Source organism: Somniosus microcephalus, chromosome 6 (genome assembly GCF_052327205.1).
Source record: "Somniosus microcephalus isolate GS21.2 chromosome 6, FLI_Smic_1.0, whole genome shotgun sequence".
Lineage (NCBI taxonomy): Eukaryota > Metazoa > Chordata > Chondrichthyes > Squaliformes > Somniosidae > Somniosus > Somniosus microcephalus.
Genome location: NC_140992.1, coordinates 204,076,439 through 204,220,617, shown reverse-complemented (window position 1 = coordinate 204,220,617; position 144,179 = coordinate 204,076,439). Strand labels below are relative to the sequence as shown.

The 144,179-nt window shown below is 45.6% G+C and overlaps 2 protein-coding genes, 2 non-coding genes and 1 pseudogene across 7 annotated transcripts; 2 read left to right on the top strand and 3 right to left on the bottom strand.

Moving 5' to 3' along the window:
• Nucleotides 1-26,419: 26,419 nt before the first annotated feature.
• Nucleotides 26,420-61,850, bottom strand: LOC147116390 (protein-glutamine gamma-glutamyltransferase 2-like). Of its 2 annotated transcripts, none has more exons than XM_085991265.1 (13): nt 58,537-61,850; nt 58,113-58,292; nt 57,372-57,614; nt 52,618-52,736; nt 52,380-52,508; nt 50,926-51,103; nt 49,685-49,826; nt 48,207-48,310; nt 37,456-37,698; nt 35,577-35,843; nt 33,928-34,088; nt 30,403-30,539; nt 26,420-28,064 (listed from the first exon to the last, which is right to left on the bottom strand). In XM_085991265.1, exons 1-13 carry the CDS (start codon nt 58,547-58,549, stop codon nt 27,914-27,916), a joined length of 2,067 nt encoding a protein of 688 aa, XP_085847391.1. In that variant the 5' UTR covers nt 58,550-61,850; the 3' UTR covers nt 26,420-27,913. The 2 variants fall into 2 exon arrangements, with proteins under 2 accessions (XP_085847391.1, XP_085847392.1); XM_085991266.1 differs by having other exon boundaries at nt 37,510-37,698.
• Nucleotides 61,851-62,144: 294 nt separating this feature from the next.
• tmppe (transmembrane protein with metallophosphoesterase domain) lies at nt 62,145-102,319 on the bottom strand. 2 transcript variants are annotated; one of them, XR_015078800.1, is made up of 6 exons: nt 101,087-102,319; nt 100,099-100,209; nt 83,226-83,391; nt 73,361-73,500; nt 66,954-67,068; nt 62,819-62,907 (listed from the first exon to the last, which is right to left on the bottom strand). XR_015078800.1 is itself a non-coding variant. In XM_085991264.1 (5 exons), the coding sequence occupies exons 1-5, from the start codon at nt 101,799-101,801 to the stop codon at nt 62,717-62,719; spliced, it is 1,323 nt and encodes a 440-aa protein (XP_085847390.1). In that variant the 5' UTR covers nt 101,802-102,316; the 3' UTR covers nt 62,145-62,716. The 2 variants fall into 2 exon arrangements, 1 of the variants encoding a protein (XP_085847390.1); XM_085991264.1 differs by lacking the exon at nt 66,954-67,068 and having other exon boundaries at nt 62,145-62,907; nt 101,087-102,316.
• A 230-nt stretch (nt 102,320-102,549) lies between these two features.
• Nucleotides 102,550-102,632, top strand: trnal-cag (transfer RNA leucine (anticodon CAG)). The gene has a single exon. It is a non-coding gene; the product is annotated as a tRNA-Leu (tRNA).
• Nucleotides 102,633-124,514: 21,882 nt separating this feature from the next.
• trnal-cag (transfer RNA leucine (anticodon CAG)) lies at nt 124,515-124,597 on the bottom strand. The gene has a single exon. It is a non-coding gene; the product is annotated as a tRNA-Leu (tRNA).
• Nucleotides 124,541-143,195, top strand: LOC147116386 (bifunctional arginine demethylase and lysyl-hydroxylase JMJD6-like; annotated as a pseudogene). Its single transcript, XR_015078799.1, has 4 exons — nt 124,541-125,501; nt 130,764-130,898; nt 136,593-136,722; nt 143,000-143,195. The product of XR_015078799.1 is annotated as a bifunctional arginine demethylase and lysyl-hydroxylase JMJD6-like (transcript).
• Nucleotides 143,196-144,179: the final 984 nt, after the last annotated feature.

Sequence of the window (144,179 nt, the reverse complement as noted above, 5' to 3'; positions counted from 1 at the left end):
AAAAAGTTAGTATGCAGGTGCAGCAAGTGATCAAAAAAGCCAATGGAATGTTGGCTTTTATTGCTAGGGGGATAGAATATAAAAACAGGGAGGTATTGCTGCAGTTATACAAGGTATTGGTGAGACCGCACCTGGAATACTGCATACAGTTTTGGTGTCCATACTTAAGAAAAGACATACTTGCTCTCGAGTCAGTACAAAGAAGGTTCACTCGGTTAATCCCAGGAATGAGGGGGTGGTCATATGAGGAGAGGTTGAGTAGATTGGGACTCTACTCATTGGAGTTCAGAAGAATGAGAGGCGATCTTACTGAAACATATAAGATTGTGAAGGGGCTTGATCGGGTGGATGCGGTGAGGATGTTCCCAATGATGGGTGAAACTAGAACTAGGGGGCATAATCTTAAAATAAGGGGCTGCTCTTTCAAAACTGAGATGAGGAGAAACTTCTTCACTCAGAGGGTGGTAGGTTTGTGGAATTTGCTGCCCCAGAAAGCTGTGGAAGCTACATCATTAAATAAATTTAAAACAGAAACAGATAGTTTCCTAGAAGTAAAGGGAATTAAGGGTTACGGGGAGCGGGCAGGAAATTGGACATGAGTCTAGGTTTGGAATGGTCATGGCCCTGTGGGTAGTGGAGCGGGCCCAGGGGCTGTGTAGCCTGGTTCTGTTCCTACTTCTTGTGTTCTAATTCTGTGTTAGATTTCAGGAGATGGTTTTATTCCTGTTCCTGGCTAGGGTGGAGATCGCCTTTACAGAAGGTAAGTACTGTAGAAAATATAGGGACAGAGTGATCTCCTGGAAGAGTTTCAATTGCCTAGATGGGTCGGAGAGGAATTTCCCAGATTTTTTCTCCCAAATTGGCCATTGGGTTTTTTATCTGGTTTTTCGCCTCTCCCGGGAGATCACATGGGTTCGGGTGGGATGGAGAGTGATAGAAGATTTGAGGTTAGGATCAGATCAGCCATGATCTTATTGAATGGTGGAGCAGGCTCGAGGGGCCGATTGGCCTACTCCTGCTCCTATTTCTTATGTTCTTATGTTCTTATTTGTTGTATGTGAAGCACTCAGAGGTTTCTGAGACATGATAAGGAGTTATAGAAATTCAACTTTTTTCAGTCAACTATTATTTTATGTTAATGTAATATTTTTATTAATTGCTTTTAAAAATCATAGAGACTATTACAAGACTGCCGTTTGTGCTTTGGATATTTATTATGTCAGATATCCTGTCTCTTACCTCTCTCCAGAAATGACTGGTCATCATCTTGATAAGTCAATTATATGAAAATAAATTTAAGTCAAGCACAATGCCCCCCCCCCCCATGAATATCTAATGCTGATTACTGGTATTTATCAGTGCATTAAGTGAAATTTGTGTAAAAAGACAGTTAACCATGATGGATTTGGACTTTGGAGCCTTACTGGCAAAATGTCCCATTCCTGTTCATGACACGCATGGCAGCCTTGGTTGTCCTGCTGAATATAAGTCATTACTGGGAAGGTCTCATATTTACAAGCATGCAAGGACATTCATCATAGAAGCTCACTCACCCTAATGTCCTTTTAAGAAGGGCACCGCCCACTCCTAACCAGTCTGATCTATATGTGACTCTAGTCCACACCATGCTGTAAAAACAATGATTATGTAGGAAGACCCACCACCACCTTCTCAAGGCAGTGAGTGATGGCTAATAAATGAAGCTATGCTAGTGTCGCCCGCATCCGGAGAACTTTTTTTTAATGCCATTGGTTAGTCACCTCCCTCAGAAAATTGTTATAAGCTGGGAGAGTTCAGGGCTTCTCCCTCTTCATCCTTTGTTCCTTAACACTTAGTGAGTTTATCCAGTGAGTTAGAGACCAGGAAGGTCCCAATTACGATCCCTGGTCAGTGCTGACCGCAGCCTCAGCACCACTGGGTAGGGTGGGACAAATTGCCTGGAATTTCATGCAGGTGCAGCAGGCGGTTAAGAAGGCAAATGGTATGTTGGCCTTCGTAGCGAGAGGGTTTGAGTACAGGAACAAGGATGTCTTGCTGCAGTTGTACAGGGCCTTGGTGAGACCACATCTTGAGTATTGTGTGCAGTTTTGGTCGCCTTATCTGAGGAAGGATGTTCTTGCCATGGAAGGAGTTCAGCAAAGATTCACCAGGCTGATACCTGGGATGGCAGGAATGACCTATGAGGAGAGATTGGGTCGATTGGGCTTATACTCGCTGGAGTTTAGAAGAATGAGAGGGGATCTCATTGAAACTTATAAAATTCTGACAGGACTGGACAGACTAGATGCAGGAAGGATGTTCCCGATGGTCGGGGAGTCCAGAACCAGGGGTCACAGTCTAAGGATAAGGGGTAAGCCATTTAGGACAGAAATTAGGAGGAATTTCTTCACCCAGAGAGTGGTGAACCTGTGGAATTCTCTACCACAGAAGGCAGTAGAGGCCAATTCATTAAATATATTCAAGAAGGAGTTGGATATATTTCTTAAGGCTAAAGGGATCAAGGGGTATAGGGAGAAAGCAGGGACCGGGTACTGAATTTGGATGATCAGCCATGATCGCATTGAATGGCGGAGCAGGCTCGAGGGGCCGAATGGCCTACTCCTGCTCCTATCTTCTATGTTTCTATATTTCTGCAGTATCTAGTGACCCCTGCTGGGAAGGTGTTTGTGTGGACATCAGGCAAGGAAAGGATTACACTTGGCTGTAAATGTCCCTTCTGCTCAAATAGCCTGCCGAAACTCACTATAAAAGAGAACATCTGAATAATAGACACTTATATAAGATACCAGAAGATGACTGGCACACAAGCAGCTGTAAATAACGAAATTGCATTTATATAGCACCTTTCATGACCTCAGGACATCCTAAAGCACAGCCAAATGAAGTACTTTTTGAAATAACAACAGAAAACGCTGGAAAAACTCAGCAGGCCAGGGCAGCATCTGTGGAGAGAGAAACAGAGTTAACGTTTCAGGTCGATGACCTTTCATCAGAACTGGAAAAAAAGCAGGAAATGGAAAGCAGGTTTAAGGGCTGGGAAAAGGGGTAGGGGATGAAAGAACAAAAGGGAAGGTCAGTGATAGTCCAGAGGGCTGTAGAGTGCCTAATCGAAAGATGAGGTGCTGTTCCTCGAGCTTACGCTGAGCTGCCGTGGAACAGTGCAAGAGGCCGAGGACAATGAGGTCTGAGTGGGAATGGAGCGGAGAATTAAAGTGACAGGCCACCGGCTCAGCATAAACTCGAGGAACAGCACCTCACCTTTCGATTAGGCACTCTACAGCCCTCTGGACTCAACATAGAGTTCATCAATTTCAGATCATAACCTCGGCCCCTATCACATATATATATTTTCTTCTTTTTTTTATCCACAATTTTTGTTTGGCCCCCTTTTTTTTCTCTTCTTCCCTCCCACATGGCAGCTGTCCTTCATTCTGTCAGTGCAATTCACACCCCATCTAGAGCCATCCTTTGTTCCTTAACCTGTCCTATTACCACCTCCTCTCGCCTTGAATATCTCTTAATGTCTCTCAATCTCTCCTGCTTTCTATCCTATCACTGACCTTCCCTTTTGTTCTTTCATCCCCTCCTCCTTTTCCCAGTCCCTAAACCTGCTTTCCATTTCCTGCTTTTTTCCAGTTCTGATGAAAGGTCATCGACCTGAAACGTTAACTCTGTTTCTCTCTCCACGGATGCTGCCCTGGCCTGCTGAGTTTTTCCAGGGTTTTCTGTTGTTATTTCGGATTTCCAGCATCCGCAGTATTTTGCTATCGAAGTACTTTTTGAAGTGTAGTCAGTTATAATGTGGGGAAACACAGCAGTCAATTTGCACACACATCCCACAAACAGCAACAAAATGATTAAGCAGATAAGCTGTTTTAGTGGTGTTGGTTGAGGTGAGGACAGTGGAAGTCCCCTGCTCAAATTCAAAGAGCGCTGTGCAATCTTTTGCATCCACCTGAGAGGACAGATGTACTACACTGCAGTGTCAGCCTAGATTTTGTGCTCAAATGTCTGGAGTGCAGCTTGAACCCACAACCTTCTGACTTTGTGGCAAGACTCTTCTCACTGAGCCAAGGTTGCTAACTATCATCTGGGCCCCATTTTGTGAGCATTGGATTAGTGACTTTACCCTCATTTTTCATATTTCCTTCCTGACTGTACCCTTGCATGGAGTCCGAACCTTTAGGAGAGGAGGAAGGGAAGGGAGGAAAATGACAAAAAAAAGTAAAGCGAGTTTTCAACAGTTGGAGCTCCCTTGATGACTAAGTGGGTAAATGCACTGCTCGGTATGATTTTGAGCCACACATACAAGAAGGTTTCAGGCTCAATCCATGGTGTGTGCTGATCACAGAGAGGGCAGCTGTAGAGGCACCACAGTTAGTTTCAGTGACCCTAGGCTGTGTCAGCTGTGGCTCAGTGATAGTACTCTCACCTCTGAGTCAGACGGTTGTGGGTTCAAGATCCACTCCACAGACTTGAGCAGATAATCTAGGCTGATACTTCAGTGTAGTACTGAGGGCGTGCAGCACTGTCAGAGGTGCTGTATTTTGGAAATAGATGTTAAACCGTGGCCCCGGCTGCCTTCTCAGGTGGCCATAAAAGATCCAATGGCACTATTCGAAGAAGAGCAGGGGTGTTCTCCCCAGTGTCCTGGCCAAGATTTATCACACAACCAACATCACTAAAACAGATTATCTGGTTATCACATTGCTGTTTGTGGGAACTTGCTGTGCACAAATTGGCACGTTTCCTACATTACAACAGTGACTAGACTTCTAAAGTACTTCATTGCCTGTAAAGCACTTTGAGAAGTCCTGAGGTTGTGAAAGGTGCTATATAAATGCAAGTCTTTTGTTTTCTTTCTTTAGGCTAGGCCAGGGAAAAGTCAGCCAGGGTTTCTGCTCCCGAGTGTATCCAGTGATGCCTCCTGGTAAGTGCGTATGTGTGACATCAGGTGAGAATGGTATCTGACTCGGCTGTAATGCTCTGTACATTTGATTAGACGGCCAACGCTAACTGTTTAGGTTCACACAGGATGCCCACTTGGACGAGGTATTAGTAGATTTCCAGCACACTGCAGTATGAGTCAGCGCCGACAGGAAAAGGGAGAAAAATAACAAAAAATGTAATTTAAAAAAAATCAGACAGGAAATATTTTTAAAAGTAGGGCAAAGTCACTGATCCTATTCTCACAACAGGGAGATCAGTGAATTGACACACTGCTCTACAAGCTGCACTCGAAAGGAGCATGGCCATTGAATTGATACTAGTGTGGTAGTTCTATCTTCACCTCTATACTTCCTTCAAGCACCAGCCCCTGCTGGGACTATGGGATTCATGGTATTGCAAAGTATGCTATTAATTCACTCAGTTCATAGAATCATAAAATGGTTACAGTACAGAAGGAGGCCATTCGGCCCATCAAGCCCATGCCGACTCTCTGCAAGAACACTTCAGCTAGTCCCACTCCCCCGCCCTTTCCCCGTAGTCCTGCAGGTTTTTTTTCCTTCAGGTACTTATCCAATTCCCTTTTGAAAGCCACAATTGAGTCTTCCTCCACCACCCTTTCAGGTAGTGCATTCCAGATCCAAACCACTCACTGTGTAAAAAAGTTTTTCCTCATGTTCTTTTGTCAAACATCTTAAATCTGTGTCCTCTGGTTCTCAACCCTTCCGCCAATGGGAACGGTTTGGGCTAAAAATTGAGTGGGGCGCTAACATCGCCAGGGCACTATTGGAAGTGCCCTGCATCCCTCTTGGAGCGCTGCGAGTCAATATTGCGGCGCTATGTGCCGCGGTATTGCAGGCCTTCCTGCCCTTCTTAAAGGGGAGGGGCCTTGCGCAGCGCTAACGGGAGGCGCAAAGCAACCCAATTTTTCCCCCACTCTGTCTAGACCCCTCATGATTTTGAACACCTCTATCAAATCTCCTCTCAACCTTCTCTGCTCTAAGGAGAACAACCCCACCTTTTCTAGTCTATCCACGTAACTGAAGTCCCTTATCCCTGGAATCATTCTTGTAAATCTTTTCCGATTCAGATTCAGATTCAGATTAGATTTATTTGCCATATGTAACAAGTACAATTAAATGCTTGTTCCCCGTAGGGACGCGTCAGCTATACATACAGCGTCGCGTTCAGAGTCAATACAATGGCTTCCCGTGGCAGTGGGAGCATGATGTTCCTCAGCCGCTCCGTCCTCCTCTTCACCGCGGCCTCCTCCTCACTGTTGCCGGCTCCATGTGTGGTGGCCTGCTTCTCCCGCTCTGGCCACCATGCCCGGCTCCCCTCCTCCCATCCGGACTGTGAGTTACCCGAAATGGAGCTGCCGGCCGACGTGCTGCAGCGTGTCGTGAGTCTGCTGCTGCTGCTTGTTGCGCTGCGCTCCTCTGCCCGACTCGCCGAACACATCGTCGGGATGTAATGCTCCAATGCGGCCTCCTCTTCACCTTCGCCGGCTCCACGCTCCACGGCCCGGGGCCTACTTCTCTCTCTTCACGGGTCGGCCTCTGGCTGCCATGCTTGGCTCCCCTCCTCCCAGTCGGAATTCCTTCCCGCCGAGGAGCTGCCGGCCGATGTGCTCCAGCGGGTCGGCTTGGCTGCTGCTGCTGCTCACCGCGCTGTGCTGCCTCTGCCCGACTCGCCGAGCACCTCGCTCCGGTTGCGGGAGCGAGCGGCGAGAGCTGGCCGCCCGAAACAGGGAGAGCGATCTCAGCACTGGACCGTCACGGCCGCCATCTTGACTGATTGTTTGTTACTGACTGGGTAAGGCAGAGTGGGAACAGCGACACACAGCCTGGGGTCAGGGTCCCTCTCCCTCTCCCCGGGTGGGGAAAGAGCCTCAGTGAGTTTGTTACTGACTGGGTGAGGCAGAGTGGGAGCAGCGACACACAGCCCGGGGTCAGGGTCCCTCTCCCTCTCTAAGGGCTTCACATCCTTCCTGCCCAGAATTGGACACAATACTCCAGTTGAGGCCGAATCAGTGTTTTATAAAGGTTCGCCATAACTTCCTTGCTTTTGTACTCTATGCCTCTATTTATGAAGCCCAGTGTCCCGCATGCTTTTTTAACCACTTTCTCAACCTGCCCTGCCACCTTCAACGATTTGTGCACATATAGTCCCCAGGTCTCTCAGTTCATGCACCCCCTTTAGGATTGTACCCTTTAGTTTACAATGTCTCTCCTCGTTCTTCCTACCAAAATGTATCACTTCGCGCTTTTCTGTGTTAAATTTCATCTGCCATGTGTCCGCCCATTTCACCAGCCGACGTCTTGAAGTCTATCACTATCCTCCTCACTGTTCACTATACTTCCAAGTTTTGTGTCATCTGCAGATTTTGAAATTGTGCCCAGTACATCCACATCCAAGTGATTAATATATATCAAGAAAAGCAGTGATCCGAGAACCAACCCCTGGGGAACACCACTGTATACCTTCCTCCAGTCCGAAAAACAACCGTTCACCACTACTCTCTGTTTCCTGTCACTTAGCCAATTTCGTATCCATGCTGTGGCTGTCCCTTTTATTCCATGGGCTTCAACTTTGCTGGTTCCACGCAATTCTATGATTATCGAGTTAATCTCAAGTGTACAGTTACCGGGAGGGGTTGGAGTGTGCAGTTACTGGGTTGATGAGAGTGTGTGCAGTTACTGAGAAGGTTGGGATGTGTACAGTTACTGGGAGGGGTTGGAGACACCGAGCACCACTAATACAAAGAAAGGTTAAATATCACTTGTTTTGTGACCCTTGGAGACTGGGGTAAAAAGAGATTTGATTTTTTTTTTTTTTAAAGAGTGGGCTTGAGACAATCACGTACTTCCTGATGCTGAATCAGCAGCAATTCTTCAAAATTTGGCCCCCATTTCTTCCCAACTGCCAGAGATTGGTTGGTTGGCACATCAGCACCAGCCCCCACTCTGGTTGCACGGCACACACCTGGATCATGCTCCACCCCACCCAATCAGCATAACAATCCTGGTGGCACAGCCAAAACCCACCAACCATTGCCACGATGGGCACGTGCAGTGGTCCACCCTAGATCCAGTCCCACCACCTGGAATCGGTCCCCAGGGTTATCCACAGCCCCAGCCACTCAACAACATTCTCTGTACCATGTATACTGAGGTTACATATGCAAGTTATGCCAACTTGTTGTCACCAAAGAACAATTACAATAAGATTTAAAAAGAGCTGATCATTGCAAAAAATATACCATTTAATAAAATGATATATGGACGTAAACTGTCTCCTGCCCCATCTGAACATTATGCCTGGTTACAGCAAAGACATTCACTATCTCATAAAAGAGCAATGGAAATAGGTCTGTGGTTTAAAATGTTGCTCTCTAACCCTCAATGTCAATTTCAGGATCCTGTTATTGTTCTTTATCCTGGGAAATCCCTTTGGATTAGCAGCAGTATGGGACCAGTGTCTGGAATGTGTCCAACTCCACTTCAGAGTTACTCTGAAAGTTTTCTTTTTAAATCTGTTGCCTCCCCTCCTCCCCTCAAGACCTGTACTCATATTGGAGCAGAGTTCAATAGGTGCTGGCTGACCTTTGATATCTTCCTGGGCAGTAAGTGTTGACAGGCTATTTGACCATGGGGTACATCAGCACTGAGCCTGCTAAGGCTGATATTTACACGTGTGCACTTTCCAGAAAGAGATCAGAATGGAGAAATCTGATTTTTATTTTTGCTCTCCTCCCAAGCTCAGGGCCACCGAGCCCCCTGTGATACCCCCACCGAGCCCCCCGTGATGCCCCCCGTGATACCCCCACCGAGACCCCCGTGATACCCCCGCCGAGCCCCCCGTGATACCCCCACCGAGCCCCCCGTGATGACCCCACCGAGCTCCCCGTGATGCCCCCACCGAGCTCCCCGTGATGCCCCCACCGAGCTCCCCGTGATGCCCCCACCGAGCTCCCCGTGATGCCCCCACCGAGCCCCCCCGTGATGCCCCCCCCGTGATCCCCCCACCGAGCCCCCCCCGTGATACCCCCACCGAGCCCCCCGTGATACCCCCACCGAGCCCCCGTGATACCCCCACCGAGCCCCCGTGATACCCCCACCGAGCCCCCGTGATAGCCCCACCGAGTCCCCTGTGATACCCCCACCGAGTCCCCTGTGATACCCCCACCGAGTCCCCTGTGATACCCCACCGAGTCCCCTGTGATACCCCCACCGAGCCCCGTGATACCCCCACCGAACCCCGTTATAACCCCGTCGAACCCGTGATACCCCCGCTAACCCCCCCGTGATACCCACACCAAGCCCCCCCGTGATACCCCCACCGAGCCCCCGTGATACCCCACGTGATACCCCCACCGAGCCCCCGTGATACCCCCACCGAGTCCCCTGTGATACCCCACCGAGTCCCGTGATACCCCCACCGAGCCCCGTGATACCCCCACCGAACCCCGTTATAACCCCGTCGAACCCGTGATACCCCCGCTAACCCCCCGTGATACCCCCACCGAGCCCCCTGTAATACCCCCACCGAGCCCCGTGATACCTCCACCGAGCCCCCCGTGATACCCCCACCGAGCCCCGTGATACCCCCACCGAACCCCGTGATAACCCCGTCGAACCCGTGATACCCCCACCGAACCCCATGATAACCCCGTCGAACCAGTGATACCCCCGCTAACCCCCCGTGATACCCCCACCGAGCCCCCCCGTGATACCCCCACCGAGCCCCCTGTAATACCCCCACCGAACCTCGTGATACCCCCACGAGCCCCCCGTGATACCCCCACTGAGCCCCGTGATACCCCCACCGAGCCCCGTAATACCCCCACGAACCCTGTGATAACCCCGTCGAACCCGTGATACCCCCACCGAGCTCCCCCGTGATACCCCCACCGAGCCCCCTGTAATACCCCCACCGAACCCCGTGATACCCCCACCGAGCCCCCCGTGATACCCCCACGAGCCCCGTGATACCCCCACCGAGCCCCGTGATAACCCCACCGAGCCCCGTGATAACCCCACGAGCCCCCGTGATACCCCCACGAGCCCCCGTGATACCCCCACCGAGCCCCGTGATACCCCCACCGAACCCCGTGATAACCCCGTCGAACCCATGATAACCCCACCGAGCCCCCCGTGATAACCCCACCGAGCCCCCTGTGAAACCCCCACCGAGCTCCGTGATACCCCCACTGAACTCCATGATACCTCCACTGAACCCCGTGATACCCCCACCGAGCCCCGTGATACCCCCACTGAACCCGCGATACCTCCACGAGCCCCGTGATAGCCCCATGAGCCCCCTGTGATACCCCCACTGAGCCTCCCGTGATACCCCCACTGAACCCCATGATACCCCCAGTGAACCACCCGTGATACCCCCACCGCGACCCCCGTGATACCTCCACCGAGCCCCCCCGTGATACCACCACCGAGACCCCCGTGATACCCCCACCGAGCCCCCGTGATACCTCCACCGAACCCCCCCCGTGATTCCTCCACCGAGCCCCCCGTGATACCTCCACCGAGCCCCCCGTGATACCCCCACCGAGCCCCCCGTGATACCCCCACCGAGCCCCTCGTGATACCCCCACCGAGCCCCCCGTGATACCCCCACCGAGCCCCCAGTGATACCCCCACCGAGCCCCCCGTGATACCCCCACCGAGCCCCCCGTGATACCCCCACCGAGCCCCCCCGTGATACCCCCACCGAGCCCCCTGTAATACCCCCACCGAACCTCATGATACCCCCACAAGCCCCCCGTGATACCCCCACTGAGCCCCGTGATACCCCCACGAACCCCGTGATAACCCCGTCGAACCCGTGATACCCCCACCGAACCCCGTGATAACCCCGTCGAACCCGTGATACCCCCGCTAACCCCCCGTGATACCCCCACCGAGCCCCCCCGTGATGCCCCCCCGTGATACCCCCACCGAACCCCGTGATACCCCCACCGAGCCCCCCGTGATACCCCCACCGAGCCCCGTGATACCCACACCGAGCCCCGTGATACCCCCACCGAGCCCCGTGATACCCACACCGAGCCCCGTGATAACCCCACCGAGCCCCGTGACAACCCCACCGAGCCCCGTGATAACCCCGTCGAACCCGTGATACCCCCACCGAACCCCGTGAAAACCCCGTCGAACCCGTGATACCCCCGCTAACCCCCCATGATACCCCCACCGAGCCCCCCCGTGATACCCCCACCGAGTCCCCTGTAATACCCCCACCGAACCCCGTGATACCCCCACCGAGCACCGTGATACCCCCACCGAACCCCGTGATAACCCCGTCGAACCCGTGATACCCCCGCCGAACCCCCCGTGATACCCCCACTGAGCCCCCCATTGTTAAGTCTGTGTGTTCTAGTTGTAATTACTAACACAGACTACAAGATTAAAGTTCAACAGGTCTTTACTGGTTGGAGGTCAGGACTAAAACTAAATACAATATTACTACACAGTGCTTATATACCGGTGGTCACCACCGGTATTACGTATACAGCAGCCAGAGAAAGTAGTACATCTCTTAAGGTGGAACAGGCTTAAGTTCTCTTAAGGTGGAGCAGGTTACATACACCACAATCCTCCCTTTTTAGCTTAACAGTCATATCCCCATTTAACACAACATAATAACATATATAACTTCAGGTATAAACAGTTCAAAGGTTCAGTCTCTCAGGAGGCCTTCTGATTCGGTTTGGATAACGCCTTTCAGTGGTCTCTGATTCCTGTTGCTGAGGTGACTCCTCTAGTTGGTCTCCCATGCATTGGGTGTTATCATCATCAGGTACATTCCCTGCCGAGGTAGATGCTTCAGGTTCATTAACGTCTTCCAAAGTTGTCTCTGTTGCAACCATGGGTTCGACCCTTGCTCTCGATTCTACCAGTTGATCCGCATGACGCCTTATCACATTGTTACCAATATCTACTGTGTACATCAGAGGCCCTTGTCTGGCCCGAATTGTTCCAGACTGCCATTTTTCGTTTCCATAGCCCTTTGCCAACACTGGTTGTCCTACGTTGAAACTTCGAGTGGTCTTGTTATTAATATGCCGGAACTGTTTGTTTTCCATTTCCCTCCGCACATTTGGTTTTAACAAGTCCAAAACATCATGGCAGGACTTTGGTTAGTCACTGCATGAGCGACGTTTCGATATGCCATTAGGAAATTGTCCACCTTGTGCTGTAGCGGAATCTGATCATCGTTCATGGCCTTTATTGCCTTTTTGAATGTTTGGACAAATCTCTCAGCCAACCCGTTTGTCGCCGGATGATATGGGGCAGAGGTATAATGTTTCACCCCATTCTTGTTTAAGAATTTTTGGAATTCTTCCGACACGAACTGTGGTCCGTTGTCCGAACAGATCTGTTCTGGCAATCCGTTCCTTGCGAATATTGTTCTTAACACCGCAATTGTCTTTTCTGAAGTAGTGGTATTCATCTTGATCACTTCTGGCCATTTGGAATGTGCGTCCACCGCAATTAGGAACATGGAGTCCATGAATGGACCAGCAAAGTCAATATGTACGCGTTGCCATGGGGCTGAAGGCCATTCCCATGGGTGTAGTGGTGCGATCGGAGGTGCATTTTGCACTCTTTGGCACCCAGCGCAGTTTTTCGTCAACTCCTCTATCGTCAACTCGTCAATACCCGGCCACCATACATAAGCCCTAGCAAGACTTTTCATCTTAACTCCCCCCAGATGACCTTCATGCAGTTCTTTTAGAACTCTTTCCCTTAACTTGGGAGGAATAATCACTCTTGTCCCGTACATCAAAGTACCATGGCAGACGGACAGCTGGTCTCGCCTTGCCGAGAATGCCGGTAACAGAGGATCACCACGTGTTGGCCATCCTTTCACTGTCACCTCGTAGACTCTGGACAGTGTCGGGTCATTCCTGGTTTCTCTTTCAATACTTGCATTGGTGACTGGTAAACACTCGATGATGGTCGAATGAAATAACTCAACAGGGTCAACTTTCGTCGTTTCTTCTTCTTCAGGTAGTGGCAGGCGCGACAGCCCATCAGCATTGCCATGCTGCTTCGTACCTTTGAATTCTATTTGATATTGATGTGCCCCTAGGAAAAGGGACCATCTCTGGAGACGCTGTGCTGTCATCACTGAAACACCCTTCTTAGGGTTAAAAATGGATACCAACGGCTGATGGTCTGTCAGAAGTGTGAATTTTTGGCCCTGCAGGTAATGATTAAACTTCTTCACTCCCCATACAAGGCTGAGAGCCTCCCTATCGATCTGCGCATAGTTGCGCTCAGCGGAGGTCAATGATCTGGATGCAAACGCGACTGGCCTTTCCGTGCCATTTGGCAACTTGTGTGAGAGTACTGCCCCAATACCATATGGAGAAGCATCACAAGCCAACCGAATAGGCAGTGTCAGGTTGAAGTGAGCCAACACTTCCTCTGAGGTGATCAATTCTTTGCTTTTGCGAAATGCCTTCTTACAGTTTTCGCTCCATTCCCATGGTACCCCCTTCTGTAAAAGAGCGTTTAGCGGGTGCAGTACCGTGGATAGATTTGGTAGAAATTTATGGTCATAGTTAATCAATCCTAGAAACGACCTCAACTGAGAGACATTATCCGGAGCGGGAGCCTTTACAACTGCCTCTATCTTGTCAGGAGACTTATGAAGCCCCTCCCGGTCAATGACATGACCACAGTACGAGATCCGCTTCTGGAAGAACTCACATTTCTGCCAATTAACTCTAAGTCCATACTCTTTCAGTCTGTTGAGCACCAGTTCCAAGTTTGCGAGGTGTTCTTCATCACCATCACCTGTAATCAGAATATCGTCCAGGTAACATTGTGTGCCTGGAATTCCCTGTAATACCTGCTCCATGGCCCTCTGCCAAATTGCTGGAGCCGATGCCACTCCAAAAACCAGCCTATTGTACCGGTACAAACTTCGATGCGTGTTGATCGTGAGGTATTGGCGTGACTCTTCTTCAACCTCCATCTGCAAGTACGCCTGCGCCAGGTCTATCTTGGTGAAGTGTTTCCCGCCGGACAACGAAGCAAAAATATCCTCAATCCGCGGAAGCGGATACTGCACCGTGTGAAGCACCGGATTAACGGTGATTTTGAAATCTCCACAGATGCGAACCTTCCCTGGTTCTCCTGGCTTGTTGCTCGAAGGACGTTTCATAACGGGAACAATGGGCGTAGCCCACTCACTCCAATCTACCTTAGACAGTACACCTGAACGTTCTAGCGCTTCCAGTTCCGCTTCTACAGTAGGTCGTATTGCATAGGGTACCGGTCTGGCTTAAAAAAATTTTGGGTGTGCATGTTCATCAATCTTGATGTTTGCCGTAATTCCTCTCAGTGTTCCCAGTCCCTGCTGGAACACCTCTTTAGCATCATCCAATATTTTGGACAATCGTTTAGGTTTGACATCTGTTTCCCCGGAATCTACCGTTAGTGCCTTCAAGGAGTGCCAGTCCATATTCATTTTCCTAATCCACTCCCGTCCCAGTAGTGGTGGACCTCCTTCAGGTAGCACATATAAGTCCATTACTTGGCTTTCTTCGCCCTTGTGGACCACTTTTACCTCTATCTTTCCGATGGGGTACACTCTTTGCCCCGTGTATGTTTTCAATATAATCTCCGTATCCCGTAGGGGAATATGTTGGAATAACCTTTTGTAATCTTTCTTATTCATGACCGTCAATGCCGATCCAGTGTCCAATTCCATCTTTACTTGGACTCCTGCTATCTGAAGGGTGACCCAAATTGTCTGGAGATCTGCATCCTTACCAACGTTGTGTACTCTTAAGCTACCCAGTTCATTACTGCTAGCGTCTGAATCTGACTTCTGTTCGGTCGAACTGTTCTTTGTCACCTTGTGTACCTTTATATATTTTCCTTGCGGTGACTTTTTGTTGCTGGTCTTCTTTCCTGACCGGCATACTTTAGCTATGTGGCCAAGCCTGCCACACGTTCTGCATTCTTGGTTTTTAAACCAACACTGGTTCTGATCGTGCGTTGTCTTTCCACAACGATAACATTTTACAGTACTCAAACCCAATTTATTTGTACTGAGTTCCGGTGACCGTAGCTGCATTACTGCCGTGCCTCTCGCTGCGGCTTCGTGTGCTGCTGCCATAGTGACCGCTTTCTCAAGCGTCAGCTCATTCTCCTCGAGCAGTCGCTTTTGTGTATCTTCTTTTAATAAACCACACACAAATTTATCTCGTAGCGCCTCTGTCAGTCTCGTTCCAAACTGACAGTACTTTGCTAGCTTACGCAATTCCATTAAATATTCAGCATTGCTTTCATCCTTCAGCTGCCTTCTGCTGTAAAATTTAAATCGTTCCGCTAGCATCAGCGGCGTGGGGTTTAGATGATTTTTCAGGACAGTAACAATCTCCTCGAACGTCTTATCCGCCGGTTCATCTGGTGATAAAAGGTGTTTCAATTGCCCGTATGTCTTCGCACCCATTAAATTTAATAATGTTAGTGCTTTCTCTTCATCTGGGATTTTATTTGCTTTACAATAATTTTGTATGCGTTCTACATACATGGCCCAATCTTCGATGTCGCTATCAAAGGTATTAATGTTCCCATGTTTAGGCATCGTTGCAATTTAATTTATTTTTATTTTTATCCAAGATGGCGGCTTCCCGCTCTTGTCTTCGTCCTCCGCCTACAAAATGGCGGTTTTCCCGCGCTTGGCGGTCTTCACTCGTCCCCCGACGCTGTCTCCGCTTCACCGCGGCTCTCGCGCCTTCAGTTGCCCCAGACGCTGCCCCTTTTTAGCCCGAATGCGGCCCGGCCCTTATCACCAGCCGCGATCGATGTCCCCGCACTGCGCCTTTCGGCCCGAATGCGGCCCGGCCCTTATCTCCGGTCGCGATCGAACTCACCGCCCTTATTCCTCCGTCTTCCCTCCCCGTCTGTACAGCCAACGCGGCCGACTTTCTGGTCGCGTCGCTGCCCGGCTTACCCACCACCGAGGTAGAAAGAAGATAGCTGACAGCCGCTGATGGAGGCTTCGAGTTCAGGATGTCTTCTGCACTCTGGTTTCTCGATGTCTGCCGCGCGACGTGTCTTCCAGCAGGGTGATGAGGGTGGAAGCCTCTCTTCGACGTCCGTTCTGTGGACAAACCCGCCGTGGATATAAACTGCCGCAGGGTAAGAATCGGACTCGTCGCCACTGTTAAGTCTGTGTGTTCTAGTTGTAATTACTAACACAGACTACAAGATTAAAGTTCAACAGGTCTTTACTGGTTGGAGGTCAGGACTATACTAAATACAATATTACTACACAGTGCTTATATACCGGTGGTCACCACCGGTATTACGTATACAGCAGCCAGAGAAAGTAGTACATCTCTTAAGGTGGAACAGGCTTAAGTTCTCTTAAGGTGGAACAGGTTACATACACCACACCCGTGATACCTCCACCGAGCCCCCCGTGATAACCCCGAGACCCCCGTGATACCCCCACCGAGCCCCCCGTGATACCCCCACCGAGCCCCCCGTGATACCCCCACCGAGCCCCCCGTGAAACCCCCACCGAGCTCCCTGTGATACCCCCACTGAACCCCGTGATACCCCCACCGAGCCCCGTGATACCCCCACTGAACCCGTGATACCTCCACGAGCCCCGTGATAGCCCCATGAGCCCCCTGTGATACCCCCACTGAGCCTCATGTGATACCCCCACTGAACCCCATGATACCCCCAGTGAACCACCCGTAATACACCCACCGCGACCCCTGTGATACCTCCACCGAGCCCCCCCCGTGATACCCCCACCGAGACCCCCGTGATACCCCCACCGAGCCCCCCGTGATACCTCCACCGAGCCCCCCCCGTGATACCCCCACCGAGACCCCCGTGATACCCCCACCGAGCCCCCCGTAACACCCCCACCGAGCCCCGTGATACCCCCACTGAACCCGTGATACCTCCACGAGCCCCGATAGCCCCATTAGCCCCCTGTGATACCCCCACTGAGCCTCCCGTGATACCCCCACTGAACCCCATGATACCCCCAGTGAACCACCCGTGATACCCCCACCGCGACCCCCGTGATACCTCCACCGAGCCCCCCCGTGATACCCCCACCGAGACCCCCGTGATACCCCCACCGAGACCCCCATGATACCCCCACTGAGCCCCCGTGATACCTCCACCGAGCCCCCCGTGATACCCCCACTGAGCCCCCCGTGATACCCCCACCGAGCCCCGTGATAACCCCACCGAGCCCCCCGTGATAACCCCACCGAGCCCCCCGTGATACCCCCACCGAACCCCGTGAAACCCCCACCGAGCTCCCTGTGATACCCCCACTGAACTCCGTGATACCTCCACTGAACCCCGTGATACCCCCACCGAGCCCCGTGATACCCCCACTGAACCCGTGATACCTCCACGAGCCCCGTGATAGCCCCATGAGCCCCCTGTGATACCCCCACTGAGCCTCCCGTGATACCCCCACTGAACCCCATGATACCCCCAGTGAACCACCCGTGATACCCCCACCGCGACCCCCGTGATACCTCCACCGAGCCCCCCCGTGATACCCCCGAGACCCCCGTGATACCCCCACCGAGCCCCCGTGATACCTCCACCGAGTCCCCCCCGTGATTCCTCCACCGAGTCCCTCCCGTGATTCCTCCACCGAGCCCGCCGTGATACCTCCATCGAGCCCCCCGTGATACCTCCACCGAGCCCCCAGTGATACCCCCACCGAGCCCCCAGTGATGCCCCCCCGTGATACCCCCACCGAGCCCCCCCGTGATGCCCCCCCGTGATACCCCCACCGAGCCCCCTGTAATACCCCCACCGAACCTCATGATACCCCCACGAGCCCCCCGTGATACCCCCACCGAGCCCCGTGATACCCCCACCGAGCCCCGTGATACCCCCACTGAGCCCCCGTGATACCCCCACCGAGCCCCCGTGATACCCCCACCGAGCCCCCCCGTGATACCCCCGAGCCCCCTGTAATGCCCCCACCGAACCCCGTGATACCCCCACCGAGCCCCCCGTGATACCCCCACCGAGCCCCATGATACCCCCACCGAGCCCCGTGATAACCCCACCGAGCCCCGTGATACCCCCACGAACCCCGTGATAACCCCGTCGAACCCGTGATACCCCCACTGAACCCCGTGATGAACCCGTGATACCCCCGCTAACCCCCCGTGATACCCCCATCGAGCCCCCCCGTGATACCCCCACCGAGTCCCCTGTAATACCCCCACCGAACCCCGTGATACCCCCACGAGCCCCCCGTGATACCCCCACCAAGCCCCGTGATACCCCCACCGAACCCTGTGATAACCCCGTCGAACCCCGTGATAACCCCGCCGAACCCCCGTGATACCCCCACTGAGCCCCCCGATACCCCCACCGAGCCCCGTGATACCCCCACTGAGCCCCCCGTGATACCCCCACCGAGCCCCCCGTGATAACCCCGAGACCCCTGTGATACCCCCACCGAGCCCCCCATGATACCCCCACCGAGCCCCCCGTGAAACCCCCACCGAGCTCCCTGTGATACCCCCACTGAACTCCGTGATACCTCCACTGAACCCCGTGATACCCCCACCGAGCCCCGTGATACCCCCACTGAACCCGTGATACCTCCACGAGCCCCGTGATAGCCCCATGAGCCCCCTGTGATACCCCCACTGAGCCTCCCATGATACCCCCACTGAACCCCATGATACCCCCAGTGAACCACCCGTGATACCCCCACCGCGACCCCCGTGATACCTCCACCGAGCCCCCCCGTGATACCCCACCGAGACCCCCGTGATACCCCCACCGAGCCCCCGTGATACCTCCACCGAGCCCCCCCCGTGATACCCCCACCGAGCCCCCCCCGTGATACCTCCACCGAGCCCCCCGTGATACCTCCATCGAGCCCCCCGTGATACCTCCACCGAGCCCCCCGTGATACCCCCACCGAGCCCCCCGTGATACCTTCACCGAGCCCCCCGTGATACCCCCACCGAGCCCCCAGTGATACCCCCACCGCGACCCGTGATACCCCCACCGAACCCCGTGATAACCCCACCGAACCCCGTGATACCCCCACCGAACCCCGTGATACCCCCACCGAACCCCGTGATACCCCCACCGAACCCCGTGATAACCCCACCGACCCCCGTGATAACCCCACTGAAGCCTGTGATACCCCCACCGAGACCCCTGTGATACCCCCACCGAACCCCCTGTGATAACCCCACCGAACCCCGTGATACCCCCACTGAACCCCATGATACCCCCACCGAGACCCCTGTGATACCTCCACTACAGACTAGGAATCAAGCCTGTGGCCTTCCTGATCAGAACAGATCAATTCCACACTGTGTTTACTCATTCACAAACTGCGCTCAGTGGAAACACCCTCGTGATATTTGATGTTATGTAAAGACTTTAAAGAATGCAGACCGACGCATACAGGTATTGCCATCTCAGAGGAAGACAGCATCATGCTGGTTGTGACATTTAACTTGCCATCTAATTTTGGGAGGAATTGGCCAGTCACCAACCAGTGGGTTTGAACATACCGTTTCTTAAAAGAGGTTTGCTAAGTATAATAGGCCAGACGCCCCATCCTAGTCAATAAAAAAAACAGCTCAACTAAGAATGCATTCAGAATCGCGGTGCCTTTCACATCCTCAGGATAACCCAAAGTCTCTCACAGCCAGTTAATCACTTTTGAAGTGTAGTCACTTCTGTTATGCAGACAAAACAGACCACCAACTCTTAGAAACAGCAATGAGATGAATGACTGGTTGATCTGTTTTGCTGGTGATGGTTGAGGGATGACTGTTGACCAGGACACTGACAGAACGCCTCTGTTCTTCTTAAAAATAATGCCATGGGATTGTTTATAACTACCTGAACAAGGTAGATGGGGCTTCAGTTTAACATCCAAACGACAGCACCTCTGACAATGCAGCACTCCCAGCCTAGGTTATAGGCTTAAGTCCTGTAGTGGGGCTTGAACCCATGCCTTGGAGGCGAGAATGTTGTCACTGAGCCAACATGCAACAGTTGTTATCTAAAAGCAATTAGAATTGCTCACAATGTCACCAGAATTGAGAGGATGCAACTATCAGGAAAGATTGAGCAGGCTGGGTCTCTTTTTCCTGGAAAAGAGAAGACTATGAGGAGACCTAATAGAGGTCTTTAAAATTATACAGGGGATCGATAGGTTGAATGTGGAGAAACTGTTTTCACTTGTGGATGAGACCAGGACAAGTGGCCATAAATATAAGATAGCCACAAACAGATCAAATAAAGAATATAGGAGGAATTTCTTTACACAGAGAATGGTGCGAATGTGGAACCCGCTGTCACAAGGAGTGGTTGAAGTCGATTGCATTGATTCATTTAAGAGGAGGCTTGATGCATACACGAAGGAGAAGGGAATAGAGGGATATTGGGGGTGGGGGGGCGGCGGTAGGGTTGGAAGAGGTAATCAGATTAGGAAGAGGTTCGTGTGGAGTATAAACGCCGGCATATAGACCGGTTGGGTTGAAAGGCCTGTTTCTGTGCTTGAGGAAAATCATTCAGCCTATCTGAATTCACCCATCCAGAACAACCCTACACTCCCCATTGCTGCATCTAATTGTTTCTTACATGATTCCAGGGCTTTGATCTCCGCCACTCTGCCCTGTCGTGCAGGTGTTACCATAATCAGTGTCATTAAAATAGAATTTCCTTTTTTCTTTTCACCCAGAAATAGTTCCAAAACAGATTATCCCACTCCCTCAAACAGGCTGCAGTAGTTCATTTGCAGGGGGGGGGGGGGGGTGGAGGTGGAAAGAGGTTGTTGCTCCAGATAGTGTTCCTATTGACCCCGATAGGTATACATAGTGGCTAATACACGCGTGTGGATGTCAGGTGAGGTTAGGATTTGAATTGCTTGCCGACAATCACAGGGGCAGTTTATACACTGGGCACTGAGGGAAAGTATCAGATAGAGTCCATGGATTTGTTCTTCGAAATAGGAATCTTTTCGTCCACCTGAGAGGGCAGACGGGGCCTCAGATTAATGTCTCATCTGAAAGTTGGCATCTCCAACAGTGCAGCTCTCTCTCAGTACTGCACTGAAGTGTCAGCCTGGATTATATGCTCAAGTCCCTGGGATAGGACTTGAACCCAGGACCTTCTGGCTGAGAGGCAAGACTGTTACAACCGAGCCAAAGCTAGCAGCTAATAATAGTGTTATTATTGTGTGGCTGATTACTCTGAAATGGGAATATCAGGAAACTCACTGTCGAATGAGCATTTATTTCAAATATGAGATGCAACAATGTAAATCACTGAAAAGGAATCAATATAATAAATTGTAGTGAATCTTTATTCAATAAGGTATTATTTAAGGATTGTGTACTGTTGTATTTCATGAATCCATACAATTCACAGCAGAGATTTGCTGCCACCTGTTGAATGAAAAGTGCAAAGCACTAGAGAAGAGCACAGAAGCGGATCAGGTTAGTGTGCAGAGACTCGGCACCACAGTGTGGCAAGATGTGAGATCTAAGCATGTGATTTCTTGAACTCGGTCGGGGTCATCTGGGGAGCTGCCAAGTGAAGGTACAGCACTTCCCCTGAGAAGCAGGACATACAGAATAAGTCAGCCCACATCACCATTTCAAAGCTGCTAGCAACAAAATCAATCACAGCAGAGTCGTGTTACATGATGTCCCTCACCCACCTGTCTCCTGGTGCAGAGTAGTACATCTGCCAGTGTGCTTTCTGCCCCACTTAGTGCATAAACAAACCTCAGATTAAATTGGCCAACAAAATCCGTGATAGTTTGTATAACCGTTGCACTGAGGCGAGGCATAGTTTCTGGTTAGTCACTGAATAGGAAAAGAGAACAGTTACTTGATCACTCTTGTTCACCAATAGCCAGTTCATACACTGGTGCAGTGATTTACCTCAACTGCTACATGGGGCCAGCTGAAGACATTCTGTGTTATTTTTAAATAACTGCTCAAACACTTTGGCTCACAGGGTAGTAAGGAGGTTTTAGTTCTTTGGGGTCTGGCAACAGTAAGTCTGTAAAGTCATGCTTCTTCAGAGGTTGTTGATACGAGCTGCTTGTGACTTTGTCTTGGTTGGCCTTTTCTGAGTTGTTGTTGAATGCTTCATGATAAAACAAAACCACAATGGCTCAAGAGACATGATTAATGTGTCGCTCATTTCCTGACTGTTAGAATCGTGGTCCCCATCTCTCCCACCCAACACAAACCAATGACTAATTTACATTGTTGCTTCAACACTGACATTGGAGGCAAGGTAGGCAAGACAGCATTAGTGCTGCTAGAAGCAGCGCATTACCAAAAGAGGCAGAGCTAGCTTACACTTCTGACAACAATGGCATCGTCAATAGCAACGTAAATGATTGCCGCTGTATGCAGCCATGTTTTCTGCTGCAACAACTGGTGATCGGGGCACTGAATCCTGGGCCATACTGGCCAGTGAAGTGATTTAATTCTTGCTGCCCAGGGGAAACCCTGTTACATAAATGCCCCAGCACCAAAGGCATTGAAACTCTCCCCTTAACGGGGGTCTTGCAGGCTGTCTCCAATGGAACTGTTTATTAAAATGATTGTAAACTTGATTCATTTGAAAGTAACAAATTCTCATAGTAACCCTGAATGTTTGATTGAACTGGGGAAAGGTGGCATCCCAAGTAAACTGCAGTAAACTCAACAACATGTTGCACTTGGACTTCCAAAAGACATCTGATAAAGTTCCACATGAAAGGCTATTAGTTAAGTTTGAAGTATGTGGGGAATCAGGGTAAATCTTGGAAATGGTTAAGAAATTGGTTGAAGGGTAGACAACAACTAGCACTTATTCAGGTTGGAGGGAGACGCTAAACAGCATACTCCAGGGATCAGTGCCAGGACCCCTACTATTTCCAATTTACATCAATGACTTGGATTCAATGGAGATTGATTAAATTTGAGGATGATATCAAATTAGGAAGAATAGCATCAAAGGAGGCAGCTCAGAAATTACAAAGGTTGACAAAATATATAAGTGGGCAGAACAATTGCAGATGACATTTAATGCAGACAGTGCAAAGCATTACACACAGAAAGGAAACATGGATGACACACACTCCAAGAATGGTGCTCAAATAGCTAGGGATTAAGTTGAAAAAGACCTAGAAGTCTTAATGGACTCAACAGGTCCAGCCAATGCAGAGCAGCAATCAACATAGCCACATCAATATAATACAAGTCAGGGAAAGTCATGATCAAACTGTATAGTGCTCTGTTCAGACCACACCTTGAGTTCTGTGTCCAGCTCTGAGCATCAAAACACAAGGGAGATGTTGAAGGATTGGAAGCAGTGTGGTGAAGAAGCATGAGACTGTTCCCTAGTGTCATAAGTCTGAGTTATGAAGAAAGATTGGAGAAACCTAGGCTTTTCAGCCTGCAGCACATCCCAGAGGTGATCGTATAGAAGCATACAAGATAGTTCACAGTATGGAAAAAGTTAATGCAGAAAATTACTTTGAAGTGAATTGCAGGAGTAGGGCAAGGGGACACAGGTTCAAATTCGTAAAAGACAAATTGAGGAAAATTATGAGGAAGTTCTTGTTCACACAGAGTGATCTACATATGGACATATGGAATGCATTCCCGATAGTCATAGTTACCAACCATCCGCTTTTTGCGTAGACATCAGCATTTCTAGCCCCCATCTGTTTGGAGTCTGAAAACCACCCGATTCTGAATCAGCTTAAGTTGCCTCGTAATGCAACATGGGCCACCTCTTCTGCACATATGCAATCTTTCAGAGGATGAGCAGAAAAGGTGATCCATGATCCATTATGGGGCAACTTAAGCCATCCTAAAATCAGCTGTTTTCTTGGTAAAGTGACCAGCTTTTTTTGTGGAAAGCCAAATGAGTCAGAGTACATTTGGTTTGCACACAAGAATCTCAGCACTGCTTCTGTGTGTATATCGAATTGTTCATGTTTTGAAATGCTGAGAGTTGTCAAGTCTATTACTCATCTACAAAATGATTCATGCTATGAATAATTGTGAGGCAATTTTATAGGTGAAAGGAATGAGAAGGTTCATTTTCAGTGTAGCTTTGACCTCTAAGTTGCATAACATTGTAAATGATAAAAGCACAGAAGACATCAGTACTTTATCACATTTTAATTTGTGAAAATGATTGTATTTAGGGCAGCTCAAAAGCTGTTTGTTTTGTGTTTGCGAGATATTGAATCCATTTGGGGTGGTATCAATATCTCCAAGAGAGTAATCATCCTAGAGTAATCTGGAGAAGAGCTTTTAGAATTTAATAGAAATGCTACTATAATTAATGAGGCATTTATCAAGAGTGGCAGTAATTCATTAAATGTTGATTTTTTGGCAAAAGGAATTATTAACCTGTCATTCTAAATGGATTTAAATTGTTATAGGACATAGTTTTGGAAGCAGACTATTAAACTTTTTAATTAGTTGCCAAAAAGTTGTACCTCGTATGAAGGGAAAGGGTAAATTGAATTTTTAATGTTGCATTTGTATTAGAATGGAGTTACTTTCCCTCAAATGGTAGCTGCAGCAGCATTTGCTGAAGCTTTTTCAGAAGCATCATAATGAATTGAATTACCATTCTAGCTCTGAAAAGGAAAATACTGGATATCCAGAAAGGTTCCCCTCAGATTAAATTAAAAACTGGAATATTTAGAATTTACATTGAGTTCTTTGATTCATTTATTTTTATTATTATTTATTCTTGGGATATGGGCGTTGCTGGCACAGCCGTCATTTATTGCCCATATCTAGTTGCCCTGGGTTTGATACAACTGAGTGGCTTGCCAGGTCACTTCAGAAGGCAGTTAAGAGCCAACTACATTGGTGTGGGACTGGAGTCACATATAGGCCAGACCAGGTAATGTCCCTAAAGAACATTAGTGAACCAGTTGGGATTTTACGACAATCCAACAGCTTCATGATCACCTTTTACTGATACCAGCTGTTTATTTCCAAATGTTTTTTAAGCTGATTTCAAAATCTCAAACAGCCATTGTGGGATTTTTTACCTCATGTTCTCTAGATTATTAGTCCAGTAACATAACCACTATGCTACCATACCTGGTGCTGGATGGTTTCTCAGCTTTCTTTTGTGCATTCAAAAACCTTACAATGTATAAATGTGGCCATTATGAAGTAGCAATCGATCAAAATCTTTTTTATTTAAATTTAAGTGCTGTGATTCTAGAGACTGAACATGTTTAAGACTATTGGTGTTTTAGGGTAGACCCATTGGCAACAAGAGGTGCAGCAGGTGTTCATAGAATTGAACAATGTTGGAGCACAGCATTGCTCAAACACAAGAAGCATGGAATAAATGCAGGTCAGTTTCTTGTGCTTATCGTTCAGAGTGACCCAGGAGGAATCAGCTATTTTGTGCACGAGAATGTAAGAAAGTGGATTCAGTGGAATAGCAGGTTCATTGGATTCAGTTCAAAACTAGCAAATGAGCATTGTGTTCTTAAGACTATTTGATCATTTGCCTCTATCTCAGACTCATTTACAGCTGTACATTTCACCTATTTTTCTGATATTAGTTCCTTGATTAGATAATAATTGTCTGGAATTTGTAGATTGAGATTCATTAAATCACAGTTCAGTTTCTCTCTCTTCCCTGTAATGCACCCTAGATCTCCTATCTCTATTGCACGTAATGACCTATTTTAGATACATATATCCAATCATAGCTAGAGCATCTCTATCAATGGCTTCTCTTTCCACCTCCACACTGCCACCTCTGGAGTCCCCCAAAGATCCATCCTTGGCACGCCCCCTTCTTCATCTACATGCTGTCCCTTAGCAACATTATCCACAAACATGGAACACAAACACATACATCATCCCCCCACCCTGATCCCACTTCCTGTCTGTTTTGGTACTGGTGAAAGGTAATAATGCTACTGACTGGTAGGACGTGAGTGTGCAACTAAAATCCCCACTATGTTGAATTTCCCATTCAGCTGTGCTGTGGAGATGATAGAGCCCAGTGTCTCCCACAGCGATGGGCTGATTCTGGCAGGGCTACTCTGCTTTATCCTTTGTGTGTAGGAATTCAAATGCAGAGTCCATCACGTGCTGGAGCAAGGTTGTTGAGCATTTCCCTATGGGGGAGGCACTGGCTAGCCCACTGGCACCCCAACACAAACTCTCCAGACCTTTTTGTCCTCTCAGTAACTAGCTGGGCCAAATGTCATAAGAATTTACAATTACTTCTTGCTATACCCTATTGTGCCACCTTATATACAAATACATATTAAATTCTTTAAAAATGTTTCCCCCCTGCCCCGAGATGCTACCTGTTAAATAGAAGCATTAACCCACACAAACATCGCATTACTTACAGCACTGCTGCATGACAAACAATCTATTTAATAAGTACATTAATGATAAGCCTTTAGTATTTAATTTCAAATGTACACATTCTATTACTACAGATGGTGCTTAGATTGGTCACATTTATTAAATTAGCCAGTTTAATATCAAAGCATTACAAGAATATTTGATTCAGGCTTGAATAATTAAAGCTGCCCATTCTATTGAGAAACAATACTAATAACATATAGAATATTATATTCAAACACCTTTTAATACGGGAGTGAGCCTTGGCTCGGGGGTGGCATTCCCGCCTCTGAGTCGGAAGGCCATGAGTCCGAGCCCCACTCCAGACAGCATGCAGAGACATGAGTTCAGGTCCCGGAATACTGGGTTGGCATCCATCGGGGTACTTGCCTCTTATGGAGGTGGGTGGCATCACATCTAGATGGTTATCCTGCTAGGGAGTTGTGAGTCAGGCTAATGGCCTGTCCACTTAAAATGGGTCTTTGTTATGGCAACAACCCAGATGTAAAAGCAGTGGAAGAAATGGGTTGCTGCTCACCACGGAAGAGAAAGAAGAATAAGACCTTTTAATATAAAGGTATTTTGATTGTTTTAGGTTAAAAGATACAAAAGTGTCAGAACTGTTCAACTCCACACGCCACAAGGTTTCTTGCAACAGCCCAGTCCCCAGCAGCCATTGTAAACCAACAGCTTATCTCTCTTCCCCCAACCCCCAATTGGGGATTTGCCAATTCTGCTCTAGGTTGTTGGATGGATTGTGAGGTGGGGAAGACCTGTCAGCAGCAGCAGACCTCCCATCATCTAATCACTGCAGGAGGAACTTAGAGCCTCTTCTCTCCTGGGTTAAGGAGGAAGCAAGAAAAAAGTATAACAAAAAAGGAAAACATTCATATTGGAGTAAAGCGTGGTCACAGAATGGCGTCATATATACACCTTTATCTACCTCCCCATCAATATACACAAACAAGTTTCTTTATAAAGAAGTACCTGATTATTTTTAACTTTTAGCTTCTTCATTCATGAGCCATTCATGTGCCTGCATATCTTTGCCAAGCTTCACATGGGAAGGAAAATCCAAAACAGTCACAGATGAACTTGATGCTCATGCGAACACCCATCAAGCTTGGTTGCTCTGCGAGGGCATTCCTGGTTGCAGCCCATCCTTGGCCTTGACGGTGTGAAGTGCCTTTCCACTCTCTACCTGTCAGTAAGTGTGTCACTTTCTGCATCATCAGACTCAAAAATGTCAGAAGGAAGTTTATTATCTGGTTTTCCTACTCTTTATATTAATAGTTCTTTGGTAGTTTTAAGCAAATAAAGTAAAATGCTTGTAGCGTGGTAACTGTTTTCTGCCTTAATACAATAAACCCAGCACACTGATTGGTAGCATAAGTACTAGTGACTACATTAAACATTATTTCAGTACAAAATATGCTTTCAATTAGCATATGAATCTAGCAACCAAATGTTCTATTGGAATCAGGATTCCTAGCTGATTCCTCCATGGATTAAAATACTTAATAAAATACCAGTGACCATTTGCTAAGCCCGTCTGACAATAATGTTGGCGGAACCTTTAACATCGCGGAGTCTGTTGCTGTCGAAATCCACCATCAGTTTCCGTAAGCCAGTCTTGCTTGGCGTGAAGAATACATTCACCACAACATCTTGTCCAGGATGGATTGCTGCAGCACTATATTTATTTAGAAAAAGAAGAAATAAACAGAAATGAGAGAAATGTAATAGGGGTTTCTTTTAATAGGTTCCTACCTGGTTCTATTAGAATTAAAAGCATGTAGAATGACCAAATGGCCCACATTTGAGCTGCAGAGATTTATGTGTGTGAGTGCAGGTACCCATGTGACTCTGTGCAGGACTGCCTGCAATTATCTGATTATCATTATACTGGAAACATGCAGTTTTCATCCAAAATATATAGTGGGAAATAGTGAGAAGAAAGATCCAGAGAGAATGTAAATATTAAAAGGATGAGCCCAATGAAAAGCCTCTCTCTGGGCTCCTTTGAAAGCCTATTAGTGTGGCATTCCTGGAGGAAGCTGGGAATAAACAACCTAGAGTGAAAATCTTCCAGTATCAGATGCTTACTGATTTAAATTGACTTTTCACATTAGCATTAAATGTCTCATTTTTAGCACCTAAAATCATGTGTTATTTTAATTCTATCATGACCCAATTGAGAAGTATCGAAGTTATCAGTACAGCAGTGAAGGCTGGCTTTTGTTTGGTAGTCTTCATAAACAGGATGGGGAGTGGAAACTGGATCGAAGGAGGCACAACAGTTCAACTAGAAATAAAGATGAATAAATAAATAGTATCCAAGGATATTTTGGTCTTCTCTCTCATTTTTGGTGCAGCTACTGTTGCTGGGAGACTGCGGGTGGTAGTCTGCTGAGTCTGGCCCGAGAGTAGAAGTTGGGCAGCTTTGTTTGCACGCTCATTATAACAGAGTAACGAGATATGACAAAGTTACTCAAACTGTTCTGGTTTCCTGCTGTGCCTGGCCCTTAGATTTCAAATGTAATTTTGCTGCTGCTGTTCTTCCCTCACAGCTTGTACAACATTCTTTGTGACAACAAGAAAATGTGAAAAGACAAGATGGTGGAAATCTTTGATTGTGAAAACAGTTCCAAATAAATCACTGGATAAATATGAACCTTTGTCAGTGTGTCACCAGCATACAATGCAATGTGTGTGGCAGGCTGGCATAGGGTCTCAGTGCCCTGTTCCAATGTGTGTGGCAGAATGCAGGTGGCACAGAGTCTCAATGATCCACTACAATGTGTGTGGCAAAGTGCCATGAGCCCAGGGTCTCGATGCATCATTGCAATGTGTGTGTCAGGATGAAGGTGGCTCTGGGCCTCAGTGCTCTGGTGACGAGCAATATGACTGGTATTGTGTCCATGATTCACCACATGGTGAATTCTCAATCTCAACTGCACTATCACAGCAACAAGTGGTCAGCACTTCCCTACAGCATTGATCCATGATAACACTGTATGAATGTGCAGTGTGATGTAACTGAAGAACAATTAAAGATAACACTCAAAATATCTGGAGAGTGAGTCACTCCAGGACACCGACACACAGCTTCTAGAGGTCAATCACAAAGCATCATTGACAGATACCAGGGGATAATTAATCCGCTTAAGAAAGATAATTTTAAAGATACTGTACATAGGACCGGGACCGGAACAGCAGGAGGATAAAGGTAACTTCCATCACACCTGTCTCACCTGGATTTGAGCCTGGGTTCCAGAGGTGAAAGGGCAGTGTCTAACCCACTGCACCAATTAGTCATTTTTAAAATATAAACTTTTAATGAATATCTTATAAGCTCATATACGGCTGGTGATGCAGTGACATAACATCACCATTTACGTTGCTGTGTATCTATTGTTTCCAATCCTACTGAAATAAACTGCTAATCATTTACCAGTACACACATTTCCCTTTAACTTGGTATTGCCAAAGCCATCTCCATAATGTCACTATATCACTTTCAGCAGGAAATTTCCTCTAACGCTTGAACACAAGTGCAAATTAAATTTGCGTTGATTATGATACGTATACTCTTTTTGGCAATCAAATCTCACTGAACCTTCAGTTACTGAGGTAATAGCCTACAGATGGCGCTGTTAACTTGCACTATACCTGAAACATACAAGAACTCGTGACCACAACAGCTCAGACACAGGAATCTCTTAACCTGCAACATCTCAGACACAGGAATCTCTTAACCTGCAACATCTCAGACACAGGAATCTCTTAGCCTGCAACATCCCAGAGACACACAGAGAACTGTAACCTGCAACATTCCAGAGATTAAGATGCTTTGTATTATTTGACTGTGATATGAAGAAGGATAGCCTTAAAAGTATTATATCAATAAATATTAGTAACATTGGTAACAAACTCTGAGTATCTGACCATGAATGGTTATTGCACGATATCCAACATTCATGTTCTGTATCATCTCTTTCATTTACTGAAATGTTACATATGTTACTCACGGAGATTTAATTTCCTGTAGATCCGTGAGTCCAGTGCCTTCCACACTGAAGATGCCTCCAGTTAAGGTGATGGGAAGAGGATTTGCAAACTTTATTTGGACAGTTAACTCTCTATACAGGATTGGTTCACCAACCACCTAGAATGAGGAAAGACTGTAACTTGTATCATATATTTTAATATACATGTAGTGCATTCAGATATATTAATCCATTTCACTTGAACATTACATTTTTAAATCCATGTCTGATTTTTAACATATAATTAGGAACTTTTAAAACCAGCTTTAACCAATTAATAAATTCCTGGATTTTTTTGTGTGCGATGGATAGGTAAAAACGGATTTCTTCCCAAATTTGCAGAAAAAAACCCCTGAAGTTTCATATTGTTTTTCTGATCAGAAATCAGGTTCCCATATGTGCATGCATCACATCCGTAATGTCAGGATGTACATTAAAGAGCTTTGATAGTGACTATAGCTATGTTATTACTAAAATAGATACACTGTGTATAATACTCCATCAGAGCAGATACTGAAAAATTAAATTTTAGCATCAACTATTTCATATTTCCATCAGATTTTAAAGATATTTATGCTCGCCAATACTATAGTGATGTGCTACTGTAAACATTCATTTTAGCAGTCAACATTTAGCAACACAGTCCATTCACAAATACTATAAGTGTATTTTACTGCTAAAATAGCTTGTCAGTATTTTATGATCATGTAACTGCCCTGGAGGTCCATACATTTGGTGCTTATGAGTTGTGCAAATAATTGTGGGCTGTAATTTATTTTACCTGTGCCTTGCTTGTTTTCTTGAGGTTTAGTTAAGTTCTAAATTATACTGATGATTTTTTCTGAATTTACTGAGGTGTTTTGGGGGTTATATTTTCCCCAAGTTTTTAATGCTAAAAATAAAAACTGGAAAGCACCTGAACAGTGTCAGCTGTGGCTCAGTTGGTAGCACTCTCGCCTCTGAGTCAGAAGGTTGTGGGTCTCAAGTCCCACTCCAAAGATTTGAACACAAAAATCTAGGCTGGCACTCCAGTGCAGTGCTGAGGGAGTACTGCACTGTCGGAGGAGCCGTCTTTCGGATGAGACGTTAAACCGAGGCCCCGTCTGCCCTCTCAGGTGAGTGTAAAAGATCCCATGGCACTATTTTGAAGAAGAGCAGGGGAGTTATCCCTGGTGTCCTGGCCAATATTTATCCCTCAATCAACATCACTAAAACAGATTGGGCCAGTAATTCCGGTCCCAACGTGTGAGTACGGACGGTGTACTCACGCGTGGGCCCGATGGAAGTGCCGGTTTTCAGGATGCACAGCGCATGCGCTGAAAACCGGCATTTCCTGTCCTCTGAACCAAGGGGTTAAGAGGCGGAACGCGTACGACGTATCAGGCAGCGCGTGTATGCTGAATTTCCTTTTTTTGTAAAGAGTTGCCCGTGCGTAAAGGCCTCTGTTTTTACGCTTGAAAATACCAGACGTAAGTACTTAGTTTTACAGGTAAGTGGTCTATTAATACAATTTAGACATTTTTTCCCCACAGGTTTATTATTTTTAAAGAATTTACAGTAAGGTAAGTGTATTTTTAGACACTATTTGTTAAAATTTTTTTTTTTTTTTTAAATTTGATTAATTGTTTAAAATAGTTTTTTTACAGTTATTCATAGTTCACTTATTTAGTGGGATGTTTTTTTAACTTTTATTTGTAGTTTAAGTGCTGTTTTGGGCGCCCTGAGTTTTCATGAGTTTGACAGTTCTTACTATCAAACTCATGAATGAACTTTTGCAACCTCCCATTGGTTGCCCAGTGCCCACGTGATCCCAGCCGGCTCATCAAAATAACTACGCTTTAATTCTGTTTAAAACTACTTTACATTCTTCAAAATAATTTAAAAGTATTTAAAACTTTATAAAAGTTACCTAAAGATTAATAAAAATACAAAAAATGTCTTTAAAATGCTGCTCTGCATGTAGAATTGCTTTGCAGCTTGTGTTAAAAATTGGGGGCGTGGCCTATGTTAAGGAGACCTCAAGGGGCGTGTCTAACTTAGACTCCGCGCGCGAGGCTTCACGCTGGCTGCACTCCTGGGCGGCGTGACGTCAGACGCTGCCCGGGAGTAATCAACTGAAAACAGGAATTGCAAGCGTCCCGGGAGCTGAACGGCAGGCGCGCCGGGTAAGTGCTCATTGGGGGCTTGCATGCGCAGCAAGCCACCGAACCTAATTTCTGGGCCAAGATCTGGTCATTATCACATTGCTATTTGTGGGAGCTTGCTGTGCGCAAACTGGCGCCGCGTTTCCTACATTATAACAGTGACTACACTTCAAAAGTACTTCATTGGCTGTAAAGCGCTTTGGGACGTTTGGTGGTCATGAAAGGCGCTATAGAAATACAAGTCTTTCCTTCAAACCCATGTTTTTAAAATCAGCAACAACAACTGACTTCAAAAGACCCTTCCATATAATTGGCCTGGCTTTATTATTACAGTATATAAAAAAGGATCAAATGTCCTTTATCATCAAAATTAATATACTCCTAACAAAATTGCAGGAACAAACTTTTTTCAAAACCTGCAATTCCCAAGAACACTATTTCATCATCGTCAGAAAAAAATAACGCTTATAATGGGATAAATTATCTTTTTACCACTTCTCAAGCAGTTAATAACTGGTATAAATAAATCTCCCAGAATTAATTAGTTCTGCTATGTATTGGACAATGTTTGTGATAAACAGTTTAATGAAAATTCAGATGATCCCGATTTAGCCAGTAGACCCCATGTGTGCTTTCTGACATTGATTTTAAAAGCGGGGCCTTGATTTTAGGCTTTCTAGAAACAAAGCATAATACAATCCTCTACGGGCATCATTAGTGCCTCATTTCTCCTTTGTAATACTCCTGATAGTTAATCTGCTATTATTAGGACCGAGCAACACATAACCATTGCTGGAGGTCTTCTATGACTTGTTTTTTACTAACTTAAGCACATGGGGGAAATGGATGCTGATGCTTCTTCATATTAAATGGATCAATCTCTTGTGTGTTTTTCTTTAGCTTTGGACTCTAGATCAGTTGAAAGTCCTGTTTAAAAGCAACTTAAATTTGCAATAGTTTAATGTTTTCAGGTGTGCCTGAAGATAGAGCCATTTTGTTACTGTTCTTATTTTCCGTCTGGACTGTTGTATTTGTGAGAGGGGAAAAAATAAATGAAAAGGTGGTGCAGTGGAGCAGGACACTGGAAGCACCAACACCGCTCTGATCTGATCTGATCTGGGTGCCCCTTCTGCAAAGCCAGTAACCCAGGTAGGAGGAGAGGATGCCACTAATCAGTACAAAGCCTCGATCTGTGAGCAAGCACTGGTGCAAACAGGATGCTGTCAATGAGTTAAGGGGGAAAATGTGTCCACTGCTCGGCTTAAACACCGATCACATTTCAAACCCAAAGTTCACTTTTCATTTCCTTTAAAGACAAAATAAAGCTGTTATTCTTACAACTCTGAGGGGGTCTTGCATTTACCTTCACAGCGAGCTGAGGCAGGTTCAGAGCAACGTCACACTCCATAAGACTCACTTCAGATGTGCCTTTCGACATGAGCATGGCCGTCAGTCGAATTAAATTATGCTCAGAGAGATGTTCACCATAGTGTTTGTATTTCAGTCTCAGAATTTCTCTATGCACTAATTAAAGCAAAAACAAATGAACACAGTTTGTTACACAGAATCACTCCAGCTTTCTTTTGAAGCCACTGAATGTAATGAAAATGGGTTACAAATAAACCTGCGCAAAATATAAAAGTAAAATTTTGCTGGTCTTCCCATGCTATCTCTCAGGGCTGAAAGGAAGTGGGTGGCTGTGGGTGACCTGTTTTGCAACGAGGAAATAGGAGGTGCACCTAAGCAGCACAGAGCGACACTGCCACCGCCCCTCCCCCACTGTGGAGAACTGTTTGGCCTCATCTCAGTAGCACCCATGGCACCACAGCCGGGCAGTAGAATAAGGGTCTGAACCTGCATCCTACCACTCTGTGGCACAATTCACTGTGCCACTCGCACGGCTAGACTTTCTTCCATCTGGAGCTTTTTCATAAGTGAGTTGTAATGCTTACTGATCACATCTGACAGTTTACTGAACAATTTATGCAGATTGGATCACAGAAAGAAAGCAGTCCATTCAAGCCCTTACTTGGCAAATGGTAATAGAGGGCTTTAATATTGTCATAGTGAGTTATCATAGCTCAGAGGAAGAAGTATGCTTTTACTATAAGAGAGTATAAATTTTCACATTTAAAAAAAAGAGCTCAGTAGGATTGTAATGATCAAAAAGCAGTCACCGGTAGCTTCCTCAGTATACTCTAATTATAGAGGCTTGTTTTAACCGAATAGGAAATAGTAAATCAGATTTGTTTAAATCAATGGTTGTGTGATGTGGTACTGAGCTATATATATCAGGAAGATTTCAGGTTCAATACCGAGCCCAGGCGTGTTACAATTGGGCTTAGCATCTCTAGGCTAGGGCAGGTTAAAAAAAGTTCTCAATCTTGTTGCAAGAAGACCTGAAAAGGATCAAGCAAGATAATGCAAAACTTTATTTTTCCTTAAACTCCTTCTCCAATTTCTCCCCGTTAGCCAGCCCTTCCTGAAGGAAGTCACTCATGCTGGGCCTGGGGTTCTGGCAACCCAAGATGCATTCTTCACGTGTGAGATTGGACAGTGATTGTCAGTAGTTTATTCAACCATGCACCATTTTTCAGTTGTCAAATGTGATAAGTAAGCATCATCACAGACGAATGAAAAGTATTCTACTCATGCAGTTGGCACAGAGGCACAGTCATTATGCCATGGAGTGGTAGGGTTCAGCTTCAGACTAGAAATGACACTCAGTACCTTCTTCCAGGCCAGCACTAACTTCAGAACCGCCCTCTACAAGAGAACAGCTATTGTGCCTTGTCCATTCAAGTTTTCCCTTTCTCCCTGTGGGGATGCATTGGCCACCGCTCATTACCTCCCTGACAGAACAAAAATTAGAAACTCACCAAACCTATGTCCTTCCAACCTTACAGGACCTCAGGTTGGTGCTCTGACCCATGGCACCACAAAAGTGATGCAGCCGTTTTAGTATAGTGAACCAACATAACCAATTAACATTTTACAGAAAACTGCAATTACCTGTGGCAGCTTTTGACATAAATGTAGTTGACCTCTTGCTGAATTCCTTTAAAATTACCCCATTGTATGTTATAGTGGTTGCAGATAGGGTCAAATGGACATCTTTGTCCATAAAACCATGGTTAACAACACTGAAGTAGACATCAAAATCACTTCCAAGGATTGGTTGAGCGTGTTTAATACTGATCTTTAAATCTTTCGGCTGTGTGTTGGCAGATCTGATTTTCATTCCTGCTTTGCTGTAGACTTCCCGTTCCTTTGTAGAACCTGTGGAAAGGAGGGCATTATTCACACTGTTGGGTAGTGGAAGGTAGGGGGGCTAAAATAAAGAGCTTTTGTGATGGAAACAGTCCCTGCAAAACTTAGATCAGGTGTGTTCTCAACTTTGATTGGGTAACAGTGATACTAAGGCCCTGTAATCCCAAAACTGTGCACTTGTTTGTAATTTTGAAGTGTACTAAGAAACAATACTGTGCGTAATTACAACTAGTTTGCAATAAGTTTAATGTGCATCTGCAGTTGTTTCTTCAACGTGTTGAGCCTAGTCTTCAAATCACCTTGGCCCAATTGACGTACAACTTCAAGTGATCAGATGCACAATGACTTCCATATTATTCTGCTTCGGCCATTTTGTGTTTCACTACCTTTTAGCTTTGTACAAGACCACCAGTGATTCAGTGATTACAAACCCAAGACTAATACCAGTCACTAAACCTGGGATTAAAACAAAACATTTATAAAAATTAAAAGAGGTAATATTCAATCAGCGTCAGCAGAACTTTGTGAATAGAGCCCACTCTCCCCCAGTTTCCATCAAATTGAAGATACCGCACACTGATACTGTTATTATAATACATGAATAAAGAATTATGACAATGGCATCCATTAAAATGGTCATCAGATTTGCACAATGACAATTATCTTCCTATAGTACAGTACTGACCACTCAAACTGGAGAGCTCATGATCTGATCAGAGGTGAAAGTCTCCAGCCAGTCTGAAAACACGATAAAGCTTCTCTATGCTGATTTTTAAATTTATCGCACTGCTATTTATATTTACTTTTCTACTTGGTGGCTGATAGAATTGCAGATACTGGATTACCAATATCAAGAGAGATTCATAAAATTAAATTCATCCAATCTGGCAGCCGAGTGGATTGATCCACGATTTGGTGAGCAACCGGCCCACAAAGACCAGGGATGTCCTAGATTTGATTTCTGGTCTGGGCTGATTTAGTCTCAATCTCAGCTAGGGTGGCAGGACTGTAGGGAATGCAACATTGGTCTGAGTCTTGGAAGGGTTAAAACCATAAGCCAGCTTTGCTGATTGCTATTGAAAGTGGGCATGTGGCGTTCAGGTGAGGATTGTGCTTGGCTGCTGCAAAGCCCAATAACCTACTCTCGAGGCGCATACCTGTGTTAGCTATGGTGCCTTGCCCATCATGATGTTGGGCCTTCAGGAGAAAAATGGTAGGGGATGAATTTGACTGAGAAAAGATTGAAAAGCACAGTTTAAGAGCTGGGTGCATTTGTTGGGACTTCACACAGCCACAATGTCTCTCATACGGAGTCCAAGCCGAGCGACGGTCGGAACAGAGACTTCGTTACATGGAAGGTATGAGGAAGAGGCCAGTGCTTCTTCACTGGGAAAAGGAAAAGCAACCCAGAGGTAAAGTCATTGCAGAGCCCCATTTCTCTACCTCCTCATATCAAGGTTCAGAATAACATTACCAGATCTCTGGGAGCATGTTAGCTAATCTATGCGTACGTGGTGGCAGGGATGAGGGACAAAAAGATGAAGAATTTGCACTAAAAAACATTAGGAAATACATAAAAGTTCCATTTTATTATTAAGTGTGACCAGTAAAAATCCCGTACCCTCTGGGTATTTGTAATCATGTGTAATATCTTCTCTTTTATCTGTGTAGGCACTTTTTGTAACGATCTGTTTTCCCACTTGGTGCTGCTTGACTCCCAGCTCTTTTTTCAATCCATCTTTGTTTACCAACCAGTAAACCACATCTGCATTGACCTCAGCGAAGATGAACACAGCATCATATTTCACATCCACGTGACCTTCTTTTATTGCTTTGACAGGGCAAGGACCGCAGCAGTATATGCCTAATGGGACAAGAACACCATTATAAAAAGGTACTGGAGGAAAGTTTTCTTGGACTCTTTGTAACTTTTGTTCTGCACTTCTCCTGAGGACAGTGACTGGTGATGAAGTTTGCCATCCACAGCCTCCCCAAGTGACCATTCTTCATGGTTGGGCCTAGACTGTGTGTTTGAGTTGACCCTCAACTGAGTAGGATCCCAACTGCGACCTGTAGTGTATGTACTTTGCAGAAGGAACTATATTCTGCAGCCCCTGTATACTGCAGTACCAGTAGTGACCACCCCTGTATATAAGCCTGTGTAGTAACTTTTGCATAGTAGTTCCAGGTTATCTCCACTCAGTAAAGACCTGTTATAACCAACTCCTGCAGTCCGTGTCTCAATTATACACGGACATAATACTGGTGACGAGCAGATCCGAACTTACTTACAGTCTGCACCACCTCATGGGGATCCATCCCTGAAGCGAAGTTATCAGAGGTCGAGGCCAGAAGGAAGAAAGAAAATAAATAAATAAATAAACGAACAGAAGAAATGGGCGTCGACCGTGGGCATCCGCCTCTGATTCATCGGAGTTGAAGATTTGCAGGAGAGGCTGTCGAGAGCGGGGCTTGGTTATCCCGTCGATGGTGTTTCAGCTAATCGGGCTGGTGGCAGGTAGTACACTGATCCTTCCTGGGCTGTGGCGGTCTAGAGCTCGATCGGGTGGCTTTTCAACAGGGCCGAGCAGCGTTGTCGGGAAGAGGAGAGAGAGAGGGTGGAGCACACAGGGCGCGACCGGTGCTACAAAACCGGGCAGCGTACAGACCCGAGAAGAGGGAAGCAAGTGTCCTGCAGGGTTGCTCCGACGACGGGGAAATAATAAAAATTAGAAGCGCAGAAAGCTGCGAGGAGCTGCAGTTTGCCACGGGAACCGCGGAGAGCGGTGTTAGCAGCAGCGCGGGAGGGAAGTGCGCGAAGACCATAGGGCGTTGCCATCAAGGCATAAAACGCCAGCAACAGCGCTAGCAGCAGCGGAGAAGACAGAAAGCGCGGGAGGCGCCATCTTAATCCAGCGGGGAAGAAGGCAAAGCGCGGGAGGCGCCATCTTAGATTTCCAAGATGCCGAAGACTGGCAATATCACTGCCTTCGATAATGCAATAGAAGACTGGACCACGTATGTGGAAAGAGTCGAGGTATATTGCGAGGCAAACGAAGTAGCCGATGAGAAAAAGGCATCGGTACTACTAAACTTAATGGGCGCAAGAACGTACGGTCTATTGCGGAACCTGATTACTCCAGCCAAACCGAAGGCGAAGAGTTTTAACGAAATTGTTGCTATCCTACAGGAACACCTAAATCCTACACCACTGCGGATAGCAGAAAGATTTAAATTCTACAGGAGAAATCAGCATAAAGATGAGAGCAATGCTGATTACCTTACGGAACTACGCAAGCTATCAAAGCACTGCCAGTTCGGAGCAGGACTGGCAGATACCCTACGGGACAAATTTGTCTGTGGACTCCTGAGTGAAGGAACCCAGAAGAGGTTACTCTCAGAGAAAGAGCTGACGCTAGATAAGGCTTTCAGCGTGGCAGTATCGTACGAAGCAGCAGCAAGGGGAGCTGCGGAAATACAGCAAAAGCCACAGGAATACGGCACCCATGAAATGACACGGGGATTTGAAAAATGTTATCGCTGCGGCAGAACAACCCATGACCAGAAGGACTGCTGGTCCAAAGACAAAATATGCAGGCAATGCGGAAAGATGGGACACATTGCACGAGTTTGCAGGTCTGGGAAGAAGACTAATGACAACAAAAAGGCTACTAAGGAACAGTACAGGAAAGTATAAAAGATGACGGACAGTAGTTCCGAAGACCAGATGAGCGATAGTGAATCCGGGAACAAGAGACTAAGCTGTCTCAAACTTCACAACGTAATCGCAAAAGAGGATCACCGAACCATTTGGGTCACCCTCACGATAGCAGGGTCCCAAGTCAAAATGGAACTGGATACAGGATCAGCTCTGACCGTCATGAATTGACGAGACTACGAGCGGCTATTCTCACACATACCCTTGAAAGAGACATCCATTGTCTTGAAGACGTATACGGGGCAAAAAGTATACCCCAGAGGAAAAATAAGGGTGCCTGTCGAATACAACGGCAAGGAAATACAGAAATTGTATCTGTACATACTGCAAGATGGTGGACCACCGTTATTGGGACGTGAATGGATCAGAAAGATAAGTTTAGACTGGCACTCCATTCAGGCACTGACGGTGGCTGGTAAAAAGGATGACGACGTTACTCCTGGACGATTGTCAACAATCTTAGCTAACGCCAAAGAGGTATTTCAACAAGAACTGGGAACTCTTAAAGGCGTAACAGCCTCGATAAAAATAGAAGAGAATGCAATTCCCAAGTTTTTCAAAGCAAGACCGGTACCATATGCAATTCGCCCAGCCGTCAAGGCAGAGCTGGAGAATCTGGAGAATGCAGGCGTGTTATCTAAGGTAGACTGGAGCGAGTGGGCGACACCCATCGTTCCTGTCATGAAGAAAACGTTAAACAATAAGTCTGAGGAGCCAAGGAAGGTTCGCATCTGTGGGGACTTCAAGGTGACGGTGAACCCAGTCCTTCACACAGTACAGTATCCTCTTCCGAGGATAGAAGATATTTTCGCCTCACTATCTGGAGGGGAGCGTTTTACAAAAATTGACCTAGCACAAGCATATTTGCAGATGGAGGTTGAAGAATCCTCTAGGAAGTATCTCACGATTAACACTCACAAAGGTCTTTACCAGTATAATCGACTGGTATTCGGAGTAGCATCAGCTCCGGCGATATGGCAAAGAGCGATGGAACAAGTCCTGCAAGGGATTCCGGGGACTCAGTGTTACTTGGACGACATCTTAGTGACAGGTGAAGATGACAGTGAACACCTTGCCAACCTAGAGCAGGTGCTCACTAGACTAAGAGAACATGGGCTACGAGCCAATCGCCCCAAGTGCGAGTTTTTTAAGAAACAGATATCGTATTGTGGCCACGTGATTGATGAAGAGGGGTTACATAAGTCCCCTGACAAAATTGAAGCGGTAGTTAAGGCTCCAGCGCCTGAAAATGTGTCGCAACTGAGGTCATTCCTCGGATTGGTGAATTACTACCATAAGTTTTTGCCGAATTTGTCCACAATTCTGCACCCACTGAACACCCTACTACAAACGGGAGTAGCATTGAAATGGAGCGATGAATGTAAGCGGGCCTTTCAGAAGAGTAAGGATCTAATCACTTCAAGAGAAGTATTGGCTCACTACAACCCATCACTACCAATAAGATGGCGTGTGATGCGTCTCCCTACGGCATTGGAGCGGTACTGTTACATAAATTCCTTGATGGTTCAGAGAGGCCGATAGCTTTTGCGTCACGCTCGTTAACTTCAGCCGAGCGTAACTATGCCCAGATTGACAGAGAGGCCCTCAGCCTGGTGTGGGGGGTGAAGAAGTTCAATCACTACCTGCACGGTCAGAAATTTACTCTACTAACTGATCATCAACCTCGTCTCCATTTTCAACCCTCAGAAGGGCGTCCCGATAATGACGGCACAATGGCTACAGAGGTGGTCCCTTTTCCTAGGGGCACACCAATATGACATCGAGTACAAAGGAACTAAACAGCATGGGAATGCTGATGGGTTGTCGCGCCTACCGTTGCCGACGGTGGAAGAAGCACCTGCAGTGGATCCAGTGGAGATATTCCACTCGACCATAGTCGAATGTCTCCCTGTGACGAATGCAAACATAGAAAAGGAAACACGAAATGACCCGACACTCTCCTGGGTCTATGATTTAACGGTGAAGGGATGGCCAACACATGGCGAACCACTGCTGCCAGCATTCTCGCCGAGAAGAGAACAGCTGTCAGTGTGCAGAGGAACCTTGATGTGTGGATCCAGAGTAGTAATTCCACCCAAATTGAAGGATAGAGTGCTCAATGAGCTTCATGAGGGTCATCTGGGAGGGGTAAAAATGAAGAACTTAGCCAGAGCATTTGTGTGGTGGCCGGGAATCGATAGATGACCAAGAGCTGTACAGGATGCCAGAAGGTCCAAAACGCCCCACCACAAGCCCCTCTACATCCATGGGAGTGGCCCTCATCTCCATGGCAAAGGGTGCACATTGATTTTGCTGGTCCATTTATGGACTCGATGTTTTTAATTGCGGTGGATGCACATTCAAAGTGGCCAGAGGTAATAAAAATGTCCTCAACCACCACAGAAAAAACTATCACAGTCTTACAAACCATATTCGCCAGAAATGGGCTGCCTGAACAGGTTTGCTCCGACAATGGACCACAGTTTGTGTCTGAAGAGTTCCGGAGGTTCTTAAAGAACAATGGTGTTAAGCATTACACATCCGCCCCATATCATCCAGCCACCAATGGATTGGCTGAGAGGTTCGTTCAAACATTCAAGAAGGCTATCAAGGCAATGTGTAATGAAGACATACCCCTACAACACAAGGTGGATAACTTCTTGTTTGCCTACCGGAATGCGACACATGCGGTTACCAACCAAACTCCAGCCATGATGTTCTTCAATCGAAGACTACGATGCCGCTTGGATTTGGTTAAGCCAAACATCAGAAGAGATGTGGAGAACAGGCAGTTTCAGAATATGAATGAAAGGCCGACCAGGAGTTTTAAGATAGGTCAACCAGTTTTGGCCCGGGACTACCGCACAGAGAAATGGCAGCCAGGAACGATCTGTACACGGCAAGGACCTCTAATGTATACCGTGGACGTTGGAGAGAGCATTGTAAGACGCCATGCTGACCAGATTCTAGAGTCACTGGAAAACGTCAATTCCACACCACGATCCGATACACCTGGTGATGAACCCGAAGTACCAATTGCATCTACCTCAGAATCGGTGATATTGGAAGCAGACGAACCAAACAACGACGTTGATCCCGAATCAACTTTGCCAGAAGAACCTGATACCCCAAAGAGGCGTTATCCAGACAGAATCAGGAAGCCTCCTCAAAGACTGAACTTATAATTGCTTAACTTCAACTAATGTATCTAGCAACTGTAATTGTAAATATGTTATTTAATTATTAATCGAATGTTATGTACTGTTTAGCTAAAAGGGGAGGAATTGTAATGTATGTACTTTGCAGAAGGAACTATATTCTGCAGCCCCTGTATACTGCAGTACCAGTAGTGACCACCCCTGTATATAAGCCTGTGTAGTAACTTTTGCATAGTAGTTCCAGGTTGTCTCCACTCAGTAAAGACCTGTTATAACCAACTCCTGCAGTCCGTGTCTCAATTATACACGGACATAATACGACCCGAACAGAGATCAGCTCATAAAATGAAGAAAGGCCAATTGGTGAGATACTGGAGTGCTGCTGGTGCCCATGGACCCTGTACCCAGCATGTATCTTCAGGAGAAGGAGGGAGAAAATGGACATAAAAATCCTAAACTGCGAACATTAATATCTCAAACTTAAAACGTAAAATAAAACATTCCGTACAATGTCAAGTAGTTACCTCATACTGTAACAGAAGTGTACGAAATTATGAAAACATTTGAGAGGGCAAATAGTGAAAGATTATTTCTAATGGTAGGCAATGAAGGGCATAAATGCAGTAAATGTACCATCAACACAAAAGAGGAGATTGAGAAAAAATGTTATTACAACTTCGGATTTACCACAAGTGGCTCATAAAGCCAAGGCAATTATAGCGCTTAAAAAGAAATTAGATAAACACTTGAAGAAAAATCCTTAAAAGGTACAAGAGCAGTTAGCTGTGATGTGCAGCTAGCAGTGACACAGGGCGGACAACCCAAATGGCAGCTTCTCTGCTAAAATTTCTATGATTCCATAATTTGTTTTTGGTGAGCGAGTGTCTCCTCTTCCACACTTATCACTGTGGACACACTGAGGCACTTCCCAGTGCATGTGGGATTATTACTTCAAGCTGAATATTTTAACCAGTTTCAGGCCACTTTGATTTTAGGACATAGGCTACAGCACCTCAAATAAAATTGTAATATAAATATATATTGTTATCTAGACCCCCAGTAAATGTCCTCGATAGGTCGAGCAGCCTTTAATTTTCAGTTAGATAACCAATATTCTTCAGTGCCCCTGGGCCAGGGAGGCGGTGGAGAAAATGATCATCCAGGGGTTTCAGCTCCAGATTGGTCTCCAGTGAATGTTGCTGGGGAAGTGCAGATATCTGAAGGGGACAGGATTGGTTTAGCTCAGATTTGTGTAGCCTGGCGACAGACAATGTTAAGGCTCATAGCTGAAAAATGACTATTTGGGCAAGGTGCTAGAGGACCAGTGGTCCCTGTGAACCCCACCCCAGCATAAGTCAGTGCCTTCAGCAGACGGGGAGCAGAAAATTGGGGAAATACCTTAAAACTTTTAAGGATCATCAATCTACAATATAGGGTGTAGCACAGATTCACCAGAATGATATTGGGTGTACCATCTACAAGATCCACTGCAGCAACTCGCCATGGCTTCTTCGACAGCACTTCCCAAATCCACGACCTCTACCACTAGCCAATGTCCCAAAGTCCTCCATCACCATCCCTGGGTATGTCCTGTCCCACCGGCAGGACAGACCCACCAGGGGTGGCGGCACAGTGGCATACAGTCAGGAAGGAGTGGCCATGGGAGTCCACAACATTGACTCCGGACCCCATGAAGTCTCATGGCTTCAGGTCAAGCATGGGCAAGGAAACTTCCTGCTGATTACCACCTACCGCCCTCCCTCAGCTGATGAATCAGTACTCCTCCATGTTGAACACCACTTGGAAGAAGCACTGAGAGTAGCAAGGGCACAGAATGTACTCTGGGTGGGGAACTTCAATGTCCATCACCAAGAGTGGCTCGGTAGCACCACTACTGACCAAGCTGGCCGAGTCCTGAAATACATAACTGCCAGTCTGGACCTGCAACAGATGGTGAGAGAACCAACACGAGGAAAAAACCTACTTGATCTCGTCCTTACCAATCTACCTGTCGCAGATGCATCTGTCCATGACAGTATTGGTAGCAGTGACCACCGCACAGTCATTGTGGAAACGAAGTCCCATCTTCACACTGAGGACACCCTCCATCGTGTTGTGTGGCACTACCACCGTGGTAAATGGGACAGATTCAAAACAGATCTAGCAGCTCAAAACTGGGCATCCATGAGGCGCTGTGGGCCATCAGCAGCAGCAGAATTGTATTCCACCACAATCTGCAACCTCGTGGCCCGGCATATCCCTCACTCTACCATTACCACCAACCCTGGTTCAATAAGGAGTATAGAAGAGCATGCCAGGAGCAGCACCAGGCATACCTAAAAATGAGTTGCCAACCTGGGGAAGCTGCAACACAGGACTACATGCATGCTAAAAAGCGGAAGCAGCATGCTATAGACAGGGCTAAGCGATCCCACAATCAACGGATCAGATCAAAGCTCTGCAGTCCTGCCACATCCAGTTGTAAATGGTGGTGGACCATTAAACAACTAATAGGAGCAGGCGGCTCCATGAATATCCCCATCCTCAATGATGGTCGAGCCCAGCATGTGAGTGCAAAAGACAAGGCTGACGCATTTGCAACCATCTTCAGCCAGAAGTGCCGAGTGGATGATCCATACCGGCCGCCTCCCGAGGTCCCCACCATCACAGAAGCCAGTCTTCAGCCAATTTGATTCACTCCACGTGATATCAAGAAACGGCTGAGCATACTGGATACAGCAACGGCTATGGGCCCCGACAACATCCCGGCTATCGTGCTGAAGACTTGTGCTCCAGAACTAGCCACGTCTCTAGCCAAGCTGTTCCAGTACAGCTACAACACTGGCATCTATCCGACAATGTGAAAAGCTGCCCAGGTATGTCCTGTCCACAAAAAGCAGGAGAAATCCAACCCAGCCAATTACTGCCCCATCAGTCTACTGTCAATCATCAGCAAAGTGATGGAAGGTGTCATCAACAGTGCTATCAAGCCACACTTACTCACCAATAACCTGCTTACTGATGCCCAGTTTGGGTTCCGCCAAAACCACGCGGCTCCCGACCTCATTATAGCCTTGGTCCAAACATGGACAAAGGAGCTGAATTCCAGAGGCGAGGTGAGAGTAACTGCCCTTGACATCAAGGCAGTATTTGACCGAGTGTGGTGTCATGAATCTTATCATGACTCATGAAATAACACTGGGCAGCCAGCTGGTGGCGCCGTCCAAGGAGTATAAATACTTGGGCGTGGGCCCAGCTTGCTCAGGATGTTTCTATAACCAGGAACTAGTGATGTAACTAGAAATCTCATGGTTTTGAAACAGTTGATTAAAGCCTTGTTTTATACTCAAACCAAGTGCCCAGTAGTCTTTTTACATAATGTGGCATCAAGGAGCCCTAGTAAAACTGAAGTCAATGGGAAGCGGGGGGGGAAACGCTCCACTGGCTGGAGTCATACCTAGCACAAAGGAAGATTGTTGTGGTGGTTGAAGGTCAATCATCGCAGCCCGAGGACATCGCTGCAGGAGTTCCACAGGGCAGTGTCCCAGGCCCAACCATCTTCAGCTGCTTCATCAATGACCTTCCCTCCAACATAAGGTCAGAAATGGGGATGTTCGCTGATGATTGCACAGTGTTCAGCACCATTCACAACTCCTCAGATAATGAAGCAGTCCATGCGCGCATGCAACAAGACCTGGACAACGTTCAGGTTTGGGCTGATAAGTGGCAGGTAACATTCACGCCACAGAAGTGCCAGGCAATGACTATCTCCAACAAGCGAGAGTCTAACCATCGCCCCTTGACATTCAACGGTATTACCATCGCCGAATCCCCCACCATCAACATCCTGAGGGTCACCATTGACCAGAAACTTAACTGGACCAGCAACATAAATACTGTGGCAACAAGAGCAGATCAGAGGCTAGGTATTCTGTGGCGAGTGTCACACCTCCTGACTCCCCAAAGCCTTTCCACCTCTACAAGGCACAAGTAAGGAGTGTGATGGAATACTCTCCACTTGCCTGGACGAGTGCAGCTCCAACAACACTCAAGCAGCTCGACACCATCCAGGACAAAGCAGCCCGCTTGATTGGCACCCCATCCACCACCTTAAACATTCACTCCCTCCACCACCGACGTACCGTGGCTGCAGTGTGTACCATCTACAAGATGCACTGCAGCAACTTGCCAAGGCTTCTTCGGCAGCACCTCCCAAACCTGCAACCTCTACCACTTAGAAGGACAAGGACAGCAGGTGCATGGGAACACTACCACCTCCAAGTTCCCCTCCAAGTCACACACCAGAAGTATATTGCCGATCCTTCATCGTTGCTGGGTCAAAATCCTGGAACTCCCTCCCTAACAGCACTGTGGGAGTACCTTCACCACACAGACTGCAGCGGTTCAAGAAGGCGGCTCACCACCACCTTCTCAAGGGCAATTAGGGATGGGCAATAAATGCTGGCCTTGCCAGTGACGCCCACATCCCATAAAAAAACGAATTAAAAAAAATGGACAATGGCAGCAGCCGCCTGGGAACACCATAACCTCCAAGTTCCCCTCCAAGTTATACACTATCCTGGCTTGGAAATATATCGCCGTTCCTTCATAGTCACTGGGTCAAAATCCTGGAACTCCCTCCCTAACAGCACTGTGGGAGTAACTTCACCGCACAGACTGCAGCGGTTCAAGACGACAGCTCACCACCACCTTCTCAAGGACAATTAGGGATGAGCAATAAAATGCTGGCCTTGCCAGCGACATCTACATCCCAGGAATGAATTTAAAAAATACTGAGGCTAAAAAGGTTAAATTATGAGGACAGGTTGCATAGACTAGGCTTGTATTCCCTTGAGTATAGAAGGTTAAGGGGTGATCTAATGGAGCTGCTTAAGACGATTAAAGGATTGGATAGGGTAGATAGAGAGAAAGTATTTCCTCTGGTGGGAGAGTCCAGAAAGAAAGAGGAATAAGCTTAAAATTAGAGCTAGGCCGTTCAGGGGTAATGTCATGAAGCACTTCTTCATACAAAGGGTAGTGGAAATCTGGAACTCTATTCCCCCAAAAAGCTGTTGAGGATGGGGGTCAACTGAAAATGTCAAAAGTGAGATTTATCGATTTTTGTTAGGCAAAGGTATTAAGGGATATGGAACCAAGGCAGGTTGACAGAGTTAAGATACAGATCAGCCATGATCTAATTGAATGGCAGAACAGGCTTGAGGGGCTGAATGGGTCACTCCTGTTCCTATGTTTCTAATATCTTGAGCGATAGGCTGCAGACGCAGAATGGATCCATGATTGAGGAATGGTGCAGTACTGTGAGTCAAGGTGATATTTCTTGAATCTCACATTCAGAGCTAAAGCAGGAATCAGGGTTCTGATTCTGCCCTGGTGAAGCATGATCTTCTTCTGATCCTTCTCACAGCCAGATACTAATTGATGTGGAGTCAGCCTGGACTATTATATAAAATTATTATAATTCAATTCTAATGTTACCGTCACTCCTTTCTTGTGGAGTAGGATCCAAGACTTGCCATCCTTCATAACCAGGGGGAAGGTCAGACCGGGTCATCCATGATTCCAGCCAGGAGTGGTAGTTCCTGTGTGCAACAGTGTATTAATGTGAAATCGTTGCAATAAAACTACACAACCTGATTAACCAGACATGCAGCAATGAAGATAAAGGAGTCATGAGCTGTCAAAATATTAAAACGTGATCTGACATCAAACAATAAAGATGTTGATTCAGACTTCTGGTGTTACAGATTTGAGATCTGGATCAGTCTGCTTACAGTAACTCTTCAAAGGTGTGTTTGTTTATAAAGACAGGTGCAAGCGTGGGTTGTCCCAACAGAGACATCATTCTCCAACATCAAAGGGAATCTCTCCAACACTAAGGTGACACCAAGGTGAGGAGTCTCCATCGTGCCAAAGCTGAGGGAGTCTCCCCAACACCAAAGCAGTAAGGGGGTGGTGAAGTCTCCCCTAAGCCAAGGTTAGAGAGAGAATCTCCAACATGAAGGTGGTGGGAGTGGGGGGGGGGGGGGGGGCACTGCTGGATCTCTCTTATACCAAGGTTGGGGGGGGGGGGGGGGAAAGGGGTGGTTCAGTCTCCCCTACACCAAGGTTAGACTCTCTAACATGAAGGTTGGGGGGAGGAGCGGGGTCTCTCCTATGCCAAGGTGGGGGGTGGGAAGTCTTCCCTATATCAACAACAACAAACAAACAAACTTGTATTTATATAGCATCTTTAACGTAGTAAAACGTCCCAAGGCGCTTTACAGGAGCGATTATCAAACAAAATTTGACACCGAGCCACATGGGAGATATTAGACCAGGTGACCAAAAGCTTGGTCAAAGAGGTAGGTTTTAAGGAGCGTCTTAAAGGAGGAAAGAGAGGTAGCGAGGCGGAGGGGTTTAGGGAGGGAATTCCAGAGCTTAGGGCCTAGGCAGCTGAAGGCATGGCCGCCAATGGTGGAGCGATTAAAGTCGTGGATGCTCAAGAGGGCAGAATTGGAGGCGCCTGAAGGTCTCTCAAACATGGTTGGGTGTCTGGAGTGTCTCCTCTGCCAAGGCCAGAGGGAGTCGCTCCAATAGGAAGGCTGGAGCAGGAGGATGGAGTCTCTCCAACACTAAAACCAGAGGATGTCTCTCTCTGACGCCAAGGCCAGAGGGCGTCTCACTCACTATTTTAATTTGGGGGTAAGCACGCTAGTTTCGCTTGTTGGGCCCTCGCTAAATGCTCTTTAAGACTGCGGAGGAGACCACAGACTAGAAATTATGACAAAACAAGGGGAAGAGTAAGAAAAAGGGAAATGGGATAAAGTAAATATTATTCTGAAACAAAAAACCCAAAGCACACAATACTGTGGAGATTGGCACTAAATTTATGTTCTTTCAGAACTGTGTCACAGCCATGGGTATATGCAGTGTCCATGAACGAGCACTGGAAGGTAATAATTACTAGCACATACCACACCATATCTTTCCTTTTTGAAGGCATGCGTGAGTAATCTTCACTACTGTAATACTGATCCACTTTGAGGTTGCCGTCAGTGTCATGAGCAGAGGAATAGTTTGTAACACAACGACTTGGGATCCCCAAGCACCTCAGAACTGGAAAACAAATGCAAGTATGGTGATGAATGAATTTCAATTAGCAATTCAAGGCACTGTCAATTTTGTAAGAGCTCATCAGGCTTCCCCCATGACTCATTCAGTAAAGCCATTGCCAGTGAGCAACTCAGTCATAAAGTCCAGGGAGGCCTGATGTTTGATCCCTGGACTGGGCATTGCTTGCTGATCTCAGTAGGGTGACTGTAGGAATGCTACAAATTGGTCTCAGCAACCTTGGGGAAAGGGAGGGAAGAAATAAGATCACTATCCATTGAGCTCCCTCGGGAGAAAGCCAGCGTGTGAATGCTGTGTAGGACAGGATCAGACTCTTGATGTTGACCTGATTATTTTAACAGGAACAAGAAGAATTTAGCATGAATGCGTCAAGTGCAATGAGGCCAGTCAGATTAGGACAAGTGATTTGTTGCAGTGTAACACAACTAACCAATCCTGTGAATTTCTAAACTTACACAGTGTGGAGTGCGAGGACAGCAATTCTACGTTAAAAAAAACCTAGACTAGGCGGACCTGAACAATTACACGTCACTTGCCACACTTTTGGGGGGTAGAAATTCGCCTTGAGCGGTAATGCAAAGCAGGTGGTATCGCATGGCCTGCCCTTAAGGCGCACCGCCTAATATTCAGTATCAATTACTTCAACAGAACTGAATATCGGGCGGGGCGTGTAACAGGCGGCCAATGCAATAACGCCTGCTTTGCGCTATCACCCAAGACAAATTTCTACTGTATGATGTACATGAAGGAGCAACGCAGTATCACCACAAATTTGTGTAGTGTGTCATTTTATTTGAATGCTTGTGTCAGGATGTTAATGGGAAGAACAGAAGAATCTTGGTGCACAGCTATTATGGGGTTCTGTCTGTGTAATGCATTCCACGCACTGTATTAGTTCTTACTTGTGAAGTTCCTCGAGGAGGAGGAGGAGGAGGAGGAGAAATAATTAAAATGTCTGACTGTGTTGAAGCAAACAAGTGCCTCCAACAGCAACAAACACAGCTTGCATTTAAAGAGCATCTTTAAAGTAGAAAAAGGTCCCAGGGTGCTTCAGAGAGGTGTGAGGAAGCTAGCAGGATCTTACCTGTGCAAGCTACAGCAGCAAAGACCCAGCACTGCCCATATCGTACTTTCTCAGCCCCAGAACTGCTCCACAGACGTAAAATCGGGAGACTCCCGGTCCATCTGGTGGGGGCGATCCCATCGGAGTAATTACCATCCCACCTTCCCAAAAGTACACCTTTATCATCATTTGCATTCACCTTTGGAGGGGAAAATAAAAAATCTAGTCTTCATTTCATTAATTTAATAAATAAATAAAATAAATAAAGCTAGAAGTATACACACAATCTTCTGTGAAAGAAAAGGTCTCTTGATGAAACCAGAGCTTTAGTTAAGCAAATTTAATATCCAAATCACTTTGACAAAGAGGCAGTTTGGATAAAGGGAACCAGAAATGGGTTACATTATATATATATAATATATATATTTTAAATTAATAATAATAATGCAGGTGGCTTTATCCATTAACAAGAAAAGCAGAACTTGCCTGTGCCAGTGTTGGGTAATATCTACGGTCGACTTCTCTTGGCTACAGTCAGTCTCAGATTGTGTACAGTATGCAATACATGCCAAACTTTAGCTGGGCCTTTTTGGGTCATTAAAAAGGACCCTTTATGCTTAAAGGTCTTGGATTTACATGGTGTTTAACACTTGGGAAAAGGTTGTAAATGCTAGTGTTGAGTCAGACAACCCTTACCTTATTTTGCAGCTGGTCCAGGACATAGTTGACTGGCTACGTAGCTCATGATTGATACTAATAAGAGACAAACTTTCCTCTGTGCATAACTTCTAATGAATTGTTTCCTCTGTAAGCTAGTTAGTTTTAATGTTACAAACAACATTAAAATGAACACACAGAGGACAGCAGCAGGGATAACGGCCAAAATGAACGCAGCAAAAGCTAAGCTTTCATCAGCTTCAAGAACAAGAAACAGTTCTTCGCTATGGTCCTGTGCTATAGAGCGGTGAGGTTTACACTAGCAATTTCACAAGATAGAGGTTCATCTTTCAGCCATGCCATTGAAAGGTGGTGACAATAGGGATAATGGGAAAAATAAATATGTTTGACAGGCTAGTCACCTTGTGCAGACAATTGCAGCTTGGCATTGGCAAAGGCCTCTTTGATAGGTCAACTGCTGGGGAATGGATTGTAGCATGGTGGGGGGGGGGGGGGGGGTGGAAAGAGAAAAAGGAACCAAAAATGGGGGAAAGGGCAGGGGAACTGTTCACCACAAGTATCCAGCCCCCTACCCAAATTTAATTTATATTTTACAAACGTCAGATACAATTGTTTTTGCAGCTAGATTAAATCGAGACTATACCTGTTGTGTTGGGTTGAATGAGATAATGTTGTATTCTCAACACAGAGGCCAGAACAACAGACTTCACTTAATGTGGCCATTTTACCAGGTAACAATGTCCCCTTAAAACAAAACACACATTTACATAAACAATATCAGACATCTCCGAGCTCACCATAGCAGTCACTGTTCTGCTGATATATATAGGATCGTTTCTCCTCTGAGCATCAGCCAATGGATTTTTCAGAGTAGATAGACTGTTGTCCAAAATTTGAAAGCAAATATCGATGACATCTTTTTCAAACTGTAAAAACAGAACACAAAATGGCACCAAGTCTCAGAGCAACGGTGATAAAAATAAATAAATAAATAAATGGTGAGTAGATTGTGAAAAACTTAAAAGGTTATATTACTTGTCCAAAATTCCACGGTAGTGAATAGATGTTGGCATGTGAGCCGTGATAGAGCAGTCCGTTCTCATTCAGAATGTACTCCTGCAGCAGGTCCTCATCAGGCAGGTACACAGCATCCTCTGAGGGGATAGGCAAATTAAATTCCAAACTATGTTACATTCATCCTTTTAAGTGCTTCGTTTCGTTTGCACTTTATTGACCACAAATGCATGTTAGAAGTATGCTCACGGACCAGCTCCCCAGTGGCTCACTGGGTTAATGCACCACCCGGGCTCAATCTCTGGTCTCTACTGAGTTAGCGCATCTCCTGGTTACCATTGGGGGTGTTACAATTGAACGGCGCAACCCTGGGCTGGATGGAGGAAACATAATAAGCAGGGTTCTTGTTCCTGATTGCTAGCTATTTACTCTGGCTGGAAAATGTGCCCATCACCCAGTGCAGTTATTTCAAAATCCTCATCTATGTTTTGAAATGCCTCCTTGTTCTCACTTCACCCTGCCCCTGCAAACTCTTCCTGGCTCATTCTGGTCTTACAACTCTGATCAACTCTACATTCCCTCCCTCCTTCCCCATCACCATTGATGACAGAGCCTTCAGCCACCTCGCTCCACACAGTCAAACTCCCTCCCTAAACCCCTCTGCCTTGCTAAATGTCTCCCCACCTTCAAAAGCCTCTTTAAAACCTGCCTCTTCGACCGTGCTTTTAGCCACTTATGCTAATTATTCTCTATATTCCAACTCAGGTTCAGCCTCCACTTTGTCAGATATCTTGGGGCGTTTTGCTGCATTATAGGGGATATGCAAGTGCAACTTGCTGTTGTTGCAGTCACATAGAATGTGCTAGCTTGTGCAAAAAGTTGAAAGTTGCCCAGTTTTTTTAAGCCCAATAAATGCGGTCTGTTTGTAATAAATTATTCCTCCTCAGGTTAGTAGTTTATCACTGCATCTTTCAACTTATAGCACTGGTGATGTAAAGGCTTTGCTATATCCCAAAAGGGCAGAGTTGCTTAAATTAATAGGATCTGTGCCCAAATGATTTGCTAAGTTGCCATCTTTAATCCACTGATGGCAACCATTTACCACCGAGTTAATGATCAGAAAATGCGACGTGGCATTAGTACCATCAAACCGGGTTTAATGCCGAGATCCATGGCATGTCTGGCATTAAACTTAGTGTAAAAATTAGATACACTTCGAAAATAAGGCCCTTAAGTCACTTGAGGATTACAAGGTACTTGTCACTCACAAATATTCTGAGTATTCCACTGTTCCCTGTTGCATAAATTCTCTCTCTCTCTATATATATATATATATATATATATATATATATATATATATATATATTAGAGAAAGAAATAGTAAAATGAAAACTAGTCAAGTTCTTGGCATGACCAGACCATTTTTTTACATAAAGGAAATGTTTAGAATGACTTATTTTTATGGAAAGCTGCAATGTGTGAAAGAGTGTGCTGTGCAGATTTGATTGTGGGTACTTTTAGAATCTAGTATATTCCCGCAGACAGTAAGACTCTGTCTAATGACCTAGACATGTTTTCCAGAGCCATTTAACAGCACACAGTGAACACTGCACTTACATTCTCTGAAGATATGCACACAGATGCTAAGTAACGAATTGCATATCTCTTCTCTCAGTAATTTTATCAATGAAAAAAAAATTCAAACTCTTTCTTATGCAGTTATCATGAAACTAAATCAGCCTGTGAAATTTAATTTCACACAGCAATAGAGGCCACTCCTGTAAAGTATGTAACTAGCTTTCTACATCCCCCCCCCCACCCCCCGCGTTTCAAGCACCTTAGTTACCAGGATAGGCTCAAAGAGTTAGGACTCTGCACTTTAGAGAACCGTAGACTTAAGAAATAGAATCTGTTTGTGTAGAGTTTGTTTCAACTGAATAGATTAGGGAAGGCCAGGGGTCACAACCTCAAGTTATGTAAAGCCAGAACTAGATTAGATGTTAAGACATGGTTCTTTTCCCAGAGACCTGTGGGACAGGCTGGATGGACCAGTGGGTCTTTTCCTGTCCATCGTTGACAATATGTTTGTATGTCTTACCCAGTCATTAAGGGAATCCGTAGACCAGAGAATGCGCCAGTAACAAACTAGCGGTGTGCTTTTTGGAGGAAGGAGAATGCTGGTTATGTGACAAGACACAAGAATATTACTTGAATATCAAGTATGTGCTACATCTTCTGACAAACTCACTGCCTTATTTACTTCTTCCTAGTCAATCTCCCGTGGCATGGCACACGGGGAGTCAAGACCAAGGTTAGTCTCAAGTGAATTGGGGTTAGCTGGGGATAATTGGACCAGGGTGTCCAAACTAAATTCAGTCCCCATTTTAAAGTTCTACATTGTCATTTTTATATTTTTCCTTATAAATTCCTATCTCCACATTTATAATGGAAATCTACGCACCTAAACTTGTATTGTAATTACACCCTCCCACCAATGGTGGCGCTGCAGTGCATCCACACAGGTGGGGTGCTCAGAGTGTAATTACAGTGTGACAAGATATCACAGAGTTTCCATTATAAAAGTGGATGTATGACTTAATTATGGTTAAAGTTGACAGGATTTAAAAAAAAATAAAACATGATCCGATCTCTCCTGGCATTGCACATGAAGAGGCAACACCAGGAGTCAGATTTGAGTCATGATTGTGACGGCACAGTCCAGGAAATATGATGAATGGACCAGGCAAAGTATAGAAGCTGTGGTGACATCATAAATATCAGAACGGAAGCCCCAAAGGGTAGCCCTACAGCACAAAACCTTTTGAATGGCTTTCTAATAGGAGATGGGTACAGTGAAATAATTTTTCGATGAATTATTTCAGCCTTTATATGTTTCTTACCATATGAATTGTGTTTTTCAGGTTTCTGTGGTTGCCAGACCAAGAAACAACATGGCTAACAGAATTTGGGAAAAAATTGTTTGGGTGATTTGATTGGACAGTTGTGTGGTACATGCCAGTTCACAAATAGTAGATTTGAAAATTAAAAAAAAAAATCAAGGATCTGATTGCTTGATTTTCCGGTTACTCATTCCTCAAATGGTACTTTTTACTACTTTTGATTTGTTCATAATTAGTCACAGATTGATAACTTAGCAGAGAAGTGGTTATTTGAGCCAATTATGGATTTTTGCCATATGGATGTGTGACGCTTTGGAAGTGTCGCTCTATAAGCACAGGCTAGGCAAAGACATTTAATTATATAGATACTCAAATCTTTCCTTTTTTTCTTATTGGTGAACTCTCTCATTTGGAGTCTGCATCTTCTATTCCTGCTCTTAGGTTTTGTTGTGTAAGGTTTATAAGAGTTTATTTGATTGTGACACTGAACCTCAGCTGTATTGTGTCAGCTTGGCTCAGTGGTAGCACTCTCACCTCTGAGTCAGAAGGCTGTTGGTTCAAGCCCTACTCAGGACTTAAGCACATCATCTGGGCTGGCAGTTCATTGTCGGAGGTGCAGCCTTTCAGAGGCCCTGTCTGCCAACATTACCAAATGGACTAAGTGGTAATTTCTATTTGTGGGACTTTGTTGTGCACACATTGGCTGCCTTGATTACCTATAAAACGACAGTGACTATACTTGGAAAGTAACTCACTGGCTGTGAAATGCTTTGGGACACCCTAAGGATGTGCAAAATAAATGCATATTCTTACTTTCTTCAATGTTGTCATCATCCTACAGGAAAAGGGTGTTCTACTGAAACAAATTCAGTAATGTTCTGTTTTACCAGGCTCACACCTCTCAAGTGCCACACAGTCACAGAACACTCCAAATGCCTGGCAGGAATTTCACCGTGGACTCCTCCCATTACAAATTGCCACCAAAACGTCCATATCAGCCCACCAGCCAAACTTATCTTTCCTAAAGTATCCCAGTTAAATCCTTGTTTATTCGTAGAGAAGCTCAGGCAAAAATATCCAGGCTCTATTTTGCACAGCTTATTATGAATGCGTTGGACATTTTAGTCACACAATACATATCGGATCTTTAAGTAACAAAGTGTGATTGGGTTATTCAGTTATGACGATCTGCTTATTATAGTGCAGTAATAGGACAGTGAACATTACCGTGCAATTATTAATGTTAACAAATGTTAACTTTCAGTCATTAAATTAACATTTACATTTTGATATTTACTCTGACCAGATACTAATAAACTAACAGATTAGAGTTAGAACAACACAGCTCAAGGTCATAGGTTTTCAAAGAATTGGTGGGGTTCGGAAGGTCTGTAAGATCATCAGGTTTCTGTCCCTATGGGACCCGCAATATTCTTTGCTGTAAGCACAATGCTGGGAGAATTCTGTATTCTATATTCTTTTGTATCACCGTTTTCCTTTGGGTAGTTGACACCCTCTTTCCAAATTTAGGTCGGGGTTCTTGGGGGTGAGTGGGTATTTGGAGGGGTCCCTGGGAATGTGTCAATATTTGCAGGGGTTCCCCCCAGAATGTGTCAATATATTTGGTGGGTCCCTAGGAATGTGCCAGTATTTGAAGGGGAAGTTCCCCCCAGAAAGTGTTAATATATTTAGCGTCACCCCGCCCACACACAGGGAAAAAATAAAAACCACTGATACACGCTTAAAAATGACTATTGTACATTTAACATAGGAATATTCCTTGGAGATAAATATCAATTGCTTTTAAAAAGTACTCATTTCAAAGATGAGCACGCATATATACTGTAATGTAAAGGCTAAGCGGGCAATTAATACCTTGATACCAGGGGTTGAAGAGAAGGTGAAATTCTCCTGCAGTGATCTGTTGAATGGATTCCCCTCCACTCGGGTAGAGTATCAGATAGATTTTATAGTGGCCGATGCAGGCACTGGGTGGACTGTGCACGGCCAGGTGGACATGTCCTGGAGTGGACTGCAAACTGAATGTCCATTTATCCCACTTCACCCTGGAGTTGAGCACTTTAATTCGAGTCCCGTCGGCTTCTGATGGTGCGGGTCCTGTACAGATAATCACAATTATCCAAGTACACTTGCAACATAATGGTCTAACTCGGGAGTTAAAATGGGGGTGAAAACTTTGCACTGAAAGTTAGTCAAATCTAGATTATCAAAGTTTGATTCGAAATTAAATTGGATTCAATCAATGATTTGATTTACATACTTTTTACGCGAGTCTATTTTAACTTAATGCTCTGTCATAATTTAATTATCCAGATGTTAAATTCATCATCCCTCCAATTCTCGCAGTTTGCAAGAATTGCTAGATCTATCTTTAAGCTAAATTACAATAGGACGGGAGAGAAGGCTACAAACACGAGGAGCCACAGATTAAACAAACACTAACGCTTTTCTAAACCAGACCCAGAAATAAATCACTGACATGGAAACTGGCCAGCCTGAAACTCCAAGCCAAAGGGAAGGTGTGCTGTGAACTTGAGTTTTAAACAGTGCAAGTGTCTGAACGAGTTAGTCCTGAAATGCAATCCCATCACAAACCTGTGTCCAGAAGGACTGCGAGCTGGTCTTCACCCTCCAGGAATGCTCGGTGTTTAAATTCCACAAACAGGCGGAATTCTTGTCCTCTCCGAACCAGCAGCCTGCCCGTGTCAATTTCGATGGTGTGATGCTCAGTGTTGTTGGCCTCACACTGCAAATCCACCGCCCCCAAGTACAGGTCTGCTATCGGAAAACATTCACCATTTAGGTTCAACTGTTCCAATCATATCAATCCATTCGTAAAAGTGGTTACAGAGTAATAAAACGCCTTTTAAGAGTTTCCTATAAAACTAATTATCGCCAATCTTTAATAAATCGAATTACGCGCAAATCGTTTTCTTCTATTAAATAACCATTTTACTTAGCAAAATTAATTCTAAATTGTATTCTGTGTTTTGTTACTGAGTCGTATTTTAAGTCTTACCGTTTGTTGCCATAGTTAGGTTCCCCTCGCTGTGCAGAAATGAAGTTCTCCAATCCGTGGGGTAACTTGCTGCTCTCCACTCTTCACGTGGGGAAGAGACTGTGCAGTTTCATGTCCATCCAAATACGACCTCCAGTGACAACGTCCCCAAAATATATGCCCATCAGTTCCACGTGTGTACAAAGGGACATATAGTAATCATTACCTCATTGACTGACACAGGAATTCCCCCAGGGGAAAAAAAGCTCATGCAATTTCACTCCCTCAGAACTCAATTCAAAATCAACACTGGGAGCCAATGAGGTTGGAATAACACAGCATTGAGAAAGAGAAACCATCCAGTCATACAAAAAAAAGGGTGTTGGTGGGCTGGGTATTCTCCTGGCATGGTAGGAGGAGACTTACTGAGCAACCCTTCCAGTTTCTGCACTAACAGCAGCATTGACCTCCATCTGTAAGGGGACATTGCCATATGCAGGAAGAGATGAACTACTTAGCCTGACAAAGCACCCAAAAAAGTCAAATATTTGAAAATCAAGCATCCATTTGTGTTGGATATAAAGAGACAAGAGAATATTTGAATTACAAGGGAATCTCACATATTGGACTGTTATGAGACAGCTAACTGATTTTAGTAATACACTCTGAAACATCGCAATCCAGCGATGCTAGCTCCAAGTTCCAAGTTAGTTTTGTGTGTCGCACTCTTTTAAAATGGCATGAATATTTGCTCCCCATCTGACACTTCCTAGCCAATAGGGCAGGCGGAAAGGCAATCTGCTTGCAGCCTTTGGCTGGGAGATAGGACTGTCGCAGCATTAGCAGAGCTGGTGACTCTCCCTGCAATCCCCCCAATCTCCTGTGGCAAAGCAACTGCCCTCCACTATGCCTCCAACCCCCCACCCCCGACTGCTCCACCCTCCCTCAGCCACTTTTACACTGCACACAATGTACTGAGAGTAAATCAGCCTCAGGTTCACTCTGGGTAATGAAGACTACCTTTACACGGTGGTCAACTCCCAGGCCGCCTGCCTTTTCTGCGGCCTGGAGGAGTCCGTGTTCCATGTTTATATGGAGTGTGAGAGGTTGCAGCCCCTCTTCCATTATTTGAAGGGGCTGTTCTTCGATTTTTGGCTGCACTTCAGTCCCACACTCCTGATCTTTGGTCACCCAGTGCGGAGGGGAGCGGGCAGATCGGAGGACTTCCTCGTAGGACTGCTCCTGGGCCTGGCCAAAGTGGCCATCAACTGGTCCAGGCAGCGGGCAATCGAGGGGGTCGTTCGGCCCGATTGCCTGCCTCTCTTCCGCAGCCACGTTCACGCCCGGGTGGCCCTCGAGATGGAGCAGCGGTGTCCGCCGGCACGCTCGAGGCCTTCTGCGACTGGTGGGCACCGCAGGGACTGGAGTGCATCATCACCCCCGGCAACCAAATTTTAATTTAAGTTGTTAAGTTTCATTTAATTTTTTTTAAAGTTACAGTTTCTTTGTTTATGGTCCATACCAAAAGAGTACACTGTGGTCAAGAGAACTGTAGTTTGGGTTTGAATCTCCCATGGGGGTGGGGGGGGGGGGGGTGGGTAGCAGGGGGGAAAAGAGTCTTTTGAGTGTTCAAGGCAATGGGGAGTCAGATCACCGATGTGACTCTGTGTTTACATCGAAACTGCTTTGCTGCAAGGCTGAAGCTGGTGTGTAAATGCATCCTTACTGTACGCTGTTTGGGAAATAAGAGCGAGACCATAGGAAAGAATGAGTAGCTGCAGACCGCTCAGACTATTGATCTGGAAACATTACCCCTGCTGGGACAGCAGGATCATCTCCATGGGTCTCAAACGATTTGTGTTCAGTTTTTCATTCTGGCAAAGTAACACTTGAAACCACAGAATGAGAAATTCTCCAGCCAGCCAGCAGTGCCACCTTAAATACCACTGGTCCCTTAAAATGTGCTTCACTTTTCGCTTTTAAAAAGAGTATCAGAACGAACACCCTCAGCCGTACCTTTTTATCACTGAGTGTTTGACTTTATTAACATCCAGCTCACAGACTTCACCTCAATTTTCCAAAATGGCTAAATTAATGACTTTTTTTGGAAATGGAAAATACTGTTTTGTTTTGGTAGAATAGAATTTATTCATCTTTAAACAGAAAAGGACAAGATTCCACAGGATAAAACAATCACAAAGTCCAACAGTTCTGGTAATCATATTTGGTTCACTGTTTATTTCCACAGCACTTCAGGACCAGCCTTTACATCTAACCAACCTAACGTTGTCCTTTCAAAAAATTCTGCAGTGCCAGAATTTTGCTATGTCCAAATATTAGATTAGGTCTGATTATTCCGCTTTCCTCATGGTGCACAGAAGATGTCTGTGTTCTGAACCTAATTGGGAATGATGGACAGCAAAAAAAAACAAAGCTGCTTTAAAAACACCAAGTGTCTCTTCTGAAAAGTAACAATGGGGCTCTGATGAAAGATGTAATATCTAAAACATTCACCCATCTTTTCCCTTTCACTTGCTGTGCATTTCCAGCAGTTTCTATTTTATTTCAGGTTTACAGGATTCCTGGTTTCTCTTTTCTTCCTCCCCCACCCACTCCATTGGTTGATTAAACTGTTGAAAATTACTAAATGTGTACGTCTACTCCTAATTCAAAGTTGCTTCATTAAATAATTCAATTTTTTGGCACCAATTTCTCATTTTTACTTGCTTAATTCAAATTATTGGCTAATTCAAATTTTAAGCATTGAAAAAAACTTCAAGTGACCAGGATTAGATTGTAGTTCTTCTCATTTTGTTTTCTATGCCTCGGCCTGGTTGCCAAGAGCTCCTCGTTTAGATTTAAAACATCCAGTCAGATAATTTTACTCAGGTTTTCACAGACTGATTGTTGCACGGGACAACTGCAAACTCAATCAGGCGCCAAAAGAGACAAGCATTTGGTGAACCATGTTACACAAATTTAAATATGACCAACTAAAGTGGCAAACACTTTCTTTACACAGCCTACCTTTCTCAAAAAGTAAATGGTATGATAAAATTCCTCCTAAAATATACAACGATAATACAGCATTAACAGGCTTTACCATTCAGGAAGCACGGTATGTGTTACATATTGTGATTAAATTGCAAAGCATTTCTCAGAGATTGAAATGCATTCAGAGGTATAAAGTCAGAGGCTTAGAAATCACTTTAAGAGAAGAGGATAGCAAAATACTGCAGATTCTGGAAATCCGAAATAACAACAGAAAATGCTGGAAAAACTCAGCAGGCCAGGCAACATCCGTGGAGAGAAATTAGAGTCAACGTTTCGGGTCAAAACCCTTTATCAAGTCTTGATAAAGGGTTTTGACCCGAAACGTTGACTCTAATTTCTCTCCACGGATGTTGCCTGGCCTGCTGAGTTTTTCCAGCATTTTCTGTTGTTTTAAGAGAAGAGGAACCGTCTCTCTAATATTTACATAACCGCAGTCGAACAATGCAGTAATTAACATCACATCATGTCGAGGAATTCAGAAGTTTACCAGTAATTTAGGACCTTAATAAACTGCAATAATAATTGTGGTAATTTTGACAAATAGCAAATTTGAATGAAAAATGAACATACAAAACTAGGGAACAACATGCTTTCAATTTAATTTAGACTTCAATGGAGGTCAGCAAAGTGAGAATAAAAAACGCACAGTAAGATTACATTGTAATAGACATTTGAAACTTGTCCATTTATTTTTGAACACTTTTTCAGTGCCATGGATTGGTGAGACATGGGTTTGCACCCAGAATCTTCCACGCATTGAATTGCTGGACTCAACATGCTCCTTCCTGTAGGTTGGCACTGAGTGGGTGGAGACTGGAGATCATTCACAGGCCATGATCACTAAAAGGAGGCCAGGAGCCACCCTCTCAAACACAGGTTGCCCATGTCACCTGGAGACCACAGAAAGAGGGCAAGGATGCTCATTGCCCCCCACATTGCTACTGCAGTCTTAAAAATGATCAATCTGTGATAATTGTGCAGTCATTACCAAAACGTGTATAAATCTGCTCAAAAAAATTAACTCGGGAGATTTATTAGTTATCACATAAGCAGATTACCTACGTATTCTTGAAACTCATTGCCCAAAACACACCAATGTAGAACATTCATGGTTCACCAAAGGAGGGCCTGCAGCATGATAACCAGTTTAACCAGTCTTAAAAATTATTTCTGTTATCTCCGCTCTGCTTCCAAGTCTCATTGGAATCCCGAAGTAAATTGTCCCAGGAGTTACGTACACTAAACTGTTCTCACCAGCTTTGTAAAGACCTTCAAAATACGGATTCAAAAAATAAGCAGCAACTGCCAGAGGAAAAATCTGTCCAGCATGGGTATGACCTGTTGAAAGGAATAAAAATAAATTAGATATTAAATTTGTACTAATAGTTTTAACTATGAAGATTTTCTGAATTAAAATAGTTTAATCAAAGTGGTGAAATACATGCCCACTATCCCAATGGTGCGCAGATCTTTCACAGGTACAGAGTGCATCATCAGCCTTGTAGATTCAAAAGGTTTTAGATTTCTTCCCTCGCAAGAGATGCACTTGTAACCAATCAAGTATATACTCACCGTGTGTCGACATGCATCTGTATTTCATGCAATTACTCCATCATCCTATTTACAAGGGAGCTGAACTCGTAAGAGACAAGCCACAGGAGAAGCAAGCTTTGTATGGGATGATCCCAGTGGGCCATGCAAAAGCAGCTTGTGACCAAAGTCGTGAAACACCTTTGCCGACCCAGGGCCGGAAAGAATGGCGACTAAGTGATAAACACACACAGGTCAGTACTGTGATTTCCCACTTGCTGCCCTCGACAGATCCGCGTCAGCCATCGGGGGGAGAGACATGGTCAGAAACAGAAGCCGCAATTCACAAACCTTTGCAGAGCGGCACATGTACAGAGTTGTTCGTCTGTTGTTGCTGCTGCTGCAGAATCTGCCCACCATGCAAATAGGACAGGTTACACAGCACCAGGAGGTCCAAGTAGAAATTTTTCCTCCATTACAACAGTGAGTACATTTTAAAATGCACTTTATTGGCTGTAAAGCGCTTTGGGACATCCCAAGGTTGTGAAAGGCGCTATATAAATGCAAGTTCGTTCTCTCTTTAATATAAATGCAACATTAAACTAATGATCTAGTCAATTTCATAAATTCTACATCAAACAACCCAGGGCTCAAGGGGCAGAAAAGCCCAATAATACAAGTAGTAAAGCACTGCACTCCCGATCAGGATGAGAGCAATGCTCCTGTAGCTGCAGGGATTTCTAGTTGCACATGACAAATGATAATCAGGAATAATTTCAGAATCAATGGGGTTGTATTCTACCCTATTCCAAAACAGCCACTTCTCGTGGTTTTCTCCTATACACGATGCCTTCGAGCACAGTTCCCCGCTAGGAATGCAGGATCAATTAATTAGTATAAATATTGACACTGGATCATGTTTCTTGCCACAGGGTGGTCTGTTCCCGTATAATATTAATTACACTGAGTGCTGAAACAAAAAGTACCCGATGAAATCTGTGAAAGCCTTGCCCAGAAAACAAACTCTCATGAACATTTTAACCACTGATAGAAGGCATAATTTATAAATGTAGCCCGACAAACCCTTTGTAACTGAAGGAATCACTAAGAGGCTTTCCTGTAATATTTTGTAAGGTCATTAATTAGCAAGATTATGAGCCACCTATTCTTTCTGCTCCAGTATTTTGCTCCTATTCTCTCTTGTTCTGAAGGCAATGACTCATCTTGGGGTATAGTTTCCAGTGCCCCAGCCAATTGGTCAATCTTCACACGTGGAGCTCAAGAATGAGGGGGCATTGCAGCTGAGCCTGTTCCTGTCCTGACCCCTACACAGGCAGGACTTATAGGATAATAAACAGGCATGGGAACCATGGCTGATTTTTTTCCCCCTACTCCCTTATCTTGGGACAATAAACATTTCTACCGCTGACCTGGCTAAGATCAACTAACTCAGCACAGACCAGGGATCAAGCCTCGGACCCTCAGGCCTTACGGCTCAGTAATACACCATGCAGTACATTTTTTTGTTTCCGTTTATCCCTCTTCATAATTTCCCTTCCAGTGGTCCTTCTGTACCATACATCTTCTCCAGTCTAAGAAGACCGCCTCGAGTCCTGCCCTCAGACCTTCACCATTGCTTCTCTACAGATAGGAAGTATGCAAGACTGGCATTCCTCTGATATCAACTCCGTCCTTCTACAAGGTCACATCAGCAGTTTAGATCTGGAAATCACTGAAGAAATAAAGGTGCAAACCTGTGCCCTACCAATCCATGACACACTGTGCCAACAAGCTGCCTATAAATCAGAAGCATTATATGTTTTTTGTGGTACTTGTGCTAACTGCACAATGGGACAGCCAAGTCCCATTTCCAAATTAACAACCTTATTAATATGGGGAAAGAGGTTAATTAAATAACAGATCTTTAGTTGCGTAGATTACTTAGCAATAGTGGAAACATAACTATAGCCTTTAATATAGGCCGGATGGGTGGATAAGATTGCAGTTCTTCGATACATTTTTAGCTTAATAGGCACTTGATGCGAGTGTCAGACTGCTGACAACCATAGAGAAGTCATTATGTCAGTATGTGTGAAATCAGTATGAGGAGTGGATCCGTAAACCAGCGCTACATAAGCGGCAGTATGTAATCCCGCCATAGTTTCTGTCACATTTCAGTGCATAGAAATATTCTGACATTATTAGATTCTATTATTAAACATGAGGCCACTGCCAGTTGAGGCGGCTATTACCAGCAGTCTGGTACAGCCAGCATCAGCATTTTGAGTGGAAGGCAGTTGAGGATCATGGGTAGAATTGGAGAGATATAGGGGGCAATTTTAATTAATTTGGCTTGTTTGTGGAGTGGCCTGCAGTGATCCCTTTAAGGAGTGCTGGTTATGCTGCTCCACACCAGGGACAAATGGGCAGGGCATGTGTGATGCACACCTCGCTGACTGGTCCACAGAAATCACGTAGGGCCCCAATTTAAGTATTTAAATAAGGCTCTCGCTTGTTTCAGGCAGGAGCAGGGCCACCCATTTTGAAGCCCGCTCGGAAATGGAGTCAGACGGGCCTTGGGTGGCCAATGAACGAGCCTTGGTTTTTAAAAATGTTTGTCTGACTACTCTCCAGCGTAACAGGGCGATGGGCACAAATATCGTCCTCAATGTCTGATTTTCAGAACACAGCTCATTATTAACAGCAGGTCCTCCTCTCTATTTTAAGTTCCAAATACCCTATTCTAGAAGCTCTCCCTCTTCTGTTGAAATCAAGACTCATTGCATTGAGTCCTACAGTCACTCATTCTGTCCCAGAAGCTTGAAATGTGGAATTCCTTGCCTCCTTCAGTTTTTCCTTTACCCTACAATCTATTTTTAAAAACCCAAACTTGGCATCATTCAGCCAGTACTTAGACATTTATTTTGTCTTCTCTCCTACTCTTTTTAACTTTGGTGTACGGGCACCATGGGTCTTGTCCCTTAACTTAGTTTCCCAAAATAAGTATCTTTGCCCCACTGAAATGAACACTTGATTTTAAAATAAAGCTGTTTAAACCCACAGTGGGATCCTTTCTCTCCCCTCCCCATTCTTTGCTAACCACCACTGGCTCAAAATTAATATTTCTAAACTCAATAAATGACTCAAAGCTACAAACAGAGTCTTTGTGAAATATAACAACTGACCCTCCTTCTTCACAAAAATGACAACACCAGCAGGAAATGCTTGTGGCTTTTTGCTCTGAAAGGCTACACTCTGAAGACTGCTTGTTAAACTATCTTTGACGTTTACCCTCCTGAGTGATTAGTTTGCATGGACAGATTGATTCTTGGGATGAGAAGGCTGACCTATGATGAGAGATTGTGTAGAATGGGTCTTTACTCTCTGGAGTTTTTAAGAATGAGAGGTGATCTCATTGAAACATACAAGATTCTGAAGGGGATTGACAGGGCAGATGCTGAGAGGTTGTTTCCCCTGGCTAGAGTGTCTAGAACTAGGGGGCATAGTCTCAGGATAAGGGGTAGGCCATTTAAGACAGAGATGAGGAGGAATTTCTTCACTCAGAGGGTTGTGAATCTTTGGAATTCTCTGCCCCAGAGGGCTGTGAATGCAGAGTCTTTGAGTATATTCAAGGCTGAGATCAATAGATTTTTGGACTCTAGGGGAATCAAGGGATATGGAGATCGGGCGGGAAAGTGGAGTTGAGGTCGATGATCAGCCATGATCTTATTGAATGGTGGAGCAGGCTCGAGGGGCCATATGGCCTAATCCTGCTTTTATTTCTTATGTTCTTAGAAGTACACCAGCTGCCTTAACATTCATCACAACATTATTCTGGCGAGAGCAAATTAAACCTGTGAGTATCATGATGGCCTTTCCACTTTTATATCAATTCAAGGACTGTGCAAGAGCTCTAGGTCTCTCATTGTTCTTCCAGCCTGTTGGTACCTCATCAGTTTTTCTGGATACCTAAAAAAAAACAAATTGGTCAATGACCACTGATGCAATAGTGGATGTCACCAGAAGTGGCATCTCACTCTACAGTGTTTAACTCCACATTCAAAAGAAAAGCAGTCTCCAATTCACTGCATAAGTGGTCAACTGCGACATCATCTTCACCATTGAGAAGTCAGTCAAGAACAAGGGACTGCAATGTTTTCCATCCACCTGTAAACCACAAGGCACATAAACTCTTCAGTTGCAGGCCCCGAGCCCTTTGACTTGGTAATCACACCCAACTTACATGGAGGTAAACAAGTTGCAAAGATGACTGGAAAAGCAGGACTCTGCAAGGCAGAGCAGATGCACATGCCACTGTTGAGAGCTTTAGTGTTCTACACAGCTTATATCTGCTCTGGGATAGAACACTGCAGTCCTGCGTGCCAGCCGGCAGCCTAAATCCATCTGTTTCTTTTGAACTCAGTATAGCGCTAAGCCATGCAGAAGTGTGGATTCAGTGAGGTCCTCTGCTCCATAGCAGAGTCCACTCTCTCCAACACTAAACAGATGTGGCTTGGGGCAGCACAGCAAGAGTTGCTAGCACTTAAATCAAATGTTTCTGCATATACCAGGAACATACTGCTACAGTGAGCCCCTGAGTAAAGCACCTGCATAAAATGCCAGGAGCAAAGCTTCACACAGTAAGTGCCTCTGACTGCATTAAACAGGACGGTAGGTAGCGACCTGAAAATGGCATTGGGGCCACTTACCACCCCGTTTCCCCTGCTGCTCTGACCACCGCCATCTTGGGTAGGGTTCCGAGAAGGGCAGCCAAAACGCCCGCCTGTTTCAGGTGGGTTGGCACTTGTAATACGAAAATCAGGGTCTTATAATGTACAAAGGACCCCGATTGCAATTTTGAGGTACAAATGGGCAGTGCGTGCACCACCAACCCTCCACCCATTTGTACCGACGTTGAGTTGTACCCTTAAAGGGACCACTGGAGGCTGCTCAAAAAAAGGCAATAGATATTTTTAACTTTTATTTTTGGGGGCCAGGAGGAGCAGGAGTGGTCCTCCCAAGACCACATGAAAACTTGGCCCGCTGTCAGCCAGTGCGAGGCCACTGCCCCCACCCCCCGATCCCAGAATCATCTTCCCTCCCCAACCGGTGAGCTGCCTGGAAGCGCATGTAAACGAGGCCTGGGTCTCACAGCGATAACAATGAGTGGGCAGTGGGCACACTCCACCCACCCAGTGCCCATTGTGCTTTAAGACGCTCCTTAAAACCTACCATTTTGACCAAGATTTTGGTCATCTGCCCTAATATCTCCTTATGTGCCTTGGAGTCAAATTTTGTTTCAGAACGCTCCCGTGAATTACCTTGGGGCTTTTTACTATGTTTTGGGGCTATATAAATACAAGTTGTTGTTGTTGAGAGTTAGAATTGGCTCCGCTGTCTTTCCTGCCTGTGGAACACTCCCCAGACAGTGTCATTGACTAAAACTGTTCCTATTAAAGTTGCCCCCCAGCTCCAACCTGATGTTATGCCACCCGATAACAAAAAGTTGCTGTACTCTCAGGGTTAACACCAGCCATCCTTCAGGGCACTGCTTGTTGCAATCTAGAATAGATGCTAAAAGTAAAAGACATGCATTTATATAGCGCCTTTCACGACCACCGAACGTCTCAAAGCGCTTTACAGCCAATGAAGTACTTTTGGAGTGTAGTCACTGTTGTAATGTGGGAAATGCAGCAGCCAATTTATGCACAGCAAGCTCCCACAAGCAGCAATGTGATAATGACCAGATAATCTGTTTTTGTTATGTTGATTGAGGGATAAATATTGGCCAGGACACTGGGGATAACTCCCCTGCCCTTCTTCGAATTAGTGCCATGGGATCTTTTACGTCCACCTGAGAGAGCAGACGGGGCCTTGGTTTTAATGTCTCATCCGAAAGACAGCATCCGACAGTGCAGCACTCCCTCAGCACTGCACTGGAGTGTCAGCCTAGCTTTATGTCCCTGGAGTGGGACTTGAACCCACAACCTTCTGACTCAGAGGCGAGTGTGCTGCTCACTGAGCCACAGCTGACAAAAGTAGTGGAAAGTTGGCATGAGCGCAAGTGAGGGAATTTGCCTGAAAGAACAACGGCCCGGATTTTGCGGTCAGCGGCGAAGGAACAGAGCTCGCCGTTCATCATGCTTACAGCTGCCCACAGGCTTTTCATGGGCTTTTGAGCAGCAACTTACCATTTATAGGAACATAGGGACAGGAGTAGGCAATTTAGCCCCTCGAGCCTGTTCCGCCATTCAATGAGATCATGGCTGATCTGTGACCTAACTCCATATACCTGCCTTTGCCCCATATCCTTTAATATTTTTGGTTAACAAATATCTATCAATCTCCGATTTAAAATTAACAATTGACCTAGCATCAACTGCCATTTGCTTCTACCACACTAGAGTTCCTGTTGATCCTTTTCAGCACGGCACCCTCTACAGGGGATCTGTGGTGTGAACAAAGCAAGCAACAACGTGTCTCTTCAACCAAACAGATTGATGAATCCTCACTGAGACACGCAGTCTCGAAACCAGGAAGTATAAATTAGAATATTTAATTAATTGTAAAATCATGTACAGAAAGTGAAATAAGGAGGGAAAGACAGATGAGAGTAAGAGAGAGAGATATATAGAAGATAGGAGCAGGAGTAGGCCATTCGGCCCCTCGAGCATGTGCCGCCATTTAATGAGATCATGGCTGATCATCCAAATTCAGTACCCTGTCCCTGCATTCTCCCCATATCCCTTGATCCCTTTAGCCTTAAGAAATATATCTAACTCCTTCTTGAATATATTGAATGAATTGGCCTCAATTGCCTTCTGTGGTAGAGAATTCCACAGGTTCACCACTCTCTGGATGAAGAAATTCCTCATCTCAATCCTAAATGGCTTACCCCTTATCCTTAGACTGTGACCCCTGGCTCTGGACTCCCCCGCCATTGGGAACATCCTTCCTGCATCTAGTCTGTCTAGTCATGTGAGAATTTTGTAAGTTTCAATGAGATCCCCTCTCATTCTTCTAAACTCTAGCGAATATAAGCCTAATCGACCTAATCTTTTTTCATACGTCATTCCTGCCATCCCAGGTATCAGTCTGGTGAATCTTCGCTGCACTCTCTCCATGGAAAGAGCATCCTTCCTCAGATAAGGCGACCAAAACTGCACACAATACTCAAGGTGTGGTCTCACCAACCCCCTGTACAACTCCTTATATGAAATATAAAAGAGACAGAAAGAAAAAGTAATAAAGAAAATATTATTTTAATTTTTTTTAAACGTCCAACAATAATTAAATTCTAAAGAAATGAGACTCCACATTGGTAAAATTTTCAGTGCCAGAGAGGTTGTTTGGCAGTAATTAATACTTATCACGTCGTAAAAAATTCACTTACACCCGAATGCACCAGCCCTATCCTTTTCTGGCGTGTTTAGTGGGTAATTAGTGGGTAAGTACTTGGATTTTAATGCCGAGTCTCTCAGCGAGGTACCGACAGAGTGCAGCTTGTGGAGGAGCAGGACAAATCGGACAGCAACCTACCGATTTCCGCGTTTAACTGTGCACGTGCAGACTCTGGAAGTAGCTGTCCAATTTACTCTATAATAAATGGTGAGCTCGGATAGCCTCACCGTTAATCTTAATGCAAAATCCAGGCCATATTTTTTCTGCCTACAAACAGCATTTCGGTAATAATAAGGCACTCAAGCAGACAGCTTGGCAAACACAGAGGTAGACTCAACAAGTCCTACAGCAGGACTTCAGACATTTATCGTTTTGAGGCTGAACAAAGACGGAGGTTATGTGTGAAGAAAACACATTCTATTTAAATGGCCATATCAGAGCACAGCATTAACAACTTTATAGGGCCAAAGTCTTTATGAAACCTTTGTCACAATGTTTATGGAGAATGACAGCATAGCCGGAGGTTGTATAGAAATCTTTATGGAGGCTTTTTATCTTAAAGTTATGTTACTGGAAGCAGATAGAGAAATCACTGCATTCAAAATGGCTGCTACATGCATTCCTGTAGGGTGCAGATTATTAGAGTGGAACCTCTAACTCTAATAAACACTATGGCTGGGATTTTGCTCACCTCGGCGGGTCCGGGGCGGGCGATGTCGTTGGCAGGTCCCGACCCAGCTGCTGGCTCCATCCTGCTCTGTGAAATAAATTTCCCTTGATGGGGCTTGTTAAGTTTGCCCAGCACAGTTCCCGGCCAATTAGAGGAAGCGGGTCTAGTGACGTCATTTGATGACGTGTCATCGGCTGGTTTCCTTAAAAGGGACCAGGTCCAAATTTATTTTGACATTTGTGCTGTCAGTGCTCTACAGCATTGAGGTGTTGCAAACACTGACAATAACTGCACAAAGGCACAGGGCTGCACCCAGGCTCTCCCATGACCCCCTCCATATGCTTATGGAGGGAGTCACAGCATGCAGGGAGCGCCTCTTCCCTTCCCATGGGTGGAAAAGACCTCCCCAGGAGATCAATGCAGCCTGGTTGCACATTGCAGAGGAGGGCACAAGCAGGGATGTGGTCAGGAGGACCTGGATGCAGTGCTGCAAACGTTTCAATGATTTCAGTAGATCACTAAGCGTTAATACAAAGCCACACTCAACCTCATCCTCCTATGCCTCTCATCACATCCCCATCACTCTGCCTTCCCTACCCTACTCCTGCACATCCTTACTCACACCAACTTACCTTGCACCTCCACCCATCCCTCTCTCTCTCTCTACATTATCACTTCCCCTTCTCACTAGCTACCCCTCACACTCACTCTCATCCTAGTCCAATCATACCAACTAACAACACATAAGGGTAGGCACTTGGGTGTTTTATGCAATGTTCATGTAAAGTTTCTGTTAATGTGGTGTCAAACATTGAAACTTTTATTTTCAACACTTTGCGTTCTTGGGCAGATCTGTGTGCACCTTTGGAAGTGGCTTAGTAAATTGCAGTGAATGGTAAGACATAATGGTAACCCCTGCAATGGTGATATAAGAACATAAGAACATAAGAAGTAGGAGCAGGAGTAGGCCATACGGCCCCTCGGGCCTGCTCCGCCATTCAATAGGATCATGGCTGATCCGAATCTAGACTCACGTCCACTTCCCTGCCCTCTCCCCGTAACCCCTAATTCCCTTATCTGCTAGGAAACTGTCTATCTCCATTTTAAATTTATTTAATGTTGCAGCTTCCACAGCTCTCTGGGGTAGCAAATTCCATAGATTTACTACCCTCTGAGTGAAGAAGTTTCTCCTCATCTCAGTTTTGAAAGCGCAGTCCCTTATTCTTAGATTATGCCCCCTAGTTCTAGTCTCACCCATCAGTGGGTGTGAAAGGAATGGCTTGGGCATTGTAAGGATGCTTTATGGTGTTGGTGTGGGGTGGTGCCAACCTGGCGCATCATGTAGCAGCCAGGATGTACAGTGTCAAGTGAAGTAAATCTGGCCATCCCTGGCGTCCTGGGCAGCAATATGGTCGAGTGCTGATGCCCTCTGTCCTGTACAGCATCAGTTGATTGCGGAGAAGTTTGGTGTTGTTGTTGGTGCTGCTGATGTGCCTGTTGCTGCTGGTGTTGGGGCTGATCATGGTGGGATTCTGAGGACCAAGGTGTGCGAGTATAAAGGGCACCCATGCTGATGGAATAGCTGGCAGGTGAAGTAGAGATGACAGAAGCGATCGGTCAATGGTGAGCGAGGTAATGAGGTCAGGTTAGATGGAGACTTGTGTAAAGACTTGCAGCATGGTGAATCTGTTGTGGAAATGCAGTGAGAAACAGCTTGTGGTTGAGGGAAGATATCTCTGTAAGGTGGGAGCTTTTACTTTACATTTGAAGCTGTCACCTCATCAGCTGATTCAATGGCCACTGAACTCTTGCCTCAGCTTGACAGACGTGGTCCACGACCATCGTGGGCAAGCTGTCAAATGCAAAAGGTAAGCTGAAAATCATTCTTAAGTGGCTCTAAACACACCACTAATTACCTGAATTGGGTCTCCCGCCACTGCCTGTCGGGTCTGCTCAGCGCTGACAGACCCAACATCGAGAAAGGTGCGTGGGAGTGAGTTGACAGCGGGTTCCCAATGCACTGTCAAAAATATAAAATTTCCCACCCGACCTGCCACCAATCCTGACCGCTGACCCCTCGGAAAATTCTGGCCAATTTTAGGTGTTGTTTTAACAAATTCCTATTGTTACATCAGCTATTTTTTCATTAAAGGACAAAACTAAACAGGTAATAATGGAGGATGTCCATACCGGAGAGAACCAGGCTGATGTCCGGTCTGCTTTGTAGGGCACGTTTAGCAGCTACTGGCTGGTGTGCCAGCAGCACTATAGCATCTTCGGTGCTGCAGCCATCCAACGCTTTCTTTAAGTCCATACCGTGCCCAGGATACCTACACAGCAAACAGCAACAGTCAGGCCATGAAATTATAGCAAGCTGATCAATATTACCTGGGTAGAGTGATCTGGCCAACTCTTAAGAACATAAGAACATAAGAAATAGGAGCAGGAGTAGGCCAATCGGCCCCTCGAGCCTGCTCCACCATTCAATAAGATCATGGCTGATCTGATCCTAACCTCAAATCTTCTATCACTCTGCATCCACCCGAACCCATGTGATCTCCCGGGAGAGGCGAAAAACCAGATAAAGACCCAATGGCCAATTTGGGAGAAAAAAATCTGGGAAATTCCTCTCCGACCCATCCAGGCGATCGAAATTCTTCCAGGAGATCACTCTGTCCCTATATTTTCTACAGTACTTACCTTCTGTAAAGGCGATCTCCACCCCAGCCAGGAACAGGAATAAAACCATCTCCTGAAATCTAACAGAATTAGAACACAGTAGGAGCAGAACAAGGCTACACGGCCCCTGGGCCCGCTCCACTACCCACAGGGCCATGACCATTCCGAACCTAGACTCATGTCCAATTTCCTGCCCGCTCCCCGTAACCCTTAATTCCCTTTACTTCTAGGAAACTATCTATTTCTGTTTTAAATTTATTTAATGATGTAGCTTCCACAGCTTTCTGGGGCAGCAAATTCCACAAACCTACCACCCTCTGAGTGAAGAAGTTTCTCCTCATCTCAGTTTTGAATGAGCAGCCCCTTATTTTAAGATTATGCCCCCTAGTTCTAGTTTCACCCATCATTGGGAACATCCTCACCGCATCCACCCGATCAAGCCCCTTCACAATCTTATATGTTTCAATAAGATCGCCTCTCATTCTTCTGAACTCCAATGAGTAGAGTCCCAATCTACTCAACCTCTCCTCATATGACCACCCCCTCATCCCCGGGATTAACCGAGTGAACCTTCTTTGTACTGACTCGAGAGCAAGTATGTCTTTTCTTAAGTATGGACACCAAAACTGTATGCAGTATTCCAGGTGCGGCCTCACCAATACCTTGGTTTCTGCAGTAGGATGTACAAACAGATAGTGTTTGTTTAATCACCTCTCAGCTCTTTCGGAGCCAGTTTCACGCTTTCCACTTCTTTTGAAATACAAACTTTTGTTTAAACTTAAAAAAATGTCCATAAGAATTGTGCCTAAGTAGATCACTGGTTGGTCTAGAGGAAAGCAAAGACTTTTTCCTGATATCTTGTTATTCGACAGCTTTCCTAACCACTTGTGTACTTTAAATAAAAGCACATTAGAGCCTTCTGTACAGGCCAAACAATATTATTCCTATATTATTTATTTAGTGCCTTCTCATTTTCCTCCCCTCCAATTTCCCCCTCCCTACAGACAATTCAGATGTGGAACCAAGAAGGCTGCCAATCCGCCCCAGGCTGATATCATTGCTGCTCTGGATTGATCCCCAGGGGAGGGGGTGTGCAAGACGCACAACACAGGGGTGAAACGTCCCGCTCTCCCAAGCCGCTGTTCAATGCTACGGTTGAGATAAGAAACTCAGCAGGCTGGGACAATCAAACCTGCAGCCATGTACCTCAGTGAATGAAGCACACTGGCACTACAACACATGGCCCTACATAAGAAATAGGAGCAGGAATAGGCTATTCGGCCATTCGAGCCTGCTCCGCCATTCAACAAGATCATGGCTGATCTTCTACCTCAACTCCACCTTCCCGCACTATCCCCATATCCCTTAATTCCCTTAGTTCCCAAAGATTTATTGACCTCTGTCTTGAATATACTCAACGACTAAGCATCCACAGCTCTCTGGGGTAGAGAATTCCAAAGATTCACAATCCTTTGAGTGAAGACATTTCTCCTCATCTCAGTCCTAAATGATCGACCCCTTATTCTGAGACTGTGACCCCGTGTTCTAGATTCCCCAGCCAGGGGAAACATTTTCTCAGCATTAATCCTGTCAAGCCCCTTAAAAATTTTATATGTTTCAATTAGATCACCTCTCATTCTTCTAAACTCTAGGGAATATAGGTCTACTCAATCTCTCCTCATAGGGCAATCCCCTCATCCCAGGAATCAGTCTAGTGAACCTTCGTTGCATTTCCCTCTAAGGCAAGTATGTCTTTCCTTAGGTAAGTATTCCAGGTGTGGCCTCACCAAAGCCCTGTATAATTGTAGTAAGACTTCTTTACTCTTATACTCTAATCCCTTTGACATGAATCTTGTCATTCATGTGGAAATGACTTATGAAATAATACTGGGCGGCCTGCTGGTGGCGCTGTCCAGGGAGAGTATAAATACTCAGGCATGGGCCCAGCTTGCTCAGAACATTCTTTTACAGGAACTAGTGAAGGACACAACTAGATCTCCATGTTGTAAAACAGTTGATTAAAGCTTTGTTTAACGCTTAGACCAAGTGCCTAGTAGTTTTCTTACGTCACCCTTTGTAACAAAAGCTAACATACCATTTGCTTTCTAATTGCTTGCTGTACCTGCATGTTAGCTTTCTGTGATTCATGTACAAGGACACCCAGGTCCCTCTGAATGCAAACATTTCCTAATCTCTCACCATTCAAAAAATATTCTGCTTTTTTGTTTTTCCTACCAAAGTGGATAACTTCCCACTTCGTATTCCATTTGCCATGTTCTTGCCCACTCAGTCAACCTCTATGGGCTGGATTTTCTCAGCGGTGTCGGGATGGTGGTGGAATAGCTGGTTGTCGGGTTCCGGTCCTGCTCCCAGCTGCAGCTGCTCTGTCAAAGGGATTTTCCCTTGATTGGGCTCGTTAAGCCCGCCCTGCGGGTCTGATGACGTCATTTGATGGCGCATCATCAGCCAGTTTCCTTAAAGGGACCACGGCCACATTGAGTTTGACAGTTGTTCTGTCAGTGTTTGACAGCATTGAGGTGCTGCAAACACTGACAAGCACTACACAAAGGTGGACGGTTGCACCCAGGCTCTCCAAAGACTCCCTCCATATGCTACAGCACGCAGGGAGCTTCTCTTCCCTTCCAAGGGCGGAAAAGACGTCCCCAGGACACCAACGCAGCCTGGTTGCCCATTGCACAGGAGGGCAAAAACAGGGATGTCATAAGGAGTCCCTGGCTGCAGTGGCGCCAACCTTTCAATGATCTCAGTGGATCACAAAACGTTACTGCAAAGCCACACTCAAACGCACCCTGCCGTGCCACTCAACACATCCCCATCACTCTGCCTTCCATATCCTTCTCCTGCAGATTCTTACTCACATCAACTTACCTTGCACCTCCACCCAAGCCTCTCTATCTACATTATCACTTCCCCATCTCACTAGCCACCCCTTACACTCACCCTCATCCTACTGCAAGCATACCAACTAACAACACACAGGGGTAGGCACTTGAGAGGTTTAGCCAATGTCCATGTGAAGTTTCTGGTAATGTGTTGTCATACAGTGAAATCTATATTTTCAACACTGCCCCTTATTGGACAGATCTGTGCATACCTTGAGAAGTGTCTTACTGAGTTCCAGTGAATGTTAAGACATAACTTCCCAGCCCTCCCCCCCACTATAATAATGAGTGTGCATGGAATGGCTTGGACATTAAAGGGATGCTTCACAGTGCTCGTGTGGGATGGTGTCAACCTGGCGCATCATATGGCAGCGTCAAGTGAAGTAAATCTGGCGATGGTGATGCCATCACTGGCCTCCCGGGCAGCAATGTTATCAGGGGCTGATGCCCTGTGTCCTGTGCAGCATCAGGTGATGGTGGAGAAGGTTGGTGTTGTTGTTGGTTCTGCTGGTGTGCCTGGTGATGTTGGTGTTGGGGCTGAGCGTGGACGGAATCAGAGGAGCAAGGTGAGATAGTTTCTAGGGCACCGATGTTACTGCAATAGATGGCAGCTGCAGGTGAGATGACAGAAGCGATCCGTCAATGGTGAGAGAGGTTGTTCCAATGAGGTGGCACTGGACATACAGTTAGTTGTCTCTAAACACTTGCAAGTTAAAGAAATCTCTATATGTCTTACAAATGCAGTAACCAACAGTTACTGCACTCTGAAATTGACCATCTGCAACATGGCATCCTTTACACCACTTCTGCAGCTGTCAGCTTATCAGATACATCAGAGCAGACTCAACTCATGCCAGGGTGAGCTGGCGTGTTCCCTGAGCAGCGGGTAACCCATGGGGGAGCACCTAAAATTGGAAGGAAGCCTCAAAATACCATTAAATTGGCTGTTAACAAGCCATTTAATGAGTTCAATTGTCTCCCCCGCCGCTTGGTATCGGGTCAGTTCAGCAAAGGAGGACCAAGAAATTGATAAGGAAAGAGAAAAAAGAAAAGTAGAGTAAATTAGCAAGAGACATAAAAAACAGATTGTAAACGTTTCTATAGGTATGTAAATAGGAAGAGATTAGTGAAAGTAAACGTGGGCCCATTAGAGGCAGAGACAGGAGAAAGTATAATGGGCATTAAGGAAATGGCAGAGACATTAAACAAATACTTTGTTTCTGTCTTTAAAGTAGAAGACACAAAAAACATTCCGGAAATAATGGGGAACCAAGGGTCCAGAGAGAACGATGAACTTAAAGAAATCAGAATAAGTAAAGTAAAGACAGACCCGACACCTGGGAGACTCGCATGGAGGCGGGTTGACAGCGGGTTTCCTAGCCACTGTCAATCTTTGCTATTTTGACAGCGGACCCGCCTCCAAACCCGCCCTCTGAGCGCCGGCAAAATCAAGCCCTATATCTCTCTGCAGCCTCTTTGCGTCCTCCTCACAGCTTACTTTCCCACCTAACTTTGTATCATCAGCAAACTTGGATGCATTACACTCAGTCCCGTCATCCAAGTCATTAATATAGATCATAAATAGCTGAGGCCCAAGCACTGATCCTTGAAGTACCCCGCTAGTTACAGCCTGCCAAGCCGAAAAAGTCCCATTTATTCCTACTCTCTGTCCATTAACCAATCCTCAATCCATGCTAATATATTACCCCTGATCCCATGAGTCCTAATTTTGTGTAATAACCTCTTGTGTGGCACCTTATTGAATGCTTTTTGAAAATCCAAATACACTAGATCCACTGGTTCCCCCTTATCTATTCTGCTACAGTAGTTACATCTTCAAAAAACTCTAACAGATTTGTAAAACATGATTTCCCTTTCATAAAACCATGTTGACTCTGCCTAATCATATTATGATTTTCTAAGTGCCCTGTTACCACGTCCCTAATAATAGATTCTGGCATTTTGTCTACTACTGATGTCAGGCTAACTGGCCTATAGTTCCCCATTTTTTCCTCTTCCTCCTTAAATAGCGGGGTTATATTTGCTACCTTCCAATCCTTGGGGACTGTTCTAGATTCTAGGGAATTCTGGAAGATTAACACCAGTGCATCCACTATCTCTGCAGCTACCTCTTTTAAAACCCTAGCATGCAGGTCATCGGGTCCAGGGGATTTGTCGCCACTTAGTCCCATTAATTTCTCAGTACGATGTCTTATTCTGATTTCTTTAAGTTCATCATTCTCTCTGGACCCTTGGTTCCCCATTATTTCCGGAATGTTTTTTGTGTCTTCTACTTTAAAGACAGAAACAAATTATTTGTTTAATGTCTCTGCCATTTCCTTAATGCCCATTATACTTTCTCCTGTCTCTGCCTCTAATGGGCCCACGTTTACTTTCACTAATCTCTTCCTATTTACATACCTATAGAAACGTTTACAATCTGTTTTTATGTCTCTTGCTAATTTACTCTACTTTTCTTTTTTCTCTTTCCTTATCAATTTCTTGGTCCTCCTTTGCTGAATTCTAAAATCCTCCCAATCCTCAGGCTTACTACTCTTTCTGGCAACATTATAAGCCTCTTCCTTTGATCTAATACTATCTTTAACATCTCTTGTTAGCCACGGTTGGACCACTTTTCCTGTGGGATTTTTCTGCTTTAAAGAAATATATATTTGTTGTAAATTATGTATTAATTCTTTAAATGCTTGTCCACCATCATACCTTTTAATGTAATTTCCCAATCTACCTTAGCCAAATGCTCTTCATACCCACGTAGTTTGCTTTGTTTAGATTTAAGACCCTAGTTTTGGATTTAACTAAATCACTTTCAAACTCAGTATAAAATTCTTTCATATTATGGTCACTCTTCCCTAAAAGCCCCTTTACTACAAGGTTATTAATTAACCCTTTCTCATTGCACAATACTAGATCTAAAATAGCCTGTTCCCGAGTTGGTTCTTCAATATACTGATTTAGAAAACTATCTTGTATACATTCCATGAACTCGTCCTCCACACTATTACTCGTTCTCCACACTATCACTACGACATTGATCTGATTTCTGTGTTTTTATGAAATGTTATCGCATGGTTTCAGAAGTGACCTGATACTCATAGGATTTTTTAAATTATACTTTTATAGTATTTTCAATGGACACACTGGAAGTTCAAAATTCCCAACCATTTTTTTGGTCAAATTTCAAACTGAAATGTCAGCCACATTTCCACAAGATTTTTCTAGAATTGAATCAGCTCCAAATTCCTTCAGAACTCAAAACGACATCTCACACTCAGAATGGAGTATAGTGTAACCTCACTTGAATAACCAAACAGCAACCACACGTGCAGCTATAATTTGGGGCACAACACTTTATGGCCTCTGTTATGTTCATTATTAACTGGACATTCTTATGAACACAGCTAGCTTTTGCTAGACCTTTTATTGAGCACATGTGGACTAGGTACTGTATCTGTGGAGGCTTCCATCTTGACTGCTGCCTTGTGGGTAGCCTAGTGCCTCATGGGTAATGTAGTCTTAATATCATACAGCTGGGTAGTGTAGTCTTATACATACAGCTATATACAGCTCTACGGCTCCACCTAGTGTCTACTATAGAATGACATGCTATTGATCGTTACATCCCCCTTTCTTTGAGGTTTAACAAAATCAATATCAATCAACTTTCAAGAAAACAATAAAGATAATATCAGTAACACTTTTGTTAGTGCTCTATAAACATAAACATTTTCAAAACAGTCAACACATTTTCAAAGCTTTACATTGTACTCAAAGATTAAGTCTATCAGGCTCTTTTACTTCACGTGTGGATCTTCTCAACACGGGTAAGTCTGATGTGTCTTCATGAGATTGTTCTGGCGGTGAATGACAAGATGCAGTTGCGGCATTGTCATCGATCTGCTCTTGTATAGATCGAGGTCTCCTTGCGATCTTTGCTTGGAGAGGGTTTCAGTGTTTCCTTCACTCTTCATGCCATAACTCTCAATGTAGTCAATGCACTCTCGAAAAACTGCTGGCAGCTGGATCCCATCATACAGCATAGTCCTCTCAGCAGCCTCGGCTAATGGAACACCAAAGATTGGCCTGAGGGAAGAAGGAGTATCCACCGGAACTGCTTCCTGCTCTGGTGCAGCCTTCTTCTTTTTCTTTTTCTCTTTCCACTGCTTAACAACATCTGCTGCGGTTATATCTTTGGACTTTTTCTCCTTGTGTTTTTCCTCTTTGTGCTTTTCTTCCTTTGGCTTCTCTTTGACCTTAAAGTCTTTTTCTTTCTTCTTGGAGAAACTAGGCTTTTTGAAGACATGGATACCCTTTGGCCTTTTCATCCTTGATGGGCTCTCTGCTTCATCACCTGAGTCATCTGGTCTGCTTATGGCACAGTTTATACGGTAGACTCTCTTGACCAGTTCTAAGTCTTCACAAGCTTTGTCACCTAGTATCAAATCAAGTCCTTCAGCCACAACAGAAAACATGAATGATGCACTTTGTCTTTGACTGTCACTTTAAGTCTGCATACACCTAAGCTATCTATTTTCTGTCCATTATAGTCCTTCAGTAGTACTGACTTTTTCTGTATTTTGGGCTTTTCTTTCATATTGTTAATGTCACTCATACTGATTAAGTTTGCTTTTGCCCCAGTGTCTAGTTTCAAGGTAACTAATGTTCCATTTACCTGCAGTGGGATCATCCATTTGTCCTCTTTTACTGCATTAACTTTATGTTCAGCATTGTCCATTTCTGAGGGCTGCACATTTTCTGTATCCTTTTTGATATTGTCACATGACACCATTCGTACAAAAAATGTCTCACTTAAATCAGTGTCCTCAATCACATTAACTTGTTGCCCTTTCGTTGTTTTTACTTTCGAAAAGCATTGTTTGGCAAAGTGATTCTTTCCATTACACTTTGTGCACATTTTTCCAAACGCTGGGCATGGTCTTAACTGGTGTTTGTAACCACAGCGTTTACAATTAAAAATTTCATCCTCCGATTGCTTTTCATTTCTGTTCTGCCCATGTTTCTTCCCCTTGTAGGACACAGCACCGACAGCAGCACTTACTACAATCGCATCATTATTGATTTCACTGAAAGTCTTCGCATGCTTTTGAGCTAGCTCACTGGCTTTGCATATTGTCACAGCATTTTCCAATGTTAGTTCGGTTTCTCTCAACAGACGTTCCCTGTCTTTTTTATCATGAATACCAAACACAATCTGGTCACGAATCATGGATGCTTGAGCTCAGAGAAATTACATGTCTGTGCTTTCAGTTTCAGATCAGTTATAAAGCTATCAAAAGTCTCATTTTGTTGCTGTGTCCGAGAACGGAAGATGTATCTTTCATACGTCTCATTCTTTTTGGGAGAGCAATGTGCATCAAATTTTTTTAGCACATCTTCTAATTTTTCTCTGTTCTCCGCTGGATTAAATACAAATGTATTAAATACCTCTATCGCCTGTGGGCCTGCAACCGTAAGCAGCAACGCTATCTTCCTTGCGTCTGGCTTCGTACCGAATCCGATGGCTGCAATGTAGAGTTTGAATTGCTGTTTAAAAGTCTGCCAGTTGTAGTCGATTTTTTCTGTGAGATTCAAACGCTCTGGTGGCTTCAAATTCTCCATGTCGCTTTTCACAATTTTCAACAGATCTTCACCACCCTGGTACCATGTTATGTTCATTATTAACTGGACATTCTTATTATGAACACAGCTAGCTTTTGCTAGACCTTTTATTGAGCACATGTGGACTAGGTACTGTATCTGTGGAGGCTTCCATCTTGACTGCTGCCTTGTGGGTAGCCTAGTGCCTCATGCGTAATGTAGTCTTAATATCATACAGCTGGGTAGTGTAGTCTTATACATACAGCTATATACAGCTGTACGGCTCCACCTAGTGTCCACTATAGAATGACATGTTATTGATCGTTACAGGCCTCCACTTTGTCACTTCATTGCTTTCTATTTCCATTCCATCCTGTGGGTTAATGGCATTATGTCTGTCCTCTTAACCACTCACTCACAGAAAAAAATATATAAATAGAACCTCCAAAGTTGTGCTTTTTTTTTGCAATGTTTACCTTTGTTTAACAGTAGGAAGTCTGAATCATACAGGAATAAACATAAAGCCTGTGGCTTAAAACCTCAACAGTCAAGAAAAGGATGTCCACAAAATTCTACTTTAACAAAACTCCACTTTTACAAAACTCTGATTGTCCGTACACAATCCTCCATCGAGATTCAGTGAACAAGCCACTGATTATTGGTAAAGGGGAAAATGATAAAAGCTTCCCATTTGCTTTTTGCACGTTACTCTTTGATCGTTCGGAAGAGGGAGGAGGACAGCTACAGAGTGCCAGAGTGTTTGACTTTCTCAGAAAAGCTGTTGCATTCCAAGCCTTTGGAAGACATTCCACAAGGGCGGAGTACACAGTGCCAGTGTGGAAAAATGAAGAACTTACCGTAACATCTCTGCTTCGATGTCATCAACCCCAGCCAGACAGAACCAGTTCTTGTTCTCAGGGGGGCTGTAAATCTTGACATGTTCATTGTGGAGCGGCCGGATATTTAACGTCTGCAGATGCTTAAACCAGTTGGTGATGTCAGCGCTGTAATAGTCGTGGTTACCTGGGAGTCATTCAGAAAGATGGTGCACACATTATACTATTGCTTGTTCAGCCTCACTTCCATAAACCGCCTCAAACTAACTAGGTCAGAACGCCAGAGAGAAAAAAAGGGGAGAAAATACCTGTGAATACACCAAAATAACAACAGAAAAGGCTGGGAATACATAGCAGGTTGCTGAGCATTGGGATGGGAAAAAAACAGGGCAGGTTAAGGTTTCGGATGGGACCACTCATCTGTTCTGATACAGGGTTCCACCTGAAATGTTAAGTCCTACAGATGATGACTGACCTACTGTGTATTTCCAGCATTTTTTCTGCCTTTATAATAAATTGAAAACATTAATCTTTAAATTAAATTGCTAAATTTAACTTTTTTCCTCCCATCTTTAAAGGCATTTTATTTTCTCCTTGCATCATATACCAAGCAACCGGTTTCCCGGTCCAGTTGCCAAGAGCTGTGGGGAGCGAGTGAAGTGAAGTGACTGCCCCATTGTTTGTCCCTCTCTACTTGGCCAGACAAGTCTTTTGCTCTGCGTCGCCATCTGACAGAACTTAATTATCTGTGCAACACTCTGATAATATCACTATTCAAACCATCCCACCAAGCGTGTGAAGTGATAATTTGATCAGTAAATGATTAAAAGATGCAATTATCCTCTGTGGTTACATTCAGTGGCAAAACCGTTTACATATTAATAGCATTATTATGTTAACTTATGGAGCTAATTAAAACTCTACTTTAAAGACATAAAAGAACGGGGGAAAAACAGTTGTACATTTCCTCCTCAATTTCAAACAACGTTAACCATGGCACAAAGAGCTGCAGCTGCATGGTCACATCCCCCTTTCCCTCTCCATTTCTTGGCATCTCCATCCCAATTCTGTTCCGAAGTTCGACATCGGGTCAGGCACTAAAGAATTACTTGGGTAGATTTTCCAACTTGCTGCCCAGGTGTAACACAGGCATTGAGGGTCGATCGCCCCTTATACAGACCGCCACTGATCTTTCTGATGGTTAAAAAAGGGAAACCACCCATAGAAGTCAAAAGGTGGCCTGCAACAGTCCGAAGCAATGGGACACCACCAACATAGGATGAGGAGTTGGGTGGAAGAAAAAATACACTGACAATTTTAAAGGGGGTGCAAGAACAGAGACCTGGGGGTGTTTGTGCACAAATCTCTGAAGGTGGCAGGACAGGTTAACAAAGCAGTTAATAAAGCATATGGGATCCTGGGCTTTATAAATAGAGGCATAGAGTACAAGAGCCAGGAAGTTATTCTAAACCTATATAAAACACTAGTTCAGCCCTAGCTGGAGTATAGTGTCCAATTCTGGGCACCACACATTAGGAATGATGTGAAGGCTTTGGAGAGGGTACAGAAGAGATTTACTAGAATGATTCCAGGGATGAGGAATTACAGTTACATGGATAGACTGGAGAAGGTGGGGTTGTTCTCCTTAAAGCAGGGAAGGCCAAGAGGAGATTTGATAGAGGTGTTTAAAATCATGAAGGGTTTAGATCGAGTAAATAAAGTTTCCAAAGGCTAAAAGGTCAAAAACCAGAGGGCACAGATTTAAGGTGAATGGCAAAAGAACCAGAAGCGACATGAGGAAAATCTTTTTTACGCAAAGAGTGGTTAAGATTTGGAATGCAGTGTCTGATAGGGTAGTGGAAACAGATTCATTAGTAGCTTTCAAAAGGGAATTGGATAAATACATGAAGGAGAAAAAATTGCAGGGATACAGGGAAAGAGCAGGGGAGTGGGACTAACTAGATTGCTCTTCAAAAGAGCTGGTGCAGATTCGATGAGCTGAATGGTCTCCTTCTGTGCTGTACTGTTCTATCATTCTATGATACTATGAAGTCTTCATAATACAAAGGCCCTCCTGACCTGTGGCTTGTAGGGTGTTTCACGTTTAGAGTTTGAATTTTAATGAATTTAAGGATTATCATTGATAAAATTGTCATGATGACTTTAATCTACATATAGATTGGGCTAACCAAATTAGTAACAATACCGTGGAGGAGGAATTCCTAGAGTGTATACGGGATGGTTTCCTGGACCAATATGTCGAGGAACCAACTAGAGATCAGGCCATCTTAGACTGGGTATTATGTAATGAGAAAGGATTAATTAGCAATCTTGTGCGAGGTCCCTTGGGGAGGAGCGATCATAATATGATAGAATTCTTCATTAAAATGGAGAGTGAAGTAGTTGACTCAGAGACTAGGGTCCTGAATTTAAATAAAGGAAACTACGATGGTATGAGGCACGAGTTGGCTAGGATGGATTGGGGAACGTTACTTAAAGGGTTGATGATGGGTAGGCAATGGCAAACATTTAAAGATCGCATGGATGAACTACAGAATTTGTTCATCCCTTTTTGGCATAAAAATAAAACAAAAAAGGTGGCTCAACCATGGCGAACAAGGGAAATTAGGGATAGCATAAGATCCAAGCAGAGGACATATAATTTGGCCAGAAAAAGCAGCAAACCTGATGATTGGGAGCAGTTTAGGATTCAGCAAAGGAGGACAAAGGGATTAATTAAGAGGGGGGAAATAGATTATGAGAGTAAGCTTGCAGGGACTGTAAAAGCTTCTATAGCTATGTGAAGAGAAAAAGATTGGTGAAGTCAAGCATAGGGCCCTTGCAGTCAGAATCAGGGGAATTTATAATGGGGAACTGATGGGCCTTCAATAACCACAAAACTAGAAGTTATAGACTTAAACAAGTTGGCTTTTAATCACTAAGATCAGAGCTAACATCTCAACACGCCGACTGGTTCACAGGAATGAGTCATACAGATCCTGGGATCTTTATGTAAGAGAAGTCAGGGGCGGAGCCAAGAGCCAAGACTTGGAACCTCCCAGGTTAGTCGGGAAAGAGGAAGTGAAACTATACACAGTGGGGGAGGGTAATATACATGAGTGCAAAATGAATACAGGATCAAGACAAACAGATTTCATTACATTCACCCCTTCTATAGATTTAGTCCATCGGGGTGATGTTTCTTAAAAGTTGGTATAAGTGAGTCTGTCAGGAGGTTTTGCAGTTCTCGGTGATCGGCGCAAAGCCGGTTGGGGTGCCTCTAGGGGAGTGGATTCTGGTTCCTCCGCTGTCCGGGCCTCCGCAGTGTCTTCCAGGTTATCTGCAGTGTCCTCCAGGTTAAAGTTGGGTATTGATATCTCTGGGCGTCCTGTCTCTTTGTAGTGTAGGTCTTCATCGGGTAGTCTCCCATCGTTCTCTCCGCTCCCCGAGGGAGCGAGGTCTTTTATGGAAACAGTGTCCTCTCGCCCGTCAGAGTATTCGATATAGGCGTACTGAGGGTTTGCATGGAGGAGCTGTACCTTTTCCACAAGGGGGTCCGTTTTATGGCCTCTCACGTGCTTCCGCAATAGTACTGTCCCCGGAGACGTCAGCCACGCGGGTAGAGATATGCCCGAGGTGGATTTCCGGGGGAAAACGAACATCTTTTCGTGAGGGGTAGCGTTAGTGGCAGTACATAACAGAGACCTTATGGAGTGGAGCACGTCTGGGAGGACTTCCTGCCAGCGGGAGGTCGGAAGGCCTTTTGACTTTAAGGCTAACGTGACAGCCTTCCAAACAGTAGCATTCTCCCTTTCCACTTGCCCATTACCCCGGGGGTTGTAGCTAGTGGTTCTGCTAGTGGCTATCCCCTTCGAGAGCAAGAACTGGCGCAGCTCGTCACTCATGAATGACGTCCCCGTATCGCTGTGTATGTAGTTCGGCATGCCAAACATGCAGAATAGATTACAGAGACACTTGATGACCGTGGCACTGGTCATGTCTGGGCAGGGAATGGCGAAGGGGAAGTGGGAATATTCATTAATGATATTGAGGAAGTATACGTTACGGTCGGCAGAGGGAAGGGGTCCCTTGAAGTCCAGACTTAGGCGCTCGAATGGCCGTGTGGCTTTGATAAGGTGTGCACGGTCAGGCCTGTAGAAACGAGGCTTGCATTCCGCACAGATGCGGCAGGCTCTGGTCATTGCCCTGACCTCCTCGATGGAGTGGGGCAGATTGCGGGACTTTATAAAATGGTATAGTCGGGTGACCCCTGGGTGACAGAGGTCGTTGTGGAGACCCTGTAATTTGTCCGTATGAATGCTGGCACACATTCCCCGCGATAGGGCGTCTGGGGGTTCATTATGGGCTCCCGGCCTGTACATAATATCATAGTCGAACGTGGATAGTTCGATCCTCCACCTGAGTATTTTGTCATTCTTGATTTTCCCCCTTTGTTTGTTATTAAACATGAAAGCCACCGACCGCTGGTCGGTGAGCAGGGTGAAACGTTTGCCGGCTAGGTAGTGTCTCCAGTGCCGCACTGCCTCCACTATAGCCTGTGCCTCCTTCTCGACAGAAGAGTGCCTGATTTCAGGTCCCTGAAGGGTTCGGGAGAAGGCGGCCACAGGTCTCCCAGCCTGATTGAGGGTCGCAGCTAAGGCAAAGTCTGACGCATCGCTTTCGACTTGAAAGGGAATGCATTCGTCCACTGCACACACTGCAGCCCTTTCAATGTCCTGTTTAATACTGGTGAAAGCCTCCCGAGCTTCAGCTGACAGTGGGAAGGACGTCGATTTAATGAGGGGTCGGGCCTTATCAGAGTAATTGGGCACCCATTGGGCAGAATACGAAAAAAATCCCAGGCACCTTTTTAAAGCTTTGGGATTGTGTGGCAGGGGCAGTTCCTTTAGGGGGCGTAATCGGTCAGGGTCTGGTCCAATTACCCCATCTTCCACCACACAGCCGAGGATACAGAGACGGGTTGTGTTGAAGACACATTTGTCTTCGTTGTAGGTTAGATTCAGCTTTAGGGCAGTTTTAAAAAATCTCGCAAGATTTAGATCGTGGTCTTGCTGGTTGTGCCCGCAGATAGTGACATTGTCCAGATAGGGGTAGGTAGCTTGTAGTTTATTCTCGTCAACTATGCGGTCCATCTCACGTTGGAAGACCGAGACCCCATTTGTTACTCCGAAGGGCACTCTGAGAAAATGGTAGAGGCGCCCGTTCGCCTCGAAGGCGGTGTATGGGCGGTCCTCCGTTCTAATGGGGAGCTGGTGATACGCGGATTTGAGGTCGATAGTCGAGAAGACTCGGTATTGCGCAATCTGGTTGACCATTTCTGATATGCGGGGTAAAGGGTAGGCGTCCAGCTGGGCATAAATGTTAACAGTCTGGCTGTAGTCAATTACCATCCGTTTCTTTTCGCTATTTTTAACTATGACTACTTGGGCACGCCACGGGCTGGTACTGCATTCAATAATGCCTTCCCGCAGGAGTCTGTCCACTCCCGCCTTGATAAAGTGTCTGTCTTCCAGACTGTACCGTCTACTTTTGGTCGCTATGGGCCTACAGTTCGGAGCGAGATTAGCGAATAAAGAGGGCGGGCTGATTTTTAAGGTTGATAGGCCACAGACTGTGAGTGGCGGCTGGGACCCGCCATATGCTAGCGTGACACTTTCGTGGTGGCACTGGAAGTCCAGGCCCAAGATTACATTAACACAGAGTTCTGGCATCACGAGGAGTTTAAAATCCTTGTAGTCCGTGCCTTTTACAGTCAGTGTTGCCACACAGTAGCCCAAAATGTCCGAAGTGTGGGGCTTAGCAGCCATAGCAATTCTGCTCCGTGTAGGGGTTACCGTTAATGAGTGCCGCCGTACCAGGCTAGGGTGGATAAAACTCTCGGTACTCCCACAGTCAATTAAACATTTCGTTAAATTCCCGTTTATCTGTATGTCCATCATGGATTTTGTCAATGGGTGTGGCCTGGATTGATCCACCGTGATCGAAGCCACTGTTGGGCCCTGGGCGGCCATTGAGTCAGGAAAAGATGGCGGATCCCAAGATGGCGGCCCGCACGGCACGCACGAGGCGGTGATGGAGTTGGAAATCGGATTCCCCCTGCAGACTTTGCTAAAATGTCCCTTTTTCTTACATTTGAAGCATATAGCGTCCTTCGCTGGGCATCGTTGTCTGGGGTGCTTGGCCTGGCCGCAGAAGTAGCATTTCGGGCCTCGAGACATTGCCGCTGTAGTAGGACTCCTGGGTGAACTTCTGTGTGGGGACTCCGGCGGCGTAGAGCTGGTCTGAGACCTGGATGGGGAAGATGGCTGATTCCAAGATGGCGGCCCCCTCGGCGCACACGAGGCGGTGAGGGCTGCATGGCCGGAAGAATAAGAGTCAGAGTTTTTCTGGGCCACGTCCAGCGATTGCGCAGTGGCCACTGCCTTTTTTAAGTCCAGGACCTCCTTCTCCAGCAGTCTCTGCCGGATATAATTCGATTTGAGGCCCGTGATGAAGGAATCGCGGACCAATTCGTCAGAGTACGCGTTGGCCGTCACGGCCTTGCAGTTACAGTCCCGGACCAGGTCCTTTAGGCCCTGTAGGAAATCGTCCATTGATTCCTCTGGTCGCTGCCTGCGTGTAGCCAGCAGATGTCTGGCGTACACTTCGTTTACCGGCCTCTGGTATTGGGCTTTCAGGATAGTGATGGCCTCCGTGTAAGAGGTGGCGTCCCGGATAAACGAATAAATCCGATGACTTACGCGAGTAGTCAGTAGACTCAGTTTATCTACCTCGCTAGCGGATGAGGCCCCCGCGAAGAGTTCGAAGCATTTGAGCCAGTGTCCAAATTGATTTGATGCTTCAGCAGAATGTGGATCCAAGTCCAGACGCTCTGGTTTTAGGAGTCGATCCATCCTAGTATTCTTTAGTGATTAAAATTGATGGGCCTTCAATAACCACAAAACTAGAAGTTATAGACTTAAACAAGGTGGCTTTTAATCACTAAGATCAGAGCTAACATCTCAACACGCCGACTGGTTCACAGGAATGAGTCATACAGATCCTGGGATCTTTATGTAAGAGAAGTCAGGGGCGGAGCCAAGAGCCAAGACCTGGAACCTCCCAGGTTAGTCGGGAAAGAGGAAGTGAAACTATACACAGTGAGGGAGGGTAATATACATGAGTGCAAAACGAATACAGGATCAAGACAAACAGATTTCATTACAGGAACAAAGAAATGGCAGACCAATTAAATACATACTTTGGTTCTGTCTTCACAAAGGAGGACACAAATAACCTCCCAGAGATGTCAGGAAACATAGGGTCTAATGAGAGGGAGGAATTGAATAAAATCAGTATTTGTAGGGAAATGGTGTTAGGGAAATTGACGGGATGGAAGGCCGATAAATCCCCAGGGCCTGATAATCTACATCCTAGGGTACTTAAGGAAGTGGCCCTAGAAATAGTAGATGCATTGCTGGTCATCTTCCAAAATTTTATAGGCTCTGGAACAGTTCCCATGGATTGGAGGATAGCTAATGTAACCCCACTATTTAAAAAAGGTGGTACAGAGAAAACGGGGAATTATAGACCGGTAAGGCTGACATCGGTAGTGGGGAAAATGCTAGAGTCCATTATAAAAGATGTAATAGCAGAGCACTTGGAAAACAGTGACACGATCGGACAAAGTCAACATGGATTTACAAAAGGTAAATCGTGCTTGACTAATCTACTGGAATTTTTTGAGGATGTAACTGGTAGGATAAGGGAGAACCAGTGGATGTGGTGTATTTGGACTTTCAGAAGGCTTTCAATAAGGTCCCGCATAAGAGATTAGCGTGCAAAGTTAAAGCACACGGGATTGGGGGTAAGGTACTGTCTTGGATAGAGAACTGGTTGGCAGACAGGAAGCAAAGAGTTAGAATAAATGGGTCTTTTTCCGAGTGGCAGGCAATGACTAGTGGGGTACCGCAGGGATTCGTGCTAGGACCCCAGCTATTCACAATATATATAAATGATCTAGACGAGGGAACTAGATGGAATATCTCCAAGTTTGCAGACGACACAAAGCTGGGTGGGCGTGTGTGCTGTGAGGAGGATGCAGAGAAGCTCCAGTATGATTTGGACAGGTTGGGTGATTGGGCAGATGCATGGCAAATGCAGTATAATGTGGATAAATGCGAGGTTATCCACTTTGGTGGCAAAAACAGGAAGACAGATTATTATCTGAGCGGCAATAGATTGGGAAAAGGGGAAGTGCAACGAGACTTGGGTGTCCTTGTGCACCAGTCGCTGAAGGTAAGCATACAGGTGCAGCAGGCGGTTAAGAAGGCAAATGGTATGTTGGCCTTCATAGCGAGAGGATTCGAGTACAGGAGCAAGGATGTCTTGCTGCAGTTGTACAGGGCCTTGGTGAGACCACACCTTGAGTATTGTGTGCAGTTTTGGTCACCTTATCTGAGGAAGGATGTTCTTGCCATGGAGAGAGTGCAGCGAAGATTCACCAGACTGATACCTGGGATGGCAGGAATGACGTATGAAGAGAGATTGGGTCGATTAGGCTTATATTCGCTAGAGTTTAGAAGAATGAGAGGGGATCTCTTTGAAACTTATAAAATTCTAACAGGACTAGACTAGATGCAGGAAGGCTGTTCCCGATGGCGGGGGAGTCCAGAACCAGGGTCACAGTCTAAGGATAAGGGGTAAGCCATTGAGGACTGAGATGAGGAGGAATTTCTTCACCCAGAGAGTGGTGAACCTGTGGAATTCACTACCACAGAAGGCAGTTGAGGCCAATTCATTAAATATATTCAAGAAGGAGTTAGATATATTTCTTAAGGCTAAAGGGATCAAGGGATATGGGGAGAAAGCAGAGACAGGGTACTGAGTTTGGATGATCAGCCATGATCTCATTAAATGGTGGAACAGGCTTGAGGGGCCGAATGGCCTACTCCTGCTCCTATCTTCTATGTTTCTTTAGTTAGCCACTGATGGGTATAATTAAACTGAATCTAGTTACAGTCCGACAGGTACACTAAGCTACAGAATAAACCCAATGCTATGGCGATCTATGGAATTAATGTGCAGTGTAAACACAATGCTATGGGGATTTACGTATTCAGCATATACACGGTATTCCCAGATTCACAGGGATTCATACATTTAGTATACGCCCAGCGCTACCTATGGAGATTCCCTCATTTAGTATACACCCAGTGTTACAGGGATTCCCTCGTTTAGTATACACCCAGTGTTAGTGATTCCCTCGTTTAGTATACACCCAGTGTGACGGGGATTCCCTCATTTAGTATACACCCAGTGTTACGGAGATTCCCTTGTTTAGTATATACCCAGTGTTACGGGGATTCCCTCGTCTAGTACACACCCAGTGTTACGGGGATTCCTTCGTTTAGTATACACCCAGTGTTACGGGGATTCACTCGTTTAGTATACACCAGTGTTACGGCGATTCCCTCGTTTAGTATACACCCAGTGTTACGGGGATTCCCTCGTCTAGTATACACCCAGTGTTACGGGGATTCCCTCGTTTAGTATACACCCAGTGTTACAGAGATTCACTCGTTTAGTATACACCCAGTGTTACAGGGATTCACTCGTTTAGTATAAGCCCAGTGTTACGGAGATTCCCTCGTTTAGTATACACCCAGTGTTACAGGGATTCACTCGTTTAGTATACACCCAGTGTTACGGAGATTCCCTCGTTTAGTATACACCCAGTGTTACGGAGATTCACTCGTTTAGTATACACCCAGTGTTACGGGGATTCACTCGTTTAGTATACACCAGTGTTACGGGGATTCCCTCGTCTAGTATACACCCAGTGTTACGGGGATTCCCTCGTTTAGTATGCACCCAGTGTTACGGGGATTCCCTCGTTTAGTATACACCCAGTGTTACGGGGATACCCTCGTTTAGTATACACCAGGTGTTACGGGGATTCACTCGTTTAGTATACACCCAGTGTTACAGAGATTCACTCGTTTAGTATACACCCAGTGTTACAGGGATTCACTCGTTTAGTATACATCCAGTGTTACAGAGATTCACTCGTTTAGTATACACCCAGTGTTACGGGGATTCACTCGTTTAGTATACACCCAGTGTTACGGAGATTCCCTCGTTTAGTATACAACCAGTGTTACAGGGATTCACTCGTTTAGTATACACCCAGTGTTACAGAGATTCACTCGTTTAGTGTACACCCAGTGTTACGGGGATTCCCTCGTCTAGTATACACCCAGTGTTACGGGGATTCCCTCGTCTAGTATACACCAGTGTTACGGCGATTCCCTCGTTTAGTATACACCCAGTGTTACGGGGATTCCCTCGTTTAGTATACACCCAGTGTTACAGAGATTCACTCGTTTAGTATACACCCAGTGTTACAGGGATTCACTCGTTTAGTATACGCCCAGTGTTACGGAGATTCCCTCGTTTAGTATACACCCAGTGTTACAGGGATTCACTCGTTTAGTATACACCCAGTGTTACAGGGATTCACTCGTTTAGTATACACCCAGTGTTACGGAGATTCCCTCGTTTAGTATACACCCAGTGTTACGGAGATTCACTCGTTTAGTATACACCCAGTGTTACGGGGATTCACTCGTTTAGTATACACCAGTGTTACGGGGATTCCCTCGTCTAGTATACACCCAGTGTTACGGGGATTCCCTCGTTTAGTATGCACCCAGTGTTACGGGGATTCCCTCGTTTAGTATACACCCAGTGTTACGGGGATACCCTCGTTTAGTATACACCAGGTGTTACGGGGATTCACTCGTTTAGTATACACCCAGTGTTACAGAGATTCACTCGTTTAGTATACACCCAGTGTTACAGGGATTCACTCGTTTGGTATACATCCAGTGTTACAGAGATTCACTCGTTTAGTATACACCCAGTGTTACGGGGATTCACTCGTTTAGTATACACCCAGTGTTACGGAGATTCCCTCGTTTAGTATACACCCAGTGTTACAGGGATTCACTCGTTTAGTATACACCCAGTGTTACGGAGATTCACTCGTTTAGTGTACACCGAGTGTTACGGGGATTCCCTCGTCTAGTATACACCCAGTGTTACGGGGATTCCCTCGTCTAGTATACACCCAGTGTTACAGGGATTCACTCGTTTAGTATACACCCAGTGTTACGGAGATTCCCTCGTTTAGTATACACCCAGTGTTACGGGGATTCACTCGTTTAGTATACACCCAGTGTTATGGGGATTCCCTCGTCTAGTATACACCCAGTGTTACGGGGATTCACTCGTTTAGTATACACCCAGTGTTACGGGGATTCACTGGTTTAGTATACACCCAGTGTTACGGGGATTCCCTCGTCTAGTATACACCCAGTGTTACGGGGATTCCCTCGTTTAGTATGCACCCAGTGTTACGGGGATTCCCTCGTTTAGTATGCACCCAGTGTTACGGGGATTCACTCGTCTAGTATACACCCAGTGTTACGGGGATTCCCTCGTTTAGTATACACCCAGTGTTACGGGGATTCACTCGTTTAGTATACACCCAGTGTTACGGAGATTCCCTCGTTTAGTATACGCCCAGTGTTACAGAGATTCACTCGTTTAGTATACACCCAGTGTTACAGGGATTCACTCGTTTAGTATACACCCAGTGTTACGGAGATTCCCTCGTTTAGTATACACCCAGTGTTATGGAGATTCACTCGTTTAGTATACACCCAGTGTTACGGAGATTCACTCCTTTAGTATACACCAGTGTTACGGGGATTCCCTCGTTTAGTATACACCCAGTGTTACGGGGATTCCCTTGTCTAGTATACACCGAGTGTTAAGGGGATTCCCTCGTCTAGTATACACCCAGTGTTACGGGGATTCACTCGTTTAGTATACACCAGTGTTATGGGCATTCACTCGTTTAGTACACACCCAGTGTTACGGGGATTCACTCGTTTAGTATACACCCAGTGTTACGGGGATTCCCTCGTCTAGTATACACCCAGTGTTACGGGGATTCACTTGTTTAGTATACACCAGTGTTACGGGCATTCACTTGTTTAGTACACACCCAGTGTTACGGGGATTCCCATGTTTAGTATACACCCAGTGTTACGGGGATTCACTCGTTTAGTATACACCCAGTGTTACGGGGAATCACTCGTTTAGTACACACCCAGTGTTACGGGGATTCACTCGTCTAGTATACACCAGTGTTACGGGGATTCCCTCGTTTAGTATACACGCAGTGTTACAGGGATTCACTCGTTTAGTATACACCCAGTGTTACGGGGATTCCCTCGTCTAGTATACACCCAGTGTTACGGGGATTCCTTCGTTTAGTATACACCCAGTGTTACAGGGATTCTCTCATTTAGTATACACCCAGTGTTACGGGGATTCACTCGTTTAGTATACACCAGTGTTACAGGGATTCACTCATTTAGTATACACCCAGTGTTACGGGGATTCACTCGTTTAGTATATACCAGTGTTACGGGGATTCACTCGTCTAGTATACACCCAGTGTTACGTACGGGGATTCCCTCGTTTAGTATACACCCAGTGTTACGGGGATTCCCTCGTCTAGTATACACCGAGTGTTAAGGGGATTCCCTCGTCTAGTATACACCCAGTGTTACGGGGATTCACTCGTTTAGTATACACCAGTGTTATGGGCATTCACTCGTTTAGTACACACCCAGTGTTACGGGGATTCACTCGTTTAGTATACACCCAGTGTTACGGGGATTCCCTCGTCTAGTATACACCCAGTGTTACGGGGATTCACTTGTTTAGTATACACCAGTGTTACGGGCATTCACTTGTTTAGTACACACCCAGTGTTACGGGGATTCCCATGTTTAGTATACACCCAGTGTTACAGGGATTCACTCGTTTAGTATACACCCAGTGTTACGGGGATTCCCTCGTCTAGTATACACCCAGTGTTACGGGGATTCCTTCGTTTAGTATACACCCAGTGTTACAGGGATTCTCTCATTTAGTATACACCCAGTGTTACGGGGATTCACTCGTTTAGTATACACCAGTGTTACAGGGATTCACTCGTTTAGTGTACACCCAGTGTTACGGGGATTCCCTCGTCTAGTATACACCCAGTGTTACGGGGATTCCCTCGTTTAGTATGCACCCAGTGTTACGGGGATTCCCTCGTTTAGTATACACCCAGTGTTACGGAGATTCCCTCGTTTAGTATACGCCCAGTGTTATGGAGATTCACTCGTTTAGTATACACCCAGTGTTACAGGGATTCACTCGTTTAGTATACACCCAGTGTTACGGAGATTCCCTCGTTTAGTATACACCCAGTGTTATGGAGATTCACTCGTTTAGTATACACCCAGTGTTACGGAGATTCACTCCTTTAGTATACACCAGTGTTACGGGGATTCCCTCGTTTAGTATACACCCAGTGTTACGGGGATTCCCTCGTCTAGTATACACCGAGTGTTAAGGGGATTCCCTCGTCTAGTATACACCCAGTGTTACGGGGATTCACTCGTTTAGTATACACCAGTGTTATGGGCATTCACTCGTTTAGTACACACCCAGTGTTACGGGGATTCACTCGTTTAGTATACACCCAGTGTTACGGGGATTCCCTCGTCTAGTATACACCCAGTGTTACGGGGATTCACTTGTTTAGTATACACCAGTGTTACGGGCATTCACTTGTTTAGTACACACCCAGTGTTACGGGGATTCCCATGTTTAGTGTACACCCAGTGTTACGGGGATTCACTCGTTTAGTATACACCCAGTGTTACGGGGAGTCACTCGTTTAGTACACACCCAGTGTTACGGGGATTCACTCGTCTAGTATACACCAGTGTTACGGGGATTCCCTCGTTTAGTATACACGCAGTGTTACAGGGATTCACTCGTTTAGTATACACCCAGTGTTACGGGGATTCCCTCGTCTAGTATACACCCAGTGTTACGGGGATTCCTTCGTTTAGTATACACCCAGTGTTACAGGGATTCACTCATTTAGTATACACCCAGTGTTACGGGGATTCACTCGTTTAGTATATACCAGTGTTACGGGGATTCACTCGTCTAGTATACACCCAGTGTTACGTACGGGGATTCCCTCGTCTAGTATACACCGAGTGTTAAGGGGATTCCCTCGTCTAGTATACACCCAGTGTTACGGGGATTCACTCGTTTAGTATACACCAGTGTTATGGGCATTCACTCGTTTAGTACACACCCAGTGTTACGGGGATTCACTCGTTTAGTATACACCCAGTGTTACGGGGATTCCCTCGTCTAGTATACACCCAGTGTTACGGGGATTGATTTGTTTAGTATACACCAGTGTTACGGGCATTCACTTGTTTAGTACACACCCAGTGTTACGGGGATTCCCATGTTTAGTATACACCCAGTGTTACAGGGATTCACTCGTTTAGTATACACCCAGTGTTACGGGGATTCCCTCGTCTAGTATACACCCAGTGTTACGGGGATTCCTTCGTTTAGTATACACCCAGTGTTACAGGGATTCTCTCATTTAGTATACACCCAGTGTTACGGGGATTCACTCATTTAGTATACACCCAGTGTTACGGGGATTCACTCGTTTAGTATACACCAGTGTTACAGGGATTCACTCGTTTAGTATACACCCAGTGTTACAGGGATTCTCTCATTTAGTATACACCCAGTGTTACGGGGATTCACTCGTTTAGTATACACCAGTGTTACAGGGATTCACTCGTTTAGTATACACCCAGTGTTACGGGGATTCACTCGTTTAGTATATACCAGTGTTACGGGGATTCACTCGTCTAGTATACACCCAGTGTTACGTACGGGGATTCCCTCGTTTAGTATACACCCAGTGTTACAGTGATTCCCTCGTTTAGTATTTAACCATTCGTACAATAATCCGTGGGGATTTATATGTATAACAAGAAATGCACAGCAAATATGGATACAAACAAAATGTCAAACCCTGCTAATTTGTGAGGCAGAGCATCGTCTCACTACCTCCCAAAAACCCAGAAATGAAGGGAAGTATGAATGAGAGGAAGAACTAAATGTCTAGTGGCCTGTTTCAGGTCATTGCATAATAACCTCTGTCAGTTAGTGATGTCATTCAACAACTAAATACTTTTCAAATGAAGAGGAAAATATAATTATAGGAATAAATGACTCAGAAAAGGGCCAGTAATGATTTCAATTGTAAAATGAAGCATTTCCATCAGCTTAATCAGTAAGGTTCTTCTGGTGTTTCCAGGTAGATTTATAATAAAGTGCTGGCCTTTATTTTTAAAGTGAAGCTTAAAGGAACTTTTATGTCAATTTGACAAAATGCAGGACTAATCTCCCAGCTCTTCGTGAGCAATACGTTAATAATAGGAGCCCACAGTAAAGAGATCTCCAGTGGGTTGAACGGCAATTTATGAAATTGATAGGATTGTTTAAAGTTGCAGCTATAGTGCCATTCTTACATAGATGCAAAGGGGCTTTGGGTGGACATCATTGCAAAAGTGGCAGTAAAACTCAGACTCTGCCACCAGTACTAATGCCCTGAGCTGCGACACCTCCTCCAGGAGTTTTCAAAGCTTGCAGCATACATCCAGCCTAACAGTTAATTACTGCAATCGGAGTTCTATGTCGGAACAGCCACCTAGTGCAGTGTTGTCTCATACATTAGCCACATGTGGCTCACTGGGAATCCAGATATGGCTAATTGCATTTCTGATTAGTGAATTAAAAAAAACTGAGTAATAGGCATCATCCTTGGGCACCTGATCTCAATACTCATATTCACATGACGTATCCATGTGGAGTTTAAGCTTTTTGTGAATTTATTAGTAAAATAGTAAGATTAAAAGCAGAGTCTTTTTTGGTCCTTGTGAGCGCTTTATTTCCTTACATCTACACAGCTGCATTTAACTCCGCATGCGTCCCTTATCTTGCTCAAGCTGTCTGTTTTGACACAGATATATTATACCAATTAACCCATGACACTCATTTACCCATGTCAAGCTGTTAACTTGTTATATTACATACTATCCAACAGGTTGAAGAAAACTCAAAGCTGAAACATGCCTGACATTCAGGAGCACATTACACACTCCGAGCAACAGGCTGTTATGAATGTTAATTCCATAAGCTTCTATTTATTTTGGAATAGTCAGGAAAGATTCTAAGTGGAAGACAAATGTTTTTAGGGTCACTGGTCCCATGGGGCTAGCTGCATGAATGTAGGTTGGTTTAGATGGTCATCAAGTGTAGCAAGCAAGTCCAAATCCATGCTGGTCAATGTTAACTAGACGGAGCCCCAAATTACATTTGCAAGCTTGCATGACGACTTCAGGGTTACTTGACACATTGGCCGCAATTGGTGTACAGAAGCAGTAATCCAACAGCAAAGTGCAAAGCCATGACTACCCCAACAGTGGAAACATAGAGGCCTGTGGAGTTTTCATTAACTTTATTTTTCTGGGTGACAATTTCCTCCCAGTGCCAAACACCTTTTACTGGTAATCTTTCTTAGTAGTAATTAACACTAGCCATTCGCACTATAGGTATATGATTTAAATTGAAGGATCCATAACGTAAGCTTCCAGTTTTAATATATTTACAACACACCCGTATGGAAAAATGTTTTACAAATTACTCACGGATTGGTGAGTAGGGATTTGAGTATGTTTAACCCTTAGACTGCTGGCAGGTTCAGGGAAAGTTCTGCCATCCAGGACTAACCGATTTTGCAAGTTTTCATCTCACGTACTATGGCATTGAAAATAATGATCCATATGTTTAATTTGTACATTAACAAGGATTCGCTTTTATCAAGTTTACATATGCGTGGTTACATGGCTGTCACTTATTAAATAAAGAGAACTTTTACCTGTAACAAAGTATGTCCCCAATTTTGGTGTCAGCTGTCTTAGTGGCTCTACGGCTGTTCGGAGGTTGACTACCTGAGAGTCTGTGAGGTCACCAACAATCACAATGATATCTGAAAACCATGCAATTATTTAGATAATGTTTGCTTTATCACAAGTGTAAAATCGATAATGACGCAATCTAAATAATACTCTACAGCAAAATGTGTCAGAGAACTGGGTAACACCTTCATTATTTTCACTTTACTCGACTTCCCAGTTAGACATGGAAGGTACAACAATGAAACAGGCCATTCGGCCCAACCAGTCTGTGTCGGCATTTACCCCTCCCCTCGAGAAAATAGTCCTAATCACATTTACACACCCTGTTCCTATATCCCTTCATTCACCTACCCAATTTGATATTGAATGTTGACATGGGTTTCTGCCTCAACAACTAACCTTAAAAGTAAATTTCACAGCATCACAAGTCTCTGTGCCAAGAAGTTTCTCTTGCCCTCTGTTCTAAATCAGAGTAGAACTGAGTCATACAGGCCAGGATGGTCACAGGTTTGATCCCTGATCTGTGCTGAGTTACTTGATCTCAACTAGGGCAACCATAGGAGCACTACAATTGGCTGCAGTGCACCGTAACAATGGAGGAAGGCAAAAAAAATCAGGAAAATGCAGGTGTGTGGATGACAGGTAGGGGCAGGAATTATTTGGTTTCTGGTATTCCCCCGCCAACCCTATTGAATAGCCTACTTTCCATCTAGGGTTACATGTAGAGTACACCCCTAAATTGTAACTAGATCAACATCCCACAGCCAGGTAGTGGTCAAGAGGGATATAAAACAGCAAACTGCCAGTGGACATGGTGAAGGAAGCGGGCACGTAGCATCCCATGTCATATTCAGCATCCCGTAACTAGGATTCTGGGGGGGGATGACTGACAACTGGGGCTTTGCCCCCTTTGGCTCGCTTCAGGCTTGAGTCAATCATGTAGCCTACCTGGGTTTAGATCAGTCACCATCTTCACAACCATTTCAAGTTTGGTCCTCCCTACTGTAGGCCCTAAGTGAATATCAGCCAATAAAACCATCTTCAAATTATGGAATGACTGTGGCAGCTTGTGGACTGGGATTTCCACCCGTTTGATCAGGGGAGGCTGCAGTGCATTGAGGAGCCCCACCACAGTGCAGACAACAGTGAACAGGAGGGCCAGGACAACTTTGAGCGCGTTCCGATTGTGATTGGACGCCGCCGCCGCCGCCCTGCTGAATGTAGCCAGCTTCTGGGCCTTTTCCAGTAGCCCTAAAACAACAAGACTGAAAATGAGGAAAATGTACATTCCTAAGCAAGTGTAGGAGACCAAAGAAAAGATGTGAGGTTCTTCCGACACCAAAGCCAGCAGAGAAATGAAACTTGAATGAGCCAGAAGTAGAAAAACGGCAATAATGATCTTCCAACCAGTGAAACACCTGGAGCCATTGCAGGAAACGGTGCATAAAGTCTGCAGGTTCGACACTATCCGCTTCCAGATGTAGCGCGAGCCGATTGACATGAGCGTGTTGACAAACAGCAGAAACTGGACCCGGAACAGCTTTAACAGAGTCGGTTCATCAAAGTAGTCTCTTAAACTCCTGGAAATGACCATGGAGAAAAAGACGGCAGCAGCGCCCAGCGACACGCGGATCTCCCAGGACAACCTGCCGAATGCCAACATTTTTATTGCCCCCTTTTCAGTCTCTTGTTTCTTGAAATGTCTTCCGCCCGATTGCACAAAAAGTCGGTGTGGGGGGAGGGGGAGTGGTTTGACGAATATTAACAGGACAAATTCACCAGACCGCTACTTCCTCGTTTTCTAAGAAAGGAATGACCTTGCACGGCCCCGGGACGCCGCAAAGCGCTTCATGGGCAGCGCGGGGCCGCGCGCCGGGGTTCCATCCCCGGGCCACACTCCGCCACAACAATGGAGAGTTCCATTCGAACGTTGCACCGGAGCTGCCGCGTTCCAAAGTTCCGACACCACAAGAGCGCGGTGTGGGTGGCGAGCGCCTGTCGCCCTGCTCCACTCAGCTGAAAGCACAACTTCAACCATAAACCATCACCTCCCCACACCTTTTCTAACAGCGCTGCAAATAATAGAAAGCTGACGAGGGAACTCGCTAAATAGCTGTCATTTACAATGACAGATACGTTGCACTGTTAGAAATGATTATTAAAAAAAATAAACACGCACACAATGTGGAAATATTGCTCAGGAAATTACTTATTTTCAAAAGGTTTTTAAGCACTCCAAACAGATAATATAACATTCAGCATATTTTTAATAAACGAGAATCAGTGGTGGATGGTGGGTTATGTTGCTTTTTAATTGTTTTGACCGTACAATTAATTATGAAAATCAAGCTATGAAATAGTTCCGGTTTGGTTTTTCTCTCAATTGATTTCAAAAAACGTTATCGTCGTAAGTCAGGATGGCCGAGCGGTCTAAGGCGCTGCGTTCAGGTCGCAGTCTCCTCTGGAGGCGTGGGTTCGAATCCCACTTCTGACATTACTTTTTCCTTTTATGTTCCTCAAATATAGTTTAAAAAAAACCCACAATCATTAAGATATATAGGGAATAGATCGATAATATTTGACAAATAATGAGAAACATTCCAAATTAATGCCATGATTTGTATGTGTGTTTTAATATTTTAAGTAGTGCTCCTATAGAATACACCACAGAAGAAGGCCATTCACCCCATCATACCTGTGCCAGCTCTTTGAAAGAGCTATCCAATTAGTCCCACTCCCCATCTCTTTCCGCACAGCCCTATAATTTTTACCGTTTCAAGTATATGTTCAATTCTCTTTTTAAAGTTACTATTGAATCTACTTCCATCACTCTTTCAGACAGTGCATTTCAGTGTGTAACAACTTGCTGCGTAAAATAATTTCCCCTCTTATCCTGTTTATTCATATAACTAACTAGGTATATGTTTTTGAAATAAGTATAAAAATAGAGCAACTTGGAATGGTAGAATTTAGGTTTATGCCCATGGTTTCTCACCACTCTGAGTGAAACCTATAGGAATATGAAATATACCTCTGAAAGTATTAAACTCACACCACAGTTTGCATCATTAATGAAGTTGCAGGGCCCATTCATAGAAACATAAACATAGAAGATAGGAGCAGGAGTAGGCCATTCGGCCCCTCGAGCCTGCTCCGCTATTCAATGCGATCATGGCTGATCATCCAAATTCAGTACCCTGCCCCTGCTTTCTCCCCATATCCCTTGATCCCTTTAACCTTAAGAAATATATCCAACTCCTTCTTGAATATATTTAATGAATTGGCCTCTACTGCCTTCTGTGCTAGAGAATTCCACAGGTTCACCACTCTCTGGGTGAAGAAATTCCTCCTCATTTCTGTCCTAAATGGCTTACCCCTTATCCTTAAACTGTGACCCCTGGTTCTGGACTCCCCGACCATCGGGAACATCCTTCCTGCATCTAGTCTGTCCAGTCCTGTCAGAATTTTATAAGTTTCAATGAGATCCCCTCTCATTCTTCTAAACTCCAGCGAGTATAAGCCCAATCGACCCATTCTCTCCTCATACGTCATTCCTGCCATCCCAGGTATCAGCCTGCTGAATCTTCGCTGAACTCCTTCCATGGCAAGAACATCCTTCCTCAGATAAGGCGACCAAAACTGCACACAATACTCAAGATGTGGTCTCACCAAGGCCCTGTACAACTGTAGCAAGACATCCTTGTTCCTGTACTCAAACCCTCTCGCTACGAAGGCCAACATACCATTTGCCTTCTTAACCGCCTGCTGCACCTGCATGCTTACCTTCAGCAACTGGTGCACAAGGACACCCAGGTCTCGTTGCACTTCCCCTTCTCCCAATCTATTGCGATTCAGATAATAATCTGCCTTCCTGTTTTTGCCACCAATGTGGATAATCTCGCATTTATCCACGTTATATGGCATCTGCCATGCTTCTGCCCAATCACCCAACCTGTCCAAATCATACTGGAGTTTCTCGGCATCCTCCTCACAGCACACACGCCCACCCATAGAGTCATAGAGTTATACAGCACAGAAAGAGGCCCTTTGGCCCATCGCGTCCGCGCCGGCCATCAAGCCCTGTCTAATCTAATCCCATTTTCCAGCATTTGGTCCGTAGCCTTGTATGCTATGGCATTTCAAGTGCTCATCCAAATGCTTCTTGAATGTTGTGAGGGTTCCTGCCTCTACCACCTTTTCAGGCAGTGAGTTCCAGATTCCAACCACCCTCTGGGTGAAAAAGTTCTTCCTCAAATCCCCTCTAAACCTCCTGCCCCTTACCTTGAATCTATGCCCCCTTGTTATTGACCCCTCTACTAAGGGAAAAAGTTCCTTTCTATCTACCCTATCTATGCCCCTCATAATTTTGTACACCTCAATCAGGTCCCCCCTCAGCCTTCTCTGCTCCAAGGAAAACAACCCTAGCCTGTCCAGTCTTTCTTCATAGCTGAAGCGCTCCAGCCCAGGTAACATCCTGGTGAATCTCCTCTGCACCTTCTCCAAAGCAATCACATCCTTCCTACAGTGTGGCGACCAGAACTGCACACAGTATTCCAGCTGTGGCCTAACCAGCGTTTTGTACAGCTCCATCATAACCTCCCTGCTCTTATATTCTATGCCTCGGCTAATGAAGGCAAGTATCCCATATGCCTTTTTAACCACCTTATCCACCTGTTCTGCTGCCTTCAGGGATCTATGTACATGCACGCCAAGGTCCCTCTGATCCTTTGTCTTTCCTAGGGTCTTACCATTCATTGTGTATTCCCTTGCCTTGTTAGTCCCTCCAAAATGCATCACCTCACACTTTTCAGGGTTAAATTCCATTTGCCACTGTTCCGCCCATCTGACCAACCCATCTATATCGCCCTGCAGACTGAGGCTACCCTCCTCGCTATTTACCACCCCACCAATTTTCGTGTCATCTGCGAACTTACTGATCATACCTTTTACATTCACATCCAAATCATTAATGTAGACCACAAACAGCAAGGGACCCAGCACCGATCCCTGCAGTACCCCACTGGCCACAGGCTTCCAGTCACAAAAACAACCTTCGACCATCACCCTCTGCCTTCTGCCACTAAGCCAGTTTTGGATCCAATGTGCCAAGGCACCCTGGATCCCATGGGCTCTTACCTTCTTGGCCAGTCTCCTGTGCGGGACTTTATCGAAAGCCTTACTGAAATCCATGTATACCACATCCACTGCACTACCCTCATCCACACACCTAGTCACCCCCTCGAAAAATTCAATCAAATTGGTCAGACATGATCTTCCCTTGACAAAGCCATGCTGACTATCCCTGATTAATCCTTGCCTCTCCAAGTGGAGACTAATTCTGGCCCTCAGAATTTTTTCCAATAATTTCCCTACCACTAATGTTAGGCTCACTGGCCTGTAATTCCCTGGTTTATCCCTACTACCCTTCTTGAATAATGGTATGTTAGCTGTTCTCCAGTCCTCTGGCACATCCCCTGTGGCCAGAGAGGTTTTGAAAATTTGTGTCAGAGCCCCTGCAATCTCCTCCTTTGCCTCACACAGCAGCCTGGGATACATCTCGTCCGGGCCTGGGGATTTATCCACTTTTAAGCCTCCTAAAACCGCAAGTACCTCCTCCCTCTCGATGCTAATATGTTCAAGTATATCACAGTCCCCTGCCCGATTTCTATGTCTACATCGTTATACTGTCCTCCCTACATGTATGTGTCTGTACGCAGTTAGACAGCCAGCCAAACTCCTTTCAATAACGACATGGGAGTCAGGATGTAGCGTCCAAGCTCTGGTGTTTAATAATGCCACACTTGCATGAGGTCAATGAAACAATACGAATCAGTTGCATTGGGTTGGAGTAAAACTGAGAAAGAAAAAAGAAAGAAATGCACCTTGTTACATACATGAGATATAACTAACATCTAAACATGAATATGTAATGAAACCATTCAACTCACAGGCAATGCTTTCGAAGGCGTAACAATGTAAGATTACAGCGGATTAACTTGCAGCACGCTCCATGCTGATGTGACCTCTTTGTTTGTTATCACTATACTACTTCCTGTTGAGTGACCCTACTGGTCATTTCCATTTACTGCCACCTACTGGCGGCAACAAAACGAAACTCCTTACAATTATAAGGCAGAACACTCCCCGCCTGGTGTCTATTAGATGCCACTACTTATAAAACATACAGAACTGTGGAATCAATAACACTCAGTCCTCCTTAGGTAAGAGGAGTACGACCTCTGAGATGGGTCTGAAGAACTTTTTGACCGTCCCTTGAACAGTGGCCTTCACATCTAGTTCTGGGCTGACGAGCTTGAATGATTCTTGTGCCGTGTGGTCAGCTTGGTCAGGTTTGTGTAAGAAAGCTGGCCCGATAAACCACATTGTACTGGAGAGCTGGGAGGCAGGCACTGACCTGGTGGCGAGGTCAGCTGGATTCAGCTCTGTGGGCACATAGTGCCACTGGTCGGGGCATGTTGATTGTCTTATTCGCTGAACTCTGTTGTGTACATATACGAAGAACCTCTTTGACTCATTGGAGATGTAACCGAGCACAACTTTGCTGTCACAGTAGAATTTCACTGCATCAAGCTTGAAATCTATCTCATCCAGGATGAGATCCGCCATCTCCACCGCTAATACTGCAGCGCATAACTCCAGGCGTGGTATGGTGGGCTCTGGCCGGGGTGTCAACTTCGCCTTTCCCAGGACAAATCCCACGTTGCTTTGGCCCTCATCATCCAGGGATCTCAGGTAGGCTACCGCGCCAATAGCTTTCTCAGACGCATCTGAGAATGCACACAACTCGGTGCGTTTGGATTTGGAGAGTGTGTCTGGTGAGTAGGTGTGTGGGATATGAAGATTTTTTAGATTTATGAGAGAATTTCTCCATGTCTCCCATTCTGTTAACCTGCCTTCGGGGAGTGGAGAGTCCCAGTCGCCCGTGTCTGTGCAGAGTTCTCGTAGTAGGGCTCTTCCCTGAATAGTCACGGGCGCCGCCATGCCGAGAGGGTCAAAGAGCGAGTTGACCGTTGACAGCACTCCACGGCGTGTAAATGGCTTGTCACCTACAGACACTGCAAAGGTGAAGGTGTCAGATTCAATTTCCCAACGTAAACCAAGGCTTAGCTGGGCTAGCATGGTTTCATCGCTGAGGTCTAAGTCTTTAATGCCCTTGGCGAGATCCTCAGCTGGAAAGGCCTTCATCACTGCTACACTGTTTGAGGCAATTTTGTGCAGCCTTAGGTTGGACTGTGCTAATGAAGCTTGAGTTCGCTTCAGCAGGTTGATGGCTTCTGCTTCTATGAGGCCGTCATCAACATAAAAATGTCTCTCCACAAACTGTCTTGTGTCTTTTCCATGCTCGTGTTCTCCCTCTTTGGCTGCACTTCTGAGCCCATAGATGGAGACTGCAGGGGAGGGGCTGTTACCAAAAACGCGGACCCGCATCCTGTATTCAGTGATGTCCTTTGACATGTTGTTGTCGCAATACCAGAAGAACCTCAGATAGTTCCTATGGTCCTCTCTCACCACAAAGCAATAGAACATCTGTTGGATGTCTGCGGTTACTGCTACGAGCTCTTTCCTAAAGCGAATTAGCACGCCAAGGAGGGTGTTGTTTAGGTCTGGACCCGTGAGCAGAGTGTTGTTGAGTGAGATGCCACAGTGCTGAGTGCTGAAGTCCAAAACTACTCTTATTTGACTAGGTTTCTGGGGGTGATAAACTCCAAAAATCAGGATATACCAGCACTCTTCTCCTTCTTTGAGTGGAGGTGCTAATTCAGCATGGTTACTCTCGAAAACCTTTTCCATGAAGGCAATGAACTGTTCCTTCATTTCGAGCTATCTAATGTGCGCTGCAGTGATGCGAGGCGTGACAGTGCCTGATCGCGATTGTTAGGCAGAAGAAGCCGGGGTACCTTGAAGGGGAGAGGCGCAACCCAGCTGTTCGCCTCATCTTTGTGAAATTCTTTCTCCATAATATTCATGAAAGCTTCGTCTTCGAAGGAGAGAGTACCTTTGTTGTCATCTTTTGTCTTTTCAAACACGGTGTGCCCCAGTTTGTCGACAGCTCTGGTGTCAGCTGAGCACCCCCATGCTATGTGAGAGGAATCACCTTGTTGCTCCCCACCGTAGCTCGCTCTCTCTTTCAGGTGGATGTGACTTGGGCAGGGAGTGAGGAAAGAGGGTCGTCCGCTTTCTAGCACGTTGGTCTTAAAGGTGCTTACGTTGGGCTTGTGAGCTTGGCCTAGGCACACTTCTCCCACGAGCACCCAGCCTAAGTCGAGTCTTTGGGCAAAGGGGGCATCGTGTGGTCCGTTAACTCACCACATCTCTCCCGAGCAGGAGGAGAATCTGGGCCTTTGGATCCAATGCTGGGATGCGTGATGCTATGGGCTTTAGGTGGGCATGGTGAAGTGCTGTCTCAGGCATTGGTATCTCCGATCGGTTGTTCGGGATTTCACTGCACTCTATCAGTGGCGGTAAGTCTATGTTCACCCCTTCACTCACTGCCTCGGCACAGAACCCATCTGCTTTCCTTCCTGCCATCTCCAAGAGTCCGGCACAGGTTCTCAGTGAGTAAGGGACTGGGCTACTCTCGACGCCAAATATGTCAAAAAAGTCTGACTGTGCGAGTGACCGGTTACTTTGGTCATCGAGTATTGCATACATGTTAACTGAGCGGTGGCGCTGTCCTTGTGGGTAGACTCTTACAAGGCATATTTTGGAACACGATCGTCCTGTGAGGCCTTGGCCACACACCTCAGTGCATATGGAGCTCACCGTTGGTGCAGTGGTAAGGGTTCCCTTTCTCTCGTCTCCAGGCTCAGAGTCTTTGATGGTCGGCTTTTCCGTTGTGGGGGTAGGACCTGGGTGCATAGCTGTGCTGTGGCGGTCACTCTCACACTCCCTGCATCTCAACGCTATCCTACAGTCTCTTGCAGTGTGGGAAACGGAGGCGCAACAGCTAAAGCATATCCCATTATCTTTGAGGTAGGCTCTGCGTTCATCTATGGTCTTGTTTCTGAAGCCTCTACATTTTGCGAGTGGATGAGGCTTATGATGGATGGGGCAGTGTTTTCCAGGATCGTCTTCATTCTTTGTTGCATCTATGCTGATGTCGGTCTTTGCAGTGACATCCGTCTTATGCACAGATATAGGCATTCTTGTGCCTACGTACTTTGACATGAGCTTCTCATACTTTGAGGGTCCACTACAGTAGCTGGACAGGGCAAAGCTTGGATAATTTCTAATTCTGGCCTCTCTGCAGATAAAGTTCACAAAGAAGGAAAATGGGGGAAACCACATGTGGTTGTCTTCTTTGAATTTTGAGCCTACGTTGATCCATTTTTCTTGGAGAGGGTGGGGCAACTTCTCCACTATTGGGTTGATGCCGCGAGCAGTATCTAAATAGGAGAGCCCAGGTAAGTATCCGTCTGTTTTGGCTGCCAGTAACTCCATTAAAAGGTCTCCAAGTTCTCTAAGCTTAAGGTAGTCTCTGTTACCTATTTTAGGAAAGTTTTCCAGCTTACTGAAGAGGGCTTTCTCTATCACCTCAGGAGCACAGTAACACTCCCTGAGTCTTGCCCAGACCATTCTAAGGGCTGTGCTTGGGTCATTTGTGTACACAAACCGGATCCTACAGGCATGTTCTGACGATTCTTTGCCCAGCCATGATGACAATAAATCCAACTCCTCACTAGCACTCAGGCTCAAGCCGCCAGTGGCATTAAGGAAGGATGACTGCCATGCTCTAAAACTCTCTGGCTTGTTGTCAAATTTTGCGAGACTTGTGATTACAAGTTCTCTACGTGCCAAATATTGGGCAATGCCTGTCATATTAGGAGTCTGTGCATGGGTTGCCAGAGTATGATCGCATCGGAAGGGCTGCGATTGGATGGGAGACTGTCATGCCGGGTGACCTGTTCTAACCTTTGAAAAGGGTTCTTTTTTGATGTGTGGAATTTTGGCATAAGTACCTTCCAAGTGGTTGGGAGCAGCGGATTGAGGCACAGGTTTCTTCGGGAGCGCTGCAAACTCTCCTTCGTGTGACCAGTCATCAATAACAAGGAAGGGGTCGTCATCAGTGTAGCGTGAATGATCCACCTGAGTGACCTCATGTTGGGCTGGTGATGGCGATTCCGTGTTCTCGTGCAATGGTTCAAAGTTTGGGAAGGAGGAGATGACTGTGCGTATCCTAGCCTGCTCCTGGACATAGTCGCTTGTCCGCCTCTCAGTGCTTTGAGGTGATGCAGGACGAGCAATGCTGTGGTGCTCTCCCACCTCTGCTTCTAGTGCCGCTTCCCATATCTCCGCCTCAGCAGTAGCGTCAGCTGCTTCTTTCTCAATGTGTAGTGCCTCCAGCATGGCATCCAATGTAGCAGCCTCTGCTTGTAGTCGGACCTTCTCTTTCTCCAATGTAGCAGCCTCTGCTTGTAGTCGGACCTTCTCTTTCTTCACAGCCAGTTCCTGTTTAGCAAAGGTCACGCGAGCCTGTGCCGCTTTAGCTTTAGCTCAGGCTCTAGCTGCTGCTACACTGGCTGTTGATGATCTAGGTGAGTGTGCACTTCTTGAGCTGGTCACAGATCTCTGCTCATCTTGGAAGCTCTTGCCGTCCATGATTGCACCGTGCTGCACTGCAAATGTTGCTTGTTGCGCCAGCTGATGACTTGCCTTTTTACTGTACTGTCCTCCCTACGTGTATGTGTCTGTACGCAGTTAGACAGCCAGCCAAACTCCTTTCAATAATGACATGGGAGTCAGGATGTAGCGTCCAAGCTCCGGTGTTTAATAATGCCACACTTGCATGAGGTCAATGAAACAATACAAATCAGTTGCATTGGGTTGGAGTAAAACTGAGAAAGAAAAAAGAAAGAAATGCACCTTGTTACATACATGAGATATAACTAACATCTAAACATGAATATGTAATGAAACCATTCAACTCACAGGCAATGCTTTCGAAGGCGTAACAATGTAAGATTACAGCGGATTAACTTGCAGCACGCTCCATGCTGATGTGACCTCTTTGTTTGCTATCACTATACTACTTCCTGTTGAGTGACCCAACTGGCCATTTCCATTTACTGCCACCTACTGGCGGCAACAAAACGAAACTCCTGCAATTATAAGGCAGAACAATCGTCCTTCTCCATAGTGAACACAGATGCAAAAAAATCATTTAAAACCCCACCTACATCTTCTGGCTCCACACACAGATTGCCACTTTGGTCCCTAATGGGCCCTACTCTTTCCCTAGTTATCCTCTTGCCCTTAATATACTTATAAAACACCTTCGGATTTTCCTTTATTTTGCTCGCCAGTGTTATTTCATGGCCCCTCCTCGCTCTCCTAATTTCTTTTTTAAGTATCCCCCTGCACTTTTTATACTCCTCTAGGGCTTCCTCTGTCTTTAGTCCTTTGTATCTGCCAAAAGCCCCCCTTTTTTTCCTAATCCATTCTCGTATATCCCTTGACATCCAAGGTTCCCTGGGCTTGTTGGTCCCACCCTTGACCTTTACGGGAACATGTTGCCATTGTACTCTCTCAATTTCCTTTCTGAAAGACTCCCATTGCTCCGATGTGGATTTTCCTACAAGTCATAGAGTCATAGAGCTTTACAGCACAGAAAGAGGCCCTTCGGCCCATCGTGTCCGCGCCGCCCGGCTGATCCCAGTCCACTTTGGCCAGATCCTGCCTTATCATATTAAAATCGGCCTTCCCCCAATTTAGAACCTTTATTTCCGGTCCATCTCTGTCCTTTTCCATGACTACCTTAAATCTCACCGAATTATGGTCACTGTCACCAAAGTGCTCACCTACTAACACTTCTACCACTTGCCCGGCCACATTCCCTAGAATTAGGTCCAGTACCACCCCCGCTCTTGTAGGACTTTCTACATGCTGGCTCAAAAAGCTCTCCTGGATGCACTTTAAGAATTCTGCACCCTCTAAGCCTTTCACACTCTGACTATCCCAGTTAATATTGGGGAAGTTGAAATCCCCCACTATTATTACCCTATTATTTGCACAGCTTTGTGTCGTCTGCAAACTTGGAGATATTACATCTAGTTCCCTTGTCTCGATCATTAATATATATTGTGAATAGCTGGGGTCCAAGGACCGATCCCTGCGGTACCCCACTAGTCACTGCCTGCCACTCGGAAAAAGACCCGTTTATTCCAACTCTTTGCTTTCTGTCTGCCAACCAGTTCTCTATCCAAGTCAATACCTTGCCCCCAATCCCATGTGGCTTAACTTTACACGCTAATCCCTTATGCGGGACCTTATCGAAAGCCTTCTGAAAGTCCAAATACACCACATCCACTGGTTCTCCCGTATCTATTTTACCAGTTACATCCTCAAAAACCTCCAGTAGGTTAGTCAAGCACGATTTACCTTTTGTAAATCCATGTTGACTTTGTCCGATCCTGTCACTGTTTTCCAAGTGCTCTGCTATTACATCTTTTATAATGGACTCTAGCATTTTCCCCACTACCAATGTCAGGCTTACCGGTCTGAAATTCCCCGTTTTCTCTCTACCACCTTTTTTGAATAGTGGGGTAACATTAGCTACCCTTCAATCCATGGGTACTGTTTCAGATTCCATTGAATGTTGGAAGATGATCAGCAATGCATCTACTATTTCTAGGGCCACTTCCTTAAGTACCCTAGGATGTAGATTATCAGGCCCTGGGGATTTATTGGCCTTCAATCCCGTCAATTTCCCTAACACCATTTCCCTATAAATACTGATTTCATTCAGTTCCTCCCTCTCATTAGACCCTATGTTCCCCGACATCTCTGGGAGTTTATTTGTGTCCTCCTTTGTGAAGACAGAACCAAAGTATGTATTTAATTGGACTGCCATGTCTTTGTTCCCCATTATAAATTCCCCTGATTCTGACTGCAAGGGACCTACGCTTGACTTCACCAATCTTTTTCTTTTCACATATCTATAAAAGCTTTTACAGTCAGTTTTTATGTTCCCTGCAAGCTCACTCTCGTATTCTATTTTCCCCTTCTTAATTAATCCCTTTTTCCTCCTTTGTTGAATCCTAAACTGCTCCCAATCCTCAGGTTTACTGCTTTTTCTGGCCAATTTATATGTCCTCTCCTTGGATCTTATGCTATCCCTAATTTCCCTTGTTAGCCACGGTTGAGTCACCTTTTTTGTTTTATTTTTATGCTAAACTGGGATGAACAAATTCTGTAGTTCATCCATGCGGTCTTTGAATGTTTGCCATTGCCTATCCACCGTCAACCCTTTGAGTGACATTCCCCAATCAATCCTACCCAACTCGCGCCTCATACTGTACCATCGTAGTTTCCTTTATTTAAATTCAGGACCCTAGTCTCTGAGTCAACTACTTCATTCTCCATCTTAATGAAGAATTCTATCATATTATGATCAAGGGGCCTCATACAACAAGATTGCTAATTAATCCTTTCTCATTACATAATACCCAGTCTAAGATGGCCTGATCTCTGGTTGGTTCCTCAACATATTGGTCCAGGAAACCATCCCGTAAACACTCCAGGAATTCCTCCTCCACAGTATTGTTACTAATTTGGTTAGCCCAATCTATATGTAGATTAAAGTCACCCATGATGACTGCTGTGCCCTTATTGCACACTTCTCTAATTTCCCTTTTAATGCCATCCCCAACCTCCGCATTACTGTTTGGAGGTCTATATACCACTCCCACTAACATTTTCTGCCCCTTGGTATTTCTCAGTTCTACCCATACAGATTCCACATCATCAGAGCTAATATCCTTCCTTACAATTATTGTGTTAATCCCTTCTTTAACCAGCAATGCTACCCCACCTCCCTTTCCTTTTTGCCTATCTTTCCTGAATATTGAATACCCCTGGATGTTGAGTTCCCAGCCTTGGCCACCCTGGAACCATGTTTCCGTAATCCCAATCAAATCGTATTCATTTACCTCTATTTGCGCAGCTAATTCATCCACCTTTACGAATGCTCCTTGCATTAAGACACAAAGCCTTCAGGCTTGTTTTTTTAATGCTCTTAGACCTATTAGAATTATTATTTACTGTGGCCATGTTTGATTTAAACTGTTGATTTCTCTGACTGCCACTTTTGTTTTTCTCCTTCCTATCTTTTGCTTTTATCCTTGTTTCCCTTTCCTCTGTCTCCCTGCTCAGGTTCCCAACCCCCTGCCATTTTAGTTTAAACCCTCCCCCAGAGCACTAGCAAACTCTCCCCCTAGGACATCGGTCCTGGCCCTGCCTAGGTGCAAACCGTCCGGTTTGAACTGGTCCCACCTCCCCCAGAACCGGTTCCAATGTCCCAGGAATTTGAATCCCTCCCCCTTGCACCATTCCTCTAGCCATGTATTCATCTGAAATATCCTTCTATTTCTACTCTGACTAGCACGTGGCACTGGCAGCAATCCTGAGATTACTACCTTAAATTACTACAATCACAGACAGGATTTTGCTGCAGGGCTCAGCTGAGCCAGTAGCACGGAACTCATACACCCGTTGGAACAGACTGTTATAAATTCCAGGTTATCCAATATAAAAAGAGTTAACAAAACCTGGGCAAAGATTAGCAAGCTCACAGTGTTACTAGCCTAGCATACTAATGCATAAAGATGAAAGGAACCATGGGCTGGGTAACAGGTGCTCGTGGCCCAGGTTCTACGTCTTGAACACTGCCAATTTAGTTTATGGTCGAGGGGGTCTTACAACAACAGCGTGTATTTATATAGCGCCTTTAACATAGTAAAACATCCCAAGACGCTGCACAGGAGTATTTTAAGTCAAAAAATTGGACACCAAGCCACATAAGGATAAATTAGGGCAGGTGACCAAAAGCTTGGTCAAAGAGGTAGGTTTTAAGGAGCGTCTTAAAGAAGGAAAGAGAGGTAGCGAGGCGGAGAGGTTTAGGCAGGGAATTTCAGAGCTTAGGGCCCAGGCAACAGAAGGCATGGCCACCAAAGGTTGAGCAGTTATAATCAGGGATGCTGAAGAGGCCAGAATTAGAGGAGCGCAGATATCTCGGGAGGGTTGTGGGGCTGGAGGAGATTACAGAGATATGGAGGGGCGAGGCCATGGAGGGATTTGAAAACAAGGATGAGAATTTTGAAATCGAGGCGTTGCTTAACCGGGAGCTAATGTAGGTCAGCGAGCACAGGGGAGATGGGTGAACGGGACTTGGTGCGAGTTAGGACACGGGTAGCCGAGGTTTGAATGACCTCAAGTTTACGAAGGGTGGAATGTGGGAGGCCAACCAGGAGTGCGTTGGAATAGTCAAGTCTAGAGGTAACAAAGGCATGGATGAGGGTTTCAGCAGCGGATGAGGTAAGGCAATGACGGAGACGGGCGATCTTACGGAGGTGGAAGTAGGCGGTTTTTGTTATGCTGCGAATATGTGGTTGGAAGCTCATTTCAGGGTCAAATATGACAGCAAGATTGCGAACAGTGTGGTTCAACCTCAGACAGATGTTAGGGAGAGGGATGGAGTCAGTGGCTAGGGAACGGAGTTTGTGGCGGGGACCGAAAACAATGGCTTCGGTCTTCCCAATATTTAATTGGGGAAAATTTTTGCTCATCCAGAACTGGATGTCGGACAAGCAGTCTGACAATTTAGACACCGTGGAGGGGTCGAGAGAAGAGGTAGTGAGGTAGAGCTGGGTGTCGTCAGCGTACATGTGGAAACTGACACTGTGTTTTTGGATGATGTCGCCAAGGGGCAATATGTAGATGAGAAATAGGAGGGGGCCAAGGATAGATCCTTGGGGGACACCAGAGGTAATGATGTGGGAGCGGGAAGAGAAGCTGTTTGCAGGTGATTCCCTGGTTACGGTTAGATAGATTAGAATGGAACCAAACGAGTGCAGTCCCACCCAGCTGGATTACGGTGGAGAGGCGTTGGAGAAGGATGCAGTGGTCAACTGTGTCAAAGGCTGCAGACAAGTCAAGAAAGGTGAGGAGGGACAGTTTACCTTTGTTACAGTCACAAAGGATGTCATTTGTGACTTTGATGAGAGCCGTTTCGGTACTGTGGCAAGGGCGGAAACCTGATTGAAGGGATTCAAACATGGAATTGCTATGTAGTTACTATGTAGTTACTATGTAGTTCTTTGAAGTCAGACTGCACCGCATCAAACAGGATTTGGATACCCTGAACCCGAGACACACCCCGTCACCTACTATCTCAAGATGTTGAGACAGGAGTTTATGAGTGATTCCTGTCCCTTGTGGCTGATATATTCCAGATTCAAGGAAAGAGTGCCTCTTCCTTTCGTGAGCTGGCCCAACAGAGGACCCTACAAACCCCTTTTTTAATTCTCATCCTTGTTTTCAAATCCCTCCATGGCCTTGCCACTCGCTATCTCTGTAACCTCCTCCAGCCCTACAACCCTCCGAGTTCTCTGAGCCCCTCCAATTCTAGCCTCTTGCGTTCCTCCCTTAACGTCCGTGCCTTCAGCTGTCTAGGCCCTAAGCTCTGGAATTCACTCCCACCTCTCTACCTCTCTCTCCTCTTTAAAACCTGCCTCTTTGACCAAACTGTCCTGATAACTCCTTACAAAAGCAAAATACTGCAGGTGCTGGAAATCTGAAATAAAAACAGAAAATGCTGATCAAATTCCTTTGGCTCCTGCTCCATAAACAATTTTTCTGACAGCACCTGGTTCAAACCCTACTACTTTTCTGGCTCCTGAACTGAACTCTGCGCCTCTGCTGGCTCCTAGACTGGCCTTTAACCACCCTGAATCAAACAGCTCCAAAGGTGCCTGGAGACATCTCCCTCAGTACAAGCCCTCACATATTGGACTGGCTATATAAACAGAAAATGTTGGAAATACTCAGCAGGTCAGGCAGCATCTGTGGAGAGAGAAACAGAGTTAACGTTTCAGGTCGATGACCTTTCTTCAGAACTGCATGAAGAAGCCATATAGAATCATAGAATCTTACAGCACAGAAGGAGGCAATTCAGCCCATCGTGCCTGTGCCGGCTCTTTGAAAGAGATATTCAATTAGTCCCACTCTCTGCTCTTTCCCCATAGCCCTGCAAAATTTTTCCTTTTCAAGTATTTATCCAATTCTCTTTTGATTGTTATTCTTGAATCTGCCTCCACCACCCTTTCAGGCAACGCATTCCAGATCATAACAACTCGCTGTGTAAAAAATGTTGCCTCATGTCGCCTCTGGTTCTTTTGCCAATCCCCTTAAATCTGTGTCCTGTAGTTACCGACCCTTCTGCCACTGGAAACAGTTTCTCCTTATTTGCTCTATCAAAACCTATTATGATTTTGAAGACCTCTATCAAATCTCTCCATAACCTTCTCTGCTCTAAGGGAGTTTCATCCCTGGTATCATTCTCTGCACCCTCCAAGACCTTGATTTCTTTCCTAAAGTGTGGTGCCTAGAATTGAACACAATACTCCAGCTGGGGCCTAACCAGTGTTTTATAAAGATTTAGCATAACTTCCTTGCTTTTGTTCTCTATGCCTCTATTTATAAAGCCAAGGATCCTGTATGCCTTTTTAACAACCTTCTCAACCTGTCCTGCCACCTTCAAAGACTTGTGTCTGTACACCCCCAGGTCTCTTTGTTCATGCACCCCCTTTAAAATTGTACCATTTAGTTTATATTGCCTCTCCTCATTCTTCCAGCAAAATGAATCACTTCACACTTCTCTGCGTTATATTTCATCTGCCACGTGTCTGCCCATTTCACCAATCTGTCTATGTCCTCCTGAAATCTGTTACCATCCTCCTCACTGTTTAGTACATTTCCGAATTTTGTGTCATCTGTAAACTTTGAAATTATGCCCTGTATACCCAAATTTCCTAACTTCTCTCCTGAATGGCCTGGCTCTGATTTTAAGGTTATGTCCCCTTGTCCTAGACTCCCCCCATCAGCGGAAAAAGTTTCTCTCTATCCTATCAATTCCTTTCAAAATCCTATAAACTTCAATCAAATCCCCCCTTAACCTTCTATATTCAAGGAACTACAAGCCTAGTTTATGGATTCTGTGGTGGATTATGACAGTCTTCTCATGGCCCACCCTGTTATCACAACTAATGTCGTCTCAAAGGACACCGAACTTCTTGTTAAATCGACCTCCCAGTGAGAGTAGCAAATCAAAAGGTCCTCTTCAGGACCAAAGAAAACTACATGTAGGCCCAACCATCCGAATATGTCAACTTAACATCGAAGGCATCTCTTGCTCAAAATACGAGTATCTTGAAATGTTACTCAAGAAACACGGCTTTGATGCCCTGATTCTTGAAGAAACACACATCGAATACATCCACCAGTTCAACACAAGAGGGCGCATTACAGGTTTTGACCTAATTGCTTACAATAACCATCCTAAATACGGCCTGGTGTGCTATGTCAAACAAGGCATCGAAGGCTGCACCGAACTCAACCGTACCAGTATTGCCAGAGTTTTCACCACAGCAATATGCGTAGGAGAGCTAACAATCTCCAATGTCAACAAACCACCACTCGTACAGTGGCCTGACCCACCGCTCCCTCTGAGTCAACAGCCATCCATCCACCTCGGAGACTTTAATAGCCACCACACACTGTGGGGCTATGTAGACGTCAACTATAATGGAGATACAATTTTACAACAACAACTTGTATTTATATAGCGCTTTTAACATAGTAAAATGCCCCAAGGTGCTTCACAGGAGCTTTATAAAACAAAATTTGACACCAATTTGAGCTGCATAAGGAGAGGGTCAAAGAGGTAGGTTTTAAGGAGTGTCTTAAAGGAGGAAAGAGAGGTAGAGAGACGGAGAGGTTTAGGGAGGGAATTCCAGAGCTTAGGGCTTTGGCAGCTGCAGGCACGGCCACCAATGGTGGAGCGATTAAAATCAGGGATGCTCAAAAGGCCAGAAATAGAGGAGCACAGATATCTCGGGGTGTTGTGGGACTGAAGGAGATTACAGAGATAGGGAGGGGCGAGGCCATGGAGGGATTTGAAAACAAGGATGAGAATTTTAAAATGGAGGCGTTGCTTAACTGGGAGCCAATGTAGGTCAGTGAGCACAGGGGTGATGGGTGAACGGGCCTTGGTGCACGTTAGGACACGGGCAGCTGAGTTTTGGATGACCAAGTTTACGTAGGGTAGAGTGTGGTAGGCCGGCCAGAAGTGCATTGGAATAGTCAAATCTCGAGGTAATAAACGCATGGATGAGGGTTTCAGCAGCAGATCAGCTGAGGCAGGGGTGGAGATGGGCAATGTTCACGAGGTGGAAATCGGCGGTCTCAGTGATGGTGCGGATATGTGGTCAGAAGCTCATTTCAGGGTCAAATATAACACTGAATTGCAAATAGTCTGGTTTAGCCTCAAACAGTTGCCAGGGAGAGGGATGGAGTCGGTGGTTAGGGAACAGAGTTGGTGGTGGGGTCCGAAGACTATGGCTTCGGTCTTCCCAATATTTAATTGATGGAAATTTCTGCTCATCCAGTCTTGACAATTTAGAGACAGTTGAGGGGTCAAGAGGGGTGGTGGTGAGGTAGAGCTTGGTGTCGTCAGTGTACTGGTGTGGAATCTGATGTTGTGTTTTCGGATGATGTCGCCAAGTGGCAACTTGTAGATGAGAATAGGAGGGGGCCAAGGATAGATCCTTGAGGGACACCAGAGGTAATGATGCGGGAGTGGAAAGAGGAGTCATTGCAGGTGATTCTCTGGCTAAGATTAGATAGATAAGAATGGAACCAGGCGAGTGCAGTGCCACCCAGCTGGACGACGGTGGAGAGGTGTTGGAGGAGGATGGAGTGGTCAACCGTGTCAAAGGCTGCAGACAAGTCAAGAAAGACGAGAAGGGATAGTTTATCTTTTTCACAGTCACATAGGATGTCATTTGTGACTTTGATAAGAGTCATTTTGGTACTGTGGCAAGGGCAGAAACCTGATTGGAGGAATTCAAACATGGCGTTCCAGGAAAGATGGGCACGGATTTGGGAGGCGATGACATGTTCAAGGACTTTGGAAAGGAAAGGGAGGTTCAAGATGGGGCAGCAGTTTGCAAGGATGGAGGGGTCAAGGGTTGTTTTTTTGAGGAGAGGAGTGATGACAGCAGATTTGAAGAAGAGCAGGGCAGTACCTGAGGAGAGTTGGGTTGTCAGCAGTTCAGTGGGAATAGGGTCGAGGGAGCAGGAAGTGGGTCTCATGGACAAGATGAGCTCGGAGAGGGCATGAGGGGAGATTGGAGAGAAACTGGAGAAAGATGCGAGCTCAGGGCTAGGGCAGGGGGGAACCTTAGAGGAAGTTTGGCCCAGTGGGCATGGGGAAGGGAAGGAAGTGGCAGAGGCAGCTGATCGGATGGTCTCAATCTTAGTGACAAAGAAGTCCATGAGCTCCTCGCATTTGTTGTTGGAGATGAGGGTGGAGGAGACAGGGTAGAGGGGTTTAAGAAAACAGTTTGCAGTAGGGAAAAGAAGCCGGGAGAATAAAATAAACTAGAGAATAAATTCCTCCTATTTGATGCAAAAGATTGAGGTACATTCCATTCGTCAAGGTGGCAGAGAGAATATAACCCAGACCTATGTTTCCTCTCAAAGGTAGCAAAAAAAAACAATTATCGACTCCAGAACCATTCTTGATGACTTTCCCAACAGTCAACACAGGCCCTCAATCATCAATGTTGGCAATGACATTCCTGTCATTACATCAACACCAGAACCACAATGGAACTTCAAAAAAGCAGACTGGGAGACCTTCCAAAAGTCAATTGCCACCAACATCAGGTGGATTCTGCCAACCACTGATGCCTTCAACGGATTTATAGGAACTATTAAAGCTGCCACAACACGCAGTATACATCGGGGTTTTAGAAAGACATATATTCCTCACTGGATGGAAGAAAGCGAGGCTCTCTACCAGAAGTATTCACTGAACAAGAACCCAGCAACAGCCACCGCAATGCTGGAATCCTTGAACTCAGCAAGACGTGAAAGGTGGAATTGCCTTCACTCACTCCAACAGGAAAGCACAGGCCCTGATCTGTCAATTGGTGGATGAAACCCCATCTATAAAAACAGGATGACCATCAGAGTGGATGCCATTGCATCCCACTTGATACAAACATCAAAGGCTCCGGTGGACAAAGAATTTCAACGCCAGGTGAAGCGGCAGCTTTCGACAAACTTGATGGTGGCACCAAGATCGTCAACTATGTCTGATCCATTCACCTTGGAAGAACTAAACGCAGCCCTGTCGACAACCAAATCTGGAAAAGCTGCTGGTCCAGATGGTGTTTACCCAGAATTCTTAAAAGCACTGGGACCTAAAGCGAAGAGATGGTTGACCTCCTTCTTCTCTGAGGTACCATCAACCAATAAAATTCAATCTATCTGGAGGGAGGCTAAAATATTTGCCCTCCTGAAGCAGGGGAAGAATGCTTGTGAGGCCTCCAGCTACCGCCCGAACTCCTTACTTTGCACTTGTTATAAAGTGCTGGAGAAGCTACTACTCCACAGACTAGCCCCCATCATTGAGCCAACCATCCCTAAAGTGCATGCAGGCTGCCAGGGCAGCCGTAACTGCTGCAACCAAGTGGTAGAGTTAACAACACACATCGAAGCAGGCTTCCAGCGCCAGCACAAGACTGCTGTGGCACTCATGGACTTGTCAGTGGTGTATGACACAGTGTGGAAGCATGGACTGCTTTTCAAGCTCTCCACCGTTTTACCTTGCAGAACAATGATCTAACTTCTCAACTCCATGCTTAGCAACCGATGCTTCTGTGTGTGCTCTGGCACCTAGAAGAGCAGGTATAGGGCACTGAACAACAGACTTCCACAGGGTTCTGTCCTGGCACCCATTTTATTCAACGTTTGCACCAGTGATCTGCCTGAAACAGAGTCCCACAAGTTTGTATACGCTGATGACATTGGCTTGGCCACGCAAAACAAGAATCTGTCCATCACCGAGGAGACTCTGACCAGTGATTTACAGAGGATGGAGGCCTACTTCTGTCAATGGCGACTTCGGCCAAACCTGTAAAAGACCGTCACTTCGACATTCCACCTCAACACCTATCAAGCAAACCGAGCTTTCAAAGTCTCCTTTTGAGGTGCAGAGGTAAACCATGCCAAAAAACCCTCCTATTTAGGAGTCATGCTTGATCGCACCCTGCCATATAGACAGCATCTCCAGAACCTTGTGAAGAAACTAAAGAGTAGGGTCAATCTGTTGGGGGTTTTCTCTCTGCCCCAAAGCAGACAGAGACGAGCGTGTACTGGTTTCAAGCAATCTTTATTCAAGCACATGCAGGGAGAGGCTCTCTCAGCTGCAGCTGAGACGAGAGTCTAATTTTTACATTCAAGCAGTTGGCTTATATACAATCTTACATCTTGTTTCCTTCACATCTTCGGGACTTGGCCAATTAATTGTCCAAGTCATGTACACTTAATCACATCTCCACAAAACACATCTTCTTTATCTCATTTGCCCTGTTTCCACATCTGCCATTGTTCTACTCCTTAACTTGTTACGTCCGTGTATAATCAGACACAGACTGTGGAGAACGGTACAAACGATGTTTACTCAACGTGGCTCAGACTGCAACTGAACTGTACAGATTACTACTCAGCGTTATATACAGGTGTGGTCACTGCCGGTACTACAGTATACATGAGCTGTACAAAGTAGTTCCCCCCTTAAAGGTACATACATTACATAACTCTTATCCAATTTACGTACACTTAACCACATCTTCACAAATCACATCTTGTTTATTTCATTTATTCTCCTTCCATTCCAAGTATTGACCGCACGTCCTTGATTGGTGGCCCATTGTTCAATGCATGGCCTCCTCACCTTCTTTCACTCCCCCAATCATCGTGTAATATGCTTTTTCCAACTGTCGGCAACTGTCTTTGTTCTGCCAGACTTCTCCTTTATTACATCAGCCAGCTAGTCAGTTAAGCTGCTAATCTAATGTTTAACCCCTTCAAATCTGATCCAGAAACTTGCTATATCCACATGGGGAGTAGACGCACAAACTGCAGCACTCGCCCTGGTGTACTCTACAGCGGAGACTGCTCTCCCCCATGGCTATCAAGTCTGCATGTCATATCCATTAATGTCCAGCTGAATACCATGAATTTACGCTTTTATCGACACCAACCATTTGGCTACCTATGCTAGCAAACATCGCACCACGACACCTATGCCGTGAATATGCAATCTCCAGAGAATACAACCTCTACACCAGCAAAGACATGCCGATCCAGGCCGACTTGACCAACCTACCACCAACCCATCTCAATTCCAGAAGGCCATTTTGGACCATTGCCAAAGCTGTTCAGCGATCTCTCTTCAGCCTTGATGACCAATGGCGAAATGCTTGGAAGAACTGCAACATACCAAATGGATTCCTTATAGAGGACCCCACAGTAGAACCTAAAGGATCAAACCTTCCTCGCAAACAGTGGACAACCATCAACCGCCTCAGAACCGGTCATGGTAGATGCTGCCACCTTCTCCATAGATGGAAGATTAAAGCATCTCCATCATGCGTCTGGGAGCTCCTAATCAGACTCTGGAGCACATCATTGAGCACTGCCCTTAGAGGAAATTCACAGGCAGCCTACAAGTACACCAGAAGCTTTGGCCTGGATATCTGACTTAGATATTGATATTTAATTTGTATTTTTTTTGCTACTACCATACGAAAGAAGAGTTTATGGAATCTCTCCTCATAATCTAATCCTTGGACCCCTGGTAATGTTCTGATGAATCTGTGCTGCATTCTTTCCAAGGCCAATACATTCTTTCTAAGGTGTGGTGCTATGCTCCAGATGCGGTCTTACCAGGGCTCTGTATAGCGGTAGCAAAATTTCCTCTTCTTTATATTCTAGCCCTCTAATTATAAAGGCTACCATTCCATTAACCTTTTTGATTATTATGTATCTGACCACTACATTTTAGTGTTCTCTTTAGTGTTCTCTTTACAGGGACCCTAAGTCTCTTTTACCTCCACTGTAACCTTTTCACCATTTAAAAAAAGAATCAGATTTATCCTTTTTCATTTCATTTTTTGTCTCTTGCTGTAACAGTTGCAAATTATGGTGAAAGGAAGGCTTTTGGTTTGGCCCATTGTTGTCAGGGACTGTACTACTATAGGTGCTTAACAATTGGAAAAGGTTTCCGAGGTGGAATGCTCAATGTAGGAAAATAAAGTGTTTGTATTGCATCCTCTGCCCTATGACATGATCTGTTAATATTTAAAATCAAATGAGGAACTACAGAATTCGAGCATGTTGCTGCAGAAATCACTGTGACATTTTAAATTTCCAGAACCCAAGATTTGACTGCAGTGAGTTTATAAATATTTGTGGTAGATTTTATTTTAGTTGTGGGAAAAAATTTTAATGTCAGAAGTGGGATTCGAACCCACGCCTCCAGAGGAGACTGCGACCTGAACGCAGCGCCTTAGACCGCTCGGCCATCCTGACTCCTAGTTAAAGTCCAGCGACGCTTTTCATCCCGATGGCGGGCGGTTCAATTCCTCATTCACCGAGAGATTTGCAAAGTGGATGCAGCATTCGTGCGGCGATGATAAATGTGCATGGGTGATAAATGATTGTGCACTAGGTGGACGTTAAAGCCGGGCGGAAGCCCATGCACCCGGTGCATGCATTTCTTCCATCCATCGTGTTGAACCTTTTTGTTTTTGCAATCAGCTGCAGTTGAGCCCTGACCCCGCCCCAGCAACGGGGTCAGCGTCATGGCGCCTCGGAAGCTGAGCCGGGAGGAGGTGGGGGAGATGGTGTCTCTGGCCCTGCGTTCCGGCCTCACCGAGCGGGACATCGCGCAGCTGCCGGCGGTGCACAAGCTGCTGCTGAGCCGGGACCGCCGCCGCCCCTCCTCGCCGATGCGAGCCGTGGCTATGCTCCTGGCGCTGGCGCTGCTGCTGCACTGCGGCCCGCTCCGCCACTCGGCGCTCCGCCTCTGGTTCTGGCTGCGCGGCTCCTCGGCGGAGAACGAGATGTGCGTGGTCGGGCTGCCCGACTTCCACAATCCCTTCAGGCGGCCCTTGGACTGCCGAGTCTGCAGCAACGTCACCGCCGTCGACAGGAAGAGCAACCTGAGCCACGAGGAGTTCCTGCGGGCCTACGCCTACTCCATGCAGCCGGTGGTGGTGGAGGACGGCCAGAGGAACTGGTCAGCCAGCGAGGTCTTCAGCTTCGAGTTCTTCACCCAGATCTACGGCAGCGGCAGCAGCGCCCTGGACAACAGCGGCAGCGAGTGCCAATTTTTCCCCTACGATACCGAGTTTGTGAACTTGGGGGATGTTTTCGGGATGGAGGCTGGCCGTGCTGGCATGCACAGCAATACCAAACCCTGGTACATTGGATGGTGTGTGTGGCAATTCAGCAATTTCATTTTTCTTGCATGGTCGGGGAGAATTACATGTCGAGGGTGACAGATGAGGGCGCAGTGGAGTGGAGTGCAAGTCAGTAATCCAAGCTTTTTCTTGAGAAAAACAAACGAGTGCCAAGAGCCACGATGGCACCCAAGGTGGGGAAGGGTATGAAAGAGAAGGGGTGAATCAAGAAATAATGATTTGGTGATTTTAAAGGCTGGAAATTGTAGGAGCACGGCGAGAAATAGATTTTTGGATACTAAGGGACTGGCGGGATATGCGAGAAGATAGAGTTGAGGTAGAAGTTCAGCCATGATCTTATTGAGTGGCAGAGCAGGCTCGAAGGGCCGAATGGACTACTCCTGCTGGTTCTATGTTCTTAAATGAATGAACAGAGTCTAGGAGTGTCCTCCAGTTAATAGAAAAGGGGCAGGTTAAATCATCAACTACAACATAGATTGGAGTTATTGTAGAGGAAGCTGTATGGCCAGCATTGAACAAGAGTTTTAATAAGAGGCCATATGGTGGCAAGTTGTTTCGAAGTGCAGAGATGTCCAAGAGTATGGCCGGTGATTCACCAAAATGTGGTATGGATATGCCATAAATCATACTGATGATGGTGGATTAGATCTAAACTTTCAAGGTGATGGATGATTTGAAAATTAGAAACTGCTTCCACAGCTTTTGAAAGTATGAGTGCAAGGGCAATAGGACAATCATTTGAAAGTTGGAGATCATCTTGGGGCTAGGATGAATAGAAGCCAAATTTAAATTGAGAAGGAAAGGTGGACTGGGAGTGAGAGATTGTAGAAACAGCAATAGAAAGGGGTAAGTTTGGAGGACAGTGGGATGGATACCATAAAACCAGTGTTCTGATTGGAGTGCATAAAGTAGAGGACTCAGTAATCTTTTGATAGCAATCATAATGGTTGAGCAGAATCAACTGGGCAGTGTCTTTACCAGATCATTGAGATTAGAGTTATTGGAGAAAAGTGACCTAAAAAGGTTTACTTTCTTATTAGGAGAGCAGAAACTGAATATTCAGGACTAAAACAAGATGGAAAGGAAGATTTGCAGAAGTTACGAGAGACAGTTTTAGAAGGGATCTAAAAGAGCAATGATTGGGAAGCAGGAAGACAACAGTTGACACTTTGGGTGGGGGGTAGTATTTAGCAACACAACCTGTAATCTGCCAACCATTCAAGAATTTTTATATTGCATGAATGACATTGGTTTTGGGTTGATGGCAGATCTTGCTTTTGGTATTGTCGACTCATTATTCTGGAAGGTGAGTTAGAGGAATATTCTATATAATAATCTTGTAGTAAATGTGGTTGTGAGTCATGGTTTGGGTCAGAGCCAGAAGTTCACATACTCCAGCGTACTGACTGGACAGAAAGTCAAAGCTCAGACCGAGTGTAACATATCACAGTTTGCAGATGATACTAAGATGGGAGGGAAAGTAGTGAGTGAGGACAAAAAACCTGCAAAGGGACATAGACAGGCTAAGTAAGTGGGCAGAGATTTGGCAGATGGAATACAATACTGGAAAGTGTGAGGTTATGCACTTTGGCAGGAAAAATCGTAGAGCAAGTTATTATCTTAATGGCAAGAAACTGGAAAGTACTGAAGTACAAAGGGATCTGGGGGTCCTGGTGCACGAAACTCAAAAGGTTAGTATGCAGGTGCAGCAAGTGATTAAGAAGGCCAATGGAATGTTGGCTTTCATTGCTAGGGGGATAGAATATAAAAATAGGGAGGTATTGCTTCAGTTGTACAAGGTATTGGTGCGACCGCACCTGGAATACTGCGTACATTTTTGGTGTCCATACTTAAGAAAGGACATACTTGCTCTCGAGTCAGTACAAAGAAGGTTCACTCGGTTAATCCCGGGGATGAGGGGATGGACATATGAGGAGAGGTTGAGTAGATTGGGACTCTACTCATTGGAGTTCAGAAGAATGAGAGGCGATCTTATTGAAACATATAAGATTGTGAAGGGGTTGGATCGGGTGGATGCGGGGAAGATGTTCCCGATGATGGGTGAAACTAGAACTAGGGGGCATAGTCTTAGAATAAGGGGCTGCTCTTTCAAAACTGAGATGAGGAGGAACTACTTCACTCAGAGGGTGGTAGGTCCATGGAATATGCTGCCCCAAAAAGCTGTAGAAGCTACATCATTACATAAATTTAAAACAGAAATAGACAGTTTCCTAGAAGTAAAGGGAATTAAGGGTTACGGGGAGCGGGCAGGAATTTGGACATGTCTAGGTTCGGATCGGTCATGGCCCTGTGGGTAGCGGAGCGGGCGGGCCGTGGAGCCTGAACCTGCTCCTATTTCGTGTGTCTAATTCTGTTAGATTCAGGAGATGGTTCTGTGATAGTGGATTGGCGGTTAGGATCAGATCAGCCATGATCTTATTGAATGGCGGAGCAGGCTCGAGGGGCCGATTGGCCTACTCCTGCTCGTATTTCTTATGTTCTTATAAAGCTCTGTTTTGATGTTGTAGCTGGTTCTGATTCAGTTTCATTAGAATTGTCAGTTTATTGAACAGTAGGTGATCAGGATTCCAGACTTTTTATATTGTCAGCATCTGTACTCACTGTACAAGGTCAAAGCCGTATACGCTGTATTTTACCCTATTTTGTTCATTTTTTTTCTCCTGGCCTCGGCATTGAAAAAGGGCCAATGTAACCTGTAGATAAGTGGAATAAAAACAGAAAATGCTGGAAACACTCATCAGGTCAGGCCGCATCTGCGGGGAGAGAAACCGAGTTAACGTTTCAGGTCGATGGCCTTCATTGCCCTGAAACGTTAACTCTGTTTATCTCACCACAGATGCTGCCTGACCTGCTGAGCATTTCCAGCACTTTCTGTTTATAATTCAGATTTCCAGCATCTGCAGTATTTGGCTTTTATGCAGATGAGTGGACTCGACAAACGAGATCACTGTTCATGGATAACAATACATGCGTGACATTAACAACAACAGTTTGCATTTATAGAGCGCTTTTAACGCAGTGGTGTAGATGAAAGCAGGCGCTCTTGATGATGCAGAGGATATGGGGTCGGATGATGATCCTTGGCTGCGGGCAGTCTGGTTCAGCTTCAGGCAGTGGCCAGGGAGAGGGATGGAGTTGATGGCTAGCGTAGGAGTTTGTGCTGGTACCAAAGACAATGGCTTCAGTCTTCACAATATTTAATTGGAGAAATTTCTGCTCATTCAATGTTGGATATCGGACAAGCAGTATGACAAATCAGAGGCAGCAGAGAGGTCGAGAGAGGTGGTGATGAGGTAGAGCTTTGACGTTCCAGGTGCATATTCACAGCAAATGAGTTGGCACTGCAATGTACAGGCAAAATAACTTGTAAAACTATTCAGATGATGGAGGAAATCTGTTCCATTGTAAGACCACGTCAGTCCCTCTAAGTTGAAACACAGGATCAGTGATAGTGGTGGCAAAACTGAACGCCTCCAGTAGCTCCAGTTGCCTAAAACAGAATATGTTACACCAAGAATCTGATTGGTCTCTCAGATATGTTACATGCAATAAAATGTGTGTTCATGGTCTGTAATGAAGATGTTATTTACATGGGGAGCTGTGTAGTTTGGACTAAAGAAAGATTGTGATGTAACTTCTGGCAGTCTGCTCCATACAGCACGCCACTTGACTAATGGGTTCTACACAGTGTTCAGAACATAGTTTGGACTGAAATTGGGAAGAGTATACAGGCAAACAACAGTCGATAATCTGACAGAAATACTACAAGTTTGTCTATCATAAATTTGTAATGAATGGATTACAGTTACTAATCCTTCAATGTGAACATTCTCATACATTAACTATTCAGCACATGATTAATTCTTTAATACTACAAAGTGTGAGAGTTATTTTCCCCCACTCATTCTAAATCTAGAAATCCTATAAATAAAATAGTATCGTCAATAGCAGGCAAGTGAAAATACCAACGCTGGAGAGGTTGATAGTTATGTATTTCCAGGTTTGTCGCTTGAGAGTTATCCAGTTCCTCTCACTTGATAGGTTGCATAAGCAGCACCACCTCTATATAGTGATCATAACTGAGGATACAGGTGCAGCATTCATTGCACTGTATAGCATGTTGCACCATAGAATTGTCACTAAACCTGTACAGACCGACAGCTGGGATCAGGGGGGTAATGCTCCCGCCCCAATGCTTATGTCACTGCTCAGACGAGAGGGAGGGGCGACGAGAGGAGGGGAGGGAGGGGGGGGGGGAGGGAGGGGGCGACGGGAGGGGGCGACGAGAGGGAGGGGGGCGACGGGAGGGAGAGGGAGGGGGCGACGGGAGGGAGAGGGAGGGGGCGACGGAGGAGAGGGCGGGGGCGACGGGAGGGAGAGGGAGGGGGCGACGGGAGGGAGAGGAGGGGGCGACGGGAGGGAGGGGGCGACGGGAGGGAGAGGGAGGGGCCGACGAGGAGAGGGAGGGGGCGACGGGAGGAGGGGCCGACGGGAGGGAGAGGGCGACGGGAGGGGGAGGGAGGGGGCGACGGGAGGGGGAGGGAGGGGCCGACGGGAGGGAGAGGGAGGGGCCGACGGAGGGAGAGGGAGGGCCGACGGGAGGGAGAGGGAGGGGCCGACGAGAGGGAGGGGGCGACGGGAGGGAGGGGCCGACGGAGGGAGAGGCCGACGGGAGGGGGAGGGAGGGGGCGACGGGAGGGAGAGGGAGGGGGCGACGGAGGAGAGGGAGGGGGCGACGGGAGGGAGGGGGGGCGACGAGGGGGGCGACGGGAGGGAGGGGGGCGACGAGGGGGGCGACGGAGGGAGAGGGAGGGGCCGACGGGAGGGAGGGGGGTGGGAGGTTGAGGGGGCGACGAGGGGGGCGACGGGAGGGAGAACGGGGTGGGACGGGAGGGGGGAGACGGGAGGGAGGGAGGGGGTGGACGGTAGGGGGTGGGATGGGAGGGGGTGGAACGGGAGGGGGAGGGGGGGGGAGACGGGAGGGGGGGAGACGGGAGGGGGGGGAGACGGGAGGGGGGGGAGACGGGAGGGGGGGGAGACGGGAGGGGGGGAGACGGGAGGGGGGGAGACGGGAGGGGGGACACGGGAGGGGGGGGACGACGGGGGGTGGGGAGACGGGAGACGGGGGGGGGGGAGGAGGGAGAGGGGGGGGAGACGGAGAGGGGGGGGGAGACGGGGAGGGGGGGGGGTGGACAGGAGGGGGAGGGGGCCAGTTCCATTGGATAATCGTTAACTCTGCTTTGATTTCACAGGAGTAACTGTGATTCCAGTGCAGCAAGTATCCTGAGGCAGCACTACAAACGACCGTATTTTATCCCGGCCATTTCCGAATCTAGTAAAATGGACTGGATATTCATGGAGTGCCAGGGCATGGAGCCCACATGCATGTAAGAATGAGAAACTCTGATTGCTGTTTTTGAAAGGGAAGTTTATTCTATCAAATTGCCTCATACTCTCTCGCGTGCTATAAAGGATGTCTGTACACAAACTGGGGCATCTCCCACTCGCCTCGTGGCTGCATCTTGGGCTTTTGAACTACAGGTTAGAGGCAGTCTAGAAACATTTTGTGTTGTGAAATCCTGAATAGCAGTGCTTGCTATGGGCCACCATTCCCAGGTCGTGTGGTCACATTTTTAGGAACCTAAACCCGCTCTGAGCATCTCATACCACCAATCAAGCCGTAAAGCATGAAATTTGATTTCGTATCAAAAGTTACTGTACTTCACAGTAATTCATTGTAGGTGAAACACCAAGATGTTTGAGATATCAAGCATATAAGTGCAAGTTTTTCCTTCCATGAAAACATGTATGATTGGAAACACCGTAAACTGTAAAGGAATTCAAGAATTATTGTGCAATTTTATAGAATACACTTCCCTTTAATAACTTATAAAGAAAGCATTTTTTTTTGCTTAAAAGAAATCTGTTGCAATTTAAATGCCATTTCCACAGGCATTTTTCTTTGCTGACCTAAGACAACAAATATAATATGTACAGCAATTATCTGCTGTTATTATCATAGTGAGGGGATTGACACCTGCCAAAAGGTTAGTACTGTCACAAATACACACATCACCTTGGCTCAGCTGTTGGTATCCTTACAGGCAAACTCACTCCAGGGCTTCATCTCCTAAATCTGGGTATAATTGGATAGGTAAGAGGACATCGCTGCAGGACATCTCAGCCCCAGGACATCGCTGCAGGAGTTCCTCAGGGCAGTATCCTAGGCCCCAACCATCTTCAGCTGCTTTGTCAAAGACCTTCCCTCCTACATGAGGTCAGAAGTGGGGATGTTCGCTGATGATTATTACATAGTGCTCAGTTCCATTTGCAACTCCTCAGATAATGAAGCAGTCCGTGCCTGCGTGCAGCAAGACCTGGACAACATTCAGGCTTGGGCTGATAAGTGGCAGGTAACATTCACGCCACACAAGTGTCAGGCAATGACCATTTCCAACAAGAGAAAGTCTAACCACCTCCCCACGACATTCAATGGCATTACCACCGTCGAATCCCCCACCATCAACATCCTGGAGAAGTGGGGGTGGGGGGGCTCACCGTTGACCAAAAATTTAACTGGACCAGCCACACACATACTGTGGCCACAAGAGCAGGTCAGAAGCTGGGTATTCTGCGGCGAGTGTCTCACCTCCTGACTCCACAAATCCTTTCCACCATCTACAAGGCACAAGTCATGACTGTGATGGAATATTCTCCACTTACCTGGATGAGTGCAGCTCCAACAACACTCAAGAAGCTCAACACCATCCAGGACAAAGCAGCCCGCTTGATTGGCACCCCATCCACCACCTTAAACATTCACTCCCTCCACCACCGGCGCACCATGGCTGCTGCGTGTACCATCTACAAGATGCACTGCAGCAGCTCGCCAAGGCTTCTTTGACAGCACCTCACAAACCCACGATCTCTACCACCTAGAAGGACAAGGGCAGCAGGTGTAGGGGAACACCACCACCTCCAAGTCACACACCATCCTTATTTGGAACTATATCGCCATTCCTTCATCGGTTGCTGGGTCAAAATCCTGGAACTCCCTACCTAACCACTGTGCGATTACCTTCACCACCCTGACTGCAGAGGTTCAAGAAGAACAGCGATGTCCTGGGGCTGAGATGATTGGCCTCCTACAACCACCTTTCTTTGTGCTAGATATGACTCCAGCCAGTGAAGTTTTCTTCCTAATCCCCCATTGACTTTATTTCTAGAGGGATAGAATTGAAAAGTAGAGTTGTTATGCTAAACTTGCATCGAACCCTGGTTAAACCACACTTGGAGTACTGTGTACAATTCTGTGCCATATTATTAAAACGATATAGAGGCACTGGCAAGGACAATACCAGAAATGTGAGGTTACACCTATCGGGAAAGGATGAACAGGCTGGGTCTTCTCTTGAAAAGAGAGGCTGAGGGGTGACTTAATGGAGGTCTTATGAACGGTTTTGATCGAGTAGACACAGAGGGAGTGTTTCCACTTGTGGGGAAGAGCAAAGCTAGAGGCCATCAATATAAGATAGTCGCCAAGAAATCAAATAGGAAATTCAAAAGAAACCCCTCTACCCAAAGAGTGGTGAGACTGTGGAACTCACTACCACATGGAGTGGTTGAGGCGAATAATATAAATGCATTTCTGGGGAGGCTCAATAAGTATATGAGGGAGAAGGAATAGAGGGTTACACTGATAGTTAGATGAGGAAAGACTGGCGGAGGCTCGAGTGGAACATAAACGCTGGCATGGACTGGTTGGAGCCGAATGACCTGTTTCTGTGCCGTATATTCTATGACTTCAATTTTATTAGGGCTTCTTGGTACCACACTTGGTCAAAAGCTGCCTTGATGCCAAGGGCAGTCACTCTCACCTCACCTCTGGAATTCAGCTCTTTTGTCCATGTTTCGACTAAGGCTGTAATGAGGTCTGGAGCCGAGTGGTCCAGGTGGAACCCAAACTGAGCATTGGTGAGCAAGTGCCACTTGATAGCACTGTCGACGACACCTTCCACCGTTTTGCTGATGATTGAGAGTAGTCTGATGGGCGGTAATTGGCAGAATTGGATTTGTTCAGCTTTTTGTGGACAGGACATACCTGGGCAATTTTCCACTTTGTCGGATAGATGCCAGTGTTGTAGCTGTACTGGAACAGCTTGGCTAGAGGTGCAGCTAGTTCTGGAGCACAAGCCTTCAGCACTACAGCCAGGATGTTGTCTGGGCCCATAGCCTTTGACATATCCATTGTGCTCAACCATTTCTTGATATCACATGGAGTAAATTAAATTGGCTGAAAACTGGCTTCTGTGATGGTCGGGACCTCAGGAGGAGGCCAAGATGAATCATCCACTCAGCACATCTGGCTGAAGATGGTTGCAAATGCTTCAGCCTTGTCTTTTGCATTCAAGTGCTGGGCTCCACCATCATTGAGGATGGGGATGTTCATGCAGCAGCCTCCTCCTTCCATTAGTTGTTTAATTGTCCACCACCATTCATGACTGGATGTGGCAGACTGCAGAGCTTTGATCTGATCTGTTGGTTGTGGAATCGCTTGCTCCTTCTGCTGTTTAGCATGCATGTAGTCCTATGTTGTAGCTTCAACAGATTGGCACCTCATTTTTAGGTACGCCTGATGCTGCTCCTGGCATGCTCTTCTACACTCTTCATTGAACCAGGGTCAGTCGTCTGGTTTGATGGCAATAGTAGAGTGAGGATATGCCGGGCCTCGAGGTTACAGATTGTGGTGGAATACAATTCTGCTGCTACTGATGCCCCACAGCGCCTCATGGATGCCCAGTTTTGAGCTGCTAGATCTGTTCTGAATCTATCCCATTTAGCACTGTGGTAGTGCCACACAATACGATGAAGGGTTTCCTCAGTGTGAAGACAAAACTTGTCTCCACAAGGACTGTGGTGGTCACTTCTACCAATACTGTTATAGACAGGTGCATCTGCGAGGGGTAGATTGGTGAGGGTGAGGTTTTTCTCTCATGTTGGCTCTTTCACCATTGCCGCAAGCCCAGTCTGGCAGCTATGTCTTCAGGGCTCGGTCAGTAGTGATACTACCGAGCCACCCAGAGTACATTCTGTGCCCTTGCTACCCTCAATGCTTCCTCCAAGTGGTGTTCAACATGGAGGAATACTGATTCATCAGCTGAGGGCTCCCAGGACCATTCCCTCCCAACTGTATACCACTGTGCTGCCACCCCTGGTGGGTCTCTCCTGCCAATGGGACAGGACATACCCAGGAATGGTGATGGAGGAGTCTGGGATGTTGGCTGAAAGGTATAATCTGAGATGGAGAATTAAATTACTGGGGATAAAGCAATACTCTGTGCTACTGCTCCAGATGTAAAGTGGGATGTGACTTACCAGTACTGAAGAAGAATCCCCAATATACAGGGAGTCTTGTGTGCTCATTAAAAAGGATTTTTCCAAACACATGGTATTGAGATCTTCTCTGTTATGTTTTCCATTTCACAATGTTGGACTTAATAGCCCATTAAGCCAGTTCTCCTATAATGTCATCATCACTCCATATTCAAATAAAAGCAATTTTTTAAATAAAGAATTTTTAAATCAACAAAGATTAAAATCAAAAAGAATGTTAATCATAATTTGTGGAAAATCTGTACAAAAGGGGAGATTTGGCTCAGTGCTATCTGCTCTAATCCTATTTCTCTTCCCTTTCCCTGTATCCTTTTATAATTTTCCGTTTCAAATATTGGGCTGGAATTTACAGTGGGTAATAATGGCAAACTAACACCATTCGGCATTATTACTCCTTTGAAACTGACCGGAACTTCAGGATGTAGCGCACGCGCATCTAAACGCCGAGATCCTGAAGTTGCGGTCAGTCATTCACTGCTCCGACACTGGCTGCGCTGTGGCTTTATTACACTGACCGATTTGGTCTTCCATGTATATTAAATGACATGCAAATAATACAACCCGGTTCCCAGGCTCCGACCACCTCGAGAGCATGCTGCGACCTAAGAGAACAACACAAGTCCTGGAGTGACCAATTACCGCCCGCCAGGCCCTCCACGCAGCCGCGTGGCTCTGGATCTCGAGAACGCTCTGCCTTAAAGGGGAAACGGGTTCTATTCTTATGCTATAATACAACCGTAGCCTGTGCTTATGTAATACGTAGGTTGCACGTTTAGCTGAGGCCACGTTTTTAGGTGTTTACCCAGCTTCTAATCTTTTCAGCCTTTGTGCTATACGTTTTGTTAATAATACAGTAAGTACTTGGGTCAAATGTTTATTCCGTTCCCAAGACCTAGATGTTTTCATTCTCTGCTCTTGCATTCCCAAACTGTTGTTCATATATAGAGACAAGATTAAGATTTTCCTTTCTCCCACATTTCCTCCACCATTAAAAATGCTAAAAGAAATGAATGCTGGGATAGATTGATGTTTTAAATCATTCTAATAGTGTCCTTGTATAAAGCCCATATAATTGTATTGGTGGTTTTAAGAGCAGGGCGTGACTCCTTAAACCTTCTAGCGCATTTTTGGAGCAGGAGGAAAGTACATTGAAATTTGATCTCTAGCAAGGCCAAATGGAAAGAGTTTATTCTTGAAGATGAATGTGCATCAATCTCTTTTTTTTTCCCCCCTAGTTCTTCTTTAATATCTGTTTAGTGAATGGGTTTTAATGGTGCATTTACACCATAGCTTTTGGTCTGAACCAGTTATAGTGTAAATGTTGCCCAAATGTGGAGTTGGGACCTGACCTGACACCAGAATGAAGCGGAGTGGTGCTTCTTGGAGGAGGGAATCTCACTTAGCTGTGCTTCAGAGTCAGTTTGGGTCTTCACACCCAAATTGCTTTTCAGCTCGGCTTTGTGAAGCAGTTTCAGGTTTCAAACAACTGTGAACTTGTGGATTATGAATGCATCACAAGAGTTTATTTTCCTTTGCCCGCTTCACATTACTGATAAAGGCTTTAGCCCTAAGCATATGATCTTGAGCTATCTGACCTGTTACTGTGTACAGACCACAGCCTTTGGGCTTTAAACATTTGCGTTCTTTACATTTACGTTAAAATGTTTTTGCACCGTGTTTTTGTTTAGATTGATGATGTGGATAATCCGTCATGGCAGGCCCAAATCCGGGGCATCAAACACTGGAAGCTGGAACCCCCTGCAGAATGCTACTATGAATGCTCTTCTCTGGAAGCCATTGTGTACCCTGGGCAGATCAGTAAGTAATATGGTACTGTGCGTACTTCCAGTGAGCATCCTCGCAACTCTCCCAACCAACATTTTATAACATTGGAAAGAAGTGATGACCCCCGAACTTCACATTTACCCCTATAATTTACTGTTGTATTCACAGGGATCAATATTATACCTGGATCTAGGGTTCCCACAGCCCTGTATTTGCATCTGATTGCATTAAACAGTTCAGGCTTGTCACCACATACCCTGTGGTGCCGAGAAACGGAACAATACAATTTGATATTATGCAATTATTTGTCAGTCGGAGATTAATTTGCATGCTGACGTCTGATGGGCTGTGTCCAAAGCCTCGTTTTGATGGTGGTTGTGCCACTATTGAGAACCAGCCCAGTGAGCTATTGAAGTGTAATACTGGATAATTCACTTTGTGCAGCAAAGATAAAGGCAGTCTGTCAGTGGGTGTTAGCTGGTCCGTGAATGCAGGATTATATTTGAATTACTCATTTATTGTTGGGCTGCAGATCAAATGACCACAACAGACAGGAGGTCTGACTGTGTAATGCACAGAGTCATTCCAGATAGGTTTTAAACAATGGGATCAATTTATACCATCTTCTTCTGAAAGAGTGCAGTATTTTGAACTAAATTTTACAGATGAATACCCAGCTCAACAGGCCGCATTTACCAGAAACTCATACAGCATGACTGTGGAGAGAGGAAGTAAAGAATCCCCGTGACCTTAAAAGCAGAACAAATTCCATTTCAGATTTTCCTCTATTTTAACAGTGCCTTTACCAGTTATAGGATGTATAAGTACCTCATTAAATCATATCTGAAGAGCTCTGATGACTATTGCACCATGACAGAAGGTCCCAGATTAAATCCTTTGCTAAATTAGCTGACCTCAGCTGGGTGACCGGTCAGACGTGACAATTGACCTACTGGGCAAAAGGCAGGGGTGGGTGCGAGGGAGAGAAATAAAAGCAGCAAGGATTCCCACTGCCCATCATTATACAGTGACCCCTGTGGCGAATGATAGGCCAGACGCTTGGGAGTTTGAAAGTATGAGTGACTTGGGGAGAGCTTTTCCCCAGTAAGTGGACTTGGAAGGAGGTATGGGAATGTGGGTGCCAAGGCATACAAGGAAATGGTCAGAGATGTCCTTGTGTTTGACCCCTGCACGTGTATTAATAGTGGATGAGTCGGAATGTTCTCTGCTGTGATACCCCAGTCTGTTACCTCTCACTGTCTAGTTACATGAGCAATGGTTGAGGGGCTGTGGTCACTACTGCAACAATAGCCCAGTGAGAGAGACTGCTTCAGCAGAGGAGTGGACTAAATTGAGAGCCGGAAGCAACAAACATATTTAAATAATTTATAGTCATCTAGCTGGATCCTATAAATGGTTGAACGAACAGTGAACCTTATTAGCACAAACTGAGAGGCGAACAAAGCATTCCTGTTGGTCAGGGATTCAGCTCATTTGAGGTCGTCAACTCCATACTGACTAGTGGAACTGCAGCCAAGAGTTTGTTAATGCATGATTTATAGTAATCGTATGATTTTGTTTTAGTGTTAAGTGGATATTTCTCTGCTTATTGAAGATGGTACAGTTTTAAAAGCCACAGACACCTGCCGTGTGCTGCACTGTTACTGTTCTAAGACATCACATTACTGACTAGCTGCAAAACCACATCCTTCCACGCATGTCATCCAAAGTAAAGGCACCAATAGCATGACAGATACTGAAGCATTTGGTCCCAAGGCACTACCATTATTTATAGAAGACACATGAAAAATGCAACAAAATACTAAACTAAAACATAAGTGTTTCTTTATGTATAATATCACACAAATAGCCACATCTTGGCTCACGAATCATGGAATTTTCACACCATTTACAAAATAAATGTACTGCTGCCATGAACAGAGACCCATTAGAATTGCATACAAGAACCTGTCTAGTGATCTAGCCATCAGTATCCTCCAATGAGGGTGAACAATATAAACTGTAGCGAATATCCAACAGAGCAACACCAAGAGTCGCATTGAACACCAAGTAAATTGTTTATAAATTTTGGTATTTTTTTTTTAAATAGAGAAATCATTGCAGGCTTTTTAGAGCCTGAGATTGGTGCCATACTGTACCTGTGAGGGAACTTTGTCAAATTATTTCAACGTAACCCAGAGTGCAGTATTCTCTATGTTGTACTTATTAGGAACATAGAAAAAGACCAGCTACTCCATCAAGCCTGTCCCATCCCAACATGGTGCAGCCTACACACAAATCAACCCCACCCTGGAGACACACATTCTCCTGGGAGAGGCAAAAAGCCAGAGTAAAAACTCGAATGCCTCATGCTGCATTATCTATATTGAAAGACATCTGCCAGACAGGGGCCCATTTCCCCCACTGCATATAGATCTACCGACAGACGAGGTCCTAACTCCCGCACATATCCTGGTGTCATCCACAAACTCGCAGACCATTTCCCTGATGCCTTTATCCAGATCATTAATGCTTGTCGGCTTTTGATATAATTTGCAAGTGGAAATGATAATACACAAGTAAAACATCAAGGAGCTGCATGTTAAAGGTAGATGTACTCATTCCTTAATTCTCAGTTTCTCTCCTGCATTTTTCAGACAGCTCACTGAATGACCAAACTAAAAGGATCATTAATAGGACTGGGATATGGTTTTGTGATTCTCCCTGCAGTACACTGCACCTCCATGTACTGTATTACTGCAGGTTAAATGTTAATTGATCCACAAGTGCAACAACTGGGACAGGAGAGAAAATGATAGGAGACATATCTCCAATCCCCACCCCCCAACTCTTTATAAGTGGTTGCACTTGTGGATTTACTGATGCGGTGTGCTCCTCAGTTACCTTGTGCAGCCAGTCACATTTTATTGTCAGAACTAGGGTTGCTGTCCTTTGTCCTTAGTTGTACTTTATGATGAGAATTATACGCAAAAGCTTATATAACTTAGGAGCTAGACAAAAATGTGATTGACTTCACAGTGGTTACGTATGTTGGTGACAAAGTTGGCACTTGTTTGACTCCAGCCTCCAATCCATTTGGCCAGCATCTTGTGGAAGGCTGGAGGGAAAGGAAGGTTCGAACGTTAACCAGAATACCCTTCTTGATTTGCTGTGAAGGGAATTATTGGTGTTCAGCAAGACTGCTATAGCCCAAATTGCTATGGTTTCTGTGACCTCAGAGAAAAAGTATAAAACAAACTTGTTTCATTGCCTAGGTGCCACAGTCAAATTCTAGACAAATTATATTAATCAAAACTGTATGCCTAGAAGTGGAATCAGGCAAAGCACTAAGCAAATGCAGCCAATTCTGTACCCAAATAAGAGTACTGCAAAATCATCCAAATACACCGTCAGATTCCACATGTATGCCGACAACACCCAGCTGTACCTCGCCACCATCTCTCTCGACCCCTGCACTACCTCTGATTTGTCACGTTGCTTGTCCAACATCCAGTATTGGATGAGCAAAAATTTGCTCCAATTAAATATTGGGAAGACCGAAGCCATTGTCTTTGGTCTTCGCCACAAACTCCGTTCCCTAGCCATCGATTCCATCCCCCCTTCCTGGCCACTGTCTGAGGCTGAACCAGAGTGTTTGCAACCTCACTGTCCTATTTGAGCCTGAGCTGAGCTTCCGACCCCATATCCTCTCCATCACCAAGAGCGACTACTTCCACCTCTGTGATATCAACCGTCTTCACCCCTGCCTCAGCCCATCTGCTGCTGAAACCCTCATCCATGCCTTTGTTACCCACAGACTTCACTATTCCAATACTCTCCTGGCCGGCCTTCCACTTTCCACCATCCGTAGACTTGAGTTCATCCAAAACTCTGCTGCCCGTATCCTAACTCGCATCATGTCCCGTTCACCCATCACATCTGTGCTCACTGATTTCCGTTGATTCCCAATCCGGCAACGCCTTTATTTTAAAATTCTCATCCGTGTTTTCAAATCCCTCCACGGCCTTGCCCCACCCTGCCCCATCTCTGTAATCTCGTCCAGCCCTACAACCCTCCGAGATCTCTGCACTCCTCCAATTCTGGCCATTTGCACATCCCCAATTTCCATCGCTCCATGCCTTCAGCTGCCTAGGCCCTAAACTCTGGAATTCCCTCCACAAGCCTTTCCACTTCTTCACCTCTCTCTCCTCCTTTAAGTCATTGCTTAAAACCTACCTCTTTGACCAAGATTTTGGTTTCCCGTTCTAATATCTCTATGCGGCTCAGGATTAAATTTTGTCTAACACTCCTGTGAAGCACCTTGGGATGTTTTACTATGTTAAAGGTACTATATAAATGCAAATTGTTATTATTCGAGGTACCGTCTTTCAGATTAGACATTAAACTGAGACCCCATCTAGCCTCTCGGGTGGACCTGAAAGATCCTATGTCACTATTCGAAGAAGTAGTGCAGGGGAGTTCTCCTAGTGTCCTGGCTAATATTTATCCCTCAACTAATACATTTGTGTTGCCGTGTTTCCTATATTACAACAATGACTACACTTCAAAAGTATTTAATTGGCTGTAAAGCGCTTTGCGATATCCTACAGTCGTGAAAATCGCTATATTAATGCACAATCTTTTTCAAATGCAGGAACTTGGTGTTAATGCATTTTGGTACTGCTCTTCCTCTTAAAGCCACTGTGTTGGGGTAAGGGGAGGGGGAACTGTCAGGGTTCCAACTCCTGATGGCTATCCAAAGACCCCCTGTGTTGCACCTGTGATGCACCCATGGTTTAATAGCCTGTCAACACTCATTGGATATGCTCAGACATGAAGTGTGGTCATGTGGGCGAGGTACTGGAGAGTTACTGGCACCTGTGGAACAAGACCCCAGCAGTGAGGGGGCGGGGGGAGCGGGTTAGAGAGAAAGGTCTATATCTGAATGATCCAGGTTGATGACACACAAGCATTTATCACCTTTATACAAGACGTGTTCTATGGTTTCAGCTGTTAACATAATATAACATCTTTGCTGACTCGGTGCTGGGCAGCTTGTACCAATTGCACACTTATTTAAAAAAAAAAAAAAAAAAAAATTATTTGCACCACAGGCGCAGACTTCCTTTCCAAGAAAAGGCCACTTCACAGTGAACTCTTGTATATTATGGTGATCATGCATCAAAAACCCACAAAAAGCTGTGACTTACAGCTGTATAATGATGCCTCTATTCACTACAGCTATTTCTAGTAGCTGTTGCATTATCAAACTGACCCCCCTTCCCCCCCCCCCCCCCCGCCGCCCCCCACACACCTGATCAGATCTGTGTGCTGATGTAATTTGTCACATTTGCAAATAGGAAAATCAGTAATCTAGGTGGCTCAGTAACTGCACGGTATTCATATTATTCTCAGTAATAGACTTCTGAAGTCCCACATCACTTTAAAAAGTAAATTGCTCAACAGTGGATTTCACAGCAACATGAAGTTTGTGCAACATTTCATTTCTCTAACTTGCTGCAGTTAGCCTGAGTGAAGTAGTTGAAGTTATTCAATATATCCATCTGTAAATCACCTTGGCTGTAAATGTGTTAAAAGCTGGGTGAAAAGTTACTCACTAACTTTATTTATTTTAGCTGTTTATTTCTGTTAGCACAAGATAGCTGGAGAAAGCACACGATTTGAGATTTGGGTTTGTAATCACTTAAATATTAAGTGGTCACCTATACTCTTTTACTGATCAGTTGTGATAAAATGGAGAGTAATACAGAGGAGCAAGGGACCAGACGCAGAGCTGCTGATTTCAGTGCTCAATTCTAAACTCGAGGGCAAGTGACTTTTAGAGCAAAGCATTAGAAATTAACCTTCAATTAGGTTACTTGGTTAGGTCCTTTAAAAAAGGGGAGTCTTGCATAAGAATCAAGATGTCTGATTGTATCTTCAACCCTACCACGAGTTTCCCAAACCTGCGTCCACAACTGCATGCAAGACAACTTACACATCCCAGCTCATTTTTATTGTAGGGAGGATCAGTCAGTATGCAGATGGTACTTTGTATTCTATTGATCTTCTTTCAGCGGCTTGGCTGCAGTTGATCTGTGTTGCAGGCGAGAAGTTGCTACATACACTACAGCCTCTGCGCACATGTGCCTAATGTTCTGCAGACCTTGCACACTGGACAGCAACTCCAGGCACTTCACAGAAGCTGTGACTCTGTTCTCACCCTTACCCTGTTACATAAGTAAGTGTATGTGATACGCTGAAAAGCACAGTTGTTGCTGCTGTAACTTTGTTTTCCTCTCCCTTTTAGTTGTGCTGGACACAAATAAATGGTTTCACGAAACGCACATTTTGGGAGAAGAGCTCAGCATTACTATCGGTTCGGAATATGACTGAGCTCCGCCAGGTCTTAACCTCGGGAAAAGAAACACTAAACGCCACTTTGTTAATGGCATCAGAGGAAGAATGGCGAAGGACTGCAGGATTGGTTACCAACTCTGTTCTAGTTTGGGTGTAATCCCAGATGTGTGCATTGGAGGACAATTCCACACAACCTCAAATGGTGGTCAACTGAACAGATTGTACATCTCTCTTAACTGGTGCTCTTTTAAAGCTTCGTTTAAGAATATTAATTATTGTTTGGTAATTCTGAACATTTAAACCAGTGCAATAGAGGTGAATGGAACTCACTAACACACGGTTTCTGTTACTATCTTTTTAAAAAAAACATTTCCTGCAGGGATAACACTCTTTTCCTTTTGGATAGCTGTCTTTCAGAAAATGAGACTGGAAGTGGGGCTGTCCCAGGAGTGTGTCAATATTTCCTTGGGAGACCTCCACACAGAATTTAAAGTTAGTCGTAGAGTGCTCCAACCAAATTCAACACAGGTTTCAGAAATAGTGCCTTATTTCCCCCCTCCCCCGCCCCCCCCCCACCAAACTCCTCCAGACATTCTTCAGCTCTCTGGTCTGGACACTTCAGCAAATTTCAGACCGTAGCTGTCTCTCCAGTTCTCCTGCTAGATTCTCCCATTCACTTCAGCTTCTGTACAGCAACTATGTATTTTCTTTAAAATGAAGTTTCACATGGCTGACTGATGGGCTTAAACATAGAAACATAGAAGATAGGAGCAGGAGTAGGCCATTCGGCCCCTCGAGCCTGCTCCACCATTCAATGCGATCATGGCTGATCATCCAATTTCAGTACCCGGTCCCTGCTTTCTCCCCATACCCCTTGATCCCTTTAGCCTTAAGAAATATATCCAACTCCTTCTTGAATATAATGAATGAATTGTCCTCTACTGCCTTCTGTGGTAGAGAATTCCACAGGTTCACCACTCTCTGGGTGAAGAAATTCCTCCTAATTTCTGTCCTAAATGGCCTACCCCTTATCCTTAGACTATGACCCCTGGTTCTGGACTCCCCGACCATTGGGAACATCCTTCCTGCATCTAGTCTGTCCAGTCCTGTCAGAATTTTATAAGTTTCAA

Coding starts and splice junctions, on each gene's coding strand:
- LOC147116390 (XM_085991265.1), bottom strand. Junction 52,509..52,617: donor TACCGTGGAATTTTGGACAA/GTAATATAACCT, acceptor CTGTTTTTACAG/TTTGAAAAAGATGTCATCGA. Junction 37,699..48,206: donor TCCACAAGAAAGGAGTGACG/GTAACATTAGAA, acceptor TTGTCCCATTAG/GCATATACTGCTGCGGTCCT.
- tmppe (XM_085991264.1), bottom strand. CDS start 101,801: ATGTTGGCATTCGGCAGGTTGTCCTGGGAGATCCGCGTGTCGCTGGGC. Junction 100,210..101,086: donor GGTGACTGATCTAAACCCAG/GTAGGCTACATG, acceptor CATGGTTTTCAG/ATATCATTGTGATTGTTGGT. Junction 62,908..73,360: donor CATCAGCCTGGTTCTCTCCG/GTATGGACATCC, acceptor TCCTTTCAACAG/GTCATACCCATGCTGGACAG.